Here is a 144179-nt window from a genome sequence, read left to right as displayed (position 1 = left end):
ACTCGTAGAGGGGCATCAACACCTCCTTACAAGTCGTTGGTGAGGCCCCACTTGGAGTATTCTTATTAAAATAGGGAATAATTCTAATTTTTTTGTAAAGAGAAAATTAGGAGTAAAGCTACATTTTGAACATTTTGAATTTTTTTCAATAGATATTTTGGTAAACTCAAGCAGATTATTACAATAGTCGAGCTTGCAAAGAATCAGAACCTGCATCACTAAATGAAACAAATTTACTGTTCCCCATAGGAATGAAATGGGCACTGCTACAGATAACTTGAGCTAAGCTTTAGTAAAAATAACCCTCTAATTTAGAAATCCCTTAAACATTACCAGATACACCATATTTATCAAGAATTTCCAATAGATTCCTGTAATCCAACAGATCAAAAGCACTGGATAAATCCAGTTGCATGATAAGAACATCTTGACACTTACATAGATATTTTCAAATGCGGTCTAATAATGTAATTAAGAGGGTCTTGGTGCTGTGATCAGCACAGAAACCCGAACCCGATTGTGGTGTATGTAACAGATTAAACTTATCCAAATAAGACACCACCTGTTTTGTTGCCAAGGCCTCCATTATCGTAACAGAGTAGGGAATAGATGCCATAGGCCTGTAATTAGCTGTATTTCCCTTTGATATTGCCATATTTTTAACAATGGACATAAGAATAATCTTAGAGATGTTTTTTTTTTTGTTTGTTTTTTGGAAAACTGCCAGAATCAAGATGGAGCTCAATCTAGTAAAGCAGGGATTTCTTAAATACTGAGGGCAAGGATTTCATCATGTATGTTGAACAACTATCCACATAACTAAAGGTAGTTACTCATGTAACAGCTTATTAGTGCCAATTAGTACTAATTAACACTAATTATTGAAATTGTTGTTAAACTCAGTTAGCATCTCATTATTCAATAACATTATGTGCATAACTAACCTTATTCTAGAATTTGGGCGCGTAGCTTTACACACTAAAGATTCAACTTTAGATTGTAAGCTCTTTGAGCAGGGACTGTCTCTCTTTGTTAATTTGTACAGCGCTGCGTAACCCTAGTAGCGCTTTAGAAATGTTAAGTAGTAGTAGTAGTAGCAGTAGTAATTCTATAAATAGCTCCCAATTGAACCTGGTGTAATTCTCGTGACTAAATTAGGTGTGGATCTCCCTTATTCTGTAACAGGGGTGTAGCCAGACTTTGGCGGGAGGGGGGTCCAGAGCCTGAGATGAGGGGGCACATTTTAGCCCCCCCTAGCACCACCGACCCCCCCCCCCCCCCCGCTGCCACCATCACCACCAACAACAACAACTTTGACCCCCCCCCCTGCCGATGACCCTCTCTACACCCCTCCCACCGCCAACCATCCCCCGCTGCTGCCGTCGCCTACCTTTGCTGGCGAGGGACTCCAACCCCCGCCAACCGAGGTCCTCTTCTTCCGGCACAAGGCTTCGTTCTGTTTCTGTGAGTCTGACATCTTGCACATTGTACGTGCAGGACGTCAGACTCACAGAAACAGAACAAAGCCTTGCGCCGGAAGAAGCGGACCTTGGCTGGCGGGGGTTGGGTTCCCCCGCCAGCAAAGGTAGGCGACGGCAGTGGCAGGGGAGGGTTGTCAGCGGGAGTGGGGTCGAGAAGGTCATCGGCAGGGGGATTCAGGGCCAAATCTATGGGTCCCAGGCCCCTGTGGCCCCACATAGCTATGCCACCGTTCTGTAACTCTGTGCAAATTCCAGGAATGCCATGATCTGCCCATGCCCCTCCCATGGCTTTTCTGACCTGCGTACAAAATTTACATGCTGATCCCTGTACCTAAAGATGTACATGTAAATGTAAATTAATGCCAATAATTGATTATAATCACTCAATAATTGATGCTAATTGGTTCAGTTGTCAATTAAATTGCACATGCAAATTGGGTGGGCTCCCAAATCTGCATACATAAGTTTAAGTGCCACATATAGAAATAGGGTTTAAGCATCAAGCTGGGCATGTACGCTTATAGAATGAGAGGAATAATGGGCATATAAATGTTAGCACCTTTATTACAGAATTGCTCTCTTAGGGGGTAATTCTGTAAGTAGTACTACTTGACATTTCTAAAGCGCTACTAGGGTTACGCAGCGCTGTACAATTTAACATAGAAGGACAGTCCCTGCTCAAGGAGCTTACAATCTAAAGGACAAATGTACAGTCAGTCAAATAGATTTCCTAGGCAGCAACATTCACATGCTTGTTACTGATTTGAATGCTAGCATATATGTGCATATGTGTACACGTACTGTATCCCCTAGATTCTATAAAAAGTTGCCAAAAATTGTGCACACAAATTTGGTCATGCGTCCAATTTGAGTACTCAATTTAGTTGAACAATGAGCCAATTAGCACCAATAATAGGCTTTTTAACAAACAGTTATTGATACTAATTAAAATCAATTAACATATTCATGCCTAAATTTTACGTGTCCTGGAAAAGGGGGTGTAGAAATGGGAGGGTCATAGGCATTTCGGGATGGAATGTGGGTGTGGATTCCAGTTACACATGCAATTATAGAATAAGAGGGTTCCATGTGTAAATTTAGGTGCGGACATTTGCACTATGTTTTCATTGATGCACATGGATACGCCTAGATTTATGTGTGACCCTTGCACTTAAGCGCTATTCTATAAACCGTGCCTAAATTTAGGCACGATTTATAGAATATCGCTTCAGCAGTTTTATTTCAGTGCCAATTTTTTAGGTGTGATTAATAGAATTCACCCCTAATCCCTGGATTCTATGTAGCGCACGTGGAGGGACATAATCAAATGGGGATGACCATCTCTAAGGGCGCCCATCTCTAAGGACGTCCCAGCGAATTGACGGGGAAACCCGTACTATCGAAACAAGATGGGCGTCCATCTTTCGTTTCGATAGTACGGTCGGGGTCGCACAAATCTCAACATTTAGGTCGACCTTAGAGATGGTCGACCTAAATGTTGAGATTGTCGACCTTAGAGATGGTCGTCCACGGTTTTCAGTGATAATGGAAACCGAGGACACCCATCTCAAAAACGTGGGAGGAGCCAACATTCATAGTGCACTGGTCCCCCTTACATGCCAGGACACCAACCAGGCACCCTAGGGGGCACTGCAGTGGACTTCACAAATTGTTCCCAGGTGCATAGCTCCCTTACCTTCGGTGCTGAGCCCTACAAACAGACTCCCCACAACTGTACACCACTACCATAGCCCTTATGGGTGACAGGGGTCACCTACATGTGGGTACTGTGGGATTCGGGTGGGTTTTGAAGGGCTTACATTTACCAGCACAAGTGTAACAGGTAGGGGGGGATGGGCCTGGGTCCGCCTGCCTGAAGTGCACTACACCCACTAAAACTGCTCCAGGGACCTGCATATTGCTGTCATGGAGCTGGGTATGACATATGAGGTTGGCATAGAGGCTGGCAAAGAAAAAAAAATTAGGGTGAGAGGAGGTTGGTGACCACTGGGGGAGTAAGGGGAGGTCATCCCAGATTCCATTCGGTGGTCATCTGGTCAGTTTGGGCACCTTTTTGAGGCTTGGTTGTGAAAAAATATGGACCAAGTAATGTCGATCAAATGCTCGTCAGGGATGCCCTTCTTTTTTCCATTATTGTCCGAGGATGCCCATCTCTTAACCACGCCACATTCCCACCTTCGCTACGCCTCTGACATGCCCCCGTGAACTTTGGTCATCCCCGCGACAGGCTGCAGTTGCATCGGAAGATGGGCGCCCTTCTCTTTCGAAAATAAGCCTGCTAGTGTCCCACACCAAAATCCAAGCATATTCTGAAACAACACATATAACTTAATTGGCTTAACAAGCCAATCAGCATTGATAACAGCACTTAACAAGCAATAATGAGCACTAATTAGCATAACTTGTTAAGCGTATTCTATAACGCACTGCGTCTAAATTCTAATGCATGCAGGCAAAAAGGGGCATGGTTATGAGCGGGGAAATGGACATTTTATGGGCCTTCCAAAATTTATGTACATTGTCATAGAATATGGCCCAATGTGCCTAAATCTACGCACCGGAATCTATGCCACATTTTGTTGGTGTAAATGGAGGAGCATAGTTTTAGGTGCTAGGCTATCAAGTGTATCCTGTATCCTGTATACCTTGCCTACATATAGACACCTCTTGTAGAACATGCTTAGGGAGAAATGTTTTCAGCATGGATTTTCTAGTCACCATATATGGAATTTACCCCTATGTGGGCACATGCCAGATATGCAGCTATGTGCTACTCTGCAAATATGACATATCTGAGATAGTGCATATTTTACAGGTTGATGTCTGTCCACATAGATGGAGTCATGATGGAACCTGGTCCAGGTGCACCTTTACAATAAGTTATGCACGTATCACCAGCACTTGTGAGCATACACTTACATCAGCACTATTTATTTATTTATTTGTAGCATTTGTATCCCATATTTTCCCACCTATTTGCAGGCTCAATGTGGCTTACATTATGCCGTGATGGTGATCGCCATTTCCGGGTACAGAATTTCAAATGGTAATACATTTAGTTGTATACATACATGGTAAAGAAGAATACATTGTGATATTGCATACAAATGATTTTGCATCAAGGTTCATACATACATGGTAAGAGGAATGCATTATGGCATTGCATAGAGGTTTCTAAGTGATAAAATGAGTTGTAGCATAAGTTAGGTCGTCGACTATAGAGATGTCATCTTCAATTTAGGAAATAGATTGGTAGTGCGTATTGTGTAGCTTTCTTTAATAGCAGTGAGGTTAAACAGTCAAGTGACAAGAGTTCAGTTTTGTCTAGTTTGTGTAAAGTCTATTTATTTTGTATATAAGATGGAACATTATGGTAAGCCTTCTTGAACAGGTTCGTTTTCAGTAGTCTACGGAAGATTGTTAGGTCATGTATTGATTTTATGGCCTTCGGTAATGCGTTCCATAGATGCGTGCATACGTAGGAGAAGCTGGATGCATATGTGGATTTATATTTCAGTCCTTTGCAACTGGGGTAGTGGAGATTGAGGAATGTTCAAGATGATCTTTTTGCATTCCTAGTAGGCAAGTCTACGAGGTCTGACATATAGGTTGGAGCTTCCCCGTGAACGATTTTGTGGACCAGGGTGCAAACTTTGAACACAATTTGTTCTTTTAATGGGAGCCAGTGTAGCTTTTCTCTTAGGGGTTTGGTGCTTTCGTATTTCACTTTCCCAAATATGAGTCTGGCTGCTGTGTTTTGAGCTGTCTGAAGCTTCTTAATGACTTGTTCTTTGCATCCGGCATAGATGGCATTGCAATAATCTAGATGACTTAGCACCATCGATTGTTCCAGGCTACGGAATATTTCCCTTGGGAAGAAAGGTTTGATCCTTTTAAGTTTCCCCATTAAGTAGAACATTTTCTTTGCAGTATTTTTGCATGGTCTTCGAGTGTTAGATTTCAGTCGATTATGACTCCCAGAATTTTCAGACTATCTGAGACCGGGAGGGTGTAATCTGGGATGTTTATGGTGCTTGGTTTGTTTGTGTTATATTGTGAGGACAGAATAAGGCATTGTGTTTTTTCTGCATTTAGCTTTAGTTGGAATGCATAAAGGAAAATGGGCACCTCTCAAGATACCCAAGCCAGAAGTGTAGCCAGGTTGAGGGCACAGGGGGAGTGGAGAGTGGACTGCTGATGTCACCAGCGCGTATTTTAAACGTGACGGATCACGTGAAAAATAGGTGCCGGTGCCATCAGAATTCCATCTGGGGGAGAGGTTGCTCCCCTGGTGACTCACCTTTCACCCAGGCTGCTGTCATGATGTGTACATCCTGACCCACTCTGGAACACTTGACAGGTTTGACAGTGGCCAGAACACCGGGGATCATTTTTATTCCCAAACATAATGCTTACTTGGTTGGCCTGAGTGATTGGGATTCAAATGTATAAATCTAGCCCACTTGGTTTTACAATTTGTTTCCCCTGGCTGGTTTCCTGGTATTTCCTAATGGCCCTCTATCTGAATACCAGCCAACATTGACTCTTCATGGTCAAATACTCACAGGAAGATTGGTGTGAATGCTGATCTATTGCTTTTCACCTCTAAACCATTGATGTAATTTTAGGATACTATTAAACATTTACAACAAAAGTATTACACTGCAGTCCACTGATTATAAAAACAAAATAAGCTAGCACATTTGCTTATTTCCGATCTGAGGAAGAAGGGCAACCTTCGAAAGCTAATCAAGAAATGTATTAAGTTATGTCCAATAAAAAAGGTATCATCTTATTTTCTTTTCCATGTTTTATTTTGGTTGATTTCTATAGATTCTACATGGAATGTTGCTATTCCACTAGCAACATTCCATGTAGAAGTCGGCCCTTGTAGATCACCAATGTGGCCGCGCAGGCTTCTACATGGAATGTTGCTAGTGGAATAGCAACATTCCATGTAGAATCTCCAATAGTATCTATTTTACTGTCATAGTAATGCTTGAATGTTTTCACTTATATACACTGTCAGCTAGCACATTTGCTTATTTCCGATCTGACGAAGAAGGGCAACCTTCGAAAGCTAATCAAGAAATGTATTAAGTTATGTCCAATAAAAAAGGTATCATCTTATTTTCTTTTCCATGTTTTATTTTGTTTGATTTCTATTGATAACCTTAAGAGTGGACTAACATGGCTACCACACTCCTCTACTTAAAAACAAAACAAAAAAAAAAAAAAAAGATTTCTGGATTTTTATTTCTTGCTGAATCAGTCCTTATTTGAATAGCTCAACAATTATTCAGTTTGGAAGCATTAAGATTTCTGAGCCGATAAAAAGCCTTTACTGAAACGGAGTGCATTTCCTGAATGATCTGCTATTATAACGTCTGGCCTTCAGACTGGGTTCCTCCTGTCTCAATGGTCAGAAGGAAAGTCAAGAGTAAAAAGAAGAGTCAGACTGTAGGTTATCGATTTGGTAAAAAGGAAAAATATTTGAAATAAGCAGACAGCACACTTATGCACATCCTAGCTGTCATGTACCTTTCTCAGAGAAATGTACTTGAATGCCATTTAAATTCCTTTGCAATGTAAGACAAGAAAACTGAAATCTGTTTATTATCTAACTCAGTGCTCCTCAGTTCTCTTGGAGACACACCTAGTCAGTCAGGAAAGCTGTTTTATTTTAATCTTTTCCCCAAGTTTTTCCACAATTATCTGGTGATTTTTCTATTTATTTCTCACATTGGGATCCTTTTACTAATGTACGCTGAAAAATGGTCTGTGGTAGTGTAGGCATGGGTTTTGGGCATGGGTAGATCCACTTTTCAGCGCACCTGCAAAAAAAATGCCTTTTTTATTTTTTCCGAAAATGGACGTGCTTCAAAATAAAAATTGCTGCACGTTCATTTTGGGGGGGAGGTAATGGTGCTGGGGCCACTTGATAACAGTGATCATAATATCATCGGATTTGATATTAGCTTTGAAGTAAGTATACGTGGGAAATCAAATATGTTAGCGTTTAACTTTAAAAAAGGAGACTATGATAAAAATGAGAAGAACGGTAAAAAAAACTTAAAGGAGCGACTGCGAGGGTCAAAAATTTACATCAGGCATGGATGCTACTATTACTTATCATTTCTATAGCGCTACTAGACGTATGCAGCGCTGTACACTTGAATATGTTCAAAAACACCATCCTGGAAGCCAAGGCCAAATATATTCTGCGTATTAAAAAAGGAGGATGGAAGACCAAACGACGGCCGGTGTGGTTAAAAAGTGAGGTGAGATGAAGGGAGCTATTAGAGCTAAAAGAAAATCCTTCAGAAAATGGAAGAAGGAACTGACTGAAAATAATAAGAAACAGCATAAGGAATGTCAAGTCAAATGCAAAGCGCTGATAAGGAAGGCTAAGAGGGACTTCGAAAAAAAGATTGAGTTGGAGGCAAAAATAAATAGTAAAATTTTTTTTAGGTATATTAAAAGCAGGAAGTCGACAAAAGAAAAGGTTGAACCGTTAGATGACCGAGGAGTAAAAGGGGTGATCAGGGAAGACAAAGCAGTAGCGGAGAAATTAAATGAATTCTTTGCTTCGGTCTTCACGGAGGAAGATTTGGGTGGGATACCAGTGCCAGAAATGGTATTCGAAGCTGATGAGTCAGATAAACTTAATGAATTCTCTGTAAACCTGGAGGATGTAATGGGGCAGTTCTACAAACAGAAGAGTAGCAAATCTCCTGGACCAGATGGTATTCATCCCAGAGTACTGATATAACTGAAAAATGAGCTTGCAGAGCTGTTGTTAGTAATTTATAATTTATCCTTAAAATCATTGTGGTACCGGAAGATTGGAGGGTGGCCAATGTAACGCCGATTTTTTAAAAAGATTCCAGAGGAAATCCGGGAAATTATAGACCAGTGAGTCTGACGTCGGTGCCGGGCAAAATGGTAGAGACTATTATTAAGAACAAAATTACAGAGCATATTCAAAATCATGGATTAATGAAACAAGGTCAACATGGATTTATTGAAGAGAAATCTTGCCTCACCAATCTACTACATTTCTTTGAAGGGGTGAACAAACATGTGGATAAAGGTGAGCCGGTTGATATTCCAGCTTATAATTGAAAAAGAAAAACGCCTATATTGCGACCCAAATCGGGAGATAGACGTTTATCTCACAAAAACAAATAAAGCGGTATAATCGAAAGCCGAATTTGGACGTTTTCAACTGCACTCCGTCGCAGATGCGGACAAAGTTGATGGGTCGTGTCGAAGGCGTGGTGAAGGCAGAACTGGGGCGTGGTTATCGGCCGATCAGAGATAGGCGCCTTTCGCCGATAATGGAAAAAAAATATGCATTTTTAGCGAGAATTTAGGGCACTTTTCCTGGACCCTGTTTTTCCACGAATAGGGCCCCAAAAAGTGCCCTAAATGACCAGATGACCACTGGAGGGAGTCAGGGATGACCTCCCCTGACTCCCCCAGTGGTCACAAACCCCCTCCCACCACAAAAATATGCCGTTTCACAACTTTTTATGTTCACCCTCAAATGTCATACCCACCTCCCTGGCAGCAGTATGCAGGTCACTGGAGCAGTTATTAGGGGGTGCGGTGGACTTCAGGCAGGTAGACCCAGGCCCATCCCCCCCCCCACCTGTTACACTTGTGCTGGTAAATGGGAGCCCTCCAAACCGCCCCCAAACCCACTGTACCCACATGTAGGTGCCCCCCTTCACCCTTTAGGGCTATAGTAATGGTGTAGACTTGTGGGCAGTGGGTTTTGAGGGGGATTTGGGGGGCTCAACACCCAAGGGAAGGGTGCTATTCACCTGGGAGCTCTTTTACCTTTTTTTTTTGTTTTTTGTAAAAGTGCCCCCTAGGGTGCCTGGTTGGTGTCCTAGCATGTGAGGGGGACCAGTGCACTACGAATCCTGGCCCCTCCCACGAACAAATGCCTTGGATTTATTCGTTTTTGAGCTGGGCACTTTCATTTTCCATTATCACTGAAAAACAAAAACGCCCAGCTCACAAATTGGCGAATAAAACATGGACGTCTATTTTTTTCGAAAATACGGTTCGGTCCGCCCCTTCATGGACCCGTTCTCAGAGATAAACGCCCATGGAGATAGATGTTTTTGTTCAATTATGCCCCTCATTGTGTATCTGGATTTTCAGAAGGCGTTTGACAAAGTACCTCATGAAAGACTCCAGAGGAAGTTGGAGAGTCATGGGATAGGAGATAGTGTTCTATTGTGGATTAGAGAGGTGTGCTACCCGTGTTAGTCCACTTTTAAAGGTAATCAATAGAAATAAAACAAAAAAAAAAACATGGAAAATAAGATGAAACTTTTTTATTGGACATAATACATTTCTTGATTAGCTTTCGAAGGTTGCCCTTCTTCGTCAGATCAGAAATAAGCAAATGTTGGTAGATGACAGTATATATGAGCAAAACATCAAAGCATTTCAGTGACAGTCTATATGCATGGTGACAGGGGATGAGTGAAACATCAAAGCATTTCAGTGACAGTCTAACAGGATGGGGGTGGAGAGGTGAGAGTCAGGGAGACAGGATAGCAATACAATTTACAAAGTAATACAATATTATGCTTTGTAATGGGCTAGAAAACCCAGATCTTTGTTAAGTCCTGTCTGTTAGGTGTCAAAATATTTAATCATTTTGACTTCAAAGATCTTACATTCCTGTATTGTTTTAAAGTTCCCTTTCAGGATCCTTACCATGAAATCACTGATACAGTGTTCTGGTTTTGTAAAGTGCTGTCCCACAGGCGTGACATCTTTGTTTGTACTGGCATTTTTCATATGATGTCTATGTAAATTAAATCTCTTCTTTAGCATCTGACTTGTTTCTCCAATGTAGCAGCCTTCATCACACTTTTTACACTGAATGATATATACCACATTGGAAGATGAGCATGTGAAAGATCCCTTAATGTTTAATATTTTTCCTTTGTGAATGATTGTGGGGTCCTGTGAGATATTTTGGCATAGTTTGCAGCTGGATATATTGCAAGGATGTGTGCCATTCTTTTCTTTTTGAGTCTGTGTTGGGAGCTTACTTCTAATTAGCTTGTGGATTAAAAAAACTGGTTAAAAGATAGAAAACAGAGAGTAGGGTTAAATGGTCGTTTCTTTCTTTACAACATCCGTAAAATCCGCCCCTTTCTGAGTATTATACACCACACACTCATTTGACTGATATATAGTTTGCATTCATTAAGGTGACACTCTACCAAAACCCTCATCCACACCCTTGTCACCTCTCGTTTAGACTACTGCAATCTGCTTCTTGCTGGCCTCCCACTTAGTCACCTCTCCCCTCTCCAGTCGGTTCAAAACTCTGCTGCCCATCTCATCTTCCGCCAGGGTCGCTTTACTCATACTACCCCTCTCCTCAAGACCCTTCACTGGCTCCCTATCCGTTTTCGCATCCTGTTCAAACTTCTTCTACTAACCTATAAATGTATTCACTCTGCTGCTCCCCAGTATCTCTCCACACTCGTCCTTCCCTACACCCCTTCCCGTGCACTCCGCTCCATGGATAAATCTTACTTATCTGTTCCCTTCTCCACTACTGCCAACTCCAGACTTCGCGCCTTCTGTCTCGCTGCACCCTACGCCTGGAATAAACTTCCTGAGCCCCTACGTCTTGCCCCATCCTTGGCCACCTTTAAATCTAGACTGAAAGCCCACCTCTTTAACATTGCTTTTGACTCGTAACCACTTGTAACCACTCGCCTCCACCTACCCTCCTCTCTTCCTTCCCGTTCACATTAATTGATTTGATTTGCTTACTTTATTTATTTTTTGTCTATTAGATTGTAAGCTCTTTGAGCAGGGACTGTCTTTCTTCTATGTTTGTACAGCGCTGAGTATGCCTTGTAGCGCTATAGAAATGCTAAATAGTAGTAGTAGTCAGTATTCTCAATGGAGAAGGGTAGTTAGTGGGGTTCCCCAGGGGTCTGTGCTGGGACCGCTGCCTTTTAACATATTTATAAATGACCTAGAGATGGGAGTAACAAGTGAGGTAATTAAATTTGCTGATGACACAAAGTTATTCAAACTCGTTAAATCATGGGAGAATTGTGAAAAATTACAAGAGGACCTTATAAAACTGGGAGTCTAAATGGCAGATGACGTTTAATGTGAGCAAGTGCAAATTGATGCATGTGGGAAAGAGGAACCCGAATTATAGCTACGTCATGCAAGGTTCCACGTTAGGAGTCACGGATCAAGAAAAGAATCTAGGTGTCGTCGTTGATGATATGTTGAAACCTTCTGATCAGTGTGCTGCTGAGGCTAAGAAAGCGTTAGGTATTATTAGGAAAGGAATGGAAAAGAAAAATAAGGATGTTATAATGCCTTTGTATCGCTCCATGGTGCGACCGCACCTCGAATATAGTGTTCAATTCTGGTCGCCACATCTCAAAAAAGATATAGTGGAATTAGAAAAGGTGCAGAGAAGGGCGACAAAAATGATAAAGGGGATGGGACGACTTCCCTATGAGGAAAGGCAAAAGCGGCTAGGGCTCTTCAGCTTGGAGAAAAGACGGCTGAGGGGAGATATGATAGAGGTCTATAAAATAATGAGTGGAGTTGAACGGGTAGATGTGAAGCATCTGTTCACGCCTTCCAAAAATAGTAGGACTAGGGGGCATGCGATTAAGCTACAATGTAGTAAATTTAAAACGAATTGGAGAAAAAGTTTCTTCACTAAACATGTAATTAAACTCTGGAATTTGTTGCCAGAGAATGTGGTAAAGGTGGTTAGCTTGGCGGAGTTTAAAAAAAGGTTTGGATGGCTTCCTAAAGGAAAAGTCCATAGACCTTCCTGAGCCCATACGCCAAGCCCCCTCCCTGCCCATCTTCAAGTCTCTGCTTAAAACCCACCTCTTCATTGCTGCGTTCGGCACCTAACTCTTACCGTTCAGTAAATCCAGACTGCCCCAATTTGACTGTTCACTTGTCTACTAGATTGTAAGCTCTTTTGAGCAGGGACTGTCCCTCTATGTAAATTGTACAGCGCTGCGTAACCCTAGTAGCGCTTTAGAAATGTCAAGTAGTAGTAGTAGTAGTCAGGCAAATTCGGAGTTCATATTTGGAATCTCAGTAGCAAATCATTGTTGAGTTGTGATATTAAAACAAAAAGGTCTGATTTTGCCCTCTTTCCTCTTTCTCCTTCCTCTCTGTTTTTTTCCCTCCCTGCTGCTCATCTGCTTAATTTTTGTATTTATTCTCCCTTCCCTCTTGCCATCAACTGTCATTGTAATTCTCTTCTTAGTTCATTGTAAGCCGCTTTGGGGCTGCGTTCCGTGGCAAAAGGCGGGGTATAAATGATCTAAAAATAAATAAATAATAAATAAATAAAACAAAAAGGTTGACCTTTAAAATGTAGGATTCTAAGGGGCCCTTTTACTAAGCTGTAGCAAAATGTGTCCTGCAGTAGCGTGGGCACGTGGTTTTGGTACACACCGGGCCACTTTTTACCGCATCTGGGAAAAAGGACTTTTTTTTCAATGGGCTGGGAAAAGGGCCTGCGGTAAAATTGAAACCAGAGTTTGATATAAGAGCAAAAGCGAAACGCAGGCACGCAAAACTCAAAGTACTGGATTTCAGAAATGCTTATTTTGGTAAAATGGGGGGGGGGGGGCTACCTGATGAAGGAGCTGACAGCATGGGTTGGCATAGGAGAGGTGGAAGGGCAGTGGTCCAAGCTTAAAGCTATTATAAATATGGCAAAAGATCTTTATACAAGGAAAGTAAATAAAAAGCAAAGAGAAACAGGAAGCCTATCTGGTTCTCCAAACAAGTGACCAAAATAAATAAGGGCAAAGATAATCTGCATTCAAGAAATACAGAAGAACACAACAAGAGAATCATGGAAAAAAATGACTGGATTAAACTCAAAGAAGTGAAGAGGGAAATATGGATAGTGAAATCATAGGTGTAAGAAAAAAATGGCTAAAGATGTAAAAAGAGGTGACAAGACCTTTTTCAGATATTTTTTTTTTGTTACATTTGTACCCCTCGTTTTTCCACTCATGGCAGGCTCAATGCGGCTTACATGGAGCAATGGAGGGTTAACTGACTTGCCCAAAGTCACAAGGAGCTGCCTGTGCCTGAAGTGGGAATCAAACTCTGTTCCTCAGTTCCCCAGGACCAAAGTCCACCACTTTAACCACTAGGTCACTCCTCCACTGTTGCTACATGGAATGTTGCTATTCCACTAGCAACATTCCATGTAGAAGTCGGCCCTTGCAGATCACCAATGTGGCCGCGCAGGCTTCTGCTTCTGTGAGTCTGACGTCCTGCACGTACATGCAGGACGTCAGACTCACAGAAACAGAAGCCTGCGCAGCCTTCTACATGGAATGTTGCTAGTGGAATAGCAACATTCCATGTAGAATCTCCAATAGTATCTATTTTATTTTTGTTACATTGGTACCCCGCGCTTTCCCACTCATGGCAGGCTCAATGCAGCTTACATGGGGCAAAGGAGGGTTAAGTGACTTGCCCAGAGTCACAAGGAGCTGCCTCTGCCTGAAGTGGAAATCAAACTCAGTTCCCCAGGACCAAAGTCCACCACCTTAACCACTAGGCCACTCCTCCACTCTTGATATGTTGGGGAAAGGAGAAAAGCTAGTAATGGACTTGTAAGACTGAAAGGTGCTAAGAACAGCAATGTGGAGACTGCTGAGGATAAAGAAAGTGTGCTTACCCTAATGTGTACTGGAAGAGTGTAGCTTCTTGTATTTTTGTCTAGATAAATGCCTGGGCATGCAATCTATCAGTGGGTCCAATACTTGATTGAAATCCCCCCACACAATCACCCCCATAGGAGTGAGTTCAGCAATCAGTGCAATAGCTCCTGCAAAAGAGTTACGCACTTATCTATTTCGCGTGCATAATTATTTATTGTTTTTATCTATTTATTTATTTATTTATTCATGGCATTTATACCCCACATTAACCTGAAATAGACTCAAGTTCAATGTGACTTACAAACAAACAACAGGGCCGCCAAGAGAGGGGGGGGGGGCAGGGAGGACAAAATTCCCCAAGGGGGGCCCGGCGCCACAGTCCCACCCGCCCTCCGTCGTCGACCATCTGCCACTGGGCTGGGCCCCCTGCATTGAAATCACAGTGCCTCTCACCTCCGTCTGAAAGCGCTGCAGGCAGCAGGGCAGCAGATCGCCTCCCTTCGGACCTCCTTCCCTCCCTGTGTCCCGCCCTCGTCTGACGTAACTTCCGCGAGGGCGGGACACAGGGAGGAAAGGAGGCCTGAAGGGAAGCGATCTGTTGCCCTGCTGCCTGCAGTGTTTTCACACGGTGAGATGCGCTGTGATTGCAATGCAGGGGGCCCGGCCCGGTGGCGGACGGAGGGGGGCGGGTGGAGGGGAGAGCGGCGACCTCGGGGGGGGGGGGGGGGTCCTGGGCCCGGCCCAGTCTCTCGGTGGCCCTGACAAACAATAAAGTGAATAAAACATAATAAAGCAGACAATATAACATAAATTACAATAACTTCAAGAAGCAAATTAATACATGTGCAGTAAGTAGCCAGGGATTTAGACTATCTCAAGGACAAACAAATAATTAAGGGTGGATAGGTGAGAGCAGGACTAGATGGGAAACGAGATTAAGAAAAGGGTGTGGGTAAAATTTCAAATAGAGTTCTTTGTATTCAGAAAGGCCAGACTGAAGAAACGTGTTTTTTGAAAACTTCTAAATATATATTTCCATGGATTTTATATTTGCAGGAATTGATTGCATCAATGCTTTCCTTTAAGAATTATTTATAAATGGGGGGGGGGGGGGAGGGGGGGTAAAACTGGTCATTTCAAATATCGATAAACAGTATCCTTTAAAAACAAATTTATTTTGAAATTCCTGTAAATTAGTAACTTTTGAGTAATATTCTGTACATGGTGCATGACCACCGCAGGATGAATTAGACATGAATATTCAGTGCTGGGCTTAATTTATTAATTAATTAATTTATTTATTGCACTTGTATCCCGCATTTTCCAACCTTTTTGCAGGCTCAATGTGGCTTACAATACATCATGAATAGTGGAAATAGGAAAAGAATAGACATTTGATATTATAGAAGGTTTTTGGGTTACATGATAATGTTAGATCATGATAGTAATATAACAAGAAAACATTATGTTTATAAGGCTACAGTTCAGACCATGGGAGTTAGACTGGGTATCTCCATGGTCAACGCTAAGACAGGATATTAAATGCCTGGCTGATTCCAGTGAATGGCATTGAATATCCAGTTTATTTTTGGCCAGTCTATCTGGCCAAGCTGATATTCAGCACTGGTTGGTTAAAGTCAGACCAACCAAAGATATACCGGGGTTGCATGTAGCCAAATATGGCTATTGAAGTTAAGCAGTGATGTGCTGAAAATCGGCGGATAACTAGTTATATCGCCCAATATAACTGCCTATCTGCTAGCTGCTAAACAGCAATATTCAGTGGTGCATGTGGGCAAAGGACAATTTAGAAAACTGGGCCTTCAATAACACCTTAAATTTAGAAAATAAATGTTCAGAATTAAGTTTGGGAGGGGGGGTGGATTCCACAAATCTGCTTATTGGTACTGAATATCTAGGTCCTTGCAGACCACTTGAATTTGTTTAATACAGGTATCCAAATAACTAACCAGGTATAGTTAGGACTATGGGGCCCTTTTATTAAGCCACGTAGGCACGTACACGCATCCTACACCCATCAATTTGGAGTTACCGCCTGGCTACCGCGTAGCCTGGGTGGTAATTTTGTTTTTTTACGTGCGTCTGTTACGCGCGCCAGAAAATAATGTTTATTTTCCTGTGTGCAGCAGAAACCCAGGTGGTAATCATCATTCTATGCGCATAGACAATTACTGTACGGTTACCGAGTGAGACCTTACCACTAAGTCAATGGGCGGCGGTAAGATCTCAGACCCAAAATGGACACTCGCCAATTTTTATTTTGCCGCAAGTCCATTTTCAGCAAAAAATTTTAAAAAGGCCTTTTTTACAGGCACGCTGAAAAATGGATCTGTGTGAGCCCAAAACATTAGTGCAGCCCATTTTTCAGCACACCTTAGTAAATAAAATTATTTACTTAGTAGATAAAATTGTTATACCCTAATGTTCTCTTGCGATTGTTCTATCGCCCTATCATTTCCCCATTGTTACATTCCATTGTTCTACTCCCCAAATGATGTTTTGACTTTGACTTTGTCTTCCCATACTCTTCACAATGTAACCCATAATCGTACTGTAACAAATTGTATTTCCATCATTCACAATGTATTGTAAGCCACACTGAGCCCGCAAATAGGTAGGAAAATGTGGGATACAAATGCAATGCAATAAAATAAATAAATAAATAAAATGATCCCTATATTTTACATGGTCCTACTTATCCGGGCACCGGTACTGAATATTTGTGGCTCTCAGTTAACTTCTGCCCCAAATCTATCCCTGTCAGAGCTAATATTCAGTGACACTCTCCAGTTATGTGCACTGAATATTAACATTTGGGCCAACCAGCTTGATTTCACTGCCAGCAGTCTCTCCTGCGCAGTTGAATCACTTTGGATATCAACTCCTTTATTTATACTTACGACGTATTATGAACAAAAGAAACCTTTATGGACCCTATATTTAGTCAGCGGTGATCATCATTTTGCTAACCACTGCTGGAAATTCAATGTTGGGCCATGTCCAGGCTCCAGCATTATATTTCTGGGAATAGGAAAACAGCCAAAATATAGCCAATTATGTGTGATTCAGCAGTTGATCAGCTATGAAGAACTGTATAAACAAAGATTGTTTTTTAAGGAGTCTTATTTATGTGGTTAATTTAAAGTGGTTAAGGGGCTCTTTTACTAAGCTGCATAGGCGCCTATGCGCACCCAACATGCGTCGATTTGGAGTTACCACCCGGCTACTGCGTGGTCCTTGCTGTAATTTCATTTTTGATGCTCATCCGTTACGTGCACCGGATTTCCTGGCGCGCAGCAGTAACCGGGTGGTAATTGTCATTCTATGCGTGTAGACGATTACTGCACGGTTAACACGTGAGATCTTACTGCTAAGTCAGTGGCTGATGGTAAGATCTCAGACCCAAAATGGATACACGTCAATTTTTTTATTTTGCCACACGTCCATTTTTGGCAAAAATATTTAAAAGGCCTTTTTTTTGCAGGCGTGCTGAAAAATGGATCTGCGTGTGTCCAAAACACACGCCTACACTGCCACAGCCCATTTTATTTGGTGCGCCTTAATAAAAGGACCCCTAAGTGACGAATAATGCCCCCAAAGTAGCTGGTTTTGGTTTGGGTACTTACTGAGCATTTTCAGTGTTACGCTTTCCAAAAATACTAGGACTAGGGGGCATGCGATGAAGCTACAATGTAATAAATTTAAAACGAATCAGAGAAAAGTTTTCTTCACTCAACGTGTAAAATTAAACTCTGGAATTCGTTGCCAGAAAATGTGGTAAAGGTGGTTAACTTAGCGGAGTTTAAAAAAGGTTTGGACAGCTTCCTAAAGGAAAAGTCCATAGACCGTTATTAAATGGACTTGGGGAAAATCCACTATTTCTGGGGTAAGCAGTATAAAATGTTTTGTACATTTTTGGGATCTTGCCGGGTATCTGTGACCTGGATTGGCCACTGTTGGAAACAGGATGATGGGCTCGATGGACCTTTGGTCTTTCCCAGTATGGTAATACTTATGTACTTATCTGCTTAAGTACTGCTGAAAATCCCCGGTTAGCACTGGATTGACAATGTAAACAGCCATGGGCTTCTACAGGCCATTTAAATCATTTTGAATATGGTGCCCAATATTTTTATGAATTTTTAATAGGCTTTCTGAAGGAGAGCTCTGGAATGAGGGGGCATATGACAAAGATAAGAGAGACTAGGCTTAGGAGTAACCTAAGGAAGTATTATTTCTCAGAAATTATCATGGAGGTGTGGAATGGCCTCCCGGTGGAGGTGGTGGAGTTGAGGACTGTTCCAAAATTTAAAAAGGCATGGGATAAGCATGTGGGATCGCTTAGGAACAGGAAGAATTAGAGGTTACAGAGGATGGGCAGGCTGGATGGGTCATATGGCCTTTATCTGCAGTCATGTTTCTATGTTTCTATATCACCATCCTAAAAGAAAATGATTCCCTTAAATCTTTCTCTACCTCTGTTACAATCAATGCATTTTTTCTAGCAAAAAAGGTGCTGGTACTCAAATGCTAGGCCACCCTTCAGGGGTGGGGTAATCAGTAAGGAACCTACCCCACAATAGCCAGACCCCCTGCAATCAGTCACACAATCAATGACAAGGCAGAATTGGTGTGTAGAGCCTGAGCTCTTTCATTAAAACTTGGGGACCATGGGTCAATTTTAGCAGACAATGGAAAAGGTGCCGGTACTCCGTACCCCCAAGTACCCCCTCAAAAAAAAAGCCCTGGTTACAATTGTCTGTAAACTTCTCAAGAGATATATATATTGTGCAAGTTAATGATAAAAATGATTCCAAGGTAATTATATTCTTGAGAAAATTAAGGGTGAAAATGGTGTACAAAAGACTGTCTTTAATTTTGAGCATAATAACAAAAGCCAGGGAAATACTAAGCCAGACTTTTTGAAAACCGCAACTGGGCATTTCACTTAATAGAGCTGCTTTAGGTGGAGAGGAAAATGTCCATAGCAAGGCATTAATGAACAGTGTAATTTACCAGAGGTCAGCCAGGCCTGTAGATTTGTGGCTCCGAACCATCTTAAATTATGCTATCAGCTTTCAAAGCTTTATTAGACTTAACCCATTTCGGCGCCTCTGGCTTCTCGGAATGGCCAATGCACCTCAAATCAGAAAACCACAGCACAGTCAATCTGCTGTTATCAGACATCTCAGTACAATTTTGTGTATTAATATTTCAGAACACATGTAGAAATACATGCTCCCTGCTGAGCTTTACAAGCAAGGAAGACGAGAGTGGAGACGGGAGGGCGGTGAGCCCAGTTGGGGATGCTTAATGCTGTCTGTTGTCTGGCTGGGTACTTGGTAACCAAAGAAAGGAAAATGAAATGAGTGCCTTTATTTGATTTATGGTTAATAAATTCCCATAAACGATGAGTCGACGATCCCACAGCGGTTTTATTTAAGGTTACAGGAACAGGGAAGTCCTTGTAAGGCAGCCAGAATCATTCTACTGTGTAGTTTTATGCCATTCACTTTTGTGTTTTTTGAATTAGGCATGCTGTTTTCATCCGGAATATAATCTTCAAGACACAGCAAAATGTATATGTATATTTGTGTAATTTTGGCATCCTCTTTGATGTCATTAACTGCCTTTACACAGTTTATGATGTGGGCATAGCTGTGTTCAGAAAATTGAGTATTTTTGCTTTGTTTACATTTTATTTATGTTGCATTACATCAGCATTTCCCAAGTCAGCCCTGAAGTATCCCCTTGCCAGTCAGGTTTTCAGGATATCCACAATGCATATGCAGGAGTTTGATTTGCATACACTTTCTCCATTGTATGCTAGTCTCTTTCATGCATATTTATTGTGGATATCCTGAAAACCTGACTGGGAAGGGGGTACTCCAGGACCGACTTTGGAAACACTTCTTTACATCATATTTTAAGTTGTTATTGTTTCATTGCTTACTTATAATGCATATGTGGATGATAGGATCCACCTAGGTATATAGGTAATATGAATTAATAAACCTTAACCTTAAAACCAGACATAACAGGACTGATAGGGACATGCATCATAAAGTAACCTAGTGAGTAGTGGGGAAAATAACTTGAATGTGTCATTCATTAAACTTTTCAACCATTTCTCCAGATAAATGTAATTGGTGTTGAACCCTGATATTCAGCAGCACTGTATCACAGGACACTTTCTGGCTGCTGGTCAGTTAAATCGCTTGGTCGGGACTAGCCACTAATTTTCAGAAGCAATTAATTGGCTAAGTGCTGCTGAAATGTTCAATTAGCACCCAACCCAAAAGTCGGTATGGTGGGGGTGGAGTCAGCATTTGGCCACTTAAGTGCTGATACTCAGCCCTTAACCCCCAGATTCTATAAAGCGCGCCTAGAGATCTGCGCAGAAATTCAGGGGCATTCTATAAAAAATATGCATAACTGAAAGGACTTAACAAGCTAATCAGTGTTGATAAGAACACTTAACCAGCAATAATGAGCACTAATTGGCAAAAATTAGAATTTACACGCACAACTCACTAAGGGGCCCTTTTACTAAGCCGCGTAAGCGTCTATGTGCGCCCAACGTGTGCCAAAATGGAGTTACCCCTGACTACTGAATGGCTTTTGTGGTAATTTCATTTTTGGCGCGTGTCTGATACGTGCGTCTGAAAAATATATTTTTTTCGGGCACGAGTAACGGACGCATGCCAACTGGCATTTGACGCGCACAGGTCATTACCGCCCGGATTCTTTACCGCTAGGTCAATGGCTTGCAGTAAGGTCTCAGACCCAAAATGGATGCGCGGCAATTTTGATTTTGCCACATGTCCATTTCCGGCCCCAAAAAAGTTCTTTTTTACAGGCACGCTAAAAAATGGATTGGCGCGCACCCAAAACCCGTGCCTACACTACCACAAGCCATTTTTCAGCGCACCTTAGTAAAAGGACCCCTAAGCATATTCTGTAATGAACTGCACCTAAATTCTAATGTACACAGTTCAAAAGTAGTGTGATTATGGGTGGGGAAATGGGTATTTTTGGGGTGTTGCAAAATTTACACACATAGTTACAGAATATGGCCCAGTGTGCCTAAAACTACATATGGAGATTTACACCATGTTTTCATTGGTGTAAACGGAGGCACTTAGTTTTAGGGATATCAACTAAGCATATTCTATGCAGTGGCGTACCAAGGGGGGGGGGGAGCGGTGGGGGTGGTCCGCCCCAGGTGCACACAGGTCTGTTCCGGGTCAGAGGGAGCTGCAGGCTGCAGCGAACGCGCCAACTCAGCCAACGCTGAGCAGGCGCGCGCTGCGGCACCCCCCACAGCGGCGTGCACCCGGGGGGTTTCTTTCGCCGGGGGGGTGCTTTGGCGGGGGGGGGGGCGTCCGCGCTGCATCGGGGGGGGTGGTGCTGCACCCGGGGGGCGGGGCGCCGCCCCGGGTGTCCGCCCCCCTAGGAACGCCACTGATTCTATGTACCGTGCCTAAATCTAGGAGCCACTTATAGAATATGCTTAATCACCCCTGATTTCCACACCAATTTTTAGGCACTCCCATTTATAGAATCCCCCCCTAAGTGGCCAGGTTTAGCATATAAATGGAACTGCACAAAAGTCTGTCCTATCTTTATGCGTTACCCCATGGCTACTTAAGAGCTGAATATCGACTTAAGTGGCTATCTGTTAGCTGGCTCAAATAACTGGATATTATGTAATGGAGCTCTTTTCTTTTTAATTTTTCTTTTAAACTGCTGTGATTTCTTCCATTTCTTGCAAATTTGTTTGCGGTATTTGAGTTATTTCAGCCAGCTAACACACAGCTACTTAAGTCGATATTTACCTTTTAAGTGGCCACTGGGTAATGCATAAAGATAGGATAGACTTTTGTGCAGTCCCATTTATATGCTAAACCTGGCCGCTTAGAGGGAGATTCTATATATGATGCCTAAAAAATCCTTGTATTTGCCTCATTACTTCGTGAGATTCTGGATTTTCTCCTCCTTCCTGTGCTTTCCTAAATCAAATGCCGGTCACTGCAGCTGAATATCAGGTAAAAATGTTCTGAACATTAGCCAAAAAAATCACACTAAGCGTTATTCTATAAATGCCATTTATAAAATAGCACTTAACGCCGGGAACCATTCTTAACTTTAGATGGGAGATTTTACACCAACTAAATCCTAGTGTAAATCCTTGCACCTAAATTAGGCATGGATCCCCCCCCCCTTTTATTCTACAACAGCACGCATAAATTGAGGGAACGCTCATGATCTGTCCATGACCCTCCCGTGGCTGTGCCCCCTTTGTGGAGCCACTCGTAAAATTGACGCGCAGATCCTGTTGCTTAAAAATAATTGGATCATTTATTAAATTGCATATGCAAATTGGGCATGCGCTGAAATTTGCACAAATGTTTAGCAGAACAACAAAGAGAATCCAATTCTCCCGCAAAAACACACAAAGGAACAACAAGTCAAGCGGAAGATATTCAGAAGGACCAGACTGAAGTCACAGATGTTGACAGTCAAAAACGATGGTTTATTAAGACCCTACACGGTCCGTGTTTCGGCCAAGAGGCCTTCTTCACACTATTTAATGGCTTATTCTAATAATGTTATTTTACAAATTTAATGCTTTTTGTTTCTATAGTTTTTTATAGCTCTTATCCTGAGTTCCATCCAGATTGGTTTATTACATAAGCACTTTTGATTGGATTATCTGTGTTTGCCAATTTGAAGGTACGAAACATTTTCAATGATATCTCAGCAATGGTTTCTTTTTGGTATCACCATTTATCGCTTATGCTTGCATTTACCAAATTTTATGTCCGTTTTTATTATCATTTTTATAATTACATCTCGCCCTTAATTATCAGTATGTATATATATATATATTATATATATATATATATGTTTACATATATGCTTTATTTTCATTTTAATTAATGTTTATGTTTGGTTTATAATAAATTGTTGTTGCTTTTAAGTTCTTTGCCTTTAATATGTATTTTGCAACTATTGATGTTATACATATATGTTTATTATTCATTTGCATAATCCGCATGCTATCATATGTAACTTTTGTCTTTTACATTTATGTCACTTTTTAACTTTACACATCGCACCATATATGGAACAAGTGTTTCATTTTTATTTATATTTGTATTTATATTTTTGTTTTAGACCCCTGAAGAAGGCCTCTTGGCCGAAACACGGACCATGTAGGGTCTTAATAAACCATCGTTTTTGACTGTCAACATCTGTGACTTCAGTCTGGTCCTTCTGAATATCTTCCGCTTGACTTGTTGTTTCTTCACAAATGTTTAGCGCCATTGATAAAATATCTTTCAAATTATGCGTTTTCATTCACTGAATCCTGTTTGGACAAGCCCCCATCATATATGAATAATCTTATTGAATTACCCTCTTAATGCGGTTTCATCGTCTAGTGAGTATCTTGTCCTACATTTAATTTCCCTATCTGTAAGAATGTGATATATAAAACTATTTACTCTGCTAATTTCTCCTATCAAGGCACCAAAATTTTGAATTCTCTTCCTTGATCAATCCAGTTTACAGATGATTACCTAACTTTTAGAAGTCTTCTAAAAACACATTTCTTCAGTCTGGCCTTTCTGAATAAAAAGAACTCTATTTGAATTTTACCCACACCCTTTTCTTAATCTTGTTTCCCATCAAGTCCTGCCTAATTATACTGTCACCTATCCACCCTTAATTATTTGTTTGACTTTGAGATAGTCTAAATCCCTGGTTACTTACTGTAATTAATTTGCTTCGTGAAGTTATTGCAATTTGTGTTATATTCTATACATTATTATGTTTTATTTACTTTATTGTTTGTTTGTAAGCCACATTGAACTTGAGTCTCTTTTGTGCTAATGTGAGATATAAATGTCATGAATAAATAAATAATCTAATATAATAAAACTCACCGTGAACGTTCCGAAGACAACGTTCTGAAGTCACTCAAACACTCCCTGAAGGGTTCGTGGATTCATGGTGTGAAGCCACCCAGCCATCTCTGCCCCGCCCTCGCGTCAAACGTCATGATGTCGAGGGCGGAAAAAAACAAAAAACAAACGGATCGCACCCACACAGCGAAGGGAAGGCTAGACGTTGGGAGCGCCGCCTCCTTCCCTGACGCTGCGCTGCCGGAACCGCCATGGAGGTAAATTTAAAAAGAAAAAAATAAAAGGGATGTTGGGGGGAGAGAAGAGGGTGGCCAGTAAAGTGGAACAATGGGAGCGGGAGGGCAGGGGAGAAACGACAGCATGGATGCGAAGGGGGGGGCATGGATGCGAAGGGGGGGGAGAAGAGGGTGGGCCAGGCTGGGACATGGGAGAGAGAGGAGCATGGATGCGAGGGGAGGTCATGGAAGGGATAGAGGGGAATTGCTGGAAAAGGATGAATGGAGGGGACAGAGGAGCATGGATGGGCATGGATTGGGAGGGCAGGGCTCAGGGAGAGAGGGGAATTGCTGGATAGGGATGAATGGAGGGGACAGAGGAGCATGGATGGATATGGATTGCAGGGCAGGGCTCAGGGAGAGAGGGGAATTGCTGGATAGGGATGAATGGAGGGGGGAGGTGACAGAGGAGCATGGATAGGCATGGATTGAGAGGGCAGGGCTCAGGGAGAGAAGGGAATTGCTGGAAAAGGATGAATGGAGGGGGCAGGGGACAGATGGGCATGGATTGGGAGGGCAGGGCTCAGGGAGAGAGGGGAATTGCTGGAAAAGGATGAATGGAGGGGGCAGGGGACAGAGGAGCATGGATGGGCATGGATTGGGAGGGCAGGGCTCAGGGAGAGAGGGGAATTGCTGGATAGGGATGAATGGAGGGGACAGGGGACAGAGGAGCATGGATGGGCATGGATTGGGAGAGCAGGGCTCAGGGAGAGAGGGGAATTGCTGGAAAGGGATGAATGGAGGGGGCAGGGGACAGAGGAGCATGGATGGGCATGGATTGGGAGGGCAGGGCTCAGGGAGAGAGGGGAATTGCTGGATAGGGATGAATGGAGGGGACAGATGGGCATGGATGGATATGGATTGCAGGGCAGGGCTCAGGGAGAGAGGGGAATTGCTGGATAGGGATGAATGGAGGGGGGAGGTGACAGAGGAGCATGGATGGGCATGGATTGGGAGGGCAGGGCTCAGGGAGAGAGGGGAATTGCTGGAAAAGGATGAATGGAGGGGGCAGGGGACAGATGGGCATGGCTTGGGAGGGCAGGGCTCAGGGAGAGAGGAGAAATTGCTGGATAGGGATGAATGGAGGGGACAGATGGGCATGGATGGATATGGATTGCAGGGCAGGGCTCAGGGAGAGAGGGGAATAGCTGGAAAGGAATGAATGGAGGGGGCAGGGGACAGAGGAGCATGGATGGGCATGGATTGGGAGGGCAGGGCTCAGGGAGAGAGGAGAAATTGCTGGACATAGAGGGGAGGGAAGAGAGATGAAGGAGATGAAATGAGGGAAAAGGAAGAGAGGAGAAAAACTGCACATGGATGAAGAAAATAGGCAGAAGCTGAGGACCAGAAATGAAGAAGAAAGGAGGAAGAAGAAAGGTATCTCTGTCACACACACACTCTCTCTCTCTCATATACAATGTCTTTCTGACTCTCACTCTCACACTGTATCACATTCACTCTCTATGTGCCACACAGTCACTCACACACTCGCTTGGTCTCATACACTCACTCTCACAGAGAATCTGTGTCTCACACACACTCTCTCTCTCGCACACACACACACACTCTCTCTCTCACACTGTGTCTCACATACACACTTGCACACACTCTCATTCTCACACACACACACTCACACTTTCACTCTGTCTCTCACACAGTCACTCTCACATACACTCTCCCAAACATACACAATCTGAGGAAAACCTTGCTAGCGCCCGTTTCAGAAACGGACCTTTTTTACTAGTCCTATATAATAAAAAGCACCTCCAACATTCTGAAGCTGACTCTGTGGCACTGTGGCAGTGTAGGGTTCGTAAGTCTGTAGTTCAGCGTTTCATTGGCTCTCACTGTCCCTGCCCTCACCAATCAGACAGAACGGGAGGAGGGAAGTGGAGTGGATTGAATCTCTAACAAACAATCATATACAGGGAGGTACGAACATCAGTGGAGGCAAGTGCACAGAACGGAAGGGAAGACAAACATTTAATCACTTTGTCACTCACAGACATCACACAGACATCACACACACACACACACACACACACACACACACATACACACACTCATTCACTCTGTGTATCTCTCTCTTACACTGTCTGTAAAACAGACTGTCACTCTCAGTCTCTCACATGGGCAACTGTATGTTGCATTCTCATGAGTAAGGAGCTCTCTGATGTGATTGTTAAACTGATTGAAGGGCCTGAACAAAGAAAACTTTTACCACATTGAAATAGTTTACACAAAAAATATTGTGTATAAAGAAATCTTACACATGTAAACAACAATTATATTCAGAATACAACCGTGGAAACATTAATGGCAGGAACTCATTACATTGCTAGTGCCCGTTTCATTGCGTTAAGAAACGGGCCTTTTTTACTAGTAAATAAATAAATCTGGAGGATGATGTGTAAATTAGAGCATCACATTAAGAGCATGTTGGTTAAGGGGCAGGAATTGGTGGAGAATGGGCATGGACTATAAAGTAGAGTAAGGGGTCCTTTTACAAAGGTGTGCTGAAAAATGGCCTGCTGTAGTGTAGGCATGGGTTCTGGGCACGTGCAGAATCATTTTTCAGCGCACCTGTTAAAAAAAGGCCTTTTTTGCCGAAAATGGACGTGCGGCAAAATCAAAATTGCTGTGTGTCTATTTTGGGTCTCAGGCCCAATTGCCAGCCATAGACCTAGTGGTAAAGAATTTGGGCGGTAAGGACCTACGTGCATCAGATACCACTTGGTGCGCGCCCACTACATGCGCCAGAAAATAAAAAAATATTTTTCAGATGCGCGTAGCGGATGCGCACCAAAATTGAAATTACTGCAAGAGCCACGCGGTAGTCAGGCGGTAAGTCCATTTTGGTGCACATTGGGCATGGTTAGTGCCTACGCGGCTTAGTAAAAGGGGCCCTTAGTACACTATTCGTACCCAGTGGCGTAGCAAGGGCGGGGCGGTGGGGGAGGTCCGCCCCGGGTGCACGCTGCTGGAGGGTGCAGAGAGCAGCTGCGCGTCTGTCGGCTTCGCTGGTTCCTTGCTCCCTCCGCCCCGGAACAGGTTACTTCCTGTTCTGGGGCAGAGGGAGCATGGAGCCAGTGGAGCCAATAGGCACGCTGCTGCTCTCTGCACCCTTCAGCAGCCAAGAGTGCACCCGGGGGGGGGGGGCTTGATGAGCTGGGGAGGGGGGTGTCATTGCGTCGGGGGGGGTCTTGATGCACTGGGGAGGGGGGTGTCATTGTGCAGGGGGGGGCCTTGATGCACCGGGGAGGGGGGTGTCATTGCGCTGGGAGGGTGTGTCGTGCTGCACCCAAGGGGGACGGACACCGCTGCACCCAGGGGGGGGGCTTGATGAGCCGGGGAGGGGGTGTCACTGCGCAGGGGGGGCCTTGATGCACTGGGGAGGGGGGTGTCATTGTGCCGGGGGGGGGGCTTGATGCGCTGGGGAGGGGGGTGTCATTGCGCCGGGAGGGTGTGTCGTGCTCCACCCAAGGGGGACGGACGCCGCTGCACCCAGGGGGGATGAGCAGCGACGATACGCCCCGGGTGGCAGCCAACCTAGGAACGCCACTGTTCTTACCACAGAAATAGAGAATGGGGGAGGAGGAGAGGTTGGTTTAGGAGGAAAGATAAGAAGCTCAGTCTTGGTCATGTTTAGTTTCAGATGGCGCTGAGACATCCAGGCAGCAATGTCAGACAGGCAGGCTGATACTTTGGCCTGGATTTCAGCTGAGATTTCTGGTGTGGAGAGGTAGATCTGGGAGTCATCAGCCTAAAGATGATACTGAAAACCATGGGATGAGATCAGAGTACCAAGGGAAGAATTATAGATGGAGAAGAGAAGAGGTCCCAGGACAGATCCCTGAGGTACACCAACTGACAGTGGGATAGAAGTAGAAGCGCGCCTACATAGAAGACTCTCTTAGAGCGCCAACATGTTTTAAAACCAGTAAAACTTACACCCATACTTAAAAAATACGCTGTAAATATCATGTGTTGCAGTAGAAGAATTTTATTCTGCAAAACATTATCTATTCCAGATATTGTTGTGAATGTAAAATATACCAGATCCAACGTTCATTTTCTGTGGTTCTCAGTGACAGTGGCATGATCTTTTAGAACTGCACAAAATACCCCTTGAATCCATTATAGTTTGTACATTTGCATTTTGGGAGGCTACACAGGTCACACAAATCAAACAACCATGCCGGGTCCTTCATATAATACTCTCAGTGATTGCCCAGCGCCACAGGATTTTCAAAATTTCAAACCATTCACGATGTGTTATCTTCCATAATGTACATTAACTATTTTCTGTCAAGCACTTTTATAAATAAATCAATTATCCGTTTTCTTTCACAATTCTACATTCATCGTAACTAATGGACCTCAGTAGCACGATACATATGTTATGGCAGCATTTCATTTGTCAGAAGACCCGAACGCTCCCGACTCTAATACGCCATTGGCTCCTCATTGCTCCCCTCACCTTCCTTCCTAAATGCTTTAATTTATACATTTTATAATTATTCCATGTAACCCATTGCTCAATATGACATTGAAGCCCCACACAGTACATCCAAGGATGCACCGAGCAGGGCAAGACACTTTCATTTTGAAGGCATTGCCTCAGGAGTGAGTACTACTCTCTCCTCCACTTGTAAAGGTAAGGTGTGTTTGGAGGGGGGGGGGGGCACAAGACCACCAGGAAGGGTGGAGGTAGGTTTGCCCACCTGCCCATCAGGGAAATAAATTTTTTTTTAGCTTTTTAGGGATTATGGGGAATGAAGGTCCACTGGACCTCTAGCACCCTGTGGCCAGGGGAGTGGAGAAGTAGCCCACTGGGCCACCAGGGAAACTTGTCTGGGGGTTAGGTGGGCTGAAGACCCACCAGACCTCCAGCCCACTGTATCCAGGGGGATGGGGGGGCCTGTAAGCATGCAAATGGAAGCTGGACAGGCTCCCTATTCCTCCTCAGTGCTCTGCAAACCCTAGCGCCAGCTCCGAGCTGCACCAGTGTGTGGTATGCTGCCCGCTGAGCACTGGGTAGGAATAGGTATTGCCCCGTTTTGCATCCATTTGCATGCTTCCTGCAGTCAGAGCTGGCGAGCTGGTTGTTTCACGTGCTCGCTGACTTTGATCATGAGGCAGAAGCAAACGCATCCGCTAATACAGCACTAATGGCCTCTAGCGCCCATGTTTGCTTCTGATCATTGGGGTCTGAATATCTGGGAGTAACACCAGCAGTAGCTAAAAAAAAAACAAAAAACGATCACTGAATATTGACCCCATAGAAAAAGGAAAACAATGTCTAGCAAACATGTATTTAAAGTTGTGAAATTCAGCTGTAAATGATCCCTGTATGATTGTTTTATAGAACATTGAACTGACTAGTTACATTTACATTGAAAATCAAAATCTACACTTTCAATCAATTCTCTTTAGATTCTACGATCATGAGCTTTTTCAAATGCTAATGTGCACTTTTGCTGAATATAAAAAAAATTGTAGGTTTTTTTTTTTTTTTTTTGCCTACATCTTACAAGTCATGTTCTTTCAACCTGGAATCCATAACTGCCTCTCCTCCCACGTTGCAACTCCAGGAAAGTAGCACTAAGTCTGCAATTTGTGGTCTTCAATCTTATACAATTAAAAAAAAAGCTATATATATGTTTCACAACACATTTTAGAAAGTCCTCTATAAATATCTTAACGTGACAGCCCAATGCACTACTCTGGGGAAATGTGCTCCCATTTTATCATTTCAGTAAATATGTTAGTTCACGTTGCCATGGGTTATATCAAACATATGCTTTAAATTTGACACTCTTCAGTTGAGGCACGCAGAAGAGAGAAAAAAAATGACGGATCTTTGCTCAGAAACATGATTTGATCCTTTATAATGAAATCAGAGTAACCACAGAACAGGAGTGAACTAGAGCTAACTGAAAAAAAAAAAAGGTTAGCATGTGGTAAGAACAGTGGCGTTCCTAGGTTGGCTGCCACCCGGGGCGGATCGTCGCTGCTCATCCCCCCTGGGTGCAGCGGCGTCCGTCCCCCTTGGGTGGAGCACCCACCACAATGCAATGCTGATGTGACCCTGTAGTGCACCCGAGAGCCACATCTGACCCAGGGAAAGGCTGTGAGAGGATCCCTGGATCTGGTATATTTTACATTCACAACAATATCTGGAATAGATAATGTTTTGCAGAATAAAATTCTTCTACTGCAACACATGATATTTACAGCGTATTTTTTAAGTATGGGTGTAAGTTTTACTGGTTTTAAAACATGTTGGCGCTCTAAGAGAGTCTTCTATGTAGGCGCGCTTCTACTTCTATCCCACTGTCAGTTAGTGTACCTCAGAGATCTGTCCTGGGACCTCTTCTCTTCTCCATCTATAATTCTTCCCTTGGTACTCTGATCTCATCCCATGGTTTTCAGTGACTCCCAGATCTACCTCTCCACACCAGAAATCTCAGCTGAAATCCAGGCCAAAGTATCAGCCTGCCTGACTGACATTGCTGCCTGGATGTCTCAGTGCCATCTGAAACTAAACATGACCAAGACTGAGCTTCTTATCTTTCCTCCTAAACCAACCTCTCCTCCTCCCCCATTCTCTATTTCTGTGGATAACACTCAGTCTCATCCTTCCTGTCTCATCAGCTCATAACCTTGGGGTCATCTTCAACTCCTCCCTCTCCTTCTCTGCACATATTCAACAGACTGCTAAAACCTGTCGTTTCTTTCTCTATAATATTAGCAAAATTCGCCCTTCTGAGCACACTATCAGAACCCTCATCCATGCTCTTATCACCTCTCGCTTAGACTATTGCAACTTGCTTCTCATAGGTCTCCCACTTAGCCATCTCTCTCCTCTTCAATCTGTTCAAAATTTTGCTGCACGACTAATATTCCGCCAGGGTCGTTATGCTCATATAAGCCCTCTCCTCAAGTCACTTCACTGGCTTCCTATCCATTTCGGCATACAGTTCAAACTCCTTTTGTTGACCTACAGGTGCATTCACTCTGCATCTCCTCAGTACTTTTGCACTCTCATCTCTCCCTACATTCCTCCCTGGGAACTCCGTTCACTGGGTAAATCTCTCTTATCTGCACCCTTCTCCTCCACTGCTAATTCCAGACTCCATTCTTTTTATCTTGCTGCACCATATGCCTGGAATAGACTTCCTGAGCCGGTACGTCAAGCTCCATATGCCTGGAATAGACTTCCTGAGCCGGTACATCAAGCTCCATCTCTGGCCGTCTTCAAATCTAAGCTAAAAGCCCACCCTTTTTGATGCTGCTTTTAACTCCTAACACTTGTACACTTGTTCAGAACCCTTATTTTATCATCCTCACTTTAATATTCCATTATCTCTTGTTTGTCCTGTTTGTCTGTCCTGATTAGATTGTAAGCTCTGTCGAACAGGGACTGTCTCTTCATGTTCAAGTGTACAGCGCTGCGTACATCTAGTAGTGCTATAGAAATGATAAGTAGTAGTAGTAGTAGTAGTTTTTAGCACACGTTAAAAATAGGTGCATGCTAAACGCTAAAGACGCCCATGTATTCTTATGGGCGTCTTTAACATTTAGTGTGCTCCTATTTTTAATGCATACTAAAAACACCAGCATGCCTAAGTAAAAGACCCCCTAACTTCCCAGGTCATGGGCTCGCAGGCACAGAATAGTTTTCAGGATGATGGTTTTCCTAGGGATATTAAACATGAAATAAGAAATTAGGAAATCTAAATAGGACACTTATTTTCAGTAAACCATCTATATTTATTTATTTGTTGCATTTGTACCCCACATTTTCCCACCTATTTGCATGCTCAATGCGGCTTACATAGTACCGTCAAAGGCGTTTGCCCAGTCAGTGGATAACAAATACAAAGTTGTATAGTGATCGTATGAGGTATAAGTGGAGGACCAGAATGGATGCAGATTGCGTGTTGTCCTGTTTGATCATAGTCATGCTGTGTTGGTAGATGAAGAGGGTTATGTGGGGTCGTTAGGGTAGGCCTTTTATATATACTGTACATTTATCAAGGAAAGGATGGATGGTGATGGCCTTGAAAGGTTAATCCTCTGGGTGTTTCCTCATGTTAACGTTTCCCACTTGTACTGTTTCAGGATTTTATATTTATTTAAAAATGCATATACTGTACTATCACAGAAGACTCTAGACAACAGTTCACAATATAACATACATAATCCAGCTTATAATCGAAAGAGAAAAATGCCTATATTGCGACCCAAATCGGGAGATGGGCGTCTTTCTCCCGTGGGCGCCCAAATCGGTATAATCGAAAGCCCATTTTGGGCGTTTCCAACTGCAATCCGTCGCGGAAATGGGTAAAGTTGATGGGGGGTGTCGGAGGCGTGGTGAAGGCGGAACTGGGGCGTGGTTATTTGCCGAGGAGAGATGGGCGTCTTTAGCTGATAATCGGAAAAAAAAGGCATTTTTACCGCGATTTTGGGTCACTTTTTTGGACCCTTTTTTTCATGAACAGGTCCCAAAAAAGTGCCCCAACTGACCAGATGACCACTGGAGGGAATCGGGGATCACCTCCCCGGACTCCCCCAGTGGTCATGAACCCCCTCCCACCAAACAAAACCCACTTTAAAAACTTTTTTTCCAGCCTCTATGCCAGCCTGAAATGCCGTACCCACCTCCATGACAGCAGAATGTGTTCGATCCTCTCACAGCCTTTCCCTGGGTCAGATGTGGCTCTCGGGTGCACTACAGGGTCACATCAGCATTGCATTGTGGTAGGTGTAGGGTATTGGGCTCCGTGATTTCATTAGCTTGTGTTACAGTCTCACGATGTTGGTAGTTGGTAGGCTCTTCTCCCATGGTGCTTTTCCCCCTGCCTACTGGGTCAGAGTGTGCCCTGTTGTGTTTCCTGTTGTAGTCCATGCGGTAGTGGCCATTTTTGTAAGCCAGTTTTAGTTCCCTTTCCTTTGTAAGCCACGTTAGAGAACTTAGTTCTTACCTTGAATGTGGCTGAAAGAGGGCATTGTACAGCATTCTGCCAGCTCTGACCTACTGCTAATCTCAGTACCAGGGAGACTCGTTGCCAGTGGGGCACAACCTCTGCAGTTAACTGTGAGTAAACGCGGTTATTCCAATAAAGGACGTTTTCGAAGAGATTAGTCTTCAGGTGTCAACTGGTGTGCCAATGTTATATAGCAGCAACCAGTCCTAGAGGCCTGCGTGTATGCAGGTCCCTGGAGCACTTTTAGTGGGTACCGCAGTGCACTTCAGCCATGCGGACCCAGGCCCATCCCCCCCTACCTGTAACACTTGTGCTGGTAAATGGGAGGCCTGCAAAACCCACTGTACCCACATGTAGGTGCCCCCTTCACCCCTAAGAGCTATGGTAGTGTTGTACATTTGTGGGCAGTGGGTTTTGGGGGAGGGGGGTTGGGGGCTCAGCACCCGTGGTAAGGGAGCTATGCATGTGGGAGCGTTGTCTGAAGTCCACCGCACTGACCTCTAGGGTGCCCAGTTGGTGTTCTGGCATGTCATGGGGGCGAGTGTACTACGAATCATGGCCCCTCCCACGACCAAATGGCTCGGATTAGGACGTTTTTGAGCTGGGCGTTTTTAATTTCCATTATCCCTAAAAAAAAAAAAACGCCCAGCTCAAAAACGTCCATTTTTTTGAAAATATGGTTTGGCCCGCCCCTTCACGGACCCGTTCTCGGAGATAAACGCCCATGGAGATAGGCGTTTCCGTTCGATTATGCCCCTCCACACAATCCAACTTCTACATTAGGACATCACAAAATCAGAAAAATAACATCAACTCATGTTCTAGATCATGTGAAATAGCTTATAAATTCTGTACATCTAAATTACTTTGCTGCTTGCAATAAAAAAAGGCAAATTCCTAGACTACTTGAAAAGCCTCCATAAATAAAAATGTTTTCAGTTCTTTTTTTTTAGTGGAGGAGTGGCCTAGTGGTTAGGGTGGTGGACTTTGGTCCTGGGGAACTGAGTTCGATTCCCGGCACAGGCAGCTCCTTGTGACTCTGGGAAAGTCACTTAACCCTCCATTGCCCGCCGCTTAGAGCCTGCCATGAGTGGGAAAGCGCGGGGTACAAATGTAACAACAACAAAAAAAAATCAGTTAAACTCTGAAGTCCTCTGAATTTTAGAGGTAGTGCACTCCAAAGGATACATCCAGCTATATAAAAAATCATACGCCTGTATTCTTCCAACCTAACCATTTGATAAGAAGGAACTTTGAGCAAAAATCTTTTATCAGATCTCAAAGATCGTCTAGGTTGGTTTTCTGGTGCTGAATGCTCTGAGGGACCCTTTTACAAAGGGGTGCCAAAAACTGTCCTGCGGTAGTATGGGCGTGTGTATTGGACACGCGCTGGACCATTTCTCCACGACGTCTAGAAAAAAGTTTTTTTTTGGGGGGACAGGAAATGGACGTGCGGGAAAATTAAAACCAGGGCACGTCTATTTACGATCTGAAACCTTAACGTCACCCATTGACTTAGCGGTAAGAGCACATGCCAACTGACAATTACCACAGGTTTTAGGCGCACACCAAACTCGGAATTACCACCAGGGACATGCACCAGGGGCGTATCTGCGTGGGGCCACAGGGGCCTGGGCCCCCGCAGATTTCGCCCTGGCCCCCCTCCCCGCCGTCAACCCTCCCCCGCTGCTTACTTTTGCTGGCGCCGAGGTCCGACCCGCAATCTCCGTTTTTCATCTTCCTCCGTGGCCATGCTTCCAGGAAGTAACGCTGCAGTGCTGATTCGTTGAATCCAATTCGGCATCTGACGTCAGACGTCGAACTGGATTCAACGAATCAGCACTGCAGCGTTACTTCCTGGAAGCATGGCCACGGAGGAAGACGAAAAACGGAGATTGCGGGTCGGACCTCGGCGCCAGCAAAAGTAAGCAGCGGGGGAGGGTTGACGGCGGGGAGGGGGTGGAGAGAGGCGGCGGCGGCGGCGGCGGGGGGGGGAGGGAGGCAAAAATGTGCCCCCCCTCTCTGGCTGTGGCCCCCCCTACCGCCGGATTCCAGATACGCCCCTGACATGCACTAGCTGGGTGATAAAGCTGATTTGACGTGTGCTGCACGCGCTTAGCCCTTACATGCCCTTGTAAAAGCGCCCCTGTATTTTGACCTTTTGGAAACAGATCACATGGGTAGATACGTTTTGGGTTTCAAAAATCTCTACCACTATTGCTTACGATATTATTTTTTTTAACCTTTACCATGGCATTGTGGCGCTTGTAATACTAAGTTACAGAAAGAATTTTCACACCTACACACGCACAAAAATTTGGGCTCAGCTATTAATTAAAACATGTTTTATTTACCTTGCTAAGCTGGAGATAATCACTGTTCAAATAGCAGAGAGGATTATCAGACTTTTAGGATACTTCTGCCTCAAGCAGGTAAAATGATGTTAGATATTCTATTGTTATCTTTTTGATAGCTATATATAGAGAGCTACAGTACATCGTTGTAATCTTTTTAAAAAAGAGAGAAATGAACAGAAAACAGTAATAACAAATTACGAGCCACTCTGAAAATAGAACAGATAGAAAACACTTAACATGTTTGCATTCTATCCAGAGCCCAGACACCTGAACTGCTGCCTATACAGAGCCACTAAAGGACACACTCAGGAGCCAGAAATAAGCATTCATTGTAGAGGACACCAGGAAACAAGTACCACAGTAGAACGTACTGGCATACAAAACCAAACTAAAGAGAATATCAGGAGGATGGGCAGATGTGGACTGAACACAGAAAGCATGAGCTAAAGGACACAAAACACTCTCTAATATCTTATGGAAGGCTCTGATACGCTCTTGGGGGGCGTGTCAAGATGGCGGTGTGACCAGATGGTTTGTGAGATGCTGCTACTCGGCGGGAATCAAAGAATAATCTTTTGCCTCTTAAAGTTATGCTTCATACTAAATGGAAGGGGACGGTGAGGTTAGTGCCCCTGACTTCCTCAACCTCGTCCCCGATCCAGCTGAATTTGGAGCGCTTCTTCGCCGGGACCTCCCAGGTATCGAGGGGAGCGGATCCCATAGTAAGGGAATCTGGAGAAGCGGAGCCCTTACGGGGGAGATGAGACAACCCTCTCCCCTCCTTCGACTTTGCTGATTCCTCCGTGCTCAGCGTTAACAGCTTCGTTAGAGGGAACCCGGAACGCCACCGGAAGTGTGACGGAGGTGGAACTGCAGAGGTCGCTGAGGTCTGAGGCCCAGGAATCGCTTGCGGCTTCAGGGAAAATCCCGGAGGTTAATCTAGAAAGGATTTGTCTGACGTTTATCAAAATGGAGTCAATCCCGCAGAAATCTTCAGGTGAAGTAAAAATGCTCTTTATACTAAATTTGAAGATTTAAAAAAATACAGTGGACTCAGTTAAAGAGGAATTATTCATGCGAGTTACACAGCTGCAAAAAGATGTTGAACAGTTTCAAGAATTTAAAGCTACTGTAGCTAAAGATAATTTGGATATTCGTAGAAAAAATTGAGCAGATAGAAAATTTCAACAGACGTTTCAATTTGCGCCTTCTGAATTTTACTAAACTCCCTGGAACTAGTCCACTGGAACTATTCAGAAGATACTTAACAGAAAATTTAGAGACACCACTGGAAGCTATACCTCCAATAAATATGATTTTCTATCTACCTAGTAGCCCCAGGGGGGGAAGAAGGAGAAATAAAGGAGACAGAAAATGTGATCTTTGATGTGAACAATTTATCTGCCATACTCGAACAAGTCTTTGGAAAATGTAACAGAGAGGGCTTCACTCTTAGCCTCCTTTGTTTTTGAACAGGATCTTAACTCTATCTTGAGACTTTATTTTAAGAACGCCAACTCTCATTTTGGAGGTGGGAAAATATGGATATACCCTGACGTAACAAAATTGACCCAGCAGAAGAGAAAAGCCTTTTTGGCTATGAAACAGAGGACGGTGGAAGTGGGGGATCCTTTTTTTCTCGCCTACCCTTGTAGATGTATCGTTCGGTTGGGTCAGACGAAATAAATATGTTTTCTTTTCTCCTGATCAACTGAAATCCTTTCTAGATTTAAAACAGCTAAAATAACGTCTGTTTAAATTGAGCTGGAGGATTGCACGTAGCCTTAATTAAGTTACAACTATTTTTCCTTGTAATCTTCTCTAATTCATTAACGCCCTCACTCAATGTGGTCTAAGAAAGCGGAAAAATTGTGGTTTAAATGTTCTCTTGTATTATTACCTTGTTGTATTTCAATTGACAAGTGTACTCTTGTTAAAAGAATTTAAAATCAATAAATATAAATTATTTAAAAAAAAAAGGAAGGCTCTGATACTTGTATATGTGGTAATTTTTTAAAATCTATAAACAGTTTTGCATTTCCTTATAGGTAGACACATTTGTTTTATACAAATCACAAAATGCAACAAACGATAGCATATTTGGTTGGTTTCATTATTAACTATCCAAATGCATGATCCCATGGATTTGTATAAATCACCATTTTAACTGTTCATTTTTGTCCGAAGGTGCCACTCTGGGAAGGGAAGAATGGGAGTGGTGGGGACAAGCAAGAAGAATGAGACACTTCAGTTCCTGGAGCAGTTTTAGTGGGTGCAGTGCACTTCAGGCAGGCGGACCCAGGCCCATCTCCCCCTACCTGTTAAACTTTTGGTTTTAAATGTGAGCCCTCCAAAACCCACCACAAACCCACTGTACCCACATCTAGGTGCCCCCCTTCATCCCTAAGGGCTATGGTAGTGGTGTACAGTTGTGGGGAGTGGGTTTTTTTTTTTTGGGGGGGGGGCTCAGCCCAAAAGGTAAGGGAGGTATGCACCTGGGAGCTTTTTCTGAAGTCAACTGCAGTGTCCCCTAGGGTGCCCGGTTGGTGTCCTGGCATGTGAGGTGGACCAGTGCACTACGAATGCTGGCTCCTCCCATGACCACAAATGGACATCCTCAGTTTCCATTATCGCCAAAATCAGGGATGACCATCTCTTGGTTCGACCATCTCTAAGGTCGATCTAAATGTTGAGGTTTGGGCGTCCCCGACTGTATTATCGAAACGAAAGATGGCCGCCCATCTTGTTTCGATGATACGGGTTGCCCCGCCCTTTCGCATGGACTTCCTGCAAGGACGCCCTCAGAAAACTTGGGCACCCCCTTCGATTATGCCCCTCCACGCGCTATTCTGTAAAGAGTGCTTCACAGGGAATACCCTTTTGAGAATAGCGCTGAGTGCCGACTTTTTCCGGCACCAATTTTTGGATGCCATTTCCTGAATCTGGCCCTATCCCCAGGATTCTATACATGGTGCCTAAATTTCTGCACGGAAATCAAATGCACGTAACTTAATTGGTTAACTAGCTAATCAGTGCTGTTAATTGGATGTTAACAAGCAATTATCAGCACTAATTGGCATTAATTGATATTTACATGCATAACTTGCCAAGTGTATTCTCTAGCATGAGATGCATAGTTGAAAAGGGAGCGTGGCTCTGGCGAGGGCATGGGCATTTCTAAAATCTATGAGCGTTATTAAGAATATACCCGATCTACGCCTAATTTAGGCGTTGGGATTTATACCAAGTAAGATGTGATTAAATGGACTCGACCAAATTTGTTCACTTGGAAAGCTACTCTGCATATTCTGATTTTGAAAATGCACTTTCTGTAACTGTATTTCTAATCCTCTCTGTCTCCATCACCTTAAATATGTATTTCTCTTCCGGACCCCTAGGGTGTCCGGTTTCTGCCCTGGCATGTGAGGGGGACCAGTGCCTTGGATTTGTTCATTTTTGAGATGGGCGTCGTCGGTTTCCATTATCGGTGAAAACCGAAGGCGCCCAGCTCTAAATCCGGCGATCTCAGCATTTAGGTTGACCATCTTTAATGTTGACCGAAATGTTGAGATTTGGGCGCCCCCAACTGCATTATCGAAATGAAAGATGGACGCCCATCTTATTCGATAATACGGTTGGCCCCGCCCCTTTGCGGCGCCGTCCTCGGAGATGGGCGCCCTTAGAGATGGGCTTCCCCGGTCGAAAATGCCCCTCCACATATAATAGGTAAATCACTTGAAAAATCTACCTTCACCTTGCCTCTCTCTGCCACTCCGTTCTGCATTAGTGATGCCATCTCTGTTGCAACCATTCCGGTGCTGCTTTTTTCCCCTTGAATCTTCAAAGTAGTGAACCAATTAAAATGCAATAAAACTAGTAGAATATAATCAACACGTATTGCATCCTGCGATCAAACATGCAACAATGTTCTGGTTCAATTGCTAAGGACATAATATCATAGCAATAGTGTTCTGGGCAATTGTTTCAAATAAATGTCGTTCACCATTAAGAGTGTGCACACCAAAATGTATAGGCTATGCAAATTTTAGAGATCCAGTATCTGTCACTTGAAACGAGCCATGATGAATTGTTCTATTATTTGGAATCTAGTCACTAACAGAGAGAGAGGGTGCTGGGCTTAATGGAGCTCAACTGGACTCAGTTATGATATTACGTGGTACTTAAATAATATACAGAATACAAATTAGATTGCATTCCCACTGGACAACAAACATGCATTTGGCACAACACGTCCATTTCTGCATTATTGGAAGCAAAGGAACACTTTACGATTAAAGACAAAGTTCAAGAGACTCTTAAATGTATGTAAAGGCCTCTATGCTCAGCAGAGAAGCTGTGGGGAAGAAATTCTAATTAGATTTACTTTCAACTTAGTGCAGGACCTGCGTGTCATTGATTATACAGTAACTGATCTAGACATCAAAGAGGTAAATGCCCTGTTAAGCCACAGTCTTCCCTATCAAACCACAGCAAAATGGTCTGATACATTAACGGATCAAAGTAAATGCTAGTATCCAGTGTCTCATCTTATCATCATTTCAACACTTTCTCCTTCCTACGTATGGACAGAGATGGGTAGCAACAATGTACTTATACCTTGTTACAGTACTTAAGTACAATTGGCAGTACTTTTACTTGTAATGAGTTATATTATTTTTTTGCCATATTTTTTTTACTTGTAACTCATTACAAGTAAAAGTACTGCCAATTGTACTTAAGTACTGTAAAAAAAAAGTACAAGTACTTTGTTACTACCCATCTCTGTCCATATGTACGAAGGTGGGAGTGTTGAGATGATTTTAGGGTGAGACGCTGGATCAGACTATTTTGTTTTGGTTTGATGCTTTTTTCCCCCCATATTTTTTACTTGTAACTCCTTACAAGTAAGCTGTACTTTTGTAATAGTGACAAAGTACAATTTTAGAAAGTATTTCTTAAACATATTTTCCATACCTCTGCTTCTCCCACTCTACAAGCAATGTCAGACCCATCTTACAGCTGATTGGGCCCAAACTTCCTGTCCCAGAAACAGCTGAGCTGGAACCAGAAGTCCAGGACCAATCAGCTGCAAGCCAATGTCCCACCCCCTCGAGTATGACTGGCCAAGGATGTGTACCATCAGCCTCTCACCTACCCAGAGTCCTCAGAGGTAGGGCCGCCGAGAGACTAGGCCGGGCCTGGGGCAAGGCCGCCCTGCCTCTGCCCCCCTGCCCCCCCCCCCCCCCCCGCTGCAGTCCGTGGTCTCACCTGCCTGCCTCTACGGCTCTGGGCCCCCTGCATTCAAGGCGGCAGTCGCAGATTGCCTCTCTTCTGGCCTTCCCTCCCTGTGTCCCGCCTTCATCTGATATAACTTCCGGTTTCAACGAGGGCGGGACACAAGGAGGGAAGGCCCGAAAGGATGTGATCTGTGACCGCCGCTTCGAATGCAGGGGGCCCAGAGCCGAGGAGGCAGGCAGGTGAGACCTGGAACTGCAGCGCCAGCGGCCTGACCCTGGCGCCAGGCCCCCCTTGGATGCCCAGGCCCGGGGAATTTTGTCCCTCCTGCCCCCCCTTTCGGCGGCCCTGCTCAGAGGTGGCTCCCTACTCCCACCTCCGCCTCCTCCTCCTCCTAATTTAGCAACAGAATAGTGCGGCTGCACTGATTGATTTGAGGAGGATTTGGAGGAAGTGGTACTTATGCGCTGAAGATGTCACATGTGCACATTGTGTTCAGCGGAGTCCCGCTCCTGCAGCCTGACCAAGTCACCCATAACCCCTCCGTTAGTGCTACTCAATTATCTCTAGCTGCCAAGGCTGCAGCACCTGGTGCAGCTCTTTGACAGAGATGGGCTGGCACTGTTCTGCGAGTCAACAGTCAGTCTGCAGGGAAAGCCTTCCCGTAACTAAGCCCTCTCTGCCTGGGCTGACAGGGCCGTGCCTAGGGTCTCCGGTGCCCCCCTGCAGTTGGCGCCTCCGGCACCCCCCTGTTGGCACCGCGCTGCCGCCCCCCCCATTGGCACCGCACCGCTCCCCCAAAAACGATCGCTACACTGCCCGCCCTCTTCTCCCCAGATCCTTTTCCTTTTTTTTTTGTTTAAATTTACCTCTGTCCGGCGGCAGCGTAGCGTCAGTGAGGAGGCGGCGCTCCCCCGCCCCGATGTGTCTACTAGTCTTCTTCCCTTCGCTAAGTGTCCCGCCTTCTTCTGACGTAATTTCTGACGTCAGAAGAAGGCGGAACACAGCGAAGGGAAGACTAGTAGACACGTCGGGGTGGGGGAGCGCTGCCTCTTTCTCACTGACGCTATGCCGCCGGACAGAGGTAAATTTAAACAAAAAAAAAAAAAAGGAAAAGGATCTGGGGAGAAGAGGGCGAGGTAAGCATGGTGCGGCGGGGTGCCCCCCAGAGGATGGCGCCCTCCTGCCATGCTTACCTCGCTTACCATGTTGGCACGGCCCTGCGGGCTGATATAGGCGTACACTGTCTGACACATTCACGGGCCAACCTCATCAGAGATCACCTGACTACTGGCATGTGCAGGTGCAGACCTCCACTTGCAGCTGAGCAAATTTTCCAGAAACTTCCACAGCCAGCCAGAAAGCAGTAATGCTGCTGGCACACTGCTTGTGATGGTAACATTAGTCACTGCTATTAACTAATAGTCAGTTAGCTCTCAGTCTCAAAGTCTTCACTGTGTTTGCTCCAGTGGCGTTCCTAAGGGGGCTGACACCCGGGGAGGATTGCCGATGCGCCTCGCCCCCCGGGTGCAGCGCCTCCCCCGGAACAGCGCGACGCCCCCCCCGGCGAAAGAAACCCCCCCGGGGTGCATGCCGCTGGGGGGGGGTGCCGCGCGCCTGCCGGCTCTTCGTTTTCATGCTCCCTCTGCCCCCGAACAGGAAGTAACTTGTTCCGGGGCAAAGGGAGCATGAAAATGAAGAGCCGACAGGCGCGCGGCACCCCCCAGTGGCGTGCATCCGGGGCGGACCGCCCCCACCGCCCCCCCCCCTTTGGTACGCCACTGGTTTGCTCTGCACTCTGCAGTAGTACGGGGGTCAGGTGTATAATTTTTTGCTACATCAAGCTAAGCAATCAGCCCATCACTGAGCCAAGAGACAGTCGACCGGATATTTGCAGGTTCCATTCACTGGCTTGTCTGACCTCTTTAGGGTTGCAGAGGTGACGAGAAGGGGGGAGGGGAAGCAGAGGGCACCGGTGGCTTGTCGCCTTGCTTTCTTGGGTAGGGTTTCCCTTTCCCATTTCCTGTCCCACTCATTTTTGGAGGTGATGAAAAGTCAAAACATTCACAAATATAAAATTAATTTGCATTTAAAAATGCCATGCATATAGCTATTATTAATTTTTTTAGTGGCAATCATTTGAAAATGTAAAACACAAAACTTCTTCCCTCTACTATGTCTCAAAAATAAATTTAACAAGCTTGTTAAAAAAGTATTAATTTAAATTTCTAATTTCATTTATTGAGTTACTAGCCGTTGAGCCCGTAAAAACGGGCTGGTATTGGGGTTTTCCTCCCCCCTCCCCGCGAGGTCACCACCGCTACCATCCCCCACCCCCGGAGTTGCCGCCATCCCTCCACCTGGCCTGGGCCTTCTCTCCGCTACTAAACTTACACATTCATTCGCCGGAACGCAGCATGCACATCAGCTGAGCTGCCGTCGGCCCTTCCTTCTCTGCCTGTGTCCCGCCCTCCTGTGACGTAACGTCAGTGAGGGTGGGACACAGGCAGGGAAAGAAGGCCGACGGCAGCTCAGCTGATGTGCATGCTGCGTTCCGGCGAATGGATGTGTTAGTAGCGGAGAGAGGGCCCGGGCCGGGTGGGGGGGGGGGGGAGGAACGGTAGCGGCGATCTCAGGCGGGCGGGCGGGGGGAGCGTTATCAACCTCGGCGGCGCAGTTTTCCTCTCTGTCCCGCCCTCGTCATCACGTATTGACGCGGGGGTGGGACAGAGAGGGAAGTCTCTACTGCGCATTTGCGAGTGAGTCGGTCACTCGCCGTTTATATGTTTGATTGTTTCATTGTACCCACAGAGATCTAGACAGATTAAAAGCTAATATGTACATAATCACAATACAGTATTGCTTGTAAACATACTACATTCTGTGGTCAAACTTGTTAAACATATTTTTTACTTTGTAATAAAAAGTAGTTTCAACCCTCAAACTGCCAGGGGGGCGGAGGGTTACCACCACCCCCCTTGACTTTTTTTTTTGCTGTGTCTTCCCTTAATTATATGGAAGTTAAGCCCACCCCAGCGCATCCCAGGATACACTGGGCAGGGCGGGATGTCACCATTTTGGGAAGGCCCCCGAAGAGGAGGGAGGGAGTGCTAGTCCCTCTCTCCTCCAACTACCACCACCACTAAGAGAGGTAGGCCACTGGGGGTGGAGGGGGCAGATAGATAGCTGTCCCACTGGACCACAAGGGCATTTTGTGCAATGAGGGGGTGGGTAGGAGTGGGAAGCTAGCTATCCCACTGGACTACCAGGTTTTTTTTTTGCTTTGGGGGAGGGGCCTGAAAGTCCACCGGAGCTCCAGGTATTATGTTTTTTGGGAGGGGGCGGGCTTAGGTTTGACCTGTTCTGTTGTTTGACAAATCCGGGTTTTTGACAGTCCGGACCTGTCAAACAACTTCTGCGAGAGGATTGTGCCTTGGGCGGATGCCCAGGCACAATCCTCCCGCAGAAATACCCCTATTACCAGAGAAGTACCCTTATGATCAGAGCCATAGGTGCCCCGTATAAGAGGCTTGGAGAGGCTAAGCCTCCCCTGCTGTGCTCTGAGGGGTTTAAATTGTTGATTTACCTCCATCCTCACAGCAGGAGCTGCAGTGAAAGCCCTCTAGCCTTGTGAATCAGTTGTAGAAATTGCTTTATGGTTTGTTTACCTTACTGCTGGGAGGGGGGGAGGTGTTGGCTGGAGGTGTCCTGGGTTGCCAGGGAGATATTTAAAAAGGATGACTTCCTGACCTGCACTGAGGACAGATAGCAACAGAATCGGATACTGGGCCAGCATGATTAGAAAAAGTCACCAGACAAAGGTAGAAAAGATCATTTTATTCTCATTATAGTGTTTGGAATATGTCCACTTTGAGAATCAGGTGCTCAACATTAAAAGTTTATATTTATTTACTTATTAATGGCATTTTATCCCACATTAAACATGAATTAGGATGTTTTGTGGCTCTACATGAGAATTGTATTGATATGATCCCTTGTTTCATATTGTTGACGGTCTGCATTTTCTGTATGGGTGGTATATTGGTGTATTAGGTTCTGCCCAGTGTAATATTTATGGTACAGTAAGGTTCTGAGTGTGTTTTTGCACAAAGTTGTGCATAGTGTTTTGCAGTTGAGCGATTGTGCTTAGAATATGCTTTGAGCAACCACTTTATTCTTTGACATATGATACATATCTAATATCTAAATTTAATAAAAGGTATTAATTGTGACTTTTATTTTTATTTATTTTTTCTGTGTGTTATCAGACAATTATGGATTTAAGCTCCACCCCTGGCCCCACCCCTAACCCCACCCCCTTTAGCCTCCCCAAACAGTTGGGCCACCGACCGCCTCTGATCAGAGCTAATAGCGCACATAAATTTTCAAGCTATTCGTAACATAGTAACATAGTAGATGACGGCAGAAAAAGACCTGCACGGTCCATCCAGTCTGCCCAACAAGATAAACTCATATGTGCTACTTTTTGTGTATACCCTACTTTGATTTGTACCTGTCCTCTTCAGGGCACAGATCGTATAAGTCTGCCCAGCACTATCCCCACCTCCCAGCCACCAGTCCCACCTCCCAACCACCAGCCCCGCCTCCCACCACCGACAAACCTCCTTCCACCCACCTCTAGGATTCTTAATTCTAGATTTACATCCAGACACTGTACAACTCTTTACAGTCAGCTTCATCAGCCTCCCCTTGCACTTAGCTTTGATCATAAGGGCGTTATAGCCCTACACTGTTCCAGCGCTATTTTTGGAGCGCTGTTCCAAACAGCGCATTGCTTCTGATCATCAGCCCAATAGTAAAGCAAACAAATGAAGGTGGTGAGATAAGGGCAGCGTTGAATTCTGAAATATTCAATGAACGCACATAATGATGTAATTGCATATATCTTTCTATTCCAAGCCATGCTCATTGCAAAAAGCAGACAAAGATGTCATTTTGTTTTCTTCAGTTAAAGCATGGTATAAATAAATAATTCTCTTGGTTGTCCACTGCCTGAAGCTGTGAGAAGTACAACTTGGCAAGAAGTCTTTGTTGCCCAGAATTGGCACAAGTAGAGTGACTGATACAGAACAATTCATAACATTTACAAACCTAACGCCAAACCTGCCTAAGGGGTTCATAAATTAGGTGTTGCAACATGTTTCTGAGTTTCTTTCACCTGTGCATGCAAAGAGCAGTTAATATATAGCAGCTGATATAAAGCTGTCTGGAAAGAAGTAGTTGAGAATTGAGAGGTATTATTTCTATACCAGTCATTAATATGTCTCATGCAACATGCTTTTGAGAAAAGTTTTACACTAAGAAGGCCCAAACCCCCAAGGTCTCTGGGCATTATTTTTATTTGTTACATTTATACCCCACGCTTTCCCACTCATGGCAGGCTCAATGCGGCTTACATGGGGCAATGGAGGGTTAAGTGAGTTGTCCAGAGTCACAAGGAGCTGCCTGTGCCGGGAATCAAACTCAGTTCCTCAGTTCCCCACGACCAAAGTCCACCACCGGCCCTTGCAGATCACTAATGTGGCCGCGCAGGACGTCAGACTCACAGAAACAGAAGCCTGTGCGGCCACATTGGTGATCTGCAAGAGCCGACTTCTACATGGAATGTTGGAATAGCAACATTCCATGTAGAATCTCCAATAGTATCTAATTTATTTTTGTTACATTTGTACCCTGCGCTTTCCCATTCATGGCAGGCTCAATGCGGCTTACATGGGGCAATAGAGGGTTAAGTGACTTGCCCAGAGTCACAAGGAGGTGCCTGTGCCTGAAGTGGGAATCAAACTCAGTTCCTCAGTTCCCCAGGACCAAAGTCCACCACCCTAACCACTAGGCCACTCCTCCACTCCACTACCATTCTAGAGACCAGAAGCCTTGCTCTTTTACCATTCCACAGATATTTATTTATTTATAACACTTGTATCCCACATTTTCCCACCTATTTGCAGGCTCAATGTGGCTTACATAGTTCCGTAAATGGTAAATACCAGTTCCGGAGAAAGGAAATACATAGTTTAAGTAGGTAACATTTGAAAAGTGACTATAATAACGTAAGATCCCTTGGTAGGAGAACCCACAAATATTTTCTGGATCCTTCCTCTCAACTTAATGAAAAATTACTTATCCAGTTTGTTGCTCTAAAATGCCGATGAGAAGCAAACATGAGCACTAGAGGCCAATAATGCCATACTAGTGCCCACGTTTGCTGCTGCCCCATGATCAGAGCCCCAAATGTGCTCGTGGGCTTTGACCGAAAGTATCATGCAAATGCATGCTAAATTTATTCCTCCCCAATGCTCAGCGGGCAGTGTGTCAAACATTGGTGCACTGCCCACAGCTTGGATCTGGTGTTAGGGTTTATGGAGCATAGGGGAGGAATGGGGAGTCCTGTGCAGCATGTGTTTTCATGTTAGCAGGGCACCCATCATCCCCCAATAAAATCAAAGCCCCTCTGCAGTATCCGTGCAGCCAGCAAAACCCCCCAACACAAGCTCACAGGGGGGAGGGGGCTGAAGATGTGATGGATCTCCAGTCCCGCTACCCCCCTTGCACCCAATAAAAAAGCCCTGGTGGCCAGTGGGCCACAATCACAACCCACCTACCCCCAACCTGGTGGTTTAGCAGCCCCATTTCCCCCCCCCCCCCATTCCTTAGCGATGGAGGAGGGAATAGGACAATCACTGCTCTCTTCAGCACCGCCTTGAAAATGGTGGTGCCCAGTCTTGCCCAGGGCATCCTGGGATGCAAGGGGGAATGGCTTCACTAAGCATATGGGTGGTAAAGCCCCATGCTGTTCCAGCACTATTTTGGATCATCTGCACCTAAATGCAGTGGTATGCAGTGGCATTCCTAGGGTGGCTGACACCCGCGGCGGATTGCCGATGCGCCCCCCCCCCCCGGGTGCAGCGCCCCCCCCCCCCGGCGAAACGACACCCCCCAGGTGCATTTTTACCTGCTGGGGGGGTGGGGGGTGCCACGCGCCTGTCGGCTTCGCTCGTTCTATGCTCCCTCTGCCCCGGAACAGGAAGTAACCTGTTCCGGGGCAGAGGGAGCACGAAACAAACGGAGCCGACAGCGCGTGGCACCCCCCAGCGGCGTGCACCCGGGGCGTACCGCACCCACTGCCTCCCCCCCTAGGAATGCCACTGGTGGTATGACCAGGATTTTTGTAAGTTAAGAAATAAAACCCCAACAAAAAACCAAAGTCTTCAGCAAAACAAAACACTTGCTTCTTGGATTCCTGGGGATTTGAGAGAGAGCCAAGAGAAGCTAGTGCTTTGATAGTGGAAGTACCAACAGGTATACCAGACAACCTGTCAGTGGCATACCAAGGGGGGGCGGTGAGGGCGGTCTGCCCCGGGTGCACGCCGCTGGGGGGGTGCCGCTCGCCTGTCGGCTCTTCGTTTTCATGCTCCCTCTGCCCCGGAACAGGTTACTTCCTGTTCCGGGGCAGAGGGAGCATGAAAACGAAGAGCCGGCAGGCGCGTGGCACCCCCCTCCCAGCGGCGTGCACCCGGGGGTTCTTTCGCTGGGGGGGAGCGTCACGCTGTTCGGTGGGGCACTGCACCCGGGGGGGCGGGGCGCATCGGCGATCCGCCCCGGGTCTCAGCCCCCCTAGGAAACACCACTGCAACCTATCATCATTAAGAAGAGTTTTCAGAAAGGGCTCAACAGGTAAAATAAATAATAATGGAGAGGATGGACATCCATGTCAAATTCTTCTACAGATATTAAATGAGTCCATTCTAGAGCCGTAAAACAATATTGATACAGTAGAATTATTATACAGGATCTGTGTTGCCTGTAAAAACCAGCCCTCTGTTACTATATACCTTAGACTTTGAAACAAATAGTACCAATCTATTTTGTCAATGACTTTTTTTTTGTTATATTTGTACCCTGCGCTTTCCCACTCATGGCAGGCTCAATGTGACTTACATGGGGCAATGGAAGGTTAAGTGACTTGCCCAGAGTCAGAAGGAACTGCCTGTGCCTGAAGTGGGAATCAAACTCAGTTCCTCAGTTCCCCAGGACCAAAGTCCACCACCCTAACCACTAGGCCACTCCTCCACTGTTGCTGCTATTTGAGATTCTACTACATGGAATGTTGCTATTCCAACATTCCATGTAGAAGTCGGCCCTTGCAGATCACCAATGTGGCCGTGCAGGCTTCTGCTTCTGTGAGTCTGACGTCCTGCAGACGTAATTTGTAGTTGTGTAGATCGCTTTTTCTCCATGAGTGTCTGCCCTGCCCTCGTGTCACAACGTGATGACGTCGAGGGCGGAGCACTGACATTCAACGAATCGCATCGCTCGATGAAACGTGATGTCAGACGCATTGCGGACCCATGAGCACGACCTGCAAGAAATAAGGAATGACTACCATCGCCGAAACGTTGCTAGGCGATGGAACGAAACATAAGACGCACGACGGACCAATCGATGTTGCTCTTGGACAGCTGAACGGTAGCGGGGACACAGCAGCGGAAAAAAAGAAGACCGGGAGCCGCTTCTGAACAGCAGCAGCAAAAAAAGGTAACTCACAAAAAGAAAACTCACACACACTGTCTCTGGAGCCTGGGATGGGGACAGACAAAGGAAAGAATGGAAAAGCAGATTGGGGATTGGGGGAAGAGCAGTGATTGATTGGGAGGATGGAGACTTGGACATTGGGTGAAAAGGGTGAGCAGGTAATGAGATAATGGAAGACAGGATGGGGAGCTACAAGGAAAAGGATGATGCACTGAGGTTGTGGAACATGATGGGAAAAGGGGGAATTGATGTGCAAGGGAGCGCCCACACACTGTGTACCTCAAACACACAACATGTGTCTTGCGGGTTCTGAGACCTGGGAGGGGGGTCCTGAGTAGAGAGTTGCACGGGGACAGAGATCTTACCCATCCCCACCCGTCCCCACTAGAATCGTACCCATCCCCACCCATCCCCGCAAAAATTTAAACCATCCCAACCCGTCCCCACCCGTCCCCGCAAGAATTTAACCCATCCCCACCCATCCCCGTAAAAATTTAACCCATCCCCACCCATCCCCGTAAGAATTTAATGGTACATAAAAGAAAATTCCAGTCAGCTCGCTCAGTCTCTCTCTGGATTTGAGCCACAGCACTGTAGGCAAGGAAGGAACGGAAGTTGGAACTTGGAACACTCTGGTGCACACATGTAAGATTTGTCTCTGATTCACTGACATTGTGTACTGAGAGGTCGCCACATGCACACGCCAGTAGGTCAGGTGACATCTGATTCTCATGCCTGTGTCAGAGCTGAGGTCTGTGCACCAGTCTGGGAGCAAAGAGGATTAATAGTAACATAGTAAGTGACAGTAAATAGACCTGAACGGTCCATCCACTCTGCCCAATAGTCACACTCATGATCAGTTCATCATTAAATCAATGAGTGTGATATTATATACTTGATTATGGTCTTTCTTTCGTGTTTCTGGAACAAAGACCACAGAAGTCTATCTGGTCCCATCCTTATGTTCCAACTGCTGGAGTTGCCATCGAAGCCCACTCCAGCCTATTCATGTTTATTTATTTATTTATAGCATTTGTATCCCACATTATCCCACCTATTTGCAGGCTCATTTGTTCTCATTTGTGGGACACAGACCGTAAAAGTCTGTCCAGCATCGTCCTCATGTTCCAGCCACTGAAGTTGCTGTCTAAGCCCTTTCCAGCCCATCCTACACCAGATTGCCATGTATGAGACACAGACCATACAAGTCTGCCAGGTATCAGCCCTAGTTCATCACAGCCAGAGTCGCCATCTAAGCGTCACTTGACACATCCACACACATGCAGCCATTTAAGGTTAGCTTTTATATAACTTCCATTTTCTAATTAGAGATCCTCTGTGTTCATCCCACACCTTTTGAATTCCGTCATCATTTGTGACTCTACCACCTACTTAATGGAAGCATAAATGTGGAAAGCCTTCCATTAAGGAGGTGGTAGAGTCACAAATGATGACGGAATTCAAAAGGCGTGGGATGAACACAGAGGATCTCTAATTAGAAAATGGAAGTTATATAAAAGCTAACCTTAAATGGCTGCATGTGTGTGGATGTGTCAAGTGACGCTTAGATGGCGACTCTGGCTGTGATGAACTAGGGCTGATACCTGCAAATAGGTGGGATAATGTGGGATACAAATGCTATAAATAAATAAACATGAATAGGCTAGAGTGGGCTTCGATGGCAACTCCAGCAGTTGGAACATAAGGATGGGGCCAGATAGAAGAGGAGGAGGAGGAGACAGCACTCAAAGAAATTGGTATTCAGTAGATGAGAGGCTGGTGCAGGTGCAGCATACACTTCCACGGGAAGCCCGCAGAACTGCTTCCATCCCCGCGGGAACCCCGCAGGAACTGCTTCCATCCCCGCGGGAACCCCGCAGGAACTGCCTCCGTCCCTGCGGGAATCCCGCGGGTTCCGCGGGATTCCTGCGAACCACATCCCCGTGCAGCTCTTTAGTCCTGAGACAAGACGGGGGGAAGGGGGGCCCCTAAGACCAGAGAGAGGGAAGGGGGGTCCCTAAGACCACAGAGAGGGGGGGAAGGGGGGTCCTCAGACCACATGGGAGGGGGTCCTGAGACCTGAGAGGGGGGAGAGGGGAGGACACTCACTGTCTCACATACGCACTCACACCCACTCTCACTCTGTCACACACACACACTTGCACATTCACTCTCTCTCTCTCTCTCACACAGTCACTCTCACAGACACTCTCTCAAACATACACACTCCGCGGAAAACCTTGCTAGAGCCCATTTCATTTGTGCCTGAAACGGGCCTTTTTTACTAGTAAATAATAAATAAATAAATAATTGTATTTTTAGTCTTTGAGAAATACCCAATACTGGTTATCAAGTGAGTTATTGCAAGGGGGTTCGGGTAAGAGTGGAGGAGTGGCCTAGTGGTTAGGGTGGTGGACTTCGGTCCTGGGGAACTGAGGAACTGAGTTTGATTCCCAATTCAGGCGCAGGCAGCTCCTTGTGACTCTGGGCTAGTCACTTAACCCTCCATTGCCCCATGTAAGCCGCATTGAGCCTGCCATGAGTGGGAAAGCGCGGGGTACAAATGTAACAAAAAAAAAATCATTTGGTATACTATGGATGGGGTGTGAGTGTGATGCCCAGGTTAAGTTAAAGATTCAGAAACATTCCTATATCATTAGTTTATGTGAAGAATAAGTGTTCCTTCTTTGTACACTATTTGCAACGAGGGTGCACTCTTTCCTGATAGTATGCACATGAATGCACTAATTCACTCACACATGATGGTTCATGCATGAGCACTTTATAAAAAAAAAGTGCACCCTCTTTGTACGGACTAGATTCAGTAAATAGTATCCAAATTTGGGCACTGAAAAAATGCACGATGAGTGCTATTCTAGAAACAGTACTAGAAACAGTGGGCTTAGCTGAAATTGGGTGGCGGGGGGAAGAGGGGTTGGTATTTGAGAGGCTAGGATAGGGGAGGGCAGACTTATACGGGGTCTGTGCCAGAGCCGGTGATGGGAGGCGGGACTGGTGGTTGGGAGGCGGGAAATACTGCTGGACAGACTTATACGGTCTGTGCCCTGAAAAAGACAGGTACAAATCAAGGTAAAGTATACACATATGAGTTTATCGTGGGCAGACTAGATGGACCGTGCAGGTCTTTTTCTGCCGTCATCTACTATGTTACTATGTTATAGAATAGCACAAAACACCAGGATCCACTTCCAACTGAAATCTGGAGTAAATCCTTATGTGTAAGTTAGATGTGGATCACCCAAATTCTATAATACTGCAGGTGTGAGGATGTTATAATGCCGTTGTATTGCTCCATGGTGCGACCGCACCTTGAGTACTGTGTTCAATTCTGGTCGCCGCATCTCAAGAAAGATATAGTAGAATTGGAAAAGGTGCAGCGAAGGGCGACTAAAATGATAGCGGGGATGGGACGACTTCCCTATGAAGAAAGACTAAGGAGGCTAGGGCTATTCAGCTTGGAGAAGAGACGGCTGAGGGGAGACATGATAGAGGTATATAAAATAATGAGTGGAGTGGAGTGGAACAGGTGGATGTGAAGCGTCTGCTCACGCTTTCCAAAATTACTAGGGCTAGGGGGCATGCGATGAAACCACAGTATAGTAAATTTAAAACAAATCGGAGAAACATTTTCTTCACCCAACGCGTAATTAAACTCTGGAATTCGTTGCCGGAGAACGTGGTGAGGGCGGTTAGCTTGGCAGAGTTTAAAAAGGGGTTGGACGGTTTCCTAAAGGACAAGTCCATAGACTGCTACTAAATGGACTTGGAAAAAATCCACAATTCCAGGAATAACATGTATAGAATGTTTGTACGTTTGGGAAGCTCGCCAGGTGCCCTTCGCCTGGATTGGCCGCTGTCGTGGACAGGATGCTAGGCTCGATGGACATTTGGTCTTTTCCCAGTGTGGCATTTCTTATGTACTTATGTTGATTCCCGGCACAGGCAGCTCCTTGTGACTCTGGGCACGTGGCCATGTGTGCCTGGGGTCTTTTTACCTGCTGTGTTAAAAAGGGCCCTGGCACGCGGAAAAATTGCCCCAGTCGCTAGCATCGCTTGGCAAAAGGACCCCAATATTTGTCATAAGTACATAAGTACATAAGTAGTGCCATACTGAGAAAGACCAAAGGTCCATCTAGCCCAGCATCCTGTCACGCTCCCCAAACGTAAAAACATTCCAGACAAGTTATACCTAAAAATGCGAATTTTTCCAAGTCCATTTAATAGCGGTCTATGGACTTGTCCTTTAGGAATCTATCTAACCCCTTTTTAAACTCCGTCAAGCTAACCGCCCGTACCACGTTCTCCGGCAACGAATTCCAGAGTCTAATTACACGTTGGGTGAAGAAAAATTTTCTCCGATTCGTTTTAAATTTACCACACTGTAGCTTCAACTCATGCCCTCTAGTCCTAGTATTTTTGGATAGCGTGAACAGTCGCTTCACATCCACCCGATCCATTCCACTCATTATTTTATACACTTCTATCATATCTCCCCTCAGCCGTCTCTTCTCCAAGCTGAAAAGCCCTAGCCTTCTCAGCCTCTCTTCATAGGAAAGTCGTCCCATCCCCACTATCATTTTCGTCGCCCTTCGCTGTACCTTTTCCAATTCTACTATATCTTTTTTGAGATACGGAGACCAGTACTGAACACAATACTCCAGGTGCGGTCGCACCATGGAGCGATACAACGGCATTATAACATCCGCACACCTGGACTCCATACCCTTCCTAATAACACCCAACATTCTAGTAGATACTAAGTTTGAGCTACCTTGAATCTCTAGGACAACTCTACACCATCCATCAAAGTTATTTAAAAAAAACCTAAAAAGGACCCCCTTCATGTACAAGACTGGCATGGACAAACAAAACCTAACAAGGTAGGGTTCAGTCCAAACGAAAGAATAAGCATCAGCCTAATAACATTTTATTTCTTCCTGGTCCTCCCTGTGAAATCTAAAATTCACGTGCCATAGTAGACTAAAACCTTGTTTTATTTAGCCAGCCATTAGAATCACTTCTTCGTTATCAGAACACTGAGTCTTTATTATTCTTTTGTTCCATATAAGAATGCCGAAACATTTTCTGAGTATTATACACCACACACTCATTTGACTGATATATAGTTTGCATTCATTAAGGTGACACTCTACCAAAACCCTCATCCACACCCTTGTCACCTCTCGTTTAGACTACTGCAATCTGCTTCTTGCTGGTCTCTCACTTAGTCACCTCTCCCCTCTCCAATCGGTTCAAAACTCTGCTGCCCGTCTCATCTTCCGCCAGGGTCGCTTTACTCATACTACCCTTCTCCTCAAGTCGCTTCACTGGCTCCCTATCCGTTTTCGCATCCTGTTCAAACTTCTTCTACTAACCTATAAATGTATTCACTCTGCTGCTCCCCAGTATCTCTCCACACTCGTCCTTCCCTACACCCCTTCCCGTGCACTCCGCTCCATGGATAAATCCTTCTTATCTGTTCCCTTCTCCACTACTGCCAACTCCAGACTTCGCGCCTTCTGTCTCGCTGCACCCTACGCCTGGAATAAACTTCCTGAGCCCCTACGTCTTGCCCCATCCTTGGCCACCTTTAAATCTAGACTGAAAGCCCACCTCTTTAACATTGCTTTTGACTCATAACCACTTGTAACCACTCGCCTCCACCTACCCTCCTCTCTTCCTTCCCGTTCACATTAATTGATTTGATTTGCTTACTTTACTTATTTTTTGTCTATTAGATTGTAAGCTCTTTGAGCAGGGACTGTCTTTCTTCTATGTTTGTGCAGCGCTGCGTATGCCTTGTAGCGCTATAGAAATGCTAAATAGTAGTAGTAGTAGTAGACATGCTGAAAACAATTTTAGCCTTGTTTGATGCTTGTTCCTTGAGCAGTATTTCATAACATTTTCTCTGGTAGAAGAGGCTGGAAGCACAGTGACTTTAAGTGGAGTATTACATATTCACATACATCATTTCATCTCTTCTAATTTGCATCACCACAAGGAAGCAGTGGGTTGGTTTAAGAGCCATCGGTACTGCCTCTCATTAAATCAATGTATTATTGTTCTGTGCACATGAATGCTGCTTTTAAGAAGAAAACAGAAAAAAAAATCAATGTCACTAATTCAAAACAAAAGGTTTTGTTTAACTGGCAACCTGCCACTCTAGAGAGATATCATTGTATTCAAAATTTATGGAAAATCAAAGTCTCAAAAGAGGCATTGTAGAAAATACACAGCTAATTGCTGCTCCCAACTGTTATCAGCTTCTGGTTTGTGTGCTTGGCTTGAAAGAATTCCTGTTGAGAGATCTGACTTCAAATTTAGGCCACAGATCATTTCAACAACTAAAATGGATCTTATGATAAACAGTATAGTTAAAAAAAAAATCTGGTACGATCAACCAGAAGGACAATTTATAAAATCATTACCCTGGGTAAGAATTCTATATTCAGTCCAAGGCTTTGAAGACATTAAGGTCAAGATTCTATATATTGGATATTCACAAAAAGGAATCCCACAGTCTTTGGTAAAAAATTCAAAATATATTGAACTAGAACCAAGACTATTACTGCTACACTAAAATAACTAACAGAATTTCAACCACACATATATAGCCATGTATTTCTCTTTTATATATATATATATATATATATATATATATATATATATATATATATATATATATATATATATATATATATATATATATATATATATATATATAATCATAGTAACATAGTAACATAGTAGATGACGGCAGAAAAAGACCTGCACAGTCCATCCAGTCTGCCCAACAAGATAACTCATATTTGCTGCTTTTTGTGTATACCCTACTTTGATTTGTACCTGTGCTCTTCAGGGCACAGACCGTACAAGTCTGTCCAGCACTATCCTCACCTCCCAACCACCAGCCCTGCCTCCCAACCACCGGCTCTGTCACAGACCGTACAAGTCTGCCCAGCACTATCCCCACCTCCCAACCACCAGTCCCGCTTCCCACTACCGGCTCTGGCACAGACCGTATAAGTCTGCCCAGCCCTATCCCCGCCTCCCAACCACCAGCCCCGCCTCCCGATCTTGACTAAGCTCCTGAGGATCCATTCCTTCGGCACAGGATTCCTTTATGCTTATCCCACGCACGTTACCGTTTTCATTTCCACCACCTCCCGCGGGAGGGCATTCCAAGCATCCACTACTCTCTCCGTGAAAAAATACTTCCTGACATTTTTCTTGAGTCTGCCCCCCTTCAATCTCATTTCATGTCCTCTCGTTCTACCACCTTCCCGTCTCCGGAAAAGGTTCGTTTGTGGATTAATACCTTTCAAATTGCTTTATTAATTGCTTTATTTTTTTTCTTAAGAGTGCCCTCAGCAAAAACCACTCATTTCAGGCAATTGCATTTCTTTTGCCAAGTGGCATAGCACTTCCTTCATCGGGCTACTCTTTTATTTATTTATTAATTTATTTATTTGTTGCATTTGTATCCTACATTTTTCCACCTATTTTCAGGCTCAATGTGGCTTACATTATGCCGAAATGGCGATCGCCATTTCCGGAATGAGAAATACAAACGCCTGACTCCGCAGGTTTCTGAAGTCCTTCCTTAGGGAAAGTCCCTGAGGAAGGACTTCTGAAACCCACGGAGTCAGGCGCCTTCAGGGGAGCACAGTCGGAGACAATAGCGGCTGTGGTACCTGGAGAGAGTGAAGCGAGGACTCAGTGTGAATGGCGGAAAAAATGTTTAGAGATAAGTTCACGTTTTTTTTTTACTTTTTGATTTATTATTCTAAGTTGATATGTAATAGCATACACACACAAAAAGAAAAACAGAGTAGCCCGATGAAAGAAGTGCTATGCCACTTGGCAAAAGAAATGCAATTGCCTGAAATGAGTGGTTTTTGCTGAGGGCAAAAAAGAATAAAGCAATTAAACTAGATTATATAAAAAACAAGAGAAATATATGGCTATATATGTGTGGTCGAGATTCTATATATGGCACCTGAAAAATTCTCATGGAAAAAAGTTATGCCTAGGCGTATTCTCTAAAGTATGCCTACACGTTATAGAATAGGCTTAAATATCCACATGGTATATAGAATGTGCTGAGCAGCTCACCATGCCACTAAATCTGGTCATGTCCACTTAGTCCACATTTTACTTAGTTTAAATTCCGATGCCTAAAATAGGCACAGATTGGGTGTATCTACTATAATAAAACTCACCCTCAACGTTCTGAGGACACTGACGTCAGTGAAGCCAAGCCCTGACTTCCTTCAAAAAGGTTCGAAGGTTCGTGGTGGTGAAGCCACCAAAATCGCTCCGGGCTCCGCCCTCGAGGGCGGAGCAATGGCACAACAACGAAGGGGTTGGCAGGGAGGGAGGCAGGGAGGCGGGGGGGGGGGGGTCGGAAATCGCTCCGGGCCCCGCCCTCACGTCAAACGTCATGATGTTGGGGGCGGAGCAACGGCAGAACAACGAAGGGGTTGGCCAGGGAGGGAGGGAGGGGGTTGTGTTGGCGACGAAAACCTTGCTAGCGCCCATTTCATTTGCTCTGAAACGGGCCTCTTTTACTAGTTCTATAATAATGTGCAAAAAATGCCCATGGCCCACCCATGGCCATGACCCCTTTTCCCCTATGCAACTTAGAATTTAGAGGCGCCATGTTATAGAATACACTTAACGAGTTGTGCACATAAATCTCGATGAATGCCAGTTAGTGCTGATAAATGCTTTACATGCAATTAACAGCGCTGATTAGCTAGTTAACCAATTAAGTTACGTGCGTTGTTATAGAATACACTTCATTTTCCACGTGGATTTTCAGGCACCATATATAGAATCTGGGGATAAGAGAAAAACATCAAAAAAATTGGCATAAAGTGACGTTTGGACATTTTTCTCTGCAAGCAATAGGCTGCCTCAGTCACGTTCTAGAATTCACCAGAAACATAATTCAAAATACTCCAGAGATCTACTTAGAAGCAGCTCTATTCAATAAGGAGAATAATTTCCTTTAAAAAATGCACATCTTTGCATTCCATAGCACAGAAACATCATGATCACTATAGCTCTCCTTGGTCACTTTTAGCTGATAGCTCAAAATAGTAGTATACTGAGCATTCTCTCAGAAGAAATACAGGAGTAGAGGAAAATACATTGCATTTAAAAACGCATATGCACATGAAAATGTACAGTTTAATTAAATCAGGGGCTCTTTTACTCCTTTATTAAGTTGCATTAAAATCTGGTCTTAGCGCATGCTAATATGGAGCTTTTCAGAGTGCTAAGCTCAGAATTATCGCAACTTATTTTAAAGCATTTTCTCTTTTCTCTCTTTTTTTTCTTTGCAGTTCATGAACTAATATTAACATTCAATAAAAAGGCTCAACACTGTTAAACTTTGATTTTCAAGAATAAAGGATAAAGGCAATGAAAACGCCTATTGAGTACTGGGACTCGTACGTTGACAGTGGGTTCTCGTGTGTTATCTTCTGGCCTATACCCCTTCCAGGCCAGGAGATAGTGTCCTCTTTATTCCTCTTTATGCCCTGACAATTTAGAGTTATGCACTCACTGCAAGATCTTTCTTTTTAGCCACTTGGGACCCAGCATCTTCCCGTGTCAACGTAATCTTGGAGACAGTCAGAATCTTCCTTCAATTGATGATGGGTTGAGGCTTGGAGATGATGCCAGTGGAGTTGAAGGACCAAGAAAGGACACCAACATGGGCAATGTTCTCTGCTGGATGATAGATAAAGCAGAATTCAAAGTGAGAGAAGACAAGTAACCACCTGGCCTGATGGGGGTTCAGTCTTTTGGCTTCTTGTAAATATACCAAGTTCTTATGGTTGGTGGTGATGGTGAATGGGTACGCAGCCCCTTCCAAAAGGCATCTCTATTCCTCTAGAAAAGGTGTCTCCACTCCTCCAGGATTAACTTGATGGCGAGAAGTTCACTATCCCCAATGGTATATTTCTTCTTGGCTGGGGTGAACTTCCTAGAGAACAAGGAGCAAGACAAATGTCTTCCACTGGGGGCGGCATGAGAGAGCATGGCCCCAGGCCCTATGGAGGAGGCATCCACTTCAACAAAGAAGAGGCATGATATATCAGGTTGTTGCAGTACGGGAGCCAACAGAAAGACCTGCTTAAGCTTGGAGAAGGACAGCTGAGCGTTTGTTGACCAATTGCGGATGGCTGTCCCTTTGCAAGTGTGAGCGGTGAGAGGTGCCGTAAGGCTAGAGTAATTGTGGATAAATTGCAGGTAATAGTTAACAAAGCCCAGGAGTCTCTGAAGGTCTTAATGCCCATGGGTTGTGGCCAATCCTGGATTGATGCATATTTTTCTGGATCCATCTGAATGCTGGAATAAGAAATTATATACCCCAAAAAAGAGAAGGGCTGCCTGTCCAAAGGAACATTTCTCCAGCTTAACATATAGACCATTATCACATAGGCACTGCTGCACGGTCTTGACATGAATTTGATGCTCGGTCAGGGAGGTAGAAAACACCAGTATGTCATCTAGATAGACAAAGAAGGAGGTATTGGAACTCCTTATTTATGAAGTGTTGGAAAACAGTGGGAGCACTGCATAATCCAAATAGTATTACCAGATATTTGTGATGGTCATTCCATGTGTTGAAGGCTGTTTTCCACTCATCACCAGCTCAGTCCCAGATTAAATTATAGGCCCCATGGAGGTCCAGTTTAGTGAAAATGGTGGCCCTCTGTAAACAGTCAAACAGCTCTGATATGAGTGGCAAGGGATATTTATTCTTGACGTTCATCACGTTCAAACCACAGTAATCAATACACGGCTGAAAGGATCCATCTTTCTTCCCTATAAGAAAGAATCCTGCTCCTGCCGGAGAGGTGGAAGGAAGGATAAAGCCCTATCACAAATTTCATGGATGTACTCCTGTAGAGGTGTCCTAGGTGTGAGTCACCCTGTGTGCAACTGAGGCTTATGTACACATACAAGCCTGAACGTGAATCATTCTTGTGAAGAACAGTAAGATGACTGGACATTTCCTGTTTCTCTATCAACTATGGAGAGAACTTGCTGACCAAGGACACTATTAGCATAGAGACCATCTGTACATCATCTATGGGGTGATACTGTTTACTGGGCAGATTTGTTATGCCCAAGTATGCGATAACACCAATGTGCCCTGTTTATAATTACCAAAGGACCTAGGGAGCGTGTCTGGATCAACACTGGACATCTTTGTTCATTTAGGCCTGGATTTATCATTCTGGACAGCAGGAATGCATGTTTGGATTGGACCAGAAGGGTCACCTGAGCACTATGGACCAAGTTCTGCTCAGTACCTTTGGAAGACAAAGAAATCAGATTGCATTTAGGAAAGTGAGCAGTCAGGTCTTCCTAATAGTTCCAGAGAGAATTCACTTGGTACAATAAGAAAGCAGGTAGTTGCTGATTGCTTTAAGGAGACACTCGCTAAGTGCCAGAGCTTAGGCCTCCCTGCGCACGATTGTTGCAGGAAGTAACCTAACCTCCTAATGGAGGAGTAGCCTAGTGGTTAGTGCAGTGGACTTTGATCCTGGGGAACTGAGTTCAGTTCCCACTGCAGCTCCTTGTGACTCTGGGCAAGTCACTTAACCCTCCATTGCCCCTGGTACAAAATAAGTACCTGGATATATGTAAACCGCTTTGAATGTAGTTGCAAAAACCACAGAAAGGCAGTATATCAAGTCCCATTTTCCTTTCCCTATTTGAGATTCTACATGGAATGTTGCTGCTATTGGAGATTCTAGATGGAATGTTGCTACTATTGAGATTCTGTTGCTACTGTTTGAGATTCCACATGGAATGTTGCTATTCCACTAGCAACATTCCACGTAGAAGCCTGCCCTTACAGATCAGCAACGCGGCCGCGCAGGCTTCTGTTTCTGTGAGTCTGACGTCCTGCACGTACGTGCAGGACGTCAGACTCACAGAAACAGAAGCCTGCGCGGCCGCATTGCTGATCTGCAAGGGCAGGCTTCTACATGGAATGTTGCTAGTGGAGGAGTAGCCTAGTGGTTAGTGCCGTGGACTTTGATCCTGGGGAACTGAGTTCAATTCCCATTGCAGCTCCTTGTGACTCTGGGCAAGTCACTTAACCCTCCATTGCCCCTGGTACAAAATAAGTACCTGAATATATGTAAACTGCTTTGAATGTAGTTGCAAAAACCTCAGAAAGGTGATATATAAGTCTCATTTCCCTTTCCCTAATTACCGGGGCTAAGGAGATGGTCACCTAGATCCTGATAGTTCGTTGTCAGCTGAAACTGTGAACAGGACTGGACTCTGCTTCTACCCAAAATATCCTGCAGCACATTTAAGGGTGAGATTTACAGCAGTGTTTATTTCTACAGTGGGAGTCAGCTGATTGTTTATTTTACCAAAAGCTGGTATAGAGTCTAGGAGGCATGGTTATATTGCCTGATAGATATTTGGTTGTAGTTCTCAGGTATAATCCTCTGCACTGTCACCTAATATAGTAATTATACTATACTACACTATACAGTACTTCTATTCCGCAAAACACCTGACCAGTTCATTGCGGATTACATAAAGATGAGAGGAACTACAATACATTTCAAAAATAAAACAAAATTAAACTCCAAAAATCTTCTCAAATAGCCATATTTTTAACAATTTATGAAAGGTCATTGGTGAGGCCCCACCTGGAGTATTGTGTTCAGTTTTGGAGGCCGTATCTTGCTAAGGATGTAAAAACAATTGAAGCAGTGCAAAGAAAAGCTACAAAAATGGTATGTGATTTGCATTACAAAACGTATGAGGAGAGACTTGCTGACCTGAACATGTATACCCTGTGCAGGGGCGTAGCCACGGGCGAGCCTGGATGGGCCCAGGCCCAGCCACTTTCCCTCCAGGCTCGCCCCAACATCCTCGTACCAAGGCGGGGTGATCTGCCCTGCCAGCGTCGCAGTCCCCACCTGCCCACCAGCTCCGTCGAGGAACAGACCGACCCTCTTCTGCCACCCAGAACCCAACCTTAAAAGAAGAATCGGTGAAGCGCCTCTCATCTGCTGCTCTCTCTGCCCTGCTCTGCGCTGCTGCAGCTGTAAAGCGATTTGCTTGTCGGCCCTTCCTTCACTGTGTCCCACCCTCTGATGTAACTTCCTATTTCCGTGAGGGTGGGACACAGTGAAGGAAGGGCCGACAAGCAAATCGCTTACAGCTGCAGGCAGAGCAGGGCAGAGAGAGCAGCAGACGCGAGGCACTTCACCGATTCTTCTTTTAAGGCTGGGAACCGGGTGGCAGAAGAGGGTCGGTCTGGCCCTCCATCGACGGAGCTGGTAGGCAGGTGGGGACTGGGTCAGGGAGGGGGGCTCAGATGGGGTCTTCATAGTACTGAAGTGTAAATTGCAGGTTTTGCTTTGAATGCATTCAAAAAATTGCTTCCCCCCTACCCTCCTCCTACCTCCCTCCTTTTCCTCCCTCTGTTACCTGTCCGCTGATATTCTTTGGTATGATTACCTGATTATTTCTTGTAATTTGTATTTCCTACCCCTGTTATTAAAATTTAATTAAAAATTTCTAAAAAACAAAAAAAAGAAACACTACTCACACCTACTGCCCACCCATATTAGTTCTCGGCCCACCCAAAATGTCAGGTCTGGCTACGCCACTTCCCTGGAGGAAAGGAGAAACAGGGGTGATATGATAAAGACGTTCTAATATTTGAAAGGTATTAATTCGCAAATGAGCCTTTTCCGGAGACGGGAAGGCAGTAGAGCTAGAGGACATGAAATGAGGTTGAAGGGGGGCAGACTAAAAAAAAAATGTCAGGGAGTATTTTTTTATGGACAGAGTGGTGGATACTTGGAATGCCCTCCCACGGGAGGTGGTGGAGATGAAAACGGTAACGAAATTCAAAAATGCATGGATATAAACATAAGGAATCCTGTTCAGAAGAAATGGATCCTCAGAAGCTTAGTGGAGATTAGGTGGTAGCACCGGAGGTTAGGAGGCGGGGCTAGCTGTTGGGAGCCAGGGCTAGTGCTGGGCAGACTTCTACAGTCTGTGCCCTGAAAATGGTAGATACAAATCAAGGTCAGGTATACATATAAAGTAGCGCATATGAGTTTATTTTGTTGGGCAGACTGGATGGACCATACAGGTCTTTTTCTGCCATCACCTACTATGTTACTATCACGCTTATTTTCGAAAGAGAAGGACGCCCATCTTTCGACACAAATCGGGGGATGGGCATCCTTCTCACAAGGTCGTCCAAATTGGCATAATCGAAAGCTGATTTTTTGATACCCTCGACTGCTTTCCGTCACGGGGACGACCATAGTTCATGAGGGTGTGTCGGCAGGGTAGCGAAGGCGGGGCTGGGGCATGATTACGAGATGGTTGTCCTCAGCCGATAATAGAAAAAAGAAGGGCATCCCTGACGAGCACTTGGCCGACTTTAATTGGTCCATTTGTTTTCATGACCAAGACTCAAAAAGGTGCCCGAACTGACCAGATGACCACCAGAGGGAATGGGGGGATGACCTCCCCATACTCCCCCAGTGGTCACCAACCCCCTCCCACCATAAAAAAAACAAGTTTAAAAATACTTTTTTGCCAGCCTCTATGCCAGCCTCAGGTCCATCGCAGTAGAATACAGGTCCCTGGAGTAGTTGTAGTGGGTGCAGTGTACTTCAGGCAGGCGGACCTGAGGGGGGGAGGGTTTGGGGGGCTCAGCACCCAAGGTAAGGGAGCTATGCACCTGGGAGTAATTTCTGAAGTCCACTGCAGTGCCCCCTAGGGTGCCCGGTTGGTGTCCTGGCATGTGAGGGGGCCCAGTGCACCTCGAATGCTGGCTCCTCCCATGACCAAAGGGCTTGGATTTGGACGTTTTTGAGATAGACGTCTTTGGTTTCCATTATCGCCGAAAACCGAGGACGACCATCTCTAATGTCAAAATGTGGGCGTCCCCGACCGTATTATCGAAACAAAAGATGGACATCCATCTTGTTTCGATAATAAGCGTTGCCCCGCCCCTTCGCGGCACTGCCCTTATAGTTGGGCGCCCTTAGAGATGGTTGTCCTCGTTTGAAAATGCCCCTCCACGTTAAGTAATTCGAGACAGTGCAAATGTAAGTACTACAGCCTGATAATATAAAGAAGAATTTAATATAGATTTATATCTAAGCTGTCTGATTGAAGGAAACTGTAGCAACATCAATTTATGCATAGAATAAGAGGGTGTATAATTATGGTACAGCCAGAGACCCCCCCCCCCCCCCCCCACTGGAATGGTGGCGGGCCCAGTCATAGAGCTCAGGCCATTACAGAACTTGGCTGAGTCAGAAATCTGATGGCTGACATAACTGGGAGCTTACTGGAAAAGTATGGCCTAGTTTGTAGCCCGGATTGAGGCCTAAATAAGCTAAATTAGGAAAAGTTAGGTCAATAGATATGGAAACAAAATGGAGGATTTCAGCACAAAATGGAAGCCGTATCTGTTACAGAGTGGAATTTTCTCTAATGTAAGTTAGAAAAACAAGTTGAGAAATGAGTGAGTCATGCCAGGTGTAGCTGGATGCAGGGTCTTGCTTAAGATTTGTGGTCAAGCGAGCTAGAGACAAAACCATGTTAGCAAGATAGAAGCTACTCATTAGCATGAGCCAATCAGTGACAACCATGACATTAGCATAGATCCAATCAGGTATATCTACTGTCATATTACCCATATCCTGAGGGCACCTATAAAAATCAGGGTTTTTCCTGGTTTAAGCTAGAGAGAAAAGGGTTGCCACTCTCTCTCCAAGGGAAACCAATGTGTCCAGCAGAATTGACAAATTACCTAATTGCTTTCCCTTGTAAAACCTCTAATTGGTAAAAGAAATTATAAAAGATTAGCAAATAATTAACACCTGTTTGCAGCTTATTAAATTCCTATAATTAATTGATTGTACGTGCCTGTTGTCAATCACTGATTTGACTTATACCTTAGCAAATAAACTCCTCATTCCAAATGATGATTTGTGGGCTTCACTTAATGATGAAAGGCTGTAAGTATAAATGCTTTTGCTGTATCAGGCTATCATTCGCTGCATTGTATAACCTGTAGCCTAAATCCAGTTTGTCATAAGGCTGGTATCTATTCCTTGCCAGTGCTGAGAGGCGGACTAATGCGGGTCCCTTAGACTTAACGTCTCTCTCAGTGGCAATTCCTTTTAGAACTGCACAACCCCTTGAGTACCCCAGTACTAGTGCTATTTAGAGATGGAGTCAGATTTAAGGTCACTCCAGCCTTCTTGGGGGGCTCTGGACCCCTCAATTCACAACAAGGGATATAGAACAAAGCAAATTTGCCCAATCAGTAAGATAGAAAGGGGCTAACCCAGTTAACATTTTGTAAACAAAAGAGCCCAGTTTAAACTGAGCCCTGGCTTCAATCTAAAGCCAATGAAGCTTCCTTGTTTGGTCTCATATCATACCTCGACGGTTGTGGAGGGATGCCAGAAACGTTAAGGCAATGGATTGCCATTTGCTCGGATAGTTTGTATCCAGCATATTCTGTTTGGTGCTACGTGATCAGTGAGTTGACAATACATATACAAGTAGGACTCTTCGTTAAGCATTCATTACTTGGTGTATTTATTGACCCCTGATGCAGACGCTTTTTAGCGTCAAAACACGGCCTGTGTCGGGTCGCTATCTCTGATATAATAAAGACTGTTGGACTCACGTCTCCAGTGGTGAATCGTCTATTAGTCTCTACTTTTGCCTTCGGCAATGGATTGCCTCCACTGAATTGTTTATGCTGATGTGTCAAGATTTGCAGTGGCATTAGGTAGTATGGCATTGACACATGAGTTGTTAACTTCAGATAGCCTAGGGACTTATTATCCTGATGGGGTTCATTTGTCAGACATTGGTTTGGATATTTTTCTGAGAATGTGCAAGATTTGTTGGAGTCAGTTTATGGTAGTACGATCGGATACAGCTCGGATGGTGGAGGATCAGAATCAAGCTTTAGGTTGACCGTGCTTTGGCAGATAAATAGGTGGTGGTAGTATAAAGGGGGCTAAGGAGGAGAAAAACAAGGAAAAGTGGATGTCTGGTGGTGGACTTTGGTCCTGGGGAACTGAGGAACTGAGTTCGATTCCCACTTCAGGCACAGGCAGCTCCTTGTGACTCTGGGCAAGTCACTTAACCCTCCATTGCCCCATGTAAGCCGCATTGAGTCTGCCATGAGTGGGAAAGCGCGGGGTACAAATGTAACAAAAATAAAATAGATACTAATGGAGATTCTAGATGGAATGTTGCTACTATTGGAGATTCTACATGGAATGTTGGAATAGCAACATTCCATGTAGAATCTGAAATAGTAGCAACAGTGGAGGAGTGGCCTAGTGGTTAGGGTGGTGGACTTTGGTCCTGAGGAACTGAGTTCGATTCCCACTTCAGGCACAGGCAGCTCCTTGTGACTGTGGGCAAGTCACTTAACCCTCCATTGCCCCATGTAAGCCGAATTGAGCCTGCCATGAGTGGGAAAGCGCGAGGTACAAATGTAACAAAAATAAAATAGATACTATTGGAGATTCTACATGGAATGTTGCTACTATTGGAGATTCTACATGGAATGTTGCTATTCCACTAGCAACATTCCATGTAGAAGGCTGTGCAGGCTTCTGTTTCTGTGAGTCTGACGTCCTGCACGTACGTGCAGGACGTCAGACTCACAGAAGCAGAAGCCTGCGCGGCCACATTGGTGGAATAGCAACATTCCATGTAGAATCTCAAATAGTAGCAAGAGTGGAGGAGTGGCCTAGTGGTTAGGGTGGGTGGTGGACTTTGGTCTTGGGGAACTGAGGAACTGAGTTTGATTCCCACTTCAGGCACAGGCAGCTCCTTGTGACTGTGGGCAAGTCACTTAACCCTCCATTGCCCCATGTAAGCCGCATTGAGCCTGCCATGAGTGGGAAAGCGCGTAACAAAAATAAAATAGATACTATTGGAGATTCTACATGGAATGTTGCTATTCTACTACCAACATTCCAACATTCCATGTAGAAGGCTCTGCGCAGGCTTCTGTTTCTGTGAGTCTGACGTCCTGCACGCACGTGCAGGACGTCAGACTCACAGAAGCAGAAGCCTGCGCGGCCACATTGGTGATCTGCAAGGGCCGACTTCTAGATGAGCCTGGCCTAGTGGAGGAGTGGCCTAGTGGTTAGGTTGGTGGACTTTGGTCCTGAGGAACTGAGTTTGATTCCCGCTTCAGGCACAGGCAGCTCCTTGTGACTGTGGGCAAGTCACTTAACCCTCCATTGCCCCATGTAAGCCGCATTGAGCCTGCCATGAGTGGGAAAGCGCAGGGTACAAATGTAACAAAAATAAAATAGATACTATTGGAGATTCTACATGGAATGTTGCTACTATTGGAGATTCTACATGGAATGTTTCTATTCCACTACCAACATTCCATGTAAAAGGTTCTGCGCAGGCTTCTGTTTCTGTGAATCTGACGTCCTGCACGTACTTGCAGGACATCAGACTCACAGAAGCAGAAGCCTGCGCGGCCACATTGGTGATCTGCAAGGGCCGACTTCTACATGGAATGTTGCTAGTGGGATTCTGGGCAAGTCACTTAACCCTCCATTGCCCCATGTAAGCCACATTGAGCCTGCCATGAGTGGGAAAGTGCAGGGTACAAATGTAACAACAAAAAAAGTAAGATTACAACAAGAAGTGTATTTGCAAGCACTTTGTTTTCTGATTGATGTGAGAAAAGTTTCTTCAAGAGTGAAATGTGTTGTGACAGTTTGGAGAAAAGAAATTACAGGCAATAATTGATATGGAATGATTCAACCTGGTTTAAAATGCTGATTCCCTACAGTAAGTACAATTATTAAGATCTGAAAATGAATTGTGTGACAAGAATACAGAATGAAAGGGGATATGGTGTATGATTAAGACGTGTGGATCAGGGGGTTTGTCAGATTGAAGTACAGTATAGGATATATGAATAAGCAATTCTTAACACCGAGATTTGTTTGGAAGCATTTGAGATAAGTGTAAATATACGATAAATTACATGAAAGCAAATGGGTGAACTGACAATGGGTTAACAATATGAAGTCATGATAACAGTTTTAAAGAATAAATAGAAGAAGCAGAGTGTGTAAGAATTATGAATGGCACAGAGTGATTGGATAGGGTGTGAAATATTAATTGGTTTTTTTTTCTGAATGTGAGATGCAATGTGTGAGCATGATATGTGGCAGTGTTACCTTCAGGCTTATTTTGGAAAGAGAAGGACGCCCATCTTTCGACACAAATCGCAAGATGAGCGCCCTTCATCACAGGGTCGCCCAAATCGGTATAATCAAAAACTGATTTTGGGCATCCCCAACTGTTTTCTGTCGCGGGGACAACCAAAGTTCCCGGGGGCATGTCGAAGGCGTAGTGAAGGCGGGACTGGGGCATGCCTAACACATGGGCGTCCTCGACCGATATTGGAAAAATAAAAAGGGCGTCCCTGACGAACACTTGGACAACTTTACCTTGTCCTTTTTTTTCTTACGACCAAGCGCGGGAAATGGCATGCAGGAAAATTTTGTTTATTTTTGTTACATTTGTACCCTGCGCTTTCCCACTCATGGCAGGCTCAATGCGGCTTACATGGGGCAATGGAGGGTTAAGTGACTTGCCCAGAGTCACAAGGAGCTGCCTGTGCCTGAAGTGGGAATCAAATTCAGTTCCTCAGGACCAGAGTCCACAACCCTAACCACTAGGCCACTCCTCCACTGTTGCTACTATTTAAGATTCTATATGGAATGTTGCTATTCCAACATTCCATGTAGAAGTCGGCTCTTGCAGATCACCAATGTGGCCGCGCAGGCTTCTGCTTCTGTGAGTCTGATGTCCTGCACGTACGTGCAGGACGTCAGACTCACAGAAATAGAAGCCTGCGCAGCCTTCTACATGGAATATTGCTAGTGGAATAGCAACATTCCATGTAGAGTCTCCAATAGTATCTATTTTATTTTTGTTACATTTATACCCTGTGCTTTCCCACTCATGGCAGGCTCAATGCAGCTTACATGGGGCAATGGAGGGTTAAGTGACTTGCCCAGAGTCACAAGGAGCTGCCTGTGCCTGAAGTGGGAATCGAACTCAGTTCCTCAGGACCAAAGTCCACCACCCTAACCACTAGGCCACTCCTCATTGTTTTTGTGACATGCTGCCATGAGTGGGAAAGCGCTCCCTACAGTAGTGCTGTTTTGCCTACCACCACTTAATAAAAAGACCCCTAAATAAAATTAGTACAGTAGATGCTTCATGAACAAATATGAGTTCAGTAATTTACAAAAACGAAGGTAACAGGAACATGTATGGATTTCCAGCGGCAAAGCATTCCAAAATTGAACTGACTGCCACATAATTGAGTTTTCATAAAAGGTTTTAAAATCTAAAATCCTAAAAGAAGGGAAACCTAAAGTAAGATGATTTCATGTACAATGATCGTCATAATTACGTAACAGCCAGACTATAGTAGATAATCCTTCAGGGCAATAGCCTTCTAATCATTTGAAAACCAGACAACACATTTTAAACCTGTGGGACTGTTGTACCACAGGTTGCTGACTACCATGGTAAATCGAGACGCAGTAAAATCTCACGTTTTAACATATATTGGTCTAATTCAGCCTGCGCCTTTCAGTGGTAGATAAAGACCATCCTTCTTATTTTCGAACAAGAAGGCGGCCAACTTCCGACACAAATCGGGAGATGGCCGGCCATCTCCTAAACCTGGCCAAATCAGTATAATCGAAAGCCGATTTTGGCCGGCTTCAACTGCTTTCCGTCGCAGGGCCGGCCAAGGTTTAAGGGCGGCGTGTTGGCTAAGTATGGAAGGCGGGACGGGGGCGTGGTTAAGACATGGCTGGCTTCGACCGATAATGGAAAAAAGAAGGCCGGCTCTAACGAGCACTTGGCCGGCTTCACTTGGTCCATTTATGTTTAGGACCAAGCCTCCAAAAAGTGCCCCAACTGACCAGAGGACCACTGGAGGGAATTGGGGATCACCTCCCCTTACTCCCCCAGTGGTCACCAACGCCCTCCCAGTCCCTGCTCAAAGAGCTTACAATCTAATAAGCTTTAGTGAAAGACCCCCCTAGTCAAGATCTATCTCTGTGATCTACTGGATTCCAAAATCTGCACTGTGCTATGATTTTGTAGCATTTCCATTCTTTTACTCAATACAGAGATTAGACATGATTGGCCTACAGTTCTCAACATCTTTCTTCCAATCCTCTGGGACCACTAACGAAGCATTAAAAAAGTCAAACAGCAGTGCTTCCAGAACTTCCCTAAGTTCTTTCTATAACTTCAGATTTGTCTACTTTTAGTTTAGTTAGCCCCTTACAAACATGGTCTTCAGAAATTTACTTGAAGTCTACTTCACTTCCAGTTCTGTATGCTTTATGTACTCCTACACCCACTTTCTCACCTCTGAACATAGAACAGAAATGTTAGTTAAGCAATTCTGCTTATTCCTTATCAGCTTCAACATATTGTTATCAGATTGAAAATCTAAAAGTGGTCAAAGCTATGTGGCCAGATAAGATTCATCCTAGGGTACTGAGGGAATGGAGAGGAGGAGTGGCCTAGTGGTTAGGGTGGTGGACTTTGGTCCTGGGGAACTGAGGAACTGAGTTTGATTCCCACTTCAGGCACAGGCAGCTCCTTGTGACTCTGGGCAAGTCACTTAACCCTCCATTGCCCCATGTAAGCCGCATTGAGCCTGCCATGAGTGGGAAAGCGCAGGGTATAAATGTAACAAAAATAAAATAGATACTATTGGAGATTCTACATGGAATGTTGCTACTATTGGAGGTTCTAGATGGAATGTTGCTACTATTGAGATTCTGTTGCTACTATTGGAGATTCTACATGGAATGTTGCTATTCCACTAGCAACATTCCATGTAGAAGGCTGCGCAGGCTTCTGTTTCTGTGAGTCTGACGTCCTGCACGCAGGACGTCAGACTCACAGAAGCAGAAGCCTGCGCGGCCACATTGGTGATCTGCAAGGGCCGACTTCTACATGGAATGTTGGAATAGCAACATTCCATGTAGAATCTCAAATAGTAGCAACAGTGGAGGAGTGGCCTAGTGGTGGTTAGGGTGGTGGACTTTGGTCCTGAGGAACTGAGTTCGATTCCCACTTCAGGCACAGGCAGCTCCTTGTGACTCTGGGCAAGTCACTTAACCCTCCATTGCCCCATGTAAGCCACATTGAGCCTGCCATGAGTGGGAAAGTGTGGGGTACAAATGTAACAAAACAAAAACAAACTCTGTAAAGTCCTGGCGGGATCCGAAGCTATGTGGCTTTGCCAAAGGAAAATCCTGCCAAATGAATCTGATTGACTTCTTTGACTGGTTGACCAAAGAACTGGGTGAAGGACATGCACTAGATGTAATCTACTTTGATTTCAGCAAAGCCCTTGATACGGTCCCTCACAGAAGGCTGATGAATAATCTGAGAGGGCTTATTTTAGGACTCAAAGTGGTGAACTAGATTGGAAACTGGTTGACTGACAGGCAACAGAGGGTTGTGGTAAATGGAATCTACTCAGAGGAAAGGAAAGTGAGTACTGGAGTGCCTCAGGGGTCAGTGCTTGTAGCGATTCTGTTTACTATATTTGTGAGAGACATCGCTGAAGGGTTAGAAGGAAAAGTTTATCTTTTTTGCAGATGACACAAAGATATCCAATAGAGTGGATATCCTGAAAAGAGTAGAAACCACGTGAAGGGATCTCTAAACATTGAAAGAACGGTCTGGCAGTTAAAATTTAATCTGAAGAACTGCAGAGTGAAAAGGGCAAGACAAATCAAGACCAGGTATACCTATGAAATATCACATCATACCATATGTAATGATTTATCTTGTTGGGCAGACTGGATGGACCATTCAGGTCTTTATCTTCCATCCACTACCTATGTTACTATATAGCTTCCCTTCGCTTTTCCAGATATTGCTGCTTGCCTCTGATTCTCTGCATTCTCTTCTGATTTATGAAGGCAAACCTCTTTTCATGACCTTTTTAGCTGTTTATTCTGAGAATCATAGCAGTCTTTTTCCTTTCACTTTTATTGAATTTCAAGATTTACTTCCCTTGAAATATTTTCTTTCAGTTTTGCCCATTGATTTTTTTATTTCCCAATGTTTTCATCCAGCTAATGACTACTTGAGGTACACACCAACTTAACAAAGTTAGGAGATCTTTTACTAAGAAATGCTGAAAAATGGCCTGTGCTGGTGTAGGCACTTGTATTGGACATGCGTGGGACAAATTTTCAGTATGCTTGCAAAAAAGTCCCTTTTTTGACCGAAAATGGATGTGCGGCAAAATTAAAATCAGCGTGTATCCATTTTGAGTCTGAGACCTTACCACCACCCATTGACTTAGCAGTAAGGTATCACACGTTAACCTGGCAGTAATCAGCACGCGCACACTGCCGATTACTGCCTGGTTAGTGCCATACAGTGGGAAATAGAAATTATTTTCTGCTTCGTCTTTTGGATATGCCTCAAAATTAGAATTACCGCCCAGGGCACACGGTAGCCGGGTAGTAGTTCTAATTTGATGTGCCTTGTATGCCAGTAGGTGCCTTCATGCCTTAGTTGTCTAGGATCTTCACTTTTGAATGAGCCTTCTCCAAACATTTCTAATCTTGAACCACACCATTTGGTGATCGTTGGATAGCAGATGATTACCCACTATATATCAGAAACACTACCCTGTTTGTAAGCATCAAGTGTATTCCGTTTCTTGCTGGTAGAACAGTTCTCCCTGTAGAGAATGTCTTTAATTAAATGTTTCTCAACTGCTTCTGCCTGCAAAGCAGGTCTGTATATCATACTAGTGCAAAATAAATGTTGCATTTCCTCTTTCCAGATGAGTCCACTTCCCGCTGTGGGGTTCCTCAGGGGTCAGTGCTAGGACCGCTGCTTTTTAATATATTTATAAATGATTTAGAGATGGGAGTAACCAGCGAGGTAATTAAATTTGCTGATGACACAAAGTTATTCAAAGTCGTTAACTTGCGACAGGATTGTGAAAAATTACAGAGGGACCTTAGAAGGCTGGGTTGCTAAATGGCAGATGACGTTTAATGTGAACAAGTGCAAGGTGATGCATGTGGGAAAAAAGAACCCGAATTATAGCTACGTCATGGAAGGTTACGGACCAAGAAAGGGATCTGGGTGTCGTTGTTGATAATACACTGAAACCTTCTGCTCAGTGTGCTGCTGCGGCTCGGAAAGCGAATAGAATGTTGGGTATTATTAAGGAAGGTATGGAGAACAGGTGTGAGGATGTTATAATGCCATTGTATCGCTCCATGGTGCGACCACACCTTGAATATTGTGTTCAATTCTGGTCGCCGCATCTCAAGAAAGATATAGTAGAACTGGAAAAGGTGCAGCGAAGGGCGACGAAAATGATAGCGGGGATGGGACGACTTCCCTATGAAGAAAGAATAAGGAGGCTAGGGCTTTTGAGTTTGGAGAAGAGACGGCTGAGGGGAGATATGATAGAGGCATATAAAATAATGAGTGGAGTGGAACAGGTGGATGTGAAGCGTCTGTTCATGCTTTCCAAAAATACTAGCACTAGGGGCATGCGATGAAACTACGGTGTAGTAAATTTAAAACAAATCGGAGAAACTATTTCTTCACCCAACGCATAATTAAACTCTGGAATTTGTTGCTGGAGAATGTGGTGAAGGCGGTTAGCTTGGCAGAGTTTAAAAAGGGGTTAGACGGTTTTCTAAAGGACAAGTCCATAAACCATTACTAAATGGACTTGGGAAAAATCCACAATTTTGGAAATAACATGTATAAAATGTTTGTAAGTTTGGGTAGCTTGCCAGGTGCCCTTGACCTGGATTGGCCGCTGTCGGGGACAGGATGCTGGGCTTGATGGACCTTTCATCTTTTTCCCAGTATGGCATTACTTATGTACATAAGTACATAAGTACATAAGTAGTGCCATACTGGGAAAGACCAAAGGTCCATCTAGCCCAGCATCCTGTCACCGACAGTGGCCAATCCAGGTCAAGGGCACCTGGCACGCTCCCCAAACGTAAAAACATTCCAGACAAGTTATACCTAAAAATGCGGAATTTTTCCAAGTCCATTTAATAGCGGTCTATGGACTTGTCCTTTAGGAATCTATCTAACCCCTTTTTAAACTCCGTCAAGCTAACCGCCCGTACCACGTTCTCCGGCAACGAATTCCAGAGTCTAATTACACGTTGGGTGAAGAAAAATTTTCTCCGATTCGTTTTAAATTTACCACACTGTAGCTTCAACTCATGCCCTCTAGTCCTAGTATTTTTGGATAGCGTGAACAGTCGCTTCACATCCACCCGATCCATTCCACTCATTATTTTATACACTTCTATCATATCTCCCCTCAGCCGTCTCTTCTCCAAGCTGAAAAGCCCTAGCCTTCTCAGCCTCTCTTCATAGGAAAGTCGTCCCATCCCCACTATCATTTTCGTCGCCCTTCGCTGTACCTTTTCCAATTCTACTATATCTTTTTTGAGATACGGAGACCAGTACTGAACACAATACTCCAGGTGCGGTCGCACCATGGAGCGATACAACGGCATTATAACATCCGCACACCTGGACTCCATACCCTTCCTAATAACACCCAACATTCTATTCGCTTTCCTAGCCGCAGCAGCACACTGAGCAGAAGGTTTCAGCGTATCATCGACGACGACACCCAGATCCCTTTCTTGATCCGTAACTCCTAACGCGGAACCTTGCAAGACGTAGCTATAATTCGGGTTCCTCTTACCCACATGCATCACTTTGCACTTGTCAACATTGAACTTCATCTGCCACTTGCACGCCCATTCTCCCAGTCTCGCAAGGTCCTCCTGTAATCGTTCACATTCCTCCTGCGACTTGACGATCCTGAATAATTTTGTACTTATCTCATAAGCCTGCAATTATTTTTCTTTAATATTATGTTTAACATATAGCCTACCAATCCACCATAAATGCCTGATCTCTGCAACACAACGAAACTAAAGCACATAATGGACATAACTCAACTCTTCCGTTGTACGATTCCCTAATGTGGCTGTGCCACATGTACTTTATCTTAGCACAACACCACTCTGTATTTGTTTACAACCGAGTCTGCAAATGCCTCTCTGGTACTATGTAAGCCACATTGAGCCTACAAATAGGTGGGATACAAATGTAACAAACAAAAAAATAAATAAATAATTTGAGTGAGCACAAAGACTAGTCAAGCACATACTTTGAGTGGACTGGCTTAATGGTTAGAGCTTAGCCGAGATTGGGTGGCAAGAGCCGGTAGTGGGAGGCGGGGATAGTGCTGGGCAGACTTATACGGTCTGTGCAAGAGCCAGTGGTGGGGGGGGGGGGGGGGGTTAGTGCTGGGCAGACTTATACGGTCTGTGCCCTGAAAAGAAATCAAGGTAAGGTATACACAAAAAGTGGCACATATGAGTTATCTTGTTGGGCAGACTGGATGGACCGTGCAGGTCTTTTTCTGCCGTCATCTACTATGTTACTAGGTATGTTACTCCTCTCTTTCCTCCCACTCCATTCTTCCTGAAGAGATTTAAGTCCCATTTAACTATATCCCAGTCATGGATCTCTATGTGTCATGTCTCCATAACCAGTACTAAATCCAAGTCAGCTTCTGCCATCACCAACATATACTGATCTGCTGACTACAGTAAAAAGTAGGCTGCACTTAACCATCGAAAATTATATAGTAATTACATGCCGGAAAAAGCTGGCAAAAAATATGTGTCTTTCAATAGCTTCTTGGACTGAGAAAGATTTGAGCATAAGCGTAAATATCCAGTTAAGAGTGGACCAGCTACTGAAAAAAGCAGTCACCCTAGTTTCTGCATAATATACATTGCTCAGCATCGAGACAGTGAGCTGCTTCCTATCTTCAGATATTAATTGACATACCGGATGGCATAACTGCAAAGCCTGTGACAAGTACCAGGGAACAGAATGATACACGGTCTGAAAAATTAAAGTCAAAATCTTATACTGAATTCTATAAATCACCAGCAATCAGTGCAATTATTTTAATATTCATTTCATTTTAGGTGGCTGATAGGTTGCTATATGCAATTATTCTTTTGCAAGCTGCATATGTAAAAGATAGCTGTAATGGGTATTTAGCCTGTGCCAGACTCTTTCCATTGCAGAAGTCCATGACTCTGCGTTACTGGACTCCCTGATCAACAGAGCAAGCCAGTGTGAACCCTCTCAGGACCTGCAGTATCAGAGACCAATAATAATGATGAAAACATACTTATTCCAGGATACGTTCGAAAATAATCTGTGATAAAAGAACATACTTGTTAGGTGCCCTTGAATATGTAGAATAACTACATGTTACCCAAGTACTTGTTATGAAGAATTGTGAGGGGCATAATCGAACAAAAACGTCTATCTCCATGGGCGTTTATCTCCGAGAACGGGTCCGTGAAGGGGCTGACCAAACCGTATTTTCGAAAAAAATAGATGTCCATGTTTTATTCGACAATTTGTGAACTGGGCGTTTTTGTTTTTCAGTGATAATGGAAAATGAAAGCGCCCGGCTCAAAAATGAATAAATCCAAGGCATTTGTTCGTGGGAGGGGCCAGGATTTGTAGTGCACTGGTCCCCCTCACATGCCAGGACACCAACCGGGCACCCTAGGGGGCACTTTTACAAAAACAAAAAAAAAGGTAAAAGAGCTCCCAGGTGCATAGCACCCTTCCCTTGTGTGTTGAGCCCCCCAAATCCCCCTCAAAACCCACCGCCCACAAGTCTACACCATTGCTATAGCACTAAGGGGTGAAGGGGGGCACCTACATGTGGGTACAGTGGGTTTGGGGGGGTTGGACGACTAAGCATTAAGCAGCACAATTGTAACAGGTAGGGGGGGATGGGCCTGGGTCCACCTGCCTGAAGTCCACTGCACCCCCTAACAACTGCTCCAGGGACCTGCATACTGCTGCCAGGGAGGTGGGTATGACATTTGAGGGTGAAAATAAAAAGTTGTGAAGCATCATTTTTTGTGGTGGGAGGGGGTTAGTGACCACTGGGGGAGTCAGAGGAGGTCATCCCCGATTCCCTCTGGGGGTAATCTGGTCATTTAGGGCACTTTTTGGGGCCTTATTCGTGAAAAAAACAGGGTCCAGGAAAAGTGCCCTAAATTCTAGCTACAAACGCATACTTTTTTTCCATTATCGGCGAAAGGCGCCCATCTCTGTTCAGGTGATAACCATGCCCCAGTCCCGCCTTCACCACGCCTCTGACATGCCCCCATCAACTTTGTACGCTTCCGCGATGGAGTGCAGTTGAAAACGTCCAAGTTCGGCTTTCGATTATACCGCGTTATTCGTTTTTGTGAGATAAAGTCCATCTCCCGATTTAGGTCGGAACTTGGGCGTTTTTCTCGTTCGATTATAAGCAGGATAGTAACATAATAGATGACGGCAGAAAAAGACCTGCACGGTCCATCCAGTCTGCCCAACAAGACAAACATACGTGTATACCTTACCTTGATTTTTACCTGCCTTATTCAGGGCACAGACCGTACAAGTCTGCCCTCCACTATCCTCGCCTCCCAACCACCCACCCCTCTTTCCCCCACCTGCTCCGCCACCCAATTTGATGGAGTTCCTTTATGTTTGTTTTTATTATGATTTTTATATTAATATGTAAACCGTTTTTGTTTTGTCACCGCAATTTGAAACGGCATAGTAAAATGAATAAACTAAACTAAACTGAATAATGAATTTTAATCTTCACCATCTAGTCAGAATGAAATACGAATTCTCTCAGACTGCATTTTAAACTAAAGGATTCACTGACCTCTCCATTCTCTGTTTATAAAAAAATCATTAAAAAAAAACAGTCAATGTTTTATGTTTTTGTCTATTAGATTGTAAGCTCTTTGAGCAGGGACTGTCTTTCTTCTATGTTTGTGCAGCGCTGCGTACGCCTTGTAGCGCTATAGAAATGCTAAATAGTAGTAGTAATAGTCTCTTGTAACCAGAGCTAATATTGTGATGTCATAATGCCTCAGGCCACCAATAAGAGCCAACCTCATCAGTGATGTCACAATGGCTTGATTGTCCTATACTTGGCTCACTTTTATTACATAGCTCTTTGAGCAGGGACTGTCTTTCTTCTATGTTTGTGCAGCGCTGCGTATGCCTTGTAGCGCTATAGAAATGCTAAATAGTAGTAGTAGTAGTAGTTTATGCTTATTTGCTGTATCACATTTTACAACTTGTTGCAAAGGTGTGTAAAGGGCTAACTTATTGTTTAAGTAACTCTGGCCCCATTTTGTCTGAGGACCTTGAAAATCAAACATAGCAGTTTTATGTTTAGCCCTGTAAGATGCTAATAGCAAGTGCAGTTTTGGCAGGAAGGGTATGATGTGCTCACGTTGCTTGCAGCCTTCTATCAGTCGTATTGTCGCATTAGTTGAAGCTGATGCAAACTGTTTTTTCGGTTTGACCAATGTATAAGACATTAGAGCAGTCCAGTCATGATGTTATGCTATGGACCACCATGGACAGCCTCATCTTTCCAATATATGGAGAGAGATCTCGTAGTTGCCACAGGTGCTAGAAACAATTTGGAAAAGATTTTTTGTTGTTGTTGTTACATTTGAACCCCGTGCTTTCCCACTCATGGCAGGCTCAATGCAGCTTACATGGGGCAATGGAGGGTTAAGGGACTTGCCCAGAGTCACAAGGAGCTGCCTGTGCCTGAAGTGGGAATCAAACTCACTTCCTCAGGACCAAAGTCCACCACACTGACCACTAGGCCACTCCTCCACTGTTGCTACTATTTGAGATTCTACATGGAATGTTGCTATTCCAACATTCCATGTAGAAGTCGGCCCTTGCAGATCACCAATGTGGCCGCGCAGGCTTCTGCTTCTGTGAGTCTAGGACATCAGACTCACAGAAACAGAAGCCTGCGCAGCCTTCTACATGGAATGTTGCTAGTGAAATAGCAACATTCCATGTAGAATGTCCAATAGTAGCAACATTCCATGTAAAATCTCCAATAGTATCTATTTTGTTTTTGTTACATTTGTACCCCGTGCTTTCCCACTCATGGCAGGCTCAATGCGGCTTGCATGGGGCAATGGAGGGTTAAGTGACTTGCCCAGAGTCACAAGGAGCTGCCTATAACCACTAGGCCACTCCTCCACTGTTGCTACTATTTGAGATTCTACATGGAATGTTGCTCCACTAGCAACATTCCATGTAGAAGTCGGCCCTTGCAGATCACCAATGTGGCCGTGCAGGCTTCTGCTTCTGTGAGTCTGACGTCCTGCACATACGTGCAGGACGTCAGACTCAGAGAAACAGAAGCCTGCACAGCCTTCTACATGGAATGTTGCTAGTGGAATAGCAACATTCCATATAGAATCTCCAATAGTATCTATTTTATTTTTGTTACATTTGTACCCCGCGCTTTTCCACTCATGGCAGGCTCAATGCAGCTTACATGGGGCAATGGAGGGTTAAGTGACTTGCCCAGAGACACAAGGAGCTGCCTGTGCCTGAAGTGGGAATCAAACTCAGTTCCTCAGTTCCCCAGGACCAAAGTCCACCACCCTAACCACTAGGCCACTCCTCACTTTACGGGACTAGATTGAGTGATGAGTCCAGCAGTATCCCAAGATTCCTGACCTGTGATTTTAGGAGGAGTTCATATTTCTCAAAAAGTATTTTGAAGTCAGCTATTTGTCCACTTGTGTTAGGTATCCAAAGAATGCCTGTTTTCCTTGAATTCAGGCAGAGATTTTTTTTTTTTTTGTCCGTTCCTGAGTTGCAGTTAGACAGGCAGTCAATTTATTCAAAGATGCGGGTAGATCTGGTTCAATGGGAATGAGTAAGTTGCACATGATCAGCATAGATATAGAATTTTGTAACAACCAACTTAAGCAACTCAGCCAGAGGCTTGAGGTAGATAACAAATAAAATGTGAGACAGTATGGATTCCTGTGGCACCCCACAGTCCAGCTGATAAGTAATTGTTGTCTGTCTGACAAACAGGATTTGAACCATGTAAATACTACTACTACTACTACTTAACATTTCTAGAGCGCTACTAGGGTTACGCAGCGCTGTACAATTTAACAAAGAGAGACAGTCCCTGCTCAAAGAGCTTACAATCTAATAGACAAGTGAACGGTCGGTCCGATAAGGGCAGTCAAATTGGGGCAGGCTGGATTCACTGAACGGTAAGGGTTAGGTGCCGAACGCAGCATTGAAGAGGTGGGCTTTAAGCAAAGACTTGAAGACGGGCAGGGAGGGGGCTTGGCGTAAGGGCTCAGGAAGGTTGTTCCAAGCATAGGGTGAGGCGAGGCAGAATGAGCTGAGCCTGGAGTTGGCGGTGGTGGAGAAGGGTACTGAGAGGAGGGATTTATCCTGTGAACGGAGGTTACGGGCGGGAACGTAAGGGGAGATGAGGGTAGAAAGATAGTGAGGGGCAGCAGACTGAGTGCATTTGTAGGTAAGAAGGAGAAGCTTGAATTGAATGCGGTATCTGATCGGAAGACAGATGTGATGTGATGTGAGACAGTATGGATTCCTGTGGCACCCCACAGTCCAGCTGATAAGTAATTGTTGTCTGTCTGACAAACAGGATTTCAACCATGTAAATACTGTGCCACTGATACCTGTTTCTGCCAGTCTTGGAAGCATAATATTATGATCCACAGTGTTGAAGACTACTGAGAAATCCAGCAGCACTAGTACTGAGACAGATTCCTTGCAACTGTTTCTGTATTTGTATCCCACATTTTCCCACTTATTTGCAGGCTCAATGTGGCTTACATTGTTCCCTCATGGCGATCGCCATTTCTGGAGTGAGAGATACAAGTGGTATTACATTAAAGATCATGATTGGCGTGGAGGGGCATAATCGAACGCGAATGCCCATCTCCATGGGCGTCTATGTCCGAGAACGGGTACGTGGGACAGGCATAAAGGAATCCTGTGCAGAAGGAATGGATCCACAGAAGCTTAGCTGGAATTGGGTGGCGGGGGGAAGAGGGGTTGGTGGTTGAGAGGCTAGGATGGGGGAGGGCAGACTTATACGGGGTCTGTGCCGGAGCCGGTGATGGGAGGCGGGACTGGTGGTTGGGAGGCGGGAAATACTGCTGGACAGACTTATACGGTCTGTGCCCTGAAAAAGACAGGTACAAATCAAGGTAAGGTATACACATATGAGTTTATTGTGGGCAGACTAGATGGACCGTGCAGGTCTTTTTCTGCCGTCATCTACTATGTTACTATGTGAAGGGGCGGAACAGACCGTATTTTCGAAAAAAAATTGCCGCCCATCTTTTTTTTTTTTATAATACAGTTTGTGCTCGTCAAATGCATCGGAGTTGTGTGGATTTGAGCTGGGCGGTTTTGCTTTTTAGCGATAATGGAAACCGAAGGCGCCCAGCTCAAAAACGAACAAATCCAAGGCATTTGGTCGTGGGAGGGGCCAGGATCCGTAGTACACTGGTCCCCCTCACATGCCAGGACACCAACCGGGCACCCTAGGGGGCACTTGTAACAATTAAAAAAAAAGTCAAATACCTCCCAAGTCCATAGCTCCCTTCCTTCGGGTGCTGAGCCCCTCAAATCCCCACGAAAACCCGCTCCCCACAACTCTACACTATTACCATAGCCCTTATGGCTGAAGGGGGGAACCTACATGTGGGTGCAGTGGGTTTTGGGGGCGGTTTGGAGGGCTCCCATTTACCATCACAAGTGTAATAGGTGTGGGGGGGGGGGGGATGGACCTGGGACTACCTGCCTGAAGTCCACTGCACCCACTAACAACTGCTCCAGGGACCTACATACTGCTGTGATGGAACTGGGTATGACATTTGAGGCTGGTATACAGGCTGGAAAACAAAGTTGTTAAAGGTGTTTTTTTTTTGGTGGGAGGGGGTTAGTGACCACTGGGGTGGTCATCCCCGATTCCCTCCGGTTGTCATCTGGTCATTTAGGGCACTTTTTTGGGGCTTGTTCATAAAAAAAAGGGTCCCAAAAAAGTGATCTAAATTTGCGCTAAAAACGCATTTCTTTTTTTTATTATCGGCCTAAGGTGTCCATCTCTCCTCGGCCAATAAACACACCCCAGTCCCGCCTTCACCACGCCTCCGACATACCCCCGTCAACTTTGTTCGTTCCTTCGACGGAGTGCAGTTGAAGACACCCAAAATTGGCTTTCGATTATACAGATTTGGGCGCCTTTGCGAGATGGGCGCCTATCTCTCGATTTGGGTCGAAATCTGGGCGCCCATCACTTTCGAAAATAAGGCTGATAGTAAAATTAAGCAGTCAAGTATAACGAGTATATATTCGGAATGAGGGATAAAGTGGTATTGCGTTAAAGTACATTCATGGTACAGTAGTCCTTGGTATTCGAGTATAGAGAGTTAGGTTTTGTCCAGTTCTGGCCTGAGTTTTGTTGTCGTCATAGTAGTAGTAGTCTTCAGTGATCTCTGAAAGTTAGGTCGTGTATTTTTTTCACGGCGAGTGGTAATGCATTCCATAGCTGCATGCTTATGTAGGAGAAGCTGGATGCATATGTTAATTTATATTGTAGTCCTTTGCAGCTGGACATGACAGTAAACCTTGGTATAAATCCTGACACCTAAATTACTACTACTACTACTTAACATTTCTAAAGCGCTACTAGGGTTACGCAGCACTGTACAATTTAACATAGAAGGACAGTCCCTGCTCAAAAAGCTTACAATCTAAAGGACAAATGTACAGTCAGTCAAGTAGGGGTATTCTATGACAATGCACATAGATTTGAGAAATGCCTATGTGTCCATTCCACACCCATGGCCATGTCACCTTTTCAACTATGTGACTTAAATTTACACGCACTACATTACAGAATACACGTCGACAGTTGTGCGTGTAAATTCTAATTAATGCCAATTGGTGTTAATAATTGCTCGTAAGTGGCAGTTATCAGCACGTGCAAATCCAGAATACAACTGGGTTTGCACGTACAACTTAATTTATGCTTTATGGAATCCGGGGGAAACATCCAAAGAACAACTTAGATGTCATATCAAAAATGCCCCTCCATGGGTAACGGGGTTGAGTACCATGCTGGTTACTAGCAGAAATTGCCGGTAAACTATCTGTCCTATTGTCCGTTGTTACATTATATCCTTTTTTTTTAAATTTGTTGTAATTCTTAGGCCTAAATAGATCATGACTATTGACTGCTCAAGCCTTTTTTTAAAGTTATTCAGCATTCTGCTAATTTGTAGGTAATTAGCGTTTTCATTGGAAAGTCCCACATGGCCTGTAGTCTTTAATACCAAGTATTTGCTTAGTAAGTGGTTTAAACTGAATGTGTGAAATGTGCTTGCAAGTGCCTTTTGTCTTTTGTAAAGATTTGTTTCTGCATAAATTAAAACCCATCTAGGAGCAGATACCTGAACCTAAGACATTACAGTGCTGAAGAGGTAGGGTACCTGAAATCTGAATTTAAACATCTTCCAGAACCCTTTCCTTCTTAATCTTGCATGCTGAGGATTGATCTAGTTTCAAGAGCTGTTTCTGTGAAATATAATCAATAGAAATCAAACAAAATAAAACATGGAAAAGAAAATAAGACAATACCTTTTTTATTGGACATAACTTAATACATTTCTTGATTAGCTTTCGAAGGTTGCCCTTCTTCGTCAGATCGGAAATAAGCAAATGTGGTAGCTGATAGTATATATAAGTGAAACATCCAAGCATTTCATTGGTAGTCTAACAGGATGGGTGTGGGTAGGTGTGAGGAAGATGATAAACAGAGAACTACAACTTTATGGTTTTTCTAGCCCATTATAAACCATAAAGTTGTGTTTCTCTGTTTATCACCCTCTCACCTACCCACACCCATCCTGTTATACTATCAATGAAATGCTTTGATGTCCCCATGCATACCTCCTACCCACCCCCACCCTGCTAGACTGTCAATGAAATGCTTGGATGTTTCACTTATATATACTATCAGCTACCACATTTGCTTATTTCCTATCTGACGAAGAAGGGCAACCTTCGAAAGCTAATCAAGAAATGTATTAAGTTATGTCCAATAAAAAAGGTATCATCTTATTTTCTTTTCCATGTTTTATTTTGTTTGATTTCTATAGATTCTACATGGAATGTTGCTATTCCACTAGCGAAACCACTCAAAATCTCCTAAATGTTGGAATCTTTGGTAAATTCAACTTGTCAATACACCAAACCAAAGACAAAGAACTGGTGGTATACACTCCATATACCTATAGGAATTCTTCTATATTTTCTATTAATTTTCTGTACTTGTAAAATAACATAAGCCCAAACATCTGAAGATTCAAAAGCATAAATATACTCTAGAATATGTTTGGGAATCCTCAGAAGACACCACTTCCGGCACATTCAATAATGATTATTTTTTAGCCTAGTGGCATAGCGTCTCCTCATCGGACACTCCCTTAGGTAACTATTTTATAGTGCTTTTGCGAACACTCACTGCAAAAAGTGCTCAAAACTACATGTGCTCGCTGCTACAAGTGCTCTAAATCAAAATCAAAAAACTGTTTAAAAGGACTTATCTTAAGTTCCTCTCCGTGTAGATTACTGTTGGAGTCCTTCTTTGGCTTTCCCTAAATAAACGCCCGACACCGCGGGTTTCAACATTTTCGTCAGGGACTCGGGTTAACACTCGCCCATCTTCCCTTCACAACAGTCTGTACTTCCGGACATCGATAATTCTTCCAGATGCACTCGGTTGTTCTTCATAGGCGCTTTTTAAAGGCTGCACGGTGCTGTCTCGTTATCATGACGTCACTTCTTCAGGTAATTAACCTTTGTCCTGTTCTTCTGCTCAGGACAAAGGTTAATTACCTGAAGAAGTGACGTCATGATAACGAGACAGCACCGTGCAGCCTTTAAAAAGCGCCTATGATCATGTGACAGAACACATTAGAGGCGGAGATCGCAGTAGACAGCTATTACAAGCCGAACAACGATGGATCCATAGATTAAACACTCTGGAACCCCGAGGGTTAAATATGAACATACATTGGGGAGCTTTTTTATAACTCCACTACTCCATTTTACAATTCCATGGACAGCGGCAATCATAGAAATATATATATTCTGTTATACACAAGCCGTAAAGGACAAAAAGGCGCCCTTCAAATTGACCAATGAAAATTATTCGATTGAGCTGTGACGCTCTAGTCCGTGATTGGACTGAGTCAGCAGTGTAGTACATGACGGTCCAATGCTCGATTGGGTAGAACTTCTTTTTAATTGCCCAACGAAGCCAGGTGAGGACGCCAACAAAATTCTTTACAGAAGACACGATCTACCTCAGAGAAAAATCAATGTAGATTCCGAACAAAGATTTTGAATAAAGGTATGAGGACATGATTTGTCTGTGAGATATTATCACTATAATATTAGTTGATACTATTTGAATTTGAATTTTTCCTGCCTTCAATTTAATTATTCTGGCGCAATATTTTTAGGTGCAAGGAGGTTCCCTGACGAAGATACTCGAAACGGGACCGTAGGAACCATTGCATTGTCATTATTTAACCGAACTAAGCGCCTTTTCTAAAGAAACATTTGGCAAGATAAGTGATGATTTTATTATTTTTTTGATAAAGCAAACAAAATAAATAAATAAAAATTCGATATAAGTAAAAAATTCGATATAAGTAAAAATTGAGGGTTTTTAAGTCTATGATGACTTTTTTCTACAGTCTATAAAATGAACACTTCGGTGTATACAATATAGCTGTAGCGGTTGAGACTTTTCCCTCATAGACAAATAACTCTGCTTTATACACATTGAGATTACCTGTATTGATTGTAGAGTATCTGTGTTAGCTAGTGGAATAGCAACATTCCATGTAGAATCTCCAATAGTAGCAACATTCCATGTAGAATCTCCAATGGTATCTATTTTACTGTCATAGTAATGCTTGAATGTTTTCACTTATATACACTGTCAGCTAGCACATTTGCTTATTTCCGATCTGAGGAAGAAGGGCAACCTTCGAAAGCTAATCAAGAAATGTATTAAGTTATGTCCAATAAAAAAGGTATCATCTTATTTTCTTTTCCATGTTTTATTTGTTTGATTTCTATTGATAACCTTCAAGAGTGGACTAACACGGCTACCACACCTCTCTACTGTGAAATATAAGAAATGTAAAACTACCTATGAATCTCATTTCCCCGAAACGAGTGAGGTTTGCAGAGAATCTTCCAAGCCAGTAGCGGCTATACATTACTTTTTTTTGCATCCTCAATGAATGTTTCTACATGGTATTATGTGAAGATGAGATGAAAAAAGCAGCTATGTTTCCATGGTATTTGCAGATTCTCAGAGCACCAAATCAGATGGCCATCACCTGTTCCTGCTTTTAATCCACAACCCCTTGGTGATACAGTTCATCTATCTGCAATTTTATTGAAAAAATTCCTCAGCTTCTCATTTATCTGGTTCTGAGTGAAGGCAAAAGATAAATGACAACTGTTTTCTTTTATGTATACACAGTGCATATTTCCTAGTAAAAAAAAAGGTGCCAGTACTCAAATGCTAGGCCACTCTTCGGGGGTGGGGTGATCACTGAGGGACCCATCCCACAATAGCCAAGCCCCCTGCAACCGGTCACAGAATGTATGACAAGGCAGGATTGGCGTGTAGAGCCTCAGCTCTTTCATTAAAACTTGGGGTCCATGGGTCAATTTTAGGAGACAATGGAAAAGGTGTCGGCACTCAGTACCCCCAAGTACCCCCTCAAAAAAAGCCCTGTGTATACATTTAGGCTTTCAACCCTCTATGTATATAAAAATGGTTTTTTTTTTCAGGTTTGTTTCAGTTCAGTCGATACTGCCTATTGTCAAGGGTAGATTCTTGTATGTCATAGTAACATAACATAACATAACATAACATAACATAACATAGTAACATAGTAGATGACGGTAGAAAAAGACCTGCATGGTCCATCCAGTCTGCCCAAGACAAACTCATATGTGTATACCTTACCTTGAATTTGTACCTGTCTTTTTCAGGGCACAGACCATATAAGTCTGCCCAGCAGTATTTCCCGCCTCCCAACCACCAGTCCCGCCTCCCATCACCGGCTCTGGTACAGACCGTATAAGTCTGCCCTCCCCTATCCTTGCCTCCCAACCACCACCCCCTCTTCCCCCCAACTGCTCCACCACCCAATTTCAGCTAGTCTGTCCATCCATTTACATTTGTGCAAGCATAAGCAAACAGATGCTATCAAGAAAAGCATATTCAGCTTATGACATAGTAACATAGTAGATGACGGCAGAAAAAAAGACCCGCACGGTCCATCCAGCCTGCCCAACAAGACAACTCATGTGTGCTACTTTTTGTGTATACCCTACTTTGATTTGTACCTGTGCTCTTCAGGGCACAGACCATATAAGTCTGCCCAGCACTATCCCCGCCTCCCAACCACCAGCCCCGCCTCCCAACCACCGGCTCTAGCACAGACCGTATAAGTCTGCCCAGCACTATCCTCGCCTCCCACCACCGGCTCTGGCACAGACCGGCTCTGGCATAGGAGGCAAAGTGCCCACAAGGCTAACAGACCTGTCTTTAGAAGAAGCAAAAGATCTGGAATGGAGCAGTGGACGGAGCTTGCAAGTGACTTGAAGGGTAACGTGTATATATTATGGAGTCCTTTTACAAAGGCGCGCTGAAAAAGGGCTTGCTGTAGTGTAGGCACGGGCACAGGAGCCAGCTCTTCAAAATTATTGGGGGTGCTAAGCCCAGTGGAAATAACTCCCTCCCTGGACACATACAAGGAATTTTCTCAATATTGGTGGTGCTCAAGCACCCACAGAGTTGGCTCCTATGGACGGGTTTTGGGCACGCGCAGAATCATTTTTCAGCCCGCTTTTCCCCCCGAAAAATAGACGTGCAGCAAAATCAAAACTGCCGCGCGTCCATTTTGGGTCTGACACTTTACCGCCAGCCATAGACCTAGCAGTAAAGAATTTGGGCAGTAATGACCTACGCATATCAGATGCCACTTGGCAGGCATCCACTACGCACGCCGGAAAATTAAAAATGTTTTTCAGACGTGTGTAGCGGACGCGCACTGAAATTGAAATTACCGGAAGGGGCACGCGGTAACCGGGCGGTAACTCCAATTTGGCATGTGTCTGGTACGTGTAGGTGCCTACGCGGCTTAGTAAAAGGGGCCCTATATACTTTTTTGAATAAAATCAAATAAAGAGAAAGGGAAAGGACTAGAAATTGGAAGAAGATGAGAGAGAGAGATCAGGAAAAGTTGATAGAGGGAAGAAAAGGGAATGGGAGCAAAAGGGCTGACTCAAGCCATACCAAATCATTCCCACCTCACATTTAATTATACATGGAGGAGCATTTTTGACAGTCTGCCTAAGCTGGACTTTTTTTTTTAATTTTTTATTTATGAAAAATTTTTTAATAAACCCAAAGCAAAGCTTTGTCGAGAAATTTCAGTAATTAACAAAGGAAATAAACATATGGGGAAAAAAGAAAAACAATCCCCTGAAATTAAATTCTACATTTAATTAGTCCTCAATTAGAAGGGAGACTGAAATATTTAAACCTTACAAGAGGATAAGTTTATATAAAGCAACTAAATTATTAGAAAAAGAAGGCTTCTGGAGTGTTACTTCCTTTACTTTCTTTCAGACATATCCTTCTCTAACCTCACAGTTCTGAATGGGTTACAAAAATTAAGAAGCCAAGACAATCTCTGGGAATTACAGCAACAACTCTAAATCCATATAGCACAACCTAAAATATAAGGGGCCCTTTTACTAAGGTGCGCTGAAAAATGGCCTGCGGTACTGTAGGCGCATGTTTTGACCGCGTTCAGAATCATTTTTCAGCTTACCAGTACAAATGCCCTTTTTGAAAAATTTTGACCCAAAATAGATGTGTGGCAAAATGAAAATTGACATGCGTCCATTTTGGGGCTGAGACCTTACCGCCAGTCACTGACTTAGCGGTAAGGTCTCACGTGTTAACCGGGAGGTAAGGGTCTAAGTGAGTCAAATGCCTTTTACTGCCCGGTAGTGCCGTGCGCCAGAAAATAAAGATTATTTTCTGGCAAACACAGGGGAAGCACACCAAAAATGAAATTACCATCCGGCACACGTGATAGCCAGGCGGTAACTTATAATTGGCGCATGTTGGGTGTGTATAGGCCCTAACGCAGCTTAGTAGAACACATTTTTTAAAATAAACAATTTTTAACTTTCCTTCTAAATGTCAAATAATGCTGAGGAACACAAAAAAGTGTCATAGAGCTCTTCCAGATCCTTAACTGGGGGAAAAGCAAATATTGTAAAAATACCAATTCTTCTAATTCTGGAGAAAAACCAGCAGAGAAAGGGAGGGCCAGATGGAAGTTCAGTGAGGGTCCGGTCAAAGCTTTGGTGGGCTGGATTTTTTCCTCGACCCCTTCCCGCCACTGATTCAGCTGCCATTCTAGAGAGTACCGGCAGCTCCTGACCATACGTTAAATTTTCCATGGTAAAGGTAGGAGCTGCTTCTGTCATTGCTGGGAAAATGGCTGTGCATCACTTTGCAAGCACATTTGTATAATAATTAGCTCATTATAATAGCTTTGCATACAATTTTGGTTAGCTGCTACCATGACGCGTAAAAAGCTCAGGGAAACCTTTTGTGCATGTCTTGCTTTACTCCTTGCAGGCTAAAATGACTACAACCAGTATAAAAACAGGTTACTGGCTCATTAGATTTTGTACATCTGGGCCTGAGTCTGAATCCTAGGAGTAATCCCACCTACATCCACTCAGTTCCTTTATCAATTAAGCATTCCAGCCCTGTTTTTTCATGCATAATCCCTCTATTCACTCATCCACCCCCTCCCCACTACATCCACTGAATCATTCACACACATTTGCACAGTCCAGCAGTGAAGCAAACCTTTGTGAAATGCTTACAGCATACACTCGTCAACTTGTTTTGTGTTCTTTTATTGGGGGGGGGGGGGGGGGGCCGGGAAGTGTTTGATTTTGTTTATTTTGGTAGGTACTCTCATGTTGTGTCTGTTGTAACAGCATAAATAATTGGGGCACATATGATATTCTAATTTAAATTGCTGATGGAGTAGAAGAAAGGTTCGTGGAGGTTGTGGAGATGAGGACTGTATCATAATTTAAGAAAGCACGGGGCTGGCATGTGGGATCCCTTAGGAAAAGGAGTTACTACTACTACTACTACTACTTATCATTTCTAAAGCACTACTAGACGTACGCAGCGCTGTACACTTGAACATGAAGAGACAGTCCCTGCTCGACAAAGCTTACAATCTAATTAGGACAGACAAACAGGACAAATACGATATAAGGACAAAGAGTAGCAAGATTCCGGAATCCCAAAGACTTCTACTACTACTTATCATTTCTATAGCGCTACAATACGTACGCAGTGCTGTACACTTGAACATGTAGAGACAGTCCATGCTCGACAGAGCTTACAATCTAATTAGGACAGACAAACAGGACAAACAAGAGATAAGGGAATATTAAAGTGAGGATGATAAAATAAGGGTTCTGAACAAGTGTATAAGGGTTTAGGAGTTAAAAGCAGCATCAAAAAGGTGGGCTTTTAGCTTAGATATGAAGACGGCCAGAGATGGAGCTTGACATACCAGCTCAGGAAGTCTATTCCAGGCACATGGTATAACAAGATAAAAGGAACGGAGTCTGGAGTTAGCGGTGGAGAAGGGTGCAGATAAGAGAGATTTACCCAGTGAACGGAGTTGCAGGGGAGGAATGTAGCAAGAGATGAGAGTGGAGAGGTACTGAGGATCTGCAGAGCGAATGCACTTATAGGTCAATAAGAGGAGTTTGAACTGTATGCGGAAACGGATAGGAAGGCAGTGAAGTGACTTGAGGAGAGGGCTAATATGAGCATAACGACACTGGCAGAATATTAGTCGTGAAGCAGAATTTTGAACATATTGAAGAGGAGAGATGGCTAAGTGGGAGACTTGAGAGAAGCAAGTTGCAATAGTCTAAGCGAGAGGTGATAAGAGTGTGGATGAGGGTTCTGGTAGTGTGCTCAGAAAGGAAAGGGCGAATTTTGCTGATATTATAGAGAAAGAAATGACAGGTTTTAGCAGTCTGCTGAATATGTGCAGAGAAGGAGAGGGAGGAGTCGAAGATGACTCTAAGGTTATGAGCTAATGAGACAGGAAGGATGAGAGTGTTATCCACAGAAATAGAGAATGGGGGAGGAGGAGAGGTTAGGGGTTACTGAGAATGGGCAGACTGGATGGGCCATTTGGCCCTTATCTGCCATCATGTTTCTATGTTTCTATTTCACTGTTTTAGAGAGTCAATCACAACCAAGGTGCTGAGGCCATTGCTTTTCAACATTTTTAAATTAACAGCAAAAATGTAATCCTTTAAAAATATTCTCATTAATTAAATGAAATAAATAAATATGAAGGGCATAAATGAACTACATTCAAGAAAGAGCAAAAAAGAAAAGAAAAATGTGAAAAAGTACAGAGAAGAATAAAAGTTAATTATATATATTTTAATTAAATATATGATTCATCTACTCTTATGGCTTATAAAGTTCATTTAGAATCCAACATTCAAATTTAATAGACTAATTCACTCATTTACAGGCTAGAAATAGTTATTTGGAGAAGTGAGTAAAGAGCTTTTATGCATTAGAAAATACCATTTCCCATATGCTTAATTTTATTCACCTTCTGAGACCATACAAAACACATAGCAACTGGGAAATGCAAAACAAACATTAAAAAAAAAAAACATAAAATGATTTAATCACATCAAACATGGTAAAGGAAATGGGACTTGATATACTGCCTTTCTGAGGTTTTTTGCAACTACATTCAAGGTGGTTTACATATATTCAGGTGCTTATTTTGTACCAGGGGCAATGGAGGGTTAAGTGACTTGCCCAGGATCACAAGGAGCTGCAGTGGGAATTGACCTCAGTTCCCCAGGATCAAAGTCCACTGCACTAACCACTAGGCTACTCCTCCACTAGAAACATTCCATGTAGAAGCCTGCCCTTGTAGATCAGCAATGCGGCTGTGCAGGCTTCTGTTTCTGTGAGTCTGATGTCCTGCACGGTCGTCAGACTCACAGAAACAGAAGCCTGCGCGGCTGCGTTGCTAATCTGCAAGGGCAGGCTTCTACATGGAATGCTGCTAGTGGAATAGCAACATTAACATTCCATGTAGAATCTCAAATAGTAGCAACAGAATCTTAATACAGTGAAACCTCGGTTTTCGTTGACTTCGGTTATCGTCGGTTTCGGTTTTCGTTGATTTTTTTCAGTGAAAACTTTGTCTCGGAATTCGTTGGTTGCCTCGGTTTTCGTTGGCGTGCCCACGTGACCTCGCTGCTAATTTTGCAAAAACAAAGGGTGACCCACGCATTCTCCTGCTCATTGCGGCGTTGTTTCTCGTTGTGTGAGCATCACCCCGTGCGTGTAACGCAACGCACGCAAGATAAAATCACATGTGCTCAAATCTCATTTTCCCTGTTAAGTGTTTCCCTTGCTAATAAGTTAACCCTTTCCCTTTAGCTCCATCATGGGACTATATTTATTCTCTATAAAATGTGTTTTTGGTATGTATTTTGGAGTGTCTAGAACAAATTAATTGGATTTACATTGATTCATATGGAAATAATTGCCTCGGTTTTCGTCTGTTTCGATTTTCGTTGATTGTTTTTGGATGGATTATCAACGAAAACCGAGGTATCACTGTAGTAGCAACATTCCATCTAGAATCTCCAATAGTAGCAACATTCCATGTAGAACCTTAAATAGTAGCAACAGAATCTCAAATAGTAGCAGCATTCCATGTAGAATCTACAAATAATTTCAACATTCCATGTAGAATCTCAAATAGGGAAAGGGAACTTGGCATACCACCTTTATGAGGTTTTTGCAACTACATTCAAAGCGGTTTACATATATTCAGGTACTTATTTTGTACCAGGGGCAATGGAGGGTTAAGTGACTTGCCCAGAGTCACAAGGAGCTGCAGTGGGAATTGAACTCAATTCCCCAGGATTAAAGTCCACTGCACTAACCACTAGGCTACTCTCCACTCCCTTCTAGGGAGCTGCAGCAAAAGGGGGCTAGTGCTGGCATCAACATGTGTTTTACACGTGCGCTGAGGCCCCCTTTTACCTCAGCTGGTAAAAGGGAAGTCTTGCTTTCCTTCAGGAAATGGCCGGGCAGCAAGTAAAGCAATTGCTGAGCTGCCATTTCGATGGGGAGCCCTTACCACCACCCATTGAGGTGGCGGTAACCGGGCAGTGCGTGACACTGCCCGATTACCGCCGGGTACACTCCGGCGCTACAAAAATAAATACATTTTTGTATCACCGGAAATGACGGTACGCTAGGGGTGAGAAGTACCATTGGACTACTACTGTATAGCGAGTGCTAAGCCCGGGTTGGGCTTACCGCCGCTTAGTAAAAGGATCCCAAAGGTCTTATGATAGCTCACACTAAAAATCAGCCGGCACTAAATGCTGAGACGCCCAAATATAATGGGCTTCTCAGCGTTTAGCCCCAGCTAAAAACGCTAGCGCACCTTAGTAAATGACCCCACCAAAAAAATGTGAAAGGTTGCCAAAAAGGGTAAGAATAGTACTCAACTTTTTATTCTAATCTAAGTTAGGGCTCTAGGTGGATCACAATTTAAAAAAAATAGGGCTATAATCCCAAGAAAAAGAACATTAGTCATATTGAAATGCAAAAAACATAACCTAAAACTTTTTATTTATTTATTTATTTATTTATGATTTTACAGATTTACATCCATATTATTATACTTGTGGATATTAGAAATAACATAACATAGTAACATAGTGGATGACGGCAGAAAAAGACCTGCACGGTCCATCCAGTCTGCCCAACAAGATAAACTCATATGTGCTACTTTTTGTGTATACCTTACCTTGAATTGTACCTGTCCTTTTCAGGGCACAGACCGTAGAAGTCTTGCCCAGAACTAGCCCCATTTTCAGGACACAGACCATAGAAGTCTTGCCCAGAACTAGCCCCACCACCCAAACACCATGCTGAATGTAGTGAATGTAGTAGTAACTTCTGACGTCATGAAGGCGGGGCAGTGAGCAGCGAACAAGGGAAGGCTAGAGACGTCGGGACTGGGAGCGCCGCCTCCTTCACTGACGCTGCGCTGCCGGAGGAAGGTAAATTTAAAAGAAAAAAAAAGGAACGGGATCTTGGGGGGGAGAAGAGGGCGGGCAGTTCCTACATGGGAGCGGGAGGGCAGGGGAGAGAGGGGAATCGCTGCCTTGGAGCCAGGCAGTTGCGGGGGGGGGGGGGGGGGGGGGGGGGGGGGGGGGGGGGGGGCGCCAACTGGTAGTCTGCAGGGGGGCGCCAGAGACCCTTGGCACGGCCCTGACCAAAGTGTTATACAAACTGATGTCTCCTTCCAGACCACTTCTTATATGTAAGAACTTCACAATGGGCACTTTCGCAGTTGTAATGGGCAAGATGTTCCTTAGACCACAAAGATAGAAAAGAAATATACCATTTAGTAAATTAAATCTCTCCAGAAGGATTACATTAACATTCTTCTTACATTGACCACTATAATGGGGCAAGATACTAGGAAAATAAATTCAAAAAGGAACTAATCAGCATTCCATTAAATACAGAACGGGAAAACACAGAGATGCCCGCTGGCTGATATTACCAGTATATTATTCCGTGTGAAGGTTCAGGGAAAATGCCACCATTACCCTCTTCTTTAGAAATATCATATTTTTCCATTTTCTTAGGGTCAAGAAATACATAATTTACATCACCAAAAGATACAAACCTAAAACTTAACTTCCCAATAAATACTGTTCAAACTAATGAGCTTTCAAATGTGTCTAAAAGTACAATCATAGGGTGCAGAGTAACCTAAAAACATAGTAACATAGTAGATGACGGCAGAAAAAGACCTGCATGGTCCATCCAGTCTGCCCAACAAGACAAACTCACTTGTGTATACCTTACCTTGATCTGCACCTGCCCCCCCCCCCCCAGGGCACAGACCGTACAAGTCCGCCCAGCAGTATTTCCCGCCCCCCAACCACCAGTCCCGCCCCCCACCACCAGCTCTGGCACAGACCGCACAAGTCTGCCCTCCACTATCCTCGCCTCCCAATCACCAACCTCTCCTCCCCCACCTGCTCCTATTCTATACATCAGGCCCTCTGCCTACAATCGCTTGTCTTGAGGTAGATTTTTGGTAAAAAGAATTTGATGAATTGCGAAGCAAATTTCCTGAGATAAATATAAGGATTTGACTGGGGAATAAACAGAAATTAGCATACCAAGATATCTTATTATATTTTTATGTTATATGCTTGATGTGATGTAATTAATTTATTTGTATGATCTTTTTTTTTAATGTTTGTTTTACATTTCCCAGTTTCTGTGTGCGTTGTATGCTTACATATTTGTGTTTTGATACACTTTTTTTTTTAGTCCTTTTACTAAGCTGCACTAAGAAGTGGACTGCGGTATCAGTTGTGCAGGGCTTTCCCACACACTCAGGCCACTTTTAGCGTGGCTGTGAAATGGTCGCATTTCCTCCATTAATTTCCCAATTAGTGCATGGCCATTACCACAGGAGCCCTTACCAATACCTATTTACTAGGTGGTAAGAGCTCATGTGCTAACCACGTGCTAATCGGTGAGCGTGACGCGATGCTGTTATGCTAACCAATTAGCACGGGCACACTTACTCTCTATCCCAAACACGTCCCCAGCGCATCCCATGATAGTGGGTTTTAAACTGCAGTAAGCACACATTAGTGTTTACTGAAGCTTAGTAAAATGAACCTTTGTGTGTGTGTGGGGGGGAGGGGGGGGGGGTTCAAAAAGACCTGCAAAAATAAATTTAAAACAAATTTAAAACAAATCGGAGAAAAGTTTTCTTCACCCAACGCATAATTAAACTCTGGAATTCATTGCTGTAGAACGTGGTGAAGGCGGTTAGTTTGGCAGAGTCTAAAAAGGGGTTAGACGGTTTCCTAAAGGAGAAGTCCATAAACCACTACTAAATGGACTTGGGAAAAATCCACAATTCCGGGAATAACATGTATAGAATGTTTGTCCATTTGGGAAGCTTGCCAGGTGCCCTTGGCCTGGATTGGCCGCTGTCGTGGACAGGATGCTGGGCTCGATGGACCCTTGGTCTTTTCCCAGTGTGGCATATGTACTTAATATCTATATGCATCTCTAAGGGATTGTGCTACACTGCACAGCCATTTTACCTGCTTAGGGGGTCCTTTTACTAAGGTACACTGAAAAGTGGCCTGCGCTGTTGTAGACGCATGTATTGGATGCGCACAGGTCCATTTTTCACGTTGCCTGCAAAAAAGGCCTTTTTTGGGGGGCTGAAAATGGACATGCGGCAAAATAAAAATCAGTGTGCGTCCATTTTGGGTCCAGTAAGGTCTCATGCGTTAACTGGGCGGTGATTGTCAGCGCGCATATACTGCTGATTACCGCCTGGTTAGCACCACACGGTAGAAAATAAAACATGTTTTATGCCACGTGTATCGGATACATGTAAAAAATGGAATTACCACCCGGGGCACGCAGTAGCCAGGTGGTAGTTCCAAATTGATGCGTGTCGGATGCGCGTAGGCGCCTACATGCCTTAGTAAAAGGGCCCCTTACTGACCTACTGAACATGAGGTTTACCACATGGTAGACAGTAGTATGGATCCAAAGCTACTCTTTCCTGTACTAAACTAGAGGCCAAAGGAGAAAGGGGGGGGGGGGGGTCCATTCCTTCCACAGTAACGCAAGCAAACCAACCACAGGGTGGAAGAAAACAAGTCCAAGTGACCAGCCAGAACACAGAAGTAAGAGCTCCAAACAAAGTTTATTGGGACCCTACAAGGTCCGTGTTTCGGCAACAGCCTTCTTCAGGGGTCTAAAAACACACAATTTAAAACTAAAAATAATAAAGATAAAACCAATGATAATAAACGTAACCACATCAATAATCATGCATTATTGTAAAATTATACAAGGACTAAGAGAGAGAGAGAGACATATTAAAATGATATAAACCATACACAATTACAATCCAAAAAAACATTAATAAAAGATGAATTACATTAAAAATATGTTTAAAGTTTAATAATGATATATAAAATTTTCAGAGTAAAGTGAAATTGTATTATATTAAAACAGAAAATACTGAACAAACTAAAAAAGATAAACAAACTAAAAAAAAATAAAAAATGAACAGTAACAGTGAGACATACCAATGAATCCTCTGCTGGACATCAAGTCAACTTTAAGTGCTAGGAAAGCACAAGTATAATAATGCTAAAAAATAAAATATTAAAAATTAAAATCCCAAAGGTTAAAAAAACCGGATAAGAGACTCAGACACGGAAACTGAAAATCGCATTGATAGCTATAAAAACACACGGGACAAAGACCCAAACGGGAGCCTGAAAACCGCATAAAATTGCTAGGAAAAACCACCATTATGGGTAGTATAACAAATGATGGGCATTGCTTGCTTGAACGTCAACCCAGACAAGAAAAAGGGGGTAGAAAGGTACAAAAGAGGGATAACAATGTACCTGAATCTGCCAAAAGAGGACACAGCCAAGTAAAGGCCATCATGATAAAAATTCCATTTAGCTGCCTAACATGAGAGTGGGTGGGAAATCACAAAAGACGGCCCCGCTCTGACTCAGAGCTTGATTTGTCAGTGCCATTTTCAGGGCACAAACTGTAGACGTTTGCCCTTGCTTGGTTCCATGCCTTCTACGCAGGATTCCTTTCTGTTTATAGTAACATACATATACATAGTAGATGACGGCAGAAAAAGACCTGCACGGCCCATCTAGTCTGCCCAACAAGATAAACTCATATGTGCTAATTCTTGTGTACACCTTACCTTGATTTGTATCTGCCATTTTCAGGACACAGACCGTAGAAGTCTTGCCCAGAACTAGCCCCACCACCCAAACACCAGCCCCACCTCCCAATCTCGGCTAAGCTTCTGAGGATCCATTCCTTCTGCACAGGATTCCTTTATGTTTATCCCACGCGTGCTTGAATTCCGCTACCGTTTTCATCTCCACCACCTCCCGTGGGAGGGCATTCCAAGCATCCACTACTCTCTCCGTGAAAAAATACTTCCTGACATTTTTCTTGAGTCTGCCCCCCTTCACTCTCATAGCATGTCCTCTCATTATCCCACACATTTTTGAATTTCTTTACCGTTTTCATCTCCACCACCTGCCGCAGGAGGGCATTTGAGCTCTCTACCACACTCTCTGTGAAAAAAGTACTTCCTGACATTATTTATGTCACCCCTCCCCCCACTATCTCAATTCATCTTCTATAGTTCTGCCACCTTCCCGTCTCTGGAAAAGGTTTGTTTGTAAATAAATACCTTTCAAATATTTGAATATCTGTATCCTATCACTCCTGTCTCGCCTTTCCTAGAGGTATACATGTTCAGGTGAGGTTCCCAATTCAAGTACTTTCAATGACATTAAAGATTCTGCATGTCCAATCAGAAAAAGACATGATTTCAGCGTCATAAAAAAAAAGCACCTGGCAAACCTGGGAATAAAATGTTAGCATCTTATATAAACATCATCTGTAATGCATGCCTTAGTGAGAGAAAAATAAATGTCTTCGGAACTCTCAGAGAAAGGGTAACTCAAATATATAACTTCCTTGTGATAATTCTGTTCTGTAGATTTCCTAGTTTATTATATATTGCAATATAATTAAAAGAATAAAATGAATACCTGGTAATGGAAATGCTAATGAATCTGGGTTTGCAAAAAAAGGGAGACAGATGGTGTGCGTTCATTCATCTTGGCTGCTGTCCAATGCCTTAACTAGCGTAATTTAATGATTTTTAGACCCGGTAAATGGAAATATCGGTTTCAAATTCATTTGTCATCAACCTACAAGAAAAAAAATATTATGAACAATGTTTGAGAAAAGAAGCAATCTGTTAGTGCACATCGTATAAGGCCATAGTAAATGAATGCAGATAAGGACATGTGTCCTCCTCCCTGGTGCTATACTGCTCTTGATTGATGAGTATACAATTTTTCATACACTGAGGTAAACTATTCAAAGAGATCTAGGTGCCTTTTTACTAAGGCAAGCCTACAAGTAGTCTCAGCTGGTGTAGGCTACTACTACTTATCATTTCTATAGCGCTACTAGACGTACGCAGCGCTGTACACTTGAACATGAAGAGACAGTCCCTGCTCAACAGAGCTTACAATCTAATTAGGAAAGACAAGGAGGACAAATAAGAGATAAGGGAATTACTAAGGTGAGGGTGATAAAATAAGGGTTCTGAACAAGTGAATAAGGGTTAGGAGTTAAAAGCAGCATCAAAAAGGTGGGCTTTTAGCTTAGATTTGAAGACGGCCAGAGATGGAGCTTGACGTACCGGCTCAGGAAGTTTATTCCAGGCATATGGTGCAGCAAGATAAAAAGAACGGAGTCTGGAGTTAGCGGTGGAGGAGAAGGGTGCAGATAAGAGAGATTTACCTAGTGAACGGAGTTCCCGGGGCGGAATGTAGGGAGAGATGAGAGTGGAGAGGTACTGAGGAGCTGCAGAGTGAATGCACTTGTAAGTTAATAAGAGGAGTTTGAACTGTATGCGGAAACGGATAGGGAGCCAGTGAAGTGACTTGAGGAGAGGGCTAATATGAGCATAACGACACTGGCGGAATATAAGTCATGCAGCAGAATTTTGAACAGATTGAAGAGGAGAGAGATGGCTAAGTGAGAGACCTGTGAGAAGCAAGTTGCAATAGTCTAAGTGAGAGGTGATAAGAGTGTGGATAAGGGTTCTGGTAGTGTGCTCAGAAAGGAAAGGGCGAATTTTGATGATATTGTAGAGAAAGAAATGACAGATTTTAGCAGCTGAATATGTGCAGAGAAGGAGAGAGCGGAGTTGAAGATGACCCCAAGGTTATGAGCTGATGAGACAGGGAGGATGAGAGTGTTATCCACAGAAATAAAGAATGGGGGAAGAGGAGAGGTTGGTTTAGGGGGAAAGAGAAGAAGCTCAGTCTTGGTTATATTTAGTTTCAGATGGTGGTGAGACATCCAGACAGCAATGTCAGACAGGCAGGCTGATACTTTGGCTGAGATTTCTGGTGTGGAGAGGCAGATCTGGGAGTCATCAGTGTAAAGATGATACTGAAAACCATGAGATGAGATCGGAGTACCAAAGGAAGAAGTATAGATGGAGAAAAGAAGAGGTCCCAGGACAGATCCCTGAGGTACATCAACTGATAGTGGGATAGAAGTGGAGGAGCATCCACCAGAGTATACACTAAAAGTACGATGGGAGAGATAAGAAGAAAACCAGGAAAGAACAGAGCCCTTAGCCCTATGTAGGCATGTGTTTTGGACGCACACTGGTCCATTTCCTCAGTGTGCCTGGAAAAAAAGGCATTTTTTGTGCCGGAAAATGGATATGCAGTAAAATTAAAAACAATGCGTGTCCATTTTTGGCCTGAGACTTTGCTGCTACCCATTTACTTAGCATTAAGATCTCATACGCTACTTGGGTGTTAGGCATTCATCATGCATCCATTGCCATTTACCGCTGGGGTAAGTGCCATGCGGTGGAAAATAGAAAAATATTTTCAACCCCGTGTTTGAGCATGCATCAAAAATGAAACTACCACCCAGGGCATGCGGTAGCGAGCAGTAGTACCAATTTAATGTGCATTGGATACACATAGGCACCTACGCAACTTAATAAAAGGGCCCCTTAGTAAGCTAAACCAACGTTTTTGAGAATATATTGGGCTAGATAGCTGCAGTTAGCTGGCCAAATTATGGTTAGGTCAAGGGTGGACATAGATAAATTGATTGTTACACTTATTACTTAAATGCTAGCATAAATGTTCTAAATTGCATTACTGCCTTCTAACACATATTAAGGTTAAGCACGGCTAGTATTAAGCAATGCCATACCTTGGTGATCTAATTACTGTTATGGACCAATTGTTAAGACTGTTGATGTATTACTGATATCACCAACACCGCCCAACACTCCCACGAACACTGCCCACAAAACTTCTGATATCACCAACAACACCCAACACTCCCACGAACACCGTCCACAAAAATCCAACATGAACACTAATAAGCTACTGATAATAATATACCTCATTCCCATAATCTACCATGCATGGACCACCCCTAACATCAACAACAACCCAACCACAATCCACCAACTCTATGTACAACCTACTAACAACTCACCAGACCAAAAATACAATAACCAACCAAAAGGAAAAATCTCCACATATGAACATCACCAACAGAAAGAGAAAAAAAAAACAACAACGACAAATTCAGCCACCGAGGAAACAGACAACTAATAAAAATAAACACATCTAACCTCCCTACAGAACCATACCGCTCAATCCGAATAGGATACATCAATGCCAGATCAGCAGTAAGCAACTCAGTAGACATACTAGACTGGATTACCACAGAAAATCTAGACCTTCTGTTCATCACGGAAACATGGTTCCACGGCCCTACAGATCCCGCCATCATAGAGACATGCCCACCAGAATACAAAATCACCCACTGGACAAGAAATGGAAAAAGAGGTGGCGGAATAGCCATAATTTACAAACCTGAGTTCACCATCACAACCACTGGCAAATCCACCTCACCACAACTCGAAATTGCCTCGACAAGAATCACTCATCCAAACCTACAAGGACACCTCAACGCAATCCTATTCTACAGGCCACCAGGAAAATGGAAAGACTCCCAAATGCAACTCATGGACTTCATCTCGAACACATGTGTCTCTGCCTCAAACATCCTCATAATAGGAGATATCAACCTACACCTCGAAGACGACACCTCAATAGGCACACAAGAATGCAAAGAATTCTTAAAACTCTGGGACCTACACGCTCCTAATACTCAACCAACACACGAAAAAGGACACACACTTGACATCATTACACACAAATTCGACCCAGACTCAACTTTCCTACTTACAGACACAAGATGGACACCCACACCATGGACAGATCACCATAAAGCATATGTCTCCCTCCACTGGCGAAAAATACACAGAAACACAGTCAACAAACATGAACAAACAACATACACCACGAGAGGAAACATAGACCCCACAACATTCTGGCAACAGGTCTACCAAAACGAATGGTCAACAAATACAGGAACCATTCAATTCCTCCAAGAATGGGATGACATATGTAAGACAACATTAGACACAATTGCCCCAATCCAAACCAGAACATCACATAGGAAAAAATCTAATCCATGGTTCACCGAAGAGCTGAAAGAGCTCAAAACACAAGTCAGAAAACTAGAACGCGCATGGAACAAAAAGAAGGATGAACACACACTGAACGCCTGGAAAACACTTCGGAGGAAATACAAATATACCATCAAACAGACTAAAAGACTACACTACAAAACAATGATTGGACCAAACTACAGAGACACACACAAACTCTTCTACCTTGTAAATAAATTGCTAGACACCACACCAGTTACAAATAACAGCAAAGATACACCAGGGGTCGACAACCTTGTGAAATACTTCAAGGAGAAAATCATACAATTACGACTTAAAATACCCACCAGCCCTATTGAATACGCAACACTCCTAAACTGTCTAGACCCAGAAGACGGAATATATCCAGCAGACAGGATCTGGACCGAATTCGAATTACTGTCGGAGGACCTCATCTCTAAAATGCTCAAAGATTCGCCAAATCCCAATGCAAACTAGATATCTGTCCAAACAACCTCATGAAATCTGCTCCTCACAATTCATAATAGACCTAACGAACCACGTGAACTTCATGCTACAAAACGGACTTTTCCCAAAGGAAAAAGGAAACTTTTACTCACCCCAATACCCAAGACACAAAGAAAAATGCAAGCGAAATAACTAACTACAGACCAATAGCATCTATACCACTAATAACCAAAATAACCGAAGGGATGGTAACCAAACAACTCACAAACTATCTTAACAAGTTCTCCATACTGCGCGATGCCCAATCAGGATTCCGATCAAATCACAGCACAGAAACAATACTAATACCCTAATGACCAAATTTAAACAAATGATTGCAACCGGCACCAATATACTCCTCTTACAATTCGACATGTCAAGTGCCTTTGATATGGTTGACCACGGAATCCTATTACACATTCTTGAATATTTTGGCATCGGAGGCAATGTCCTAAACTGGTTCAAGGGATTCTTAACCTTACGCTCATATCAGGTCACATCAAATTCACTACGTCTGCTGCATGGATACCTGAGTGTGGAGTACCACAGGGATCCCCCCTCTCGCCAACTATTTTCAACCTAATGATGATCCCCTTGGCAAAACTTCTATCAAACCATAACCTCAACCCACACATATATGCCGATGATGTAGCGATATATATTCCTTTCAAACAAGACATTAATGAAATCTCCAACGAAATCAACCAAAGTCTACACATCATGAACACCTGGGCAGATGCATTCCGATTGAAACTGAACGCAGAAAAAACCCAATGCCTCATACTTACCTCCCAATACAACATGAAAAAATTTACCGCAATAAACACACCTAAACTAAAGCTGCCAATCTCAGAAACTTAAAAATCCTTGGAGTCACTATTGACCGCCACTTAACACTTGAGACTCAAGCGAACAACACAACCAAAAAGATGTTCTACTCCATGTGGAAATTGAAAAGAATAAGACCATTCTTTCCAAGATCTGTCTTCGCGGCCTAGTGCAATCACTCATACTCAGTCACCTGGACTACTGCAATTCACTATACGCAGGCTGCAAAGAACAAATACTGAGAAACTTCAAACAGCCCAGAATACAGCAGCCAGACTCATCTTCGGAAAACCAAAATACGTGAGAAACTATACTGGCTCCACTCAGGAACGTATCACTTTTAAAATATGCACCTTAGTCCACAAAATCATTCACGGTGAAGCCCCTGCATACATGTCTGATTTAATAGACCTACCACCCAGAAATGCTAAAGATCATCCCGAACACCCCTCAACCTCCACTTCCCTAAGTGCAAAGGCATAAAATACAAAGTACTGCATGCATCAACCTTCTCTTATATGAGCACGCAATTCTGGAATACACTACCACGCAACCTGAGAACGATCTACGAATTAACCGACTTCCGCAAACTATTAAAGACTCATCTCTTTGAGAAGATCTATTGCAAGGATCAAAACACATGAAGTCTATACACACTAATAGAAATGCATCAATACACTTTTCTGAGCTCTCTTCCCCGTATTTTCACCACACTTAATACTCTACCCACAGATAAAATTGTTATACCCTAATGTACTCTTGCTATTGTTTTATCACCCTATCAATTCCCCATTTTAAACACTCCATTGTTCTATCCCCTAATGAATATTTGACTCTGAATTTTATCTTCACATAACTCTTCACAATGTAACCCATAATCGTATGCTACAAATTGTATTTTCATTTTCACAATGTATTGTAAGCCACACTGAGCCCGCAAATAGGTGGGAAAATGTGGGATACAAATGCAATAAATAAATAAAGGAGAGAAACGTCTGAAGACATCTGAAATGCAAGCCTCATGTCAGAAAAAAAAAAGATATTAAAGCTGATACAAATTGTGATGAGCATAATATTGAAAGTCAACTTTCAAAGGTCATTCAGGTGAATGGTTATTTACCCAAATAACTGGCTACTGGAAACTGTCCACCCTGGGGAAGTGTATCATTCATATTCTCCTCCCATTAAAAGAAAAAAGGAAAAGGCACAGATTAGTGTTAGGGATAGATTAGAGGAGGCAACAACAGGAATTGCATGGCCCCAGGTACAAAATAAGGGCCCCTTATACTAGCCGCGTAAGCATCTACACGCGCCAAAATGAACTTACCGCCCAACTGCTGCATGACTCTTGCAGTAATTTCATTTTTGTTGTGTCTGAAAAATATGTTGTTATTTTCTGGAGCGCATAGCAGACGCACGCCAAGTGGCATCTGAGGCGCGTAGATCCTTACCGCCCAAATTTTTTAACCGCTAGGTCTATGGCTGACGGTAAGGTCAGAGACCCAAAATGGACATGTGGCAATTTGATTTTGCCGCACGTCCATTTTCAGGAAAAAATAAAAACAGGTCTTTTCTACTGGCGCGATGAAAAATAATTCTGCGCGCACCCAAAACTCATGCCTACACTACCGCAGGCCACTTTTTACCGCTGGCTTAGTAAAAGGACCCCTAAGTGCCTGTATATAATTTGTAAACCAATTTGGGCCCTGCTTACTAAGACGCGTTAGCATTTTAACGTGCCTATAATTAGCGTGTGTGCTAATTGTATAGAAACCTAGATGGATATTGTAGGCACGTACACTGTTAACACACGTACACGGTTAACACATGTTAAAAACACTAACTTGCCTATAACACGGCTTAGTAAACAGGGCCCTTTGTAACCACAGAAAGGTGGTATATCAAGTCCCATCCCATTTTCCTCCTTTCTCCTTTTCCCCCTTTGCACTTTCAAAACTGTAAGCTTTTTTTTTTTTTTTAGGAGGGGGGACTATTTGTACAAGAGGGAAGGTATGCTCATACTTTGTCTTTGAAAACTGCTGCAAGGCTCATAGGAATGAGGGGCCCTTTTACTACGCCGCCTAAGCGTCTATGAGCGTCCAACATGCGCCAATTCCAAGTTACCCCGGCTATCATGTGGCCCAGGTGGTAATTTCATTTTTGATGCATGTCTGATACGTGCATCAGAAAATGTTTTTATTTTCTGGCACACGGGCAGTAATCAGCATTGGGATGTGCGTTGACCATTACCGCCCGGTTAACACACGAGACCTTACCATTAAGTCAAGGGCTGGTGGTAAGGTCTCTGACCCAAAATGGACGCGCGCCAATTTTCATTTTGCCGCACATCCATTTTCGCTCCCCCCCCCCCCCCAAATACATTTTTTACAGGTGTGCTGAAAAAATGATTTTGCGCATGGCCAAAACACGCACTTATACTGCCACACGCCATTTTTCAGGGAACCTTAGTAAAAGGGAATCTGAGTGTCTCCAGATTCTGTAGAAATGTGTGTACTTTTGAAGATTGTCCCAAATATGTTACATGCTGAAGAGAGAAGACTGGATTAAGGGGTATTTTATTTGAACTTTACAAGACACCTATGGCATGTTTGCAGGCTTTTAGAATATAGATACCAATGTTCATGTTGCCTGTTTCGAAATGAATCGAGTTCTGCATGATTAAGAGGCAGTTATCAATGTTGGTTACCGTAAACATGGGTTATCAATAGAAATCAAACAAAATAAAACATGGAAAAGAAAATAAGATGATCCCTTTTTTATTGGACATAACTTAATACATTTCTTGATTAGCTTTCGAAGGTTGCCCTTCTTCCTCAGATGGGAAATAAGCTAATGTGCTAGCTGACAGTGTATATAAGTGAAAACATTCAAGCATTACTATGACAGTCTGACAGGGTGGGAGGAGGGGGATGGGTAGGAAGTATGCATGGGGACATCAAAGCATATCATTGATATTCTAACAGGGTGGGTGTGGATAGGTGAGGGGAGGGTGATCAACAGAGACATACAGCTTTATGGTTTAAGACAAGATTCAATTTACATAGACATCATATGAACAATACTGATGCCAGCAGGGTTCCCACGCCTGTTGGTCAACATTTTACAGGACCAGGACACTGTACCAGTGACTTCACAGTGAGAATCCTCAAAGGTAACTTTAAAACCATACAAGAACGTAAGACCTTTGAAGTCAGAATGATTGAATATTTTAACACCCAACAGAAAGGACTTAATAAGGATCTGGGGTTCCTAGCTCATTATAAACCATAAAGCTGTATGTCTCTGTGATCACCCTCCCCTCACCTATTCTTGGTCTCTTTATCCATTTCATTGGTATTATAAGAAAACTTTCCACTCGATTTTATTATTCAACCCTATTGGATTTAAGGATTCTAATCTATATATCCAGCGTTGTTCCTTTTGCAACAGTTTTCTATTACGATCTCTAGATTTCTAGAACATTCTGAGAGGTCTCAGGAAGTAGGGGCCATCAGGGCGTCTGACGTAATAAAATCATGTGATCGGCGCCATTGTGTGTAGTACATGCAAGTAAAAAGACGGAGAAGCTAAGTAGCTAAAAGACATAACTGTGAGTACTTGAGATGTTATATAGATATAATAAAATGACGTTAACACAGCCAAAAATTGATAAAAAATGTTTAATTACAGGGCACAAGAACTGGCATATTAAAGTTATAGCTCCAGATGAAGATGTTACGAAACAGAAGCGCACTGTAGAGCTAACCAGTGAAAAAGCCGGGAAAATAAGACAAGTGCTAAGTCAAAAAAAGTAAAAAAATAAAAAATTCAGTAAACATGACTAATGAGGATTCCCGCTGTTAGTATAACGATACAGCGGAGAGGTGTAGTTTATGAAGTATAATAAACACACCGGAAATCTGAAGTCTAGTTTATTAGATCGATTTAAAAGACTGTGTTGACAACTGTAAAGTGCTTTAGTGGCATTAATTGTTATAATTCTAGTGAGCACGAGAGTTGTAGTGGAACTTATATTAAACATTTTCTTTCAACTACTCGGCTTGCTTGCCTAGCTTGCTTGTTGTACCATACGGCTTCCCCTGGACACGCCCGACTCCGCGGGTTTCAAACATTTCCTCAGGGACTTGGGTTAAAGCCGTCCAACACTTCTGAATACGATTTTCAATGAATGCACTTCCGGTGGTAGTCACATGAAGGGCACATTAAAAAGCCGTGAAAGTACATTCATTGAAAATGGATGTTTTCATCAGATGGATGTTTTTTGGCCATTTTAAGACATTCATCTGCTCACAAGTTAACACTGTAGCATGCACTCCAAAAAAGGGTGTTGGCATAGGAGAGGCATTGTCCTGTCAGGGGTGTTCCAAAATTTGAGTGCAGTGTTAAGAATAACTAGACTTTGAGCCCGTAAAACGGGCTATTATAGGAAGGGGGGGGTTGAAAGGCCCGCCCCCACCGCCGAGTTCGCCGCTGCCCCCTCCCCCTCCGAGTTCGCGCCCCCCCCCACCGAGCCGTCACCACCCACCTTCCACCCGGCTGGGCCCTCGCTCCGCTATTGAAACAGCGAGGGTCCGGGAACGCAGCACTGAGCTCTGCTGAGCTGCCGACGTCGGCCTTGGTTTTTCTTCTCTGCCTGTCCCGCCCTCGTGTGACGTAACGTCGTCGAGGGCGGGACAGAGGCAGAGAAGAAGAAGGAAGGGCGATTGTCGGCTGCGGCAGCTCAGCAGAGCTCAGTGCTGCGTTCCCGGACCCTCGCTGTTTCAATAGTGGAGCGAGGGCCAGACCGGGTAGAAGGTGGGTGGCGGCGGCGACTCGGGTGGGGGGAGCGTTAGACGGTGGTGTCCCTCCCTCAGCAATGCGCAGTACAGACCCTCTGTGTTCCGCCCCCCCCCCCCCCCGTCATCACGTATTGACGTGGGGGCGGGGCAGAGAAGGTCTCTACTGCGCATTTGCGAGTGAGTACGGTCACTCGCCGTTTATATGTTTGATGGGTCTCCGAACCCAACAGTCTGGTGCAAGAATTGGTACAAAGAAGCATTCTATAAAGTCGTGTGACCTTATAGAATAGCTCTCCGTGCCAGTCTTTTCCAGCGCTGATATATTTTATTGAATACATTTATAACCTGCCTATCCAGCCGTCTAGGTTGGATACAACTTAATACTTATTTTAAAAAGAGATAACAGATTTGGGAGGGGGGAGAGGTTGACCTTTAGGGGATTATAGATAAGGGAAGTTTCTCTCTTCCGTTTGAAATGTGGTTGTGTAATTGGTACACATTCTTATCTTGTTTTTGATATATACGTCAACTGTTTGATGATCTTCATTGTTTTTTGTATGATGTGCATAACACTTAATAAAATTGATATTAAAAAGATAAAAACACAAAAAACCCATACAATCAATGCCACAGAACACATTGAAACCCTGAGCATCATTTATAGAATTCCCCCTAATTCTATAAAAAAGCAAAAAACTGTGTGTGAAAATGTAGGCGCGTGTGCACAATTTATTCTTCTGTGTTTGTGCAGCGCTGCGTACGCCTTGTAGCACTATAGAAATGCTAAATAGTAGTAGTAGTAATTGCATAATAAACTAATTAGTGACAATAATTGGTTTTTTTAACAAGCAATTATTGGGACCTAGTTAGATTTAATTGGAACTTACATGAGTAAATTTAGGCGCAAGATTCACACCTAAATTTTATTGTGATTTTAAAAAGGGTTTTCCTAGAATTTAAGGATGTCCAAGTGTTAGGCACACCCAAGTCCGGCCTTTGCTATGCCTTTGACACACCCCCTTGAACTTTGGCCATCCTTGTGACGGAGACATCCTAAATAGGGTTTTGATTATATCAATTTGGACGTCTCTGGGAGAAGGATGTCCATCTTCCGATTTATGTCAAAAGATGGACGTCCTTCTCTTTCGAAAAAGAGCCCATTAGCGAGTAAAGTACAAATATTCAGCACTAAATGGCTACGTTTAGCGGTTAAGATAGGCAGCATAAAGAGCAGGCCTATTTTTAACCACTAAGCACTTAAGGGGGTCCTTTTACTAGGCCATAGCAAAAAGTGGCCTGCAACAGTGCAAGCGCATCTTTTGGACGCACGCTGGGCCAGTTTTTACTACATCCTGGGTTAGAGGAGTGTGGTAGCCGTGTTAGTCCACTCTAAGGTTATCAATAGAAATCAAACAAAATAAAACATGGAAAAGAAAATAAGATGATACCTTTTTTATTGGACATAACTTAATACATTTCTTGATTAGCTTTCGAAGGTTGCCCTTCTTCCTCAGATCGGAAATAAGCAAATGTGCTAGCTGACAGTGTACAGTGGGGGAAATAAGTATTTGATCCCTTGCTGATTTTGTAAGTTTGCCCACTGACAAAGACATGAGCAGCCCATAATTGAAGGGTAGGTTATTGGTAACAGTGAGAGATAGCACATCACAAATTAAATCCGGAAAATCACATTGTGGAAAGTATATGAATTTATTTGCATTCTGCAGAGGGAAATAAGTATTTGATCCCCCACCAACCAGTAAGAGATCTGGCCCCTACAGACCAGGTAGATGCTCCAAATCAACTCGTTACCTGCATGACAGACAGCTGTCGGCAATGGTCACCTGTATGAAAGACACCTGTCCACAGACTCAGTGAATCAGTCAGACTCTAACCTCTACAAAATGGCCAAGAGCAAGGAGCTGTCTAAGGATGTCAGGGACAAGATCATACACCTGCACAAGGCTGGAATGGGCTACAAAACCATCAGTAAGACGCTGGGCGAGAAGGAGACAACTGTTGGTGCCATAGTAAGAAAATGGAAGAAGTACAAAATGACTGTCAATCGACAAAGATCTGGGGCTCCACGCAAAATCTCACCTCGTGGGGTATCCTTGATCATGAGGAAGGTTAGAAATCAGCCTACAACTACAAGGGGGGAACTTGTCAATGATCTCAAGGCAGCTGGGACCACTGTCACCACGAAAACCATTGGTAACACATTACGACATAACGGATTGCAATCCTGCAGTGCCCGCAAGGTCCCCCTGCTCCGGAAGGCACATGTGACGGCCCGTCTGAAGTTTGCCAGTGAACACCTGGATGATGCCGAGAATGATTGGGAGAAGTGCTGTGGTCAGATGAGACAAAAATTGAGCTCTTTGGCATGAACTCAACTCGCCGTGTTTGGAGGAAGAGAAATGCTGCCTATGACCCAAAGAACACCGTCCCCACTGTCAAGCATGGAGGTGGAAATGTTATGTTTTGGGGGTGTTCCTCTGCTAAGGGCACAGGACTACTTCACCGCATCAATGGGAGAATGGATGGGGCCATGTACCGTACAATTCTGAGTGACAACCTCCTTCCCTCCGCCAGGGCCTTAAAAATGGGTCGTGGCTGGGTCTTCCAGCACGACAATGACCCAAAACATACAGCCAAGGCAACAAAGGAGTGGCTCAGGAAGAAGCACATTAGGGTCATGGAGTGGCCTAGCCAGTCACCAGACCTTAATCCCATTGAAAACTTATGGAGGGAGCTGAAGATGCGAGTTGCCAAGCGACAGCCCAGAACTCTTAATGATTTAGAGATGATCTGCAAAGAGGAGTGGACCAAAATTCCTCCTGACATGTGTGCAAACCTCATCATCAACTACAGAAGACGTCTGACCGCTGTGCTTGCCAACAAGGGTTTTGCCACCAAGTATTAGGTCTTGTTTGCCAGAGGGATTAAATACTTATTTCCCTCTGCAGAATGCAAATAAATTCATATACTTTCCACAATGTGATTTTCCGGATTTAATTTGTGATGTGCTATCTCTCACTGTTACCAATAACCTACCCTTCAATTATGGGCTGCTCATGTCTTTGTCAGTGGGCAAACTTACAAAATCAGCAAGGGATCAAATACTTATTTCCCCCACTGTATATAAGTGAAAACATTCAAGCATTACTATGACAGTCTGACAAGGTGGGAGGAGGGGGGTGGGTAGGAAGTATGCATGGGGACATCAAAGCATATCATTGATATTCTAACAGGATGGGTGGATAGGTGAATAGAATATCAATGATATGCTTTGATGTCCCCATGCATACTTCCTACCCACCCCCCTCCTCCCACCTTGTCAGACTGTCATAGTAATGCTTGAATGTTTTCACTTATATACACTGTCAGCTAGCACATTTGCTTATTTCCGATCTGAGGAAGAAGGGCAACCTTCGAAAGCTAATCAAGAAATGTATTAAGTTATGTTCAATAAAAAAGGTATCATCTTATTTTCTTTTCCATGTTTTATTTTGTTGATTTCTATAGATTCTACATGGAATTTTGCTATTCCACTAGCAACATTCCATGTAGAAGTCGGCCCTTGTAGATCACCAATGTGGCCGCGCAGGCTTCTGCTTCTGTGAGTCTGACATCCTGCACGTACATGCAGGACATCAGACTCACAGAAACAGAAGCCTGCGCAGCCTTCTACATGGAATGTTGCTAGTGGAATAGCAACATTCCATGTAGAATCTCCAATAGTAGCAACATTCCATGTAGAATCTCCAATGTATCTATTTTACTGTCATAGTAATGCTTGAATGTTACTTATCTTTCCCTGTATCTACTGTATCACTGTCAGTAATGCTGAATGTTTCACTTATATACACTGTCAGCTAGCACATTTGCTTATTTCCGATCTGAGGAAGAAGGGCAACCTTCGAAAGCTAATCAAGAAATGTATTAAGTTATGTCCAATAAAAAGGTATCATCATTTCTTTTCCATGTTTTATTTTGTTTGATTTCTATTGATACTACCTCCTGGAAAAGGGCCTTTTTTTAAGGGGCCAAAAATGGACATACGGCAAAATAAAAACGGCCGCATGTCCATTTTCAGCCTGAGACCTTACCATCACCCATTGACTTAGCGGTAAGGTCTCACAACTACCTGGGCGGTAGGCATACAGGCATGCCCACTGCCGTTTACTGCCAAGTAAGCACTACGCAGTAGACAACAGAAAATATTTTCTACCACATGTTTTGGGTGTACGCCAAATTCTGAATTGCTGCCCAGGGCACGCAGTAGCTGGGCGGTAATGCCGATTTGTCATGCATTTGACACACGTAGGCCCTTACATACCTTTGTAAAAGGGTCCCTTAAACAGTTAGTGCTGAATATTGACTTAACCAGTTAAGTTGCTGCGGACAAAACTGAATAAGCAATGCTTGTTGCTGGATATGGCCTGGTATTGAATATCCAGATAACCACGTTGCTTGCCGCCAGCTGAATATCAGATGGCTAATGTTTATAAGGATGGTGTTGTACTGAGTTTTAATGCTAAATGTCTCAGTACCTCTTTTTAACTATATTCCTTCACCTCAGGTGAACTGTAGAAATTGGAGATGGGGCCATAAGGAGAGGCGACAAGATTCTGAAGTCTTACATTCAAAGGATGCTTTCCATACTCAATATCCTCTCTCCACTCTTCACACATCTAGGTTAGACAGACACAGCTGAATAAACAGACAAATAGTTATTTGAGGTAAACTAAAATAATTTAGATTAGACGAGGGGTGGGCAACCTCAGTCCTTGAGGCCGCAACCTAGTTGAGTTTTCAGGATTGCTCCAATGAATATGCATGATACGTGTTTACATGAATTGCCTCCATTGTATGCGAATAGATCTCATGCATATTCTTTGGTAAAATCCTAAACTCCACTTGGGTGCGGCCCTTGAGGGCCTTGAGGACCAAGGCTGACCACCCCTGGATTTCACATTAGCTGGAATAGAACTGTTGATCTCTTCAGTATGGGGCAAGATGGACTTTTCCAATAGCAAACACTTCCTTCATTTTAAGGACTTGCAACTTCCAGGCACCTGCAAAAACAAATCCCCAGTGAGAAACAATTCCCTTAGTTCTTATCTGAATCACAGAAACTCTAGCGAATCCACATGGACAGACACCAAAACCAGGGCCATGACTAAAGTTAGGCACCAGAATGCTGGGTGCTAAGCACAAATTCTAATTTCATCAATTATACACATAATCGTGGTTATAGATTAGTAGCACAAGTCCACATTTTAGTGTCAAAGTTTGGGGTCCTTTTACAGAGCCGCAGATAAAAGTGGCCTGTGGTAGCATGGGCGTATCTTTTGGCCACACGCTGGGCAACCTTTTACTGCGGCTGGGAAAAGGGCCGGAAAATGGGCATGCACAAAAATTAAAACTAGCGCGTGCCTATCTATGGCCTGAGCCTTTACCACCAGCCATTGACTTATCAGCAAGGGCTCGCACGCCACCTGCACGGTAACCATGCAGCACACGCCAACATGGCTGCACTGTCGATTAACACCCGGAATGCCTCCCGCGTAATAAAAATAGAAGATATTTTCTACCATGGGATTTGGCATGCACCAAACTCAGAAATACTGCTGGGTGCATGTGCTACCCCGGCAGTAGTGCCAATCTGGTGCATACTACCCATTGTATTAACAACCCTCTTGCCTCTAAAGGGAAGCTAACCAAAACAGAAGACTGAAAGAAAGCCCTTCTGGCAAAGGAAACACTCTTGAGATTAGTTTTTCTCTTTTATAATAATGCTAACATTTATTAGAGTAAATAAATGGTTACAATAAAAGTGTTACAAAATTGAATTCTTATTTACAGTCCAAATTTCAATATAAGGAAATAAAATCTCTCTCTCTCTCTCTCTCTCTCTCTCTCTCTCTCGCTCTCTCGCTCTCTGTTTCCTTTGGAAGCTTAACAAAACCTGACAGCCACAGTTATGCTTGCCAGATGACTGAAGCCTAATTTTGTCCAATCACTTAATGCTTTATATTTTCTCTCTTACTTATCTGGTATTCTTCAACTCTGACCTCTAAGGTCACCTTCACATAATTCTATTTCTTTGGTATTTTTCTCAAATATTCATCACTTGCCCTTTGTAACCTCCTTCCCTCGAATACTTATCTCTCATACTTGTCCTTCACTGAAAATGCCTCTGTGTTAATTCAGAGTCTGTTTGAAACAAAGTGGCCTATTATTTTAGGCCAAGCAAACCTGTCTGTTAACTTGGCCCTGAGAAAACCAAAAGACCCAGGCTGTAGCTATAAATCATAGATAAGGGAATAAGTAATATATACAACGCTGGCTGATCTACAAAACCAGACATTTATACTAAACACCATGCATTAGCACTCCTACGATTTTGTTAAAGGGCCCCTTTATTTGCAAACATGTCAAAGGCTAGTGTAAATGCTCATACATAACAGTCAATATTCTAGAACCTTACTGCAAAAATCCTATACATGGAGCCTTAAGTTGTGTGTGCTAATTTGACCGTATGGCCAAACTGCGTGCACAACTTAATCGATCAACAAGCTAATCAGCAGCACTAATTGGCTTTAATTAGAATCCAGGCACACAACCTGATAGGCATATTCTATAACAGTGCATGTAAATTCTAATGTGTGCAGTCAAAAAGGGGGCATGGCCATAGGTGTAGAATGAGTGAGTTGTGGGCATTAAAAAAAAAAACTATGCACATTATTATACAATACACCCAATCTGCACCTAACTTAGGCACAAGTATTTAGGGCTGGTTTTAGGTGGACTAAATGGGTGTGCCTAAATTTTAATAGCAAGAACGACATGTGCGCATATTCTATAAACTATGCCTAACTTTAGGTGAAGTCTACTGCAGTGCCCTCTAGGGTGCCCCACTGCTCTGCTGGGATGTCTGTGTGGCCAGTCTACTAAGAATGCTGGCTCATCCTACATCCGAATGGCCTGATTTTGTGCATTTTTCACTTGGACTTGTTTTTCAAAATTGAACCAAAAATATAAACGCACAGAAACAAAAACATCTAGCAAGTGGCCATTTCTGAAGAGAAAAATACATTTTGCTGTTTAAAAAATGGCTATATTTGCTTTTTGGATCCTGGACATTTTGAGCAAAAAATTCCAAAGTCAGACAGATGTTGTATCAAAAATGCCCTCTAGGTGAGTTGTGTTTAGGTGATTATCAGGCTCATTTTTGAAAGGGATGGACGTCCATCCTCCGACATAAATCGGCACTTGGACGTCCATCTCTCAGAGATTTCCAAATCGGTATAATCAAAACCCGATTTTGGACGTCTCTAACTGGAGTCCGACGCAAGGATGTCCAAATTTCAAGGGGTGTATCGGAGGCGTGGTGAAGGTGGGACTTGGGCGTTCCTAAGACTTGGACATCTTTGAGTCATAATGGAAAAAACAGAGATGTCCAAGTCTAAAACTTGGACGTTTTCACCCGGATGTGTTTTTTTGTGAATAAGGTACAAATGCCCGAAATGACCAGATGACATGACTGGAGGGAATCGGGACGACCTCCCCTTACTCCCCTAGTGGTCACTAACCCCCTCCCATCCTCAAAAAACATTATTATAAAATGTTGATTGCCAGCCTCAAATGTCATACTCAGGTCCATGACAGCGCATGCAGGTCCCTGGAGCAGTTTTAGTGGGTACAGTGCACTTCAGACAGGTGGACCCAGGCCCATACCCCCCCTACCTGTTACATTTGTGGAGGAAACAGCAAGCCAAAACCCACCAGAAACCCTCTGTACCCTCATCTAGGTGCCCCCTTCACCCATAAGGGCTATGTTAGTGGGTACAGTTGGGGTAGTGGGGTTTGGGAGGGCTCAGCATACAAGGTAAGGGAGCTATGTACCTTGGAGCATTTTATGAAGTCCACTGCAGTGCTCCTAGGGTGCCCGACTGGCAATGTGTTTTTTTCTAGTGAAAAAGGTGCCGGTACTCAAATGCCAGGCCATCATTCAGAGGTGGGAGTGGGGTGGGGTGATCACTGAGGGACTCATCCCACAATAGCCAGGCCCCCTGCAACCAGTCACAGAATCTATGACAAGGCAGAATTTGTGTGTAGAGCCTGAGCTCTTTCATTAAAACTTGGGGACCATGGGTTAATTTTAGCAGACAATGGAAAAGGTGCCAGTACTCAGTATCCCAAGTACCCCCTCAAAAAAGTCCTGCAGACTGGTGTCCTGGCATGTGAGGTGGACCAGTGGAGTAGAAATGCTGGCTTCTCCCATGTCCAAATGGCTTGCATTTGGACGTTTTTGACTTGGATGTCTTTGTTTTCGAAAACGCTGAAACTCAAAGACGTCCAAATCTAGGGACGTCAAAATCTAAGGACGTCCTTGGTATTTTTGAAATGAAAGATGGACGTCCATCTTTTTTCAAAAATACGGGTTTCCCTGCCTCCGGATTAGGACGTTTTACAAAGCCGTACAAATCCCAACTTAGATGTTTCTTTCGAAAAATGCCCCTCCATGTCTACAGTCATGTTATATAATCAGTATAAGTATATTTGGGTGTTTTTATATATATACACATATATATATACATGTAAAAATCAGTCACCATATTTATAGCAGCCTTCAGCCTTGACCACTGATTTTCCACTTCTCCTACACCTTCCCACTCTAACAGCTCCTACTTCACGTTTCCCCATTTTATCAAAATCAGTACGTCTGAAATCCAGTACTTTTGAGTTTGTGCGTCCACACTCCGCCTTTTGCCCTTATTCAAACCATATTGTGTGATGATCACTATTACATAGGTGGGCACCCACCAAGATATTGAAACACTTACTCCTCCATTCGTGAGCACAAGATCCACATCAACCCTTCCTCGTGGGGTTCCATCACCATTTGTCTGAGCAGAACTTTGACAGGCATCCACAATCTTCTTACTTCTTTGCGATTCCGCAGATGGGACGTTCCAATCCACATCAGACAGTTGAAATCTCCCAACAGTAGCACCTCCCCTTTCATACCAATCTTTTGAATATCCTCTATCAGATCCTTGTCTAGCTTCTCTGTTTGTGTCGGAGGTCTGTAGATACCCCCATGTGGATACAGGTTCCATCTCCTCTTTCCAGGATGATCCATAAAGCTTCTTCCTTTTTCCCAGCCACGGTAAAAAGTGGCCCAGCCTGTGCCCAAAAACATGCCCACACTACTTGCAGGTCACTTGTTACGGCGGCTTTGTAAAAGGACCCTTAAGAAATATGTGGCATTTCAATTTCTCTAAAAGTACTTGTATATTGTAGGTTCAAATGGATTATACCCAGTGACTGGTTTTATCTTTGTGTAATCCGCATAGAATTTACAAGGTGATTGTGGAGTACAGTAACAGTTGTAAACTAAAGTAAAAGTCCTTTGTTCTTCACATTTGCATTCCATCATTAGCTTTCTGTTTCTCTTGCAGTATCCAGATACAGGAGGCTTCTCTCTCCTCCTGATAGGTGTTCTTGAGTGTACAGAATGCCATACTGGTACATTGAGGGCTCTTGAAGATAATGACAGAGGGGAAAAGGCGATTAAGCTCTGAGCAGAGCAATTGTTAAATCTTGCAATGGCATCACGACATAGGTGCACAGAAAAATGGCCTGCGGTAGTGTAGGGCGCGGGTTTTGGGCGCATGCGATCCATTTTCAGGCGTGACTGTAAAAAAGGCCTTTTTGCCGAAAATAGATGTGCGGCAAAATAAAAATTGGCATGTTTCCATTTGGGGTCTGAGACCTTACCACCGAGCCATTGACTTAGCAGGCCCATACCCCCCACCTTTACACATGTGTGGTAATACGCCTACCACGTCAAGTCGGAGTTACCAACCGATTTTCACTGCGCTGTAGAAAATAAAATATATTTTCCTGGTGCGCATAGTGGACACACGTAAAAAATGAAATTACCGCACAGGCCATGCAGTAGCCAGGCAGTAACTCTGATTGGGGAGCGTTGGATGCGATAGACGCCTACACAGCTTAGCAAAAGAGCCCCTTATTCTTCCAGTTCTAGATGTTGGTGATGTGAGACAAGTGACTACATATTTGGGAAAAGAAAATATGACTTGTACCAAAGGAAGGTGAAAATATGTAATTCCAGGTGAAGATTGTCTAACAAATACACATAAAAAGCATCTATAAAACTTTCCCAAGAACACCAAGGCCTCTGAGTCCCTTTAAAACAAAGTGAATGTGTTTTTATTTAGCAAACTTTAATAATCTTTATCAAAATATACTTTGACTCTCAAGTATGGGCAAATTAAGCCCCAGGTGTTCTAAAGAGGATTAAACTGCAGCCACAGTTCTGTCTTTATTTTTTAAATCAAATGAGTAATTGGGAAACTAATTAACTTCACAGTTCATTCTGTATTTCTTCTTGCTCATGGGGCTGGTGGAGTATAAATGAGGATTGTGTATTATGCAAACATTAGCCCCTTGATTTACCAGCTCGCATTCACATTCTAAACAAGAAGAAACCCTCTGCCTTTTTTTCGTTTTAAGTAAAACTATACATGAGAGTTAAGGCATTGAATGGATATTACATAGTTTCTATTTGCCTGGTGATGAAGAAGAATATTCCATTTCTTCTAACTCACTTGATCACAGCTATTTGGGATGTTGTCCTACTTGCCAATTACTATTGCTAAGTATTCATCCTCTTTGTGCATCCTCCCAGCTGCAGAGTCACATGACCACATCATTTCAGAAAAGTGAGAGGCCAACAGGCTTATTTTCGAAAGAGAAGGGCGCCCATCTTTCGACACAAATCAGGGGGATGGGGCGTTCTTCTTCCAGGGTCACCCAATTGGCATAATCGAAAGCCGATTTTGGCCGTCCTCAACTGCTTTCCGTCGTGGGGATGACCAAAGTTCACGGGGGGGGGGGGGGGGGGTGTCATAAGTGGCAGCGAAGGCGGGACTTTGGCGTTCCTAACACGTGGTTGTCCCTCGACAGATAATGGAAAAAAAGAAGGGCGTCACCTGACGAGCACAATGGACGACTTTACTTGGTCCATTTTTTTCATGACCAAGCCTCAAAAAGGTGCCTGAACTGACCAGATGACCACTGGAGGGAATCGGGGAGTGAACCTCCCATACTCCCCCAGTGGTCACCAACCCCCTCCCACCATAACAAAAACTTTTTAAATATTTTTTGCCAGCCTCTGTGCCAGCCTCAAATGTCATACCCAGCTCCATCTCAGCAGTATGCAGGTCCCTGGAGCAGTTTTAGTGGTGCAGTACACTTCAGGCAGGAAGATCCAGGCCCATACCCCCCCACCTGTTACACTTGTGGTGGTAAATGTGAGCCCTTCAAAACCCACCAGAAACCCACTGTACCCACATGTAGGTGCCCCCCTTCACCCCTTAGGGCTATGGTATGGTGTACAATTGTGGGGAGTGGGTTTTGGGGAGGTTTGGGAAGCTCAGCACCCAAGGCAAGGGAGCTATGCACCTGGGAGCAATTTGTGAAGTCCACTGCAGTGCCCCCTAGGGTGCCCAGTCGGTGTCCTGGCATGTGAGGGGGACCAGTGCACTACGAATGCTGGCTCTTCCCACAACCAAATGGCTTGGATTTGGTCTTTTCTGAGATGGGCGTCCTCAGTTTCCATTATCGCCAAAAATAGGGGATGACCATATCTAAGGACGACCATCTCTAAGGTCGACTTAAATGTTGGGATTTGGGCGTCCCTGACCATATTATCGAAACAAAAGATGGACGCCCATCTTTTTCGATAATACAGGATTCCCCGCCCCTTCGCGGGGACGTCCTGCGAGGACGGCCACAGGAAAACTTGGGCGCCCCGTTCGATTATGCCCCTCTACGGGTGCATCTGGTTAGTCACTCAAAAGACCTTTTTTTTTTTAAATTTGCAAAGAGGGATTACTGGGAGGGGTTTGATAGCCACTGAGTAATTCTCCATACTGAATGCACACATATCTATGGATTTACACAAACCCTAGCACGGATTTAATTTCTTCAATGGGCTGTGATCCCTAATGCAACACAGAGATAAAACTGCAAATCTTGCCCCAAATAAGAGAGTCTGCCACTTCATGTTCTAAAGAAAAAAAAGGAAAACTGCAATGAAAGCAGCTATGAAATGACATGATGAAAAGACAAGTATGAAAGACAGCTGAATATCCTGGTACATATATATTTCTTCTGTGATGGGTTTGTCTTATGACTTGCCTGCAATACACTGCTCATTTAATCTGCAAAAGGCTTAGAAACAAAAGGGTTTTTTTTTTTAGAATTGATGCCTATCAGTGTCTTGGTAAAGACTTGCACTGATCCATTACAAAGGAACATATAAGTAAACGCTGCAGGTGGAAACTGATACTTGAAAAGACTCCTCAATACTTTCAGCCCAAATTCCCCATTCAAGCTCCACTTTGTAGTTGAAAGATTACATTTTATTTTCCTCTTCAACCACTCCGTTCGACAATTGCATAAATGCGTTTAAAAGAACACAGTAAAACAGAGCTAAACAAATAATACTTAAGGATGAAACTTCCCGCCTGTAGAAGCACAGCTTCACTGGAATCTTGCAATTTATCACACATTCAGTTTAAGGGTTATGTGTCCTGTCCAAAGACAATGTCTTAAAATCAACTCAGAGCACATCATTATTCAGGTACAACTGAGAGGATGTAACTTTCATAGTAGGGTGCTTATTCGTTCTTACGCTGTACTTGCTCAGGTTTCTCTTTAATCTCCCCATGTGGGTCTTGTCATAACCCCCCCACCCCCACCCCCACCTACACACATACACCACACACACGCAAATAAAGGCGTGCTCTTAGCATTGAGCATTAGGGAGTTTGGCGGGAGGATAGTGTCTGTCGCATGCACTCAAGAGTTGTGCATCAATCACAGCTGCTAAGTCGCCGGAACTTCCTTTCTTCCCCCGTACGACCCTTTGCCTCTGGTGCCTTTCCGGGGCTCCATTCAGAATTTTACCAATGTGATAGTAGGTGCTATTTCAGATGGTGGTGGGTCGGAATTGTATTAAATAAAACTGATGCAATCGTACTTTAAGAAATGTATTTATTTGTTACATTTGTACCCCGCATTTTCCCACTTATTTGCAGGCTCAATGTGGCTTACATGGTACCGTGGAGGCGATCGCCAACTCCGGTAGAGAACAAATACATAGTGATGTTATAGTCAGATAAGGTTCATATGTTACAATCACATTGGGAATCACAGAGAAGAAGAGCTATATAGTGTTCATTACAAGCTTTGGTTACGTTGTGTTGCAGGGTTCAGGCACTTAAGTTGGGTCAGGAGGGTATGCCTTTCCGAACAGGTAGGTCTTTAGTAATTTCCGGAAGTTAAGGTGGTTGTACGTTGTTTTCACACAGCTTTGGTAATGCATTCCATAATTGTGTGCTTATGTAGAAGAAGCTGGATGCATAAGTTCACTTATATTTGAGTCCTTTATAGCTTGGGTAATGGAGATTTAGGTGTGTTCGTGTTAATCTGCCTGTGTTTCTGGTTGGTAAGTCTATGAGGTCGGTCATATATCTACTACTACTACTTATCATTTCTAAAGCGCTACTAGACGTACGCAGCGCTGTACACTTGAACATGAAGACACAGTCCATGCTCAACAGAGCTTACAATCTAATATGTCCCGGTGCTTCGCCATAGATGATTTTGTGGACCAGGGTGCAGATTTTGAAAGCAATACATTCTTTAATTGGGAGCCAGTGCAATTTTTCTCAGAGGGGTTTGGCGCTTTCGAATCGTGTTTTTCTGAATATAAGTCTGGCTGCTGTGTTTTGAGTGGTCTAAATTTTTTTTTTTTATGAGTTATTCTTTGCATCCCACATAAATTCCATTGCAGTAGTCAGCGTGGCTTAGTACAATAGATTGTATCAGGTTGCGAAATGTTTCTCTCGGGAAGAATGGTTTTCACGCGTTTGAGCTTCCACATTGAGTGGAAACATCTTGTTGGTTGTAGAGTTCACTTGGCTCTCGAGAGTGAGGTTACGATCAATTGTAACCCCGAGGTTTTACAGGCTATCCAAGATAGGGAGGGTGAACTGCTGCAAAAGGTGGCAAAAGAGGAGATTTAGGTAGATGGGGAAGCTGTAGATGGATTCCGGTGTTTGCAATAGGTCTGCTGAAATAATTTCTTGACTGCTCAACACTGCTGCCTTTCTGCTTCTTCAGAAACCCTAACTCCAGCTCTGAGCTGGCGTACGGTTTTCCATGGTAAGAGCACCCTAGTTAACTGTGCTGTTCTCTGAGCATGTGGGGGAATAGGAAATGGCCTACTCTACATCTCATTGGCATGTGATTTGTGACGGTTCTTTGCAAGCTCGCTGTTCTCTGCGCTAGAGCCCTTTGAGCATTCTGCACTGGAAAATGCACGTGCTAGTCTGGCGCTAATGTCCTTTAGTGTCCGCATTTGCTTCTGAGCATCGGGCCCTCTCTCTCATAACTCCCAAGCAACCATTGTACCTGACACCTATTTCCTTTGCTTGGCTATTTTCAGAACTGCCTAAGAAATATCTTCTACTTTTGCATCGTGACTCAATTCTATGGACACTTGAGCCACACGGTGCAGGAAGTTCAGTCCGGTTTCACTGGTCCCAGTCTTGCAAGACTTGAAATTCCTACTTTGCACAGCTCAAGCTTACAGAAAGCCAAATCACAGTGCAGAAATTGGAGATCAACATGTCTTAGGTCGCTCTGCAAAAGAAAAATATTCAGAGGCATGACATCCTGGGTGCCAAGGTACAATTTCTAGATTTTGTGGCCTTCTGCTGCCAGAGATTTGTTGAGCACTATGTTAAAATTCCTGGATATATTTCAGAATTTAGTCTGTCATATAGATCTCCAGTCTCCCTCCACCCCCACCCCCCAGCTAAAATGTTAACCAGCTAGGACAGCTATTTATGCGGTCCTATTTGACCACTAAACTTATCCAGCCAGGCGTTGAATATCAGTGCCTAACAGGATAAATCACCTGACATAGCCGGTTGTGTGCTGGGCGCTGTCAATATTCAGCAAAGAAAACTGGTTATCTGCTACTGAATATTAGCGGTTAGGTGCTGATATGCTATTTATGGCCTAGTGGTTAGGGTGGTGGACTTTGGTCCTGAGGAACTGAGTTCGATCCCCGGCACAGGCAGCTCCTTGTGACTCTGGGCAAGTCACTTAACCCTCCACTGCTCCATGTAAGCCGCATTGAGCCTGCCATGAGTGGGAAAGTGCGGGGGTACAAATGTAACAAAACAAACAAAAAAAAAAAAACAGTCAGCGGCCGTGTCTGACCAGTTAAAAAACTTTCAATATCGGTATAATAGTGTCCTGCAACCCCTGATGCAAACTTCCTGTTGGAGAGGATGTGACACGACTGTCCTTGAGTATATGTGAGTACTCAAAGACCCACCAGTTCACTGCTGCTTTTTGCTGGTTATGCCAGCTCTGTACTGCTTCCTCCCATGTTTTGCCACACTAGCTAGACACGTGGAAGGGCATAATCAAACGGGGCGCCCAAGTTTTCCTGAGGGTGTCCTCACAGGATGTCCCCACGAAGGGGCGGGGAAACCCGTATTATTGAAACAAGATGGGCGTCCATTTTTTGTTTCGATAATACGGTCGGGGACGCCCAAATCTCAACATTTAGGTCGACCTTAGAGATGGTCAACATAAATATTGAGTTGGTCAACCTTAGAGATGTTCGTCCCTGGTTTTTGGCGATAATGGAAACCGAGGTCGCCCATCTCAAAAAATGACCAAATCCAACTCATTTGGTCTTGGGAGGAGCCAGCATTCGTAGTGCACTGGTCCCCCTGACATGCTAGGACACCAGCCGGGCATCCTAGGGGGCACTGCAGTGGACTAACTGATGCACTAACTGAATGGAAACATCCCTTCCCTTACCGATCCCTTAGCGATTCAGAAAGGAACGGGCTTGCATGAAGGAAATCGCATGCAAATGAGCTGCTTACTGTTAGCTCATTTGCACATGATTTCCTTGCTAAGGAGGGGAAACCAGTGCAAAGCAGCCAAGCATTATGCGTGGCTGCTCTGTGCATGCCAAAGACGGCTTCATACATGCAGACAAGCTGCATGTAGAATAGCCGTCTACAACCTTAAATAAATTGCCATCTACAACCTTAGAAAAGTACAAGTCCAGGTGAAAATGTCCAAGTGCTCGTCAGGGATGTCTTTTTTTTTTTTTGGATGTCCAAAATGTGGATGTTTCTGTGAGAAGGATGTCCATACCTGCTATGCCTCTGACACCCCCTTTATTTATTTGGATTTTGGATCACAGGTGGCAGTGGTGGGGTTTGAACTGTCCACTTCTGGATTGCAAGACCAGTGCTCTAACCAATAGGCCACTCCTCCCCTCCACTCCCTTGAAATTTGGCCATCCCTGTGGGGGGGAGGGGAGCAGTTCAGGACGTCCAAAATGTTTGAAAGAAGGATGTCCACGCCTTCCTTATGCCTCCGCTGACACACACATACCTGCCCCCCCCCCCCCCCCCCCCCCCCCAGGGACCTGCATACGGCTGCGATGGACCGGAGTATGACATTTTAGGCTGGCAAAAAAAGTTTTTAAAAGTTATTTTTTTCAGGGTGGGAGGGGGTTAGTCACCACTGGGGGAGTCAGGAGATGTCTTCCCCGATTCCCTCCGGTAGTCATCTGGTCAGTTTGCCCACCTTTTTGAGGCTTGGTCGTAACAAAAAATGGACCAAGGAAAGTCGCCCAAGTGCTCGTCAGGGACGCCCTTCTTTTTCCATTATCGCTCAAGGATGCCCATCTGTTAGGCACGCCCCAGTCCCGCCTTTACTACGTCTATGACACGCCCCTGGGAACTTTGGTCATCCCCGTGACGGGAAGCAGTTGGAAACGCCCAAAATCGGCTTTCGATTATGCCGATTTGGGCGACCCAGGGAGAAGGACGCCCATTTCCCGATTTGTGTCAAAAGATGGGCGCCCTTCTCTTTCAAAAATAAGCCTGCTAGTCTACCTGGGCAAATTCATTTGAAACCTGTTTAAAATGCTGTCTTTAATTTGTCTATATCCTTTCAAGTTTCAAGTTTATTAAGAACTTACTAAGCCACCTATCAGTAATGCCAGTTAGGTGGCTTACAGACTAGGTAATAATAGAAAAAAAGAAGGAAGTAGAAATAAGACAGAGTATATGGGTAAGGAGGGGGGGGGGGGTACTACAATAATCATGATAGGAAAGCAAGGGGGCAAGGAAAACACATCAGGAGGGGGAACATACCCAGATCCCTGTAACATCTGTGTCTAGCATCAGCAAAATGCCATTAAAACAGATAAATTTTGAGGTCAACCTTAAACCGGTCCAAGGAAGACTGAGATCTGAGATGCTCTGGAAGCTGATTTCAGAGCTCAGGGTCTTGTACTGAAAAATTACAGTACCTAATTCCTTTCAGAAGCATTGTGACTAAATATAATTTTCTTTCACTTCTTCTGCTTGTGAAGCTCTTTTCACATGTAAAACTTTGCAAATGTATACTTCAAACACATTTCCCACACATCGTGCACTTAGGGGCAGGTCACCTTTGGTATCTCTGATTTGAAACAGAGGCAATGGAGAGTGAAAATGATTTCCTCAGTTTCCCTGGTTCCCAGCCCATCAATGCAGAGCTGCCAAGTTACCCAGTTTCAGGAGGAAAACTTTTTGGCCAGTCCTGTTTTTGAGCTTACATCTCAATTCATTGTATAGTTTATAGTCCCTGGGGTAGATATTCAGTCCACGGTGGTCAATGAGAGGTCACGGCACCCATTTTCTGAAGGCAGCTGCAAGGGACATGATTGAGTGGGTTTTGCTTCTGCCCCCATCACTCCCACTATTCCACCAGGGATACAGCTAGGCCCAGGGGGGCATATCTAGACCTGGGGGTGGAGGGATGTTCTATGGGGAGGGAGTGTTTACTGGTACGGGATGGGAGAGGAAGAAGGGAAGGAGTCAGGCTGCTTTGGGGGGGGGGGTGTTGGTAGGGGGAGCAATTTTTAAAAATGTTATTTTTGTTTCATTTGTACCCTGCGCTTTCCCACTCATGGCAGGCTCAATGCGGCTTACATGGGGCAATGGAAGGTTAAGTGACTTGCCCAGAGTCACAAGGAGCTGCCTGTGCTTGAAGTGGGAATTGAACTCAGTTCCTCAGGACCAAAGTCCACCACCCTAACCACTAGACCACTCCTCCAATACTCAGTGCTACAATGGTCAAGTTAGGACAGTTTTTGGCCAGGTTAGCTATGTGGAACCTGGCACTGAATATTGTTGGTAACTATATAAACACTGGCACCTCCCCAGTACCTCCTCCTGTACTGCCCTATCCATATTTTTGGGGGGCTAATCGTAGCTGATATTCAGCAACATTGCCCGGTAATGGTTAGGCGTCCCCAGGCAATTTCAGTGGGCCGGAGTCTCTCCTACCCACTTTAATCACTTTGAAAATCACCTGTCCTGATTCTACCCATTGAAATCAACACTTCATGTCCCATAATGCACCAGGATAAAGTTGTCAGAAATCCAGGCCTAGTCTAAATTCCCCCTATTGGAACTGAGTAACTTGACAGTTCTCAGTCTAACCATTAGGCCACTCTATTCAAAGCAGGTGCTTGCCTTATTCACATGCTCCTTCACAAGCTATTACTCTTGTCACACATTCCCCTGTTAAATATCTGGAGAAGTGAAATGTGGGGAGAAGACCATGAGTGAAGATCTTAGGGAGGGCAGCAAAGTTGTCAGGTTGGTGGTTTTACCGCCCAATTGGGCGGGTTTTTGCCAGCGGCGGCGGGAAAATTTCGCCGGCCGCGGGATGCGGTTTTTTGGGCGTTTTTTTCAGTCGCCGCTGTGCGAGTTTGGCGTTTTTTTCTGGGGCCTCTATTGGTCCAATTCTATTGGTCCAATTTGGTCCAATAGAAGCTTTTCCGGGGCTTCTATTGGTCCAAATTGGACCAATAGAAGCCTTTCAGGGGCGGGGTTGACATCAGGGATGACGTAGGGGCGGGGCTAGTGATGTGGGAGGCGGGGTTAGTGATGTGGGAGGCGGGGTTAGGTGACACGGGGCGGGGTTAGGTGACGCGGGGCGGGGTTGGTGACACGGGGGCGGGGTTCGGCTACGGGCGGTTTTATGGCTCGTTTGGGGCTGGGAAAATTTTCCCAGCTGGCAACCCTGGAGGGCAGAGAAAGTGATTCTGGGAGGAGATGCAGAGTCCATGATAGGGGGACCTTCAAATATAGTGTTGCCGAGGACCCAATATAGTGTTAATCCAGCCCGCCTGATAAAATTTATACAGAACTAACAAATCTCAAATCAGTAGATTATCAGCAAAGCTGGAAGGCACAATATATTCTTGCTTTCTGAAAACTGTCATAATCCTGATTATGAACATCCTTGTCATGGACACGAGTATAGCATAAATTTATTTCTCTGGTTGCACCAATAATAAGGTGCAGAAGCACAGCAAACAGTTGTGTTTGTATTTTATGAACAAAGCCAATATATTGGTAAGGGAGTTGTTAAAAGGGAGAGGTTTAATATCCTTGCATCCTTCAATGTTTCAGGTTTTTATTTGCAGCAAATAGTAACTCAAAGGTTGAAAAGTCAATTAATGTTTTGATTTCAAGCTTGCTTTAGGGCAAGCACTCCGCTGTAAGTCAGGATATCATTTTTGAAAAGTTAACACCGGTGTTTATTTTTCTTGTACCACGTGATGTTGGTTTTTCAGTGCTTTGACTTTTACTAAACAAGCCTAGTTCAAGGGCAGTAGACAAACAGAAGGGCATGAAATAGAAATTGGGACCTGCTCTGGCCTGATGGCCCAGCTAAATTGCTATTACCTACCTAGAACAAAGGCAAGTACAATTCAGAAGACTTTTGCTCCTTGAACCAGGAGGATAGGTACTGCCATGGGACTTTCAGTTATCATACAACAGCAGAACCTACTGATTATTTTTAATAAGTACCTCGTAGACAATGTTCAAAGCTATTTACTCAGTTTAACAGCAATCAATGTCTGAAAACTGTCCTCCTTAAATATGGTCGAAAAGCGGGGATGTTGTTCCACAACATGGGTGTGTGGTCACATTTAGGGGATGTGCTCCAAGGGCCATGTAGAATCAGAAGATAATGTTTGCTTTATACTAGTAATCAATAAAAAAAATAAATGTATTGATCTGGTTCAGAAAAGGAACTGTATACTGTAAAATGAGCACTGTATCACTGTATGTATCGCAGAATTAAATTTGTTGAAATCATGTAGTATAATCATTAACGGTTCGAGGGAGAAGATCCAGTGGAAATCCGCCTGGATGGAAAGAACTATGAAATCCCACGAGAAGAAATAGAACTGAAAAGGTAGTGGGAAGTAAGCCACAAGCTCAAGAGGCAGGGATGAAGATCATAAATCTCAGAAAATTTATCGATCAGACTCAACACGGTGCCATGTTTCAGCCACAGGCCTGACTCAGTAGTGTATATCAAAATCTCCACTATCCAATGTATACTGGTACAAAAGGTTGGTCTTGAGAAAGACCTTTGTGAAAATATAAGAAATCAGTGTGTCTTTGCTTTTAATTACGCGATCGGAAGATGCACTGATTTCTTGTATTTTCGGAAAAGTCTTTCTCAAGACCAACCTTTTGTACCATTACACAAGAAAGTTTTGATATTCACTCATATAAAAAAGACTCCTGAGGCAGGTTGATTGCCGAAACATGGTACCGTGTCAAGTTTTTGATCAATAAAGTTTCTGAGATTTATGATCTTCATCCTGGTCTCTTGAGCTTGTGGTCTACTTCTCACTACCTATTCAATTCAGTATAATCATTAACTCCTCAAATGTAGGGAAAAATGAATGCATTACTAAATTTATCACAACAGTCAGATTTAAGAACAATGCAAGTACTACAGAGAGCATGAGCAGTAAATTTGAGAGGTTGAGATCATACTTCACATACTCTGGCTTAGGAGTGAGGTTCATCATAGGCTATGCACAAAAATACCATATTTGGAGACATTGCCTCCATCAAATGTGTCTTTAATTTTAATTTTTATTTTGATTGTTTTCTTTTTTATATATAATCAGTTTGAGTCCCCTTTTTGATTTTTCAACATGTTTTTCATCACATCCAGAAAAAAATTATAACATACTTTGTATGAACAAATTCCCTTATTTTTAACATCAGAGGCTTGGCTTCACTCAACTTCACAAATTTCACAAGTGCCTTCAATTCCAAATTTGGCCAATTGTCAGCTAACCAATGCCTCAATTTGATGACTGCACTTTTTTGTCCTTTAGATTGTAAGCTCCTTCGAGCAGGGACTGTCCTCTGTGTTAAATTGTACAGCGCTGCGTAACCCTGGTAGTGCTTTATAAATGTTAAGTAGTAGTAGTAGTAAATCCATTCAAGAAGCAAAGGGTTTGATAGTCAATGCAATTTAAGCAGGTAGAAGAGTCTCCTGCCCACTTACATCACTTGGGGCCTGCTAGCTGCCAATATTCAGCGGCATTTATTTGAACAGTGTTGCTGAATATCAGCACTAACCACCCATTTTGGAACCAGGCCACACAGGGGCATTATGGGGCAGAGTTAGGGAAGATCCAGCAGTTAAATGAGTTCCAGCAATACTCAATGCCACAGCCTACTTAACTAAGTGGGCATCTAGAACTACACAAAAAACAGTCACTAATTATACCAATTTAGTAATGTGGGTGTCATACCCTTCCTCCCCCCCAAAGAGATCTCCATCCTCCAGCAAGACCCCATCCTCATAGGCTCTGCTGGGCTTAACTTTAAAATTGTCGGTAGTATTGAGAGTCCAATGAGGAGAAGCAATACCAACTCGCTCCAACCTCAAAATGACATTACAACCTCTAGAGTCAGTCTCATGGTACTAGCACTAGTAATTTTTCTATACCGGGGAAGGGTTCCTGCTTTTGATGATGTCATCGGGCTCCCCTGGGATATGAAATGGTCTTGCCAACACACACATAATCAGTCAGCTGCTGAGGTTGGACCATTTAAATTGCTGGTGTCTTTAGTTTCCCAGCGCCATCTTAAATCTGGTGATGGTAGAGTGTAATTCCTTGGACACGTACTATTTCTTCCTGATGTAGCATGGAAAATAGCAAAGCAAGGTGCTCATGTTGAAGATTTGGCTCTATTTTTCAAGGGGAACCAGCAGTGCACTGCCTTCAGAGGATGCTTAAGTTTGGTTGGAGTTACACCGGGAGTTCGATGTAGTGACTGACGGACAATTGATGAGCAGCAGTTCCAACAACAGTTTAAGTGGCAGTTTCAGCTAAGGGGGTCTTTTACTAAAGCTTAGCTCAAGTTATCTGCAACCGGGCCCATTTTATTCCTATTGGCCTTGATGCAGATAACTTGAGCTAAGCTTTAGTAAAAGAACCCCTAAGATTTTTTTGGGGGGTGGCCATGCTCTTTTGGGTGGGGTATTTGGGTTTCTTTTAACTCTTTGTTTTTCCCTTCTATGTGCAGTATGCTGACTTGCTAGGTTCCTCACTGGCCTCCCACTTAGCCATCTATCCCCCCTTCAATCCGTTCAGAACTCTGCTGCACGTCTTATATTCCGCCTGAACCGATATACTCATATCACCCCTCTCCTCAGGTCACTTCACTGGCTTCCAATCAGATACCGCATACAGTTCAAGCTTCTCCTTCTTACGTACAAATGCACTCAGTCTGCAGCCCCTCATTACCTCTCTACCCTCATTTCCCCTTACGTTCCCGCCCGTAACCTCCGCTCACAGGACAAATCCCTCCTCTCAGTACCCTTCTCCACCACCGTCAACTCCAGGCTCCGCTCATTCTGCCTCGCCTCACCTTATGCTTGGAATCAACTTCCTGAGCCCTTACGCCAAGCCCCCGCCCTACCCATCTTCAAATCCTTGCTCAAAGCCCACCTCTTCAATGTTGCTTTCGGCACCTAACCTTTATACCTTTCAGGAAATCTAGACTGCCCCTATTTGACTGACTGTACATTTGTCCTTTAGATTGTAAGCTCCTTTGAGCAGGGACTGTCCTTCTATGTTAAATTGTACAGCGCTGCGTAACCCTAGTAGCGCTTTAGAAAAGTCAAGTAGTAGTAGTAGTAGTAGGTTCCAGCTTGAATTTTGCAAACTGAGTAGCGATTTCAGGATTTGCTATTTTTGTATAAATTTTGTATGACCATTCGCTTGTTTTACTTTTGCTATAGGAGAGGTTTTTTTTTTTTCTTTTTTTAATCAGTTGATCTTCTCCATAGATTGGGAGTTTTTGCCACTGATTCTTTTTTCCCCTCCTCTCTTTGTTTTTCTTAATCGGACCAATGATAATATCCTACTTTCATATAAGATAGTGGACTTTGTGTATTTGTCCCTATCGGGAGAGTTTTGAGGTCTTATGTGTTTAAAATTTTGAAAATGATTTTGAAGGCAACAGGTGAATGGGATACAATTTTTCAAACTATTTTTTAAAGTGACTAGCACTAGTAATTCAAGACTGCCACTAGAGGTTGTGACAGCCATTTTTTAGGCCAGAGCTATGGAAAACAGAAGCAAGTGTGCATCGCTTCTGCCCACTGGATCACCTGTACCGTCAACGATCTTAAAGGTAGGTCCAGGATAGCCTATGTTGGTGGGGTGGGGTTTTGCTGGGGGTGGGGATCTATCTAGGGAGAGGCAGGGCCACCGAGAGAGGGGGGCAGGGGGGACAAAATTCCCCGGTCCTGGTCCTACCCGTCCACCCTCGGCTCCGTCGTCGACCGTCGGGCCCCCTACATTGAAATCACAGTGCCTCTCACCTCCGTGTGAAAGCGCTACAGGCAGCAGCAGGTCGCCTCCCTTCGGGCCTCCTTCCCTCTCTGTGTCCTGCACTCATCTGTAGTGCAAGGGGTATTGGATCACAAGAAGTGATACAAGCATGATGTGTCACTGCAGGAGTAATCCTGGTTATTATTTGTTTATTTTATGCAGGCCAGTGACTGGCAGTGGCCAAGCCATTTGATAGTCAGTAGTACAACTGCACTTACTGCCCCCTCTTGATGTGACGGTAAGTTCAGCTGTGCTTTCGGCAGCCATGACAGCTAGCGCACAATACCAAACTGTATGCTAGCTGTCACAGCTGACCACCCCTCTGCCTGCCCACGTTATGCCCATTTCTTGCCCACTCCCACATTACACAACTAATGTGATAATTTTACTACACACTGCTGTTTGTAATGTGGTAGACAGTAGAGTGAGTAATACCATTACTACTACTACTACTATTAAACATTTCTATAGCGCTACTAGACTTACGCAGTGCTGTACAAATTAACATGAAAAGACAGTCCCTGCTCAACAGAGCTTACAATCTAAATTGGACAGACGAACAGACAGCTAGGGGTGGGGGAATTGCAGTGGTAGGGGTGATAAGTGAGGGTGTTGACCATGGGGGTCAAAGCCACATTAGCTATTTAATGCAGCCTAATAAAAGGGCCCCTATATTTTAAATAGAGGTAGTAAAGAGACTGGTTGATGAGACTGACAGAAAACTGAAGGAAGTCAGTTTAAACAGACTTTATTTAAGACCAGGAGAGAAATTTCATGATCATTTTATTAGATGAACTTTTAATAAAATGCAACATTTGAGCAGAAATGTGATGACCTGAAAGTCCAAAGAAAGACAATAGAAAGATTGAAGGGATAAAGCAGTTATCCAGATGAGCTTTGATGATTAGGGGCTTGACTAGAACCTGACTGCGAACTACTTGTGATAGTATATCACTGAATAAGTGAGTTTAGGAAATGAAGTAAAAGGTCACAGATGGTCTCTGAATAGCAGGAGAAGGAGCTTAGAGAGAATTATATTTTATAGGAAGCCATGACAGCTTGATTAAAACAGGAGTGGAATGAGGGGAAGTAAAGGAGATGAAAAAGATGACATACTTCAGCGTTTCATGTAAGGTGAAGAGGGTAAATTGATGAATCTGGGAGACCTGCCAAACGCAGGTGCAGTTGGTGTAGTCCAGTTGGGATAAGGTCAGTGAATTCATCAGTACTCTGTACACATCACATCGAAAGGTAATTTCATATTTTCACAGTGGCATACAATTGAAACCTAAAAGCCCTTGCAAGATTGAAATTCGTGTGATCCATAGATAAAGAACTATGTTTAAGTTCTCCAAGAGATTCTCACTTAGGGTTCATAAATAATGACAAGGTAGAGGACGGCTAATAAAGAACAAGTGGCCTGGCTATCTGCCAGTTTTCCCTGCATACACTGCTAAGTTTATATCCCAGCTGCCAACCATACAGGCATGAACCTTGGTAGGATATCATTCTTTATCAAAGTCAGGTTTATTGTCTTCCTTTTTTATATCTACCATACTGAGTAAATGAATGTACCCATTCCCTTATGTAATCCAATTCTCTCATCCATCCATGGGTAATTATCAAGTTTTTTAAATAATTTAGAGGCCCTTTTACTAAGCCACGGTAGGCTCTACATGTGTGCAGCACACGCCAAAATGAGACTACCACCAGGCCAGCACGCCCTTCTGGCAGTAATTTCAGATTTGGTATGTGCCCATGACGCCTGGATGGATTATTTATTTATTTCCTCCTACGTGATCCAGTTCCGGTGGTAATCACCACATGGAGCGTGCCAACTGGTCACTGCACATGTAGCATGTGAGCCTTTACTGCTAGATCAATGCGGTAAAAACTGGCCCGGCGGATGCCCAATATATGCACCTACACTACCGCAGGCCACTTTTTACTGCGGCTTGGTAAAAGGACCCCTGAAAGGATTACCAAGTTTAGTGAACACTCCAGCCCATCCCCATCTATTCAGTCATGATCAGGGTGTAGACCATAGAAGTCTGCCCAGCTCCCGTTTTCTTTCCCCAATTACCGGCGTTGCCACCCAATCTCCGCTAAGATGTCATGGAACCATTCCTTCTAAACCGGATTCCTTTCTGTTTGTCCCATGCATGCTTAAATTCCATTACCGTTTTCATCTCCACCACATCCCGCAGGAGGGCATTCCACGTATCTACCACCCTTTCCGTGAAAAAATACTTCCTGACATTACTTCTGAGTCTGCCCTCCTTCAACCTCAATTCATGTCCTCTAGTTCTACCACCTTCCCGTCTCCTGAAAAGGTTCGTATGCGGATTAATACCTTTCAAATATTTGAACATCTGTATCATGTCACCCTTGTTTCTCCTTTCCTCCAAGGTATGCATGTTCAAATCGGCAAGTCTCTAATTGTACGGTTTGCAACGCAAATCCCACACCATTTTTGTAGCTTTTCTTTGTACCGCTTCCAGTCTTTTTATATCTTTAGCAAGATACAGCCAGGTTTGCTGAGGGTAGCCTCTGTCACCTGGGGGGAGGGGAAGCAGAATCACATATATGGGTGTGTATTGGCTGGTATGGTGACCTAGTGGAGCAGGGGTGTGCTGGTAAATTTTTAACAACAGGCTCTTTCTCCAGACGTAGCCAGCTCTGCAGTTGGAAGGGCCAGGGGTGGAGGGGGGAAGGGAGCAACACTTGCCTCTCTCTCCTCCCTCCCTTCGTGTGGGCACGCTAGGCATACCTTTGCTGGCAACCAATAAATGGACTGCCACCACTCCCAACGTCTTGCTCCGAGCAGCATGCTGGAACTTCTCACACATGCTGGAGAAGTCCCAGCCTGCTGCTCACAGCTGGAAAGAAGGAGCGGGGAGCAGCAGCAGTCTATTTATTTGGCTGGCAGGGCTCAGCATCCCCACCAGCAAAGTAAAAGAGAATTCAGCAGGGGGCCCAAGCCCACATTTTGGGAGCCAGTTGTTAAAGTAGCCATGGAGGGCCCTACTTTAACAACCGGCTCCCAAAATTCTTAAAAACTTAACAACCGGCTCTTGCGAGCCTGTGAGAGCCTGCTCCAGCACACCACTGTAGTGGAGGTGGGGTAATATTTGGGAGTTGTAGGAACATCTAGAGAGAGGGAGTGTGTTGAAAGTTAAGAGGGGGAAGGGATATGGAGTTTGAGAATCGCTGTACTGCTTATGTAGGATCCAGCCACGAGTGATCTCCCCTCGGTAAAACCTGTGGTAGATTCCTGAATGCTGAGGGATGTAGGCATCATAGGTGGAGCCTGAGTAGCTGGCACACAAATCTATAATTTCCCCCTGGGCATCAAACAAGATCTTCATATTCATAGAATGAAATTATTTTCTATTTCTATAAGTCTCCTCATCTGCCTCGTGTGATATGGGTGCAGTAGATGATGCCTATGGGTGAGGAGAAGCAGCCTATAGTATAGAACCAAGCAGTGCTATTCTGAAGTGCCTGGGCAGTAGTGGGGAATGTGATATAGTCAGAGGTGTTGGTAAGAAAGGCATCAAGGAGCTACTGGGCAAGGCAGTTGGAGATAGCGGGCTGGATGAGGCCTGCATTGACTGCTAGCACTGATTGGAAGGTGTCAGTAGCCAGAAAGGTGAGGGAGGCAGTGACATTCATATGGACTGGCACTATATGTCTTGGGCTGGAGAAGGGGGTCGCAGCTGGTCATAGAAGTGCTGTATAGTGGCCCTGTCAAAGTGGAACCAAGTCAGACATTCCTGGTCATTGAGGTCCAGGAAGCAGTGCAGGGCTTGAAGGCACTCAGAGATATCTCCTTCGGGGCCTCCCCTCCAAACTCTTATCCACATCCAGCAAGGCGTGAGCCACCATAGAATTCAGTACATCCATGATTGGAGTGCAGGTGTTCACCACAGGTGCAACCCGCAGACCCCATAAACACCACTGTGAATCTTTCCACCTACTACACCTTTTGAGACCTGGCACCAGCCTCTGCACCTGCACACAGTTGTGACAAAGACCAGCTGTCTAAACACTCACTCTTCCATCACCCACAAACAGTCCAGACACAGCTGAAGCACTAAGCACCTACTCTCCCAGCACCAGAAAACAGTCCTCACACTCACAGCAGCAGCACAAAGCACTCACTCTCCTAGGAACAGCACACAGCCCTCACACAAACAGCAGCAGCACATAACACTGTGACAAACTGGGAGTGGACAAACAGGGGAACAATGAGAGACAGAAGACAAGCAGGTGAGGATATTGAATGGGAGGCTTGGGGGTTTGGGGACAGTGAGAGTTTGGATGAGGGAAGAGGTGAGATACAGAGGAAGGGATGAGTATGGCTAGGGGGCTAGCAGGTGTGGGCAAGGAGTTGGAGGTGAGACACAGAGGAAGCAAGTCAGGAAATGTAAAGGTCAAAAGGTTCAGACTGGAGCAAACAGACAAAGGTAACAATGCACTCAGCAACTCTCCACTATTTCTCAAAAATGACCACTTCCTCATCTCCCCTCTCCAACTCAGAAAAATCACAAATGGGTCTAGAGACAGGTTTGGCCTTACCCTAGACCAGGGTTGTCCAACCTCGGCCTTTGAGGGCAGCAACCCAGTTGGGTTTTCAGGATTTCCCCAATGAATACGCATGAGATCTATTTGCTTGCATTGTATGCAAATAGATCTCAAGGGTATTCATTGGGGAAATCCTGAAAACCCAACCAGGTGAGGGCTGAGGTTAGATACCCCTGCCCTAGACGCTTTCAAAGCAGTTCGAATTCCAGACGTTTTTCTTCCTGCTCCTAGGAAGTCATTTTGCTATCTGTTATGGGCACAAAACTTTCATCATGTAACAATGCCCATGTCACGCCCATGAAAGCCCCCTCTGGGGATGTTTTAAGCAACAAGCAGTCTTGAGTGTTTTTTTTTTTTTTGGAGGGGGGCAGGGTTGATTATATGCTTTACAAATTTTTCTGTGAGAAAATGATATCTGCCTGATATGCCATTTTTTGGACATTTTTCTGTTTTGAAAATGAGCACCTATGCCTCATGTACCCCCCCCCCCCCCTCCAAATATCCGGTTTTAATGTATCCTGTTTCTGTATCCTAAGACATTGAACATATACCTTTGAATGTATTTCCTTTGAGCCATACCAATGCTGAAATGTAAAATACCGATGTGTATTTCTCCTGACTCACTGGGATTCTCATATTATTAATAGACAGCTTTACTTATAATTTTCAATTATAAAGGTTTTCTTCTTCCTCCTTTCTCACATTTCATCTGAAACTGCTGGGAAAATGAATATTTAGATGCAGTGCTTAACGATTTGTATATTTTCATGCTACTTTTTAAAGTATAAAAATACTGTTATGCATGCAGGAGTTTGTACTGTATCAGTCAGGTCTGTCTCAGTGGATGCTGTGATTTGACTCTTCATTTGGACATTAATAAACCAACGATTTATGTGAAACCATGTCGTATTTATTTTAATTTTAAAATAAAGCAGACTGCTCAGCACTGTTTAAATTTTGTATTTAAACCAAGCAGATTATGGAGGGAATAGAGTGAGGACTTACATGAGTAACAAACAAAGGGGTCCTTTTACTGAGGTGCGCTGAAAAATGGCTTGCCGTAGTGTAGGCGTGAGTTTTGGGCGCGTGCCGATCCGTTTTTCAGAGCACCAGTAAAAAAGGTCTTTTAAAAATTTTTTGCCAAAAATGGACGTGCGGCAAAATCGAAATTGCCACACGTCCATTTTGGGTCTGTGACCTTACCGCCAGCCATTGCCCTACGGTAAAGTCTCACGCAGTAACTGGGTGGTAATGACCTAGGCACGTCAAATGCCACTTGGGGAGCGTCCGATACGTGCGTCCGAAAATAAAAATAATTTTTCGGATGCGCATATCGGCCGCATGCCAAAAATGAAATTGCCGCAACAGCCACATGGTAGTCAGGTGGTAAATCCATTTTGGCGCGCGTAGACACTTACGGGCCCATAGATATTAGCGCAGATTTTATAGAGTTACTTCATACTGGCTTTATCTCAGAAAAATATATGTAGTAGTGAAGCCAATTAAACGGGGAAGCAGGAGAGGGGGATTTTTTCCATCAATTAGAACGCAAAAGCAAAATAGGAGGGGTTAAGGGCAATTACCACCTCAGGAGTGGCCTAGTGGTTAGGGTGGTGGACTTTGGTCCTGGGGAACTGAGGAACTGAGTTTGATTTCCACTTCAGGCACAGGCAGCTCCTTGTGACTCTGGGCAAGTCACTTAACCCTCCATTGCCCCATGTAAGCCGCATTGAGCCTGCCATGAGTGGGAAAGCGCGGGGTACAAATGTAACAAAAATAAAATAGATACTATTGGAGATTCTACATGGAATGTTGCTACTATTGGAGATTCTACATGGAATGTTGCTATTGCACTAGCAACATTCCATGTAGAAGGCTGCGCAGGCTTCTGTTTCTGTGAGTCTGACGTCCTGCACATATGTGCAGGACGTCAGACTCACAGAAGCAGAAGCCTGCGCGGCCACATTGGTGATCTGCAAGGACCTAGTGGTTAGGGTGGTGGACTTTGGTCCTGAGGAACTGAGTTTGATTCCCACTTCAGGCACAGGCAGCTCCTTGTGACTCTGGGCAAGTCACTTAACCCTCCATTGCCCCATGTAAGCCTGGAGCCTGCCATGAGTGGGAAAGCGCGGGGTACAAATGATTTTTCGGACATGCGCCAAAAAAGAAAGTACCACAAAAGCCACGTGGTAGCCGTGCGGTAACTCCATTTTGGCACGTTGGGCATGCATAGATGCTTTTGCGGCTTAGTTAAAGGGCCTCTATATGTTTCACATTTGATTATATCCCATGCCATAGTATTATTATTGTTAGCATTTGTATAGCGCTACCAGACCCACGCAGCGCTGAACACCTGACACATATTAAGATGTTTAGTGGCTATGGTTTTGACAAATTAAATAGCATACTATGCTATACTTTATACTGTTACAAGCAAAAACAGGCCCTAGAAAGGCTATCATCTAAGTGTTTTCTCATCTCTCTCCCCTGCCCTCCCCGCACCCTCTATGTCCAGCGGTACTCCCCTGCCCTGCCCTCCCCTCCTGTGCCCTCCCATCCCATCTCATCCATGTCCCCTAGCGGTAAAGTCTCATGCGGTAACCGGGCAGTAATGACCTATGTGCACCAAATGCCACTTGGCGTGCAGCCGATACACATGGTCGAAAATAAAAATTACCGCAACAACCACGCGGTAGCTGGGCGGGAACTCCATTTTGGTGCATGTTGGGCGTGCGTAGACGCTTACATGACTTAGTAAAAGGGCCCCTATGTAAATGTTGATGTCTAAAGTTTAGCATAGAGCACCAAATTCTATAACCACATGCATAGAATTTATTTTATTTTTGTTACATTTGTACCCAGTGCTTTCCCACTCATGGCAGGCTCAACGTGGCTTACATGGGGCAATGGAGGGTTAAGTGACTTGCCCAGAGTCACAAGGAGCTGCCTGTGCCTGAAGTGGGAATTGAACTCAGTTCCTCAGCACCAAAGTCCACCACCCTAAACACTAGGCCACTCCTCCCTTTTCAGATTTGAATGGTAGAATTTATGTGGACTACTTTAATATAATGTGCTTATCGCGTAGTGTTCATAAATTCTAATTTGTCCCAATTAGTGCCGATAATTGCTTGTGGCTTGTTAACCACTTAAGTTGCATGCACTTCTGTCTACTTTAGTAGAACTTTTAAAACGGCAAGTAGCAATCGTAGTGAAATAAATATTTGATGGCAAAAATTATCCCAGTTAACTAGGGGTCAAAACTATAAACACCACTTTAAAATTTTAAACAGGGAAGGCAGATTAATAAATGATATTAAAGTAGTATCTGTAACAATGCTGCTATTGTAGACAATGTTCAAAGGCAATACAGTTTGATGGAAAAGAATTTAAAAAGTACAAAGATAATTACGAGGAAGATATTTTTCTTATTATTCAGAGGAGTGTGGTAGCCGTGTTAGTCCACTCTTAAGGTTATCAATAGAAATCAAACAAAATAAAACATGGAAAAGAAAATAAGATGATACCTTTTTTATTGGACATAACTTAATACATTTCTTGATTAGCTTTCGACGAAGAAGGGCAACCTTCGAAAGCTAATCAAGAAATGTATTAAGTTATGTCCAATAGAAAAGGTATCATCTTATTTTCTTTTCTATGTTTTATTTTGTTTGATTTCTATTGATAATCTTATTATTCAGAAATTGTAGTTTGTCACAGTCGTTCATCAAAAATCATTTAAAATTGTATATGTAGCAGTCTGCCGCATTTACTCTTGTGAGTCATTATATAATTTAGAACACCATTTTTAACAAAGGAAATTTTTTCCAAATCATTGCTCTTTTACATTGTTCTTGTTGGGGTTTTACAATAGAGACAATTCTCTTAATATTTCATTCGTATAAATTATTACTAACACTTAATATGATGACTTCAAAATGGTGAGCACAAGTAATACTGGAAAGGTTATCCCTTTGCAAATTCTCTTCTGCAAAGCTCACAAGGCCAAGAGCTTGAAAATGATACAAGATTTATGGAGGGACACTTAAGAGGACACTCAATGGGGCATACTCCTTAGGTCTGTGCTTCTAAACCCTATCTTGAAGGAACACCAAATGAGATTGACATACATATTTAGGAGAATCACTGCATTCAGATCTATCGTCTGCATGTTGATTGTGGTAATCCTGAAACCCCAAAAGGTGTACTTCCAGGAGAGGGTTAAGAAGTATAGTAGAGTCTTGATTATCCCATGTAAAAGGGACCAACCCGGTGTCAGATAAGTGAAAAGTCAGATAATACAGAAAACAATGTGAACCCCTTAACTCATGCATCAACAAAGGCATAGAGTTCCCGATTTTCAAAAATTCTGTGCTAAAAGTGCTAAATAGCATATTTTGCAGCATGATTGGAGTACTAAAGATACTGTAATCACTGTACTATACCATAAAATAAGACAATACAGAACTGTAACAAATACAATCAGAAAAATACTGTACTGTATACCTAGTAGATATTCCATATCTTTTCTTCCAACAATCAAACCATCTGATACTAGGGTCATCTTCATTGAATTCCTTTCAAAATATCAGGGTTTTCTCTTGCAATATAGACCCTGATACAGATATGCCCTTCTCTCTTTGCTGTGTGAACTACAGGAGCAAGGCTTCACTCACTTTCTCATATTCACATTTTTTTGCATAGATTTTCTAGTTTTCAGTGAAATCATAGAGGCACAATTTGAAGCCCATTTCTCCAACTTACCACATTGCCTTTTCCATTCAAGAACGTGTACTCTCCCCACTACTAGTTCTGATACAATTTTTTGGATGGATTCACACTTGTCAATTATTATTATTATTTTTTTTAATTACACATTTTAATAATTATAGGGGTGTGCTCAAGATCTGTCTCCTATTTACTTATTAGCTTGGGTTCTGTGATGCCGAAGAGAAAATGGAAAATTAGAGGAATTCCCTCCTTACTCTCTGTGTCCCCAGATCTTTGTCAAGCTCCGATAACAGCATATGCGACGTCTACTGCATCTTAGGACATTTCTTTGACTGGCACAGAGAGGAGTCCCGGTCAAGAGAATGAGATTTCACTCAGCCCCTGAAGTCCAGCACAGCAGGCTCAAGAAGCGGGGAGCATGTCGGGAGGAGTGTCTGCCAGGACCCCAGAATTTGGGGCATCTTCCCAATACAGCTGTATTGCAGGATGGGGAATGCCCCAAAGAGCTGAGCCTTCCAGTTACCTCCGTGGCTGTTGGGCTAAACTTTCCAGGAGTAGAGAAGCAATCGGAACTGATGATGGTGGGAGGAGAACGGCCTAGTCTTGATGTGGCTTTACAACCGCTGGTGAGACCTCTGAAAGTAATGTTGGAATCCTTATGGTCGGCTATGGAGTCCTTGCACAAGGCCTGCCTTACTTTTGTCTCCAATTCTAAGACTAATGCATCAGTGATTGAAACAGTCCAATCTCAACTAGTCCATCAAGACAACAAACAAAAGGCTATGAATCATCTTTATCACAAGTAAAGGAGGTAGAATATAAATTGTTATAAGGCGCAAATGAAGTACATCGAAAATTGGAACACTTAGAAAATGGAGCTAGATCATTAAAGACTTTTAAATTTTCCATGTTAAATTTAGCTTTCCATGGGATATGTTTCATAAGTTCCTAAAAGAAGTATTCCAATATTCTGAAACAGGGCTTCAACTAGTACAAAAGCTATATTTGAGAAAATTTATTGCAAGGATCAAAACACATGAAGTCCATACACACTAATAAAAATGCATCAATACACTCTCTTCTGAATTCTCTTACCCGTACTTTCACCACACTTAAAACTCCACCCACAGATAAAAATGTTATACCCTATGCTCTCTTGCTATTGTTCTATCGCCCTATCTTTTCCCCATTGTAACATTCCATTGTTTCTATGCCTAAACGATGTTTTGACTTGACTTTGTCTTCCCATAACTCCTCACAATGTAACCCATAATCGTACTGTAACACATTGTATTTCCATCATTCACAATGTATTGTAAGCCACACTGAGCCCGCAAATAGGTGGGAAAATGTGGGATACAAATGCAATAAATAAATAAATAAATAAAAATATTATTTACCTGAATCTCTTAATGGGGAAGCCAGACTAGAAGGTCCCATAGGCACCAAGTTATCCTCAGGCAGTTTGAATGTTTCAGCTCTTTTGAAGAGTTTGCAAGAAGAGGTGGATTTTCGTGCAACCCTCCTGGTCTTATTTGTGTTTCTTCAAGATAAGGAGGCTTTGCTTAGACTATATTTAAGACAATCTACCTCAGTTACTTTTATGAGAAGAAAGATTCAAATTTTCCCTGATGTTTACAGATGGACACAGGAGAGAAGGAAGATGTTTCTCTCTATGTCCCTTCTATCTCGCCTCACCCCATGCCTGGAACAAACTCCCTGAGCCCATACGCCGTGCCCCCTCCCTACCCGTCTTCAAATCAATGCTCAAAG

This window comes from Microcaecilia unicolor, chromosome 2, assembly GCF_901765095.1.
Source record: "Microcaecilia unicolor chromosome 2, aMicUni1.1, whole genome shotgun sequence".
NCBI lineage: Eukaryota > Metazoa > Chordata > Amphibia > Gymnophiona > Siphonopidae > Microcaecilia > Microcaecilia unicolor.
This window is presented reverse-complemented; position numbering follows the sequence as displayed.